General features: G+C 44.7%; 3 protein-coding genes across 5 annotated transcripts; 2 read left to right on the top strand and 1 right to left on the bottom strand.

Annotated features, from left to right (window-relative positions):
• Positions 1-18,874: 18,874 nt before the first annotated feature.
• On the top strand, positions 18,875-34,078 carry VASH1 (vasohibin 1). Its single transcript, XM_068946646.1, has 7 exons — positions 18,875-19,157; positions 24,084-24,172; positions 25,276-25,332; positions 26,413-26,487; positions 27,536-27,917; positions 28,199-28,311; positions 28,915-34,078. Exons 1-7 carry the CDS (start codon positions 18,882-18,884, stop codon positions 28,985-28,987), a joined length of 1,065 nt encoding a protein of 354 aa, XP_068802747.1. The 5' UTR covers positions 18,875-18,881; the 3' UTR covers positions 28,988-34,078.
• A 5,205-nt stretch (positions 34,079-39,283) lies between these two features.
• ANGEL1 (angel homolog 1) lies at positions 39,284-50,787 on the bottom strand. 3 transcript variants are annotated; one of them, XR_011141595.1, is made up of 12 exons: positions 50,679-50,787; positions 48,186-48,785; positions 47,397-47,623; positions 46,687-46,756; positions 45,554-45,987; positions 44,731-44,857; positions 43,924-43,994; positions 43,740-43,850; positions 42,892-42,961; positions 42,295-42,458; positions 40,855-41,019; positions 39,284-40,500 (listed from the first exon to the last, which is right to left on the bottom strand). XR_011141595.1 is itself a non-coding variant. In XM_068946644.1 (11 exons), the coding sequence occupies exons 1-11, from the start codon at positions 50,740-50,742 to the stop codon at positions 40,472-40,474; spliced, it is 2,061 nt and encodes a 686-aa protein (XP_068802745.1). In that variant the 5' UTR covers positions 50,743-50,787; the 3' UTR covers positions 39,284-40,471. The 3 variants fall into 3 exon arrangements, 2 of the variants coding, with proteins under 2 accessions (XP_068802745.1, XP_068802746.1); XM_068946644.1 differs by lacking the exon at positions 43,924-43,994; XM_068946645.1 differs by lacking the exons at positions 39,284-40,500; positions 40,855-41,019; positions 42,295-42,458; ... (1 more) ...; positions 43,740-43,850; positions 43,924-43,994 and adding an exon at positions 44,031-44,302.
• Positions 50,788-52,276: 1,489 nt separating this feature from the next.
• On the top strand, positions 52,277-74,542 carry LRRC74A (leucine rich repeat containing 74A). The gene is given in 17 exon segments (XM_068944113.1): positions 52,277-52,353; positions 53,319-53,346; positions 53,610-53,675; positions 53,678-53,717; positions 57,627-57,737; positions 59,340-59,515; positions 60,153-60,260; positions 60,986-61,082; positions 61,501-61,550; positions 62,343-62,424; positions 64,648-64,733; positions 65,261-65,455; positions 67,202-67,297; positions 70,704-70,845; positions 72,284-72,395; positions 73,036-73,140; positions 74,464-74,542. Coding segments are annotated over 17 exon segments (1,650 nt in total).
• Positions 74,543-144,179: the final 69,637 nt, after the last annotated feature.

Here is a 144,179-nt window from a genome sequence, read left to right on the forward strand (position 1 = left end):
TAATAGCCAGCATCACCAAGAGACAATACTCGCTTGTCCATAAAGTCTCAAGTGGTAAACAGCAAAAGATGTCCTTGCTTTGGTGGGGCTCTGGGAGTGCTTCTATCACTACTGTCCTACTGCTGGGGCTGTAAAAGCCTAAGGTTAACAGCTAACCCAAGCTCAAGTGCTCAGGTTTGTGGTCTTGGTGCTGGAGGTCTCTTCTGTTGGTCCATTGTAGATTCATTACAAGTGCCCTTGCATGATTTATTAATGTTAATGTATGTGGGTTTATTTGTATGCAGCAAGGTCAAAGACCCCGGGGATGGGTTTGACCAAGTGTATTTAAGAGAGCCATGCAAGGGAATCTGGAAAACCAATCATTATTTATTTTCAGTAGAGTAAGAATCTTTGTTGTGTAATGCTCTGCCAGTCCCATATGCCCTTAACCCATAAAAACAGTGTCTGCAAGACGGTAATCATAGATCATGTAAGAGATCTCTTTGAGAAATTACCTTTTCTACCTCTCTGTTTGATGCTGGGACAACTGCACTCCTGTATTTTATGTTCTAATAAAAGCATAAATTTTGGATGGCTGAGAAGAGTCACAACTCCGATCCTGCCTGCTGTAGTAGGGCTACATAAACAAAACGAGAAATGAATGACAGAGAGCCTACCTGAGTAGATCCTTTAGAGGGGTAAAGATGGGTTAATTAAAGCAGAGATAAATACACTGAAGTTTTCCACAGCTAAGAAGTTTGGCATCTCAGGAACTCTGGGACAGGAGTCAGATGCTCAAGATAAGATTGGTATGTAAAGGAGCCAGGAGGACTTGGAGACACAGAAATGTGCATTAAGGCAAGAAGAACGGAAAGATACTCTTCCTGGTTCTGGTATTTGTTTTCCTGGGCACCACTCGCTGAAGGAAGGCAAATATTTTGCTGAATATGTAGAAGGATTCAGTGGGTCTGAAGCGCTCATTCCTCAAGCCCAGAGACTCAGCATGCTCAGTCCTGGGAAAAGGAGGGAAAACTTTGGTTCACTGCACTTAACCCTCAGAATCTTTTAACAAACAGCAGTGACAAGCTTCAGAAGACAGCTGACCAATCCTGTCAACTGGGCCTGGGGATGCAGTGAAAAATTCACTTGGAAAGCATCAAAGCATGGGGCAGGGGCCCTACACACTTTGGAGGAATTGATTCTTTAAGATCCAGCTGTTGCTCAGTCAGAGGGGTCACAGAAACAGCTCTTAATGTCTCCCAAGACAGAAGACTAGAATACCAAGCAAAGGCTTTCAGATAGATTCGGGATTTTGCACTAATTCAATTTGTGCTGTTTATCCCACACAGAGATGTCATGCAAAATTCTTTGCCCTCAGGGAGACACAGAAATATGACAGTTCATTCATATGAACTCACTCATCATCTGAGTTGGTAAAAAATGCAATTAAATCATTCAAAAATAATGTATTAAAAAAAAGCTGACAAAAAATCCTCACATAATTGATTTTATGAATATTGTTCACACAGTTTTCTAGAGCTGCCCTAGCTATGTGAAGTACAGATAATCAGATAATTTATAGGACAGCAGAAGTCCCTTATTCACTGAATCAGCTATGCAATGAACATTGTTCAATTCCTCTCTTTGTGACAAAACAAGCCTCACATTGCCCTCATCCAAACTGAACTAGCAAAGCAGGAATTTCAGATTTCCCTGTATTGAAAAGCAAACTAATTCAGTACAAACATTTTGTTGCAACCCATCCAGTAAATGTATTATAGATCTCCTTACAAGCATGAGGGTTCACTTTCCTACTTCTACTTGGCATTTGTTTACTAAATCTTTGAAATCTCTCAGGATCTGATGAAGTACAGGCTAGATAAACGAACAGTGAGGCAAACTGAAAAGTGGCTGAACTGCTAGGCTCAGAGGGTTGTGATCAGCCTCACAAAGTCCAGCTGGAGGCCACTCACTAGTGGTATTCTCCAAGGGTCAATACTGGGGCCAACATTGTTTAACATCTTCATTATCGACATGGACAACTGGACAGAGCTCACCCGCAGCAAGTTGACAGAAAATTGGAAGGAGTGGTTGACACACCAAATGGTTCTGCTGCCATTCAGAAGGACCTTGACAGGCTGGAGAAATGGGCAGAGAAGAACTTCATGAAGTTCAACGAAATGCCAACTCCTGCACCTGGGGAGGAATAATCCCACACACCAGTACAGGTTGGGGGCTGACTGGCTGGAAAGCAGATTTGCAGAGAAGGATCTGGAGTCCTAGTGGACAAGATGTTGAATATGAGCCAGCAGTGTGCCCTTACAGCAAAGAAGGCCAATGGCATCCTGGGCTGCACTAGGAAGAGCAATGCCAGCAGGTCGAGGGAAGTGATCCTTCCCTTTTATTCAGCACTGGTGAGACCACAGCAGAGTACTGTGTGGAGTGCTCGGCTCCCCAGTTACCAGAGACTTGGACATACTGCAGCAAGTCCACTGAAGAGTCACAAAGATGATTAAGCGTTTGCATCATCTGTCATACAAGGAGAGGCTGAGAGAGCTGGCATTGTTTAGCCTGGAGAAGAGAAGGCTTGGGGGGGGGGGGGGCGCCAGTTTCTTATCCCTCATAGGAGGGAGTGAGGAAGACAGAGCCAGACTTTTCTCAGTAGTTCCCAGTGAAAGGACAAGAGGCAACAAGCATAACTGAAATACAAGAAATTCCAATTACACATAAGAAAAAGCTTTTTTACTGCCAAGGTGGTCAAACACTGGAATGGTTTTCCCAGCAAAGTGTGGAGTCTCTATCCTTGGAGATATTGAAAATTCAACTGAATTTAGCCCTGAGCAACCTGCTCTATTGACCCTGTTTTGAGCTGGGTTTTTTACTAGACGATCTCCAGACGTGCCTTCCAACCTCAACCATTCTGTGATTCCATGAATCTCCACTGGACTTCAGACTCCTAGATAGAGATCTGTTGCTTTTAGTAGCTAGTAATCTCCATAAGGTGGGCCAAAGGGAAGAGACACAAGAGGTACTTCCTAGCACACACTACCTAATCTCAAGTCTAATTAATGGCCATATACTGTTCTATATATTTGTATATTTTTGCTGATGACTCCTGGTATATTTGTATATGCACATAAGTGTTCAGCAGTGTCCCAGATTCAACTTTTGGGGCCATCCCCACCCTGTACTCCCCAAGTAGCAGAACATGAGATAATATTGACATCTGACTAAGTTCAATGTCTGTTCTGATCTCACTGTACTCTTGAAGGTGATTCAGAAACAGAAAAAGGCAGACACAACAATAAAGGGACCTTTAAATCAGACAGTTTGTAGACTTGGTACAAAAGGCCTTTCAGCTGCCTCGACTTGTTATTTTACCACTGTAAATCTGAAGGAAAACAACATTCTCTAGGGGCATGAGTTAGTGTTTTCACTAATTGATCTCTTTATTTTTCTACATTTTTACTTTTCCCATGCCCAGCAAACACAGCACCATTCTATCCCAAAATGCAGAGAGCTCATAACACTCACAAGCTGAGAGGCAACTCCTTCGGTTACTATCACTGATCTTTTTGCTAACCACATGTTTGAGTACACATTTCCTCAGCATATGCCTTTGTGAGATCGTTTTTAAGCATCAATGGATTCCAGTCAGAATTTGCTTTTCAGTCCATAGACAGTAAAAGCTCCAGGAATACGATGGAGGAAGTGAGTGAAGACAGACAGTGGGTCTTTACTTGTTGTCACCGATATAATCTTCCCAGCAGATGCAGTAAAGCAGCTTCAAAAATCTTCCAGTCAGCTCTCACAATGAGTAGAACTGAGGAGTTCCCAGTAAGCTCAGGGCAAAAGCCTACCTTTGGAAAATATCTTCTTTCCTTGGACTAATTCTAGAGCAGGGCCACCTGTATCAGGTTTCAGTGGGACTTTTCCTAAAACGGACCACCCAGTAATAGAGGACTGCCTTGAGGACACTTCCTTTTCATTTTCCAACCAAAAGCATTCCCAGTGGCTCATCCAATCTTGAATATGAGCAGACACCCACCAAGGTGCAGACTTGTTGTCTAGAAATTGTAGGCCCTCTCAGAGGAAACATGTCTCTGTCGGCAGGGGGTGAGAGTCCCTCACACGCTGTTGATAATGGAAATCTCCTACTACAGTGGAGCCAATTGGAAGAAAATCTGTCTCTGCTGTGGGCCACTGAATCTTTGCAGAGGCACAAAACTGCAGTTTGTCCGACTGCTTGCCTGACTGATCAAGTTCTGTGAAACCATGAAAGAAGAAAATGCTAATTTGATCATGAGCAGGAAGGAAATGTATCTGAAGCTGGAGGACTTCAGAGAGGATTTTTAATAGCTAAGGCTTCGTTTGAAACAAAGTAACTGAAGAAAACACTGGAGAGTGATACTGTTCTGTCTGATGCTATCTTTAGAGTCAATCTCATTCACCTCCCTACACTGGAAGAGGGTAGTAGCTTGTCCCAACAACACTGAAGACTGAATTTCTATCTTTGAAGCAGTCTGAAGCTGTACACCCCAGGGACAATCCAGTTCACAAATAGCAGGACAAGAAACTTGAGAGATGGGAACAGAGTTTTCTTCCTAGGGAATCTGACTGGAAAACAGACTTCAAGAGGAAATCAGGCAATCGCTGCATGACCTTTAAGGAAAAGCTACTTTCCCTTTGAAATGTCTTGTCTACAATGACATTAACAACACCGACACACTTGTCAAACAACCAAGTTGTTCCACAAGGAAGATCACCTAAGCAAAACAATAAAACCTAAAACTCATTAACACCAGGCATACTTTTGCTCTCAGTAAAAAAAAAAGGAAGCGGAGAGGCAGTGGGGAGAGAGGGGACAGGGAGAGAGAGAGATAACACATGCTATGTTATGCTACAGGCTATATATACTACACGGAAGGCGATCAACTACTGTATATGTGAAAACTATTGAAAGCAATAGATGCTTCCATTTTTGATTCAATCAAAAATTTCCTTGTGTAATGTTGCTACTTAACACCAAAATCCTAGAAAGCTTGTATTTAAGAGATGCATAAATGTGACACTTTGTGGAACTCAAACTATTTTATTGTTATGGTTAAAATTTTCATTTTTATACTAGTATTTTATTTCATAATTATAAAATGTTATTCTATTCCACCAGCATGACTAAGAACTTAGTGTTTTGTTGTCATGAGCCCAGGGATTGAAGGTTTTTAAAAATTTCTACTATGCACAAGAAATTAACAGCAACACCCAACAACATCTCTCTGTTATGGGAAAAACACAGCTGAATGAATATCGCAAGTTCAGAGCTTCTGCAGGAGATTTATGCAGTAGAGGGTGCAGCTGTCCTGAGTCACTCGTTTCCTTCCTGCACTAGTATTGCTCTAGCTGCAGAATATGCTAAGGAGACAAGTCTGTAGACAGATGAAGTAGTTTTTATGAAGCTAAACAGTATAGCAGGGAGAGGGAAAGGGGGAGGAGGAAAAAAAAAGGTTGCAGGCATAGAAATCCTTCCAAACACCAGACTTCAAAGCTGAGTACACACTGAGAACAAGAACTCTGGGTTTATAACCCAAGAGAAAAAGCAGCTGGTATCCATGAAGGAGGGATTCAGTAGGGGGACCTTGTGTCCCTCTGCTAAGGGACAGAGACGGGTAATTGCTAGCATGTGGAAGAGAGAGTAGGGAAGAGAAAGATTCTAATTTGTTATAAAACCATTATCCATCTCTATTATAGGGTCCAGAGCAGAATTATAATTTTTTGTTCTTAAGTTTGTTTTTAGGAAGTGTTTTGAAGGTTTCTCTTAAGAAATAGAGATAAGATATCAGAGATGAACAAATTGTATACATGCCTGTCTGTTCTTAGCTGTCAGTGAGAGTTTATTCTGGTATGTGGTGATTGCTTAGTTTGGCCTATGTACTTTCCAGGACATCATTTGGTGCAAAGGATGAACAAAGTTACATTCTTGGCAGTGCAAATATAGCAACTAGAGATGTGGAAGATTCTACTGTGGGGAGTATAATTCCTATTAAGAGACAGGAAAAAAACTCTGATACAGAGAATATCCAGAAACGGCACTGCAGGTTTCACAAGACTGTGTGAACAGAACACGTGAGAGAGGATGTGTCACGTGCCCTAAACAATTACGGTGACTGCAACATAGAGCTGTTGCAGCTCATGCTATTCCCACACAAATGTGGACAATCTAGCAATAAGATGAGGGTAGGTGGATACATTCAGTGATTTGTATGAATCCCTTCTAGCAACACTTGCTCTCATTTCATTATTTAAAATCTTTACTCTTCTGAAAGAGTAAAATATAAAGCTTTTGGCAAATTTTCTGTTTCTATTCTTCTGCTTACCAGACCATACAGCCAGTCATACATTCAAATGTCAGTTTTAGTTCTTTTCTTTTACGTCCTTGAATTCTTGTCAACATAATAAAACTGAATATTTCAGCCAGCCTTTCATTATCCAGAAAAATCAGATTGGCTAAAGGACTGAAAACTGGTAATAGGAATCTTGCTCAAGACAGATTCCAATAAGAGGTACTGGATCATTTCCCAAAGAAGCAGATCCTCTGTTTATGATTATAAACAATAGCTGGATTATTTTCAATAAACCAAGACAGCTTAATTTATTATAACGTTGCCAGAAGTCAAGAATAGCAACATGTAAGAACCAGTTTTATGATAACCATACCACCCAAAGGTAATCGCCACCTTAGAGAGCACAAGTGGACCGATGCTAACTGCAGCATCAACTTTCTCTACAGACCCACTTTTCAAGACGAAGGGCATCAATGTCCTGGCAGAAATCAGTGAGAGCATCTCCAAGTCTGGCAGCTGCTTGTGTCTGGCCTGCAGCTGGCCACATATTCACAGTGGGTATCCCGTCAGGCACAGAGTACCGACTACTAAGAAGGAACAAAAGGATTCTACACATTCCGCACCAGGACAGGCAAGAACCACCCATTGGAAAATAAGTACAAATGAGTCACTGGCCCACTGCAACCCAAATGACTGGAAACTCTACATGCAACTTGTGAGAACGTGTTCCTCTATAGCAGCTGGTTTCAGGCCTAGAAGCAGCTAGACATCCATAGGGGTGCCTATGAATTGGCCAGTTTCCCTCCACAGACACAGAAAGCTGCTGCAGTTCCACCCACAAGTGTTTTTGGAATCTGCTTGCTACAGCTTTAAAAAAGGTCAAATAGAAGGTGCTCAGAAAAATAGCTATGCTATGATCACTCTGGCTGCTTTAATAGGGCAGCCAACCCTGCCTTGTGACAGACAGCTGGGAAATACAGAGGGTTTATGAGTCTCACGGATAGTGAGAGACTGAGCTGTATCCACATTGAAGCACTTGTGTTTTATGCAAGCACATGAACTGCACAACAAGAATTCAGAGGATGGAGCAGCTGCATTACGAGGAGAGATTTTTCTCCTTATTTTGGAGACTTGCAGGCTGGGAGAATACGATTGAAAATTCCAAAACTGCGAATGGAAAAAATTGAGAGCAGAACTGTTATTCACGAAACCCCACAAAACTAGAAGCTACGGGCACTCACTCAGGCTATGGGGGAGATAGGTTCAAAACAGACAGAAGCAATAACTTTCTTTTTTAAACACAGTAAGTAGTGAATTTCTGGAATTTGTTGCCACATGAGACTGAGAAGAAAAATAGCATGAGTAGGCTAGACAAAAAGGATTAATTTATGGACAGCAGTTCCAAAACAGGTATCAAAGGGAATAGGCACACATACACCTTCTAACACCCCTAACCCAAAGACTGTGAATGCTGGGAGAGAACGAGGGGAATGCTCAACAGAAAGTATACAGGATCATGTTCTTGCCCTATATAGTATCACCTGTTGTTACTGTCAGCAGCAGGAATACTGGTCTAGACAGGCCATAGGTTTGACACAGTAGGGTACTTCTTATGTTTTTCTGAATGAAGCCCTGACTGGGGAAAAGTCTTTGACACTATAGGTCTAACAAGCCTGCTTCACTGCAGGAAAATGCAGCTGGGGTGGCTGTACATGCAACTTCTGTCAGCCTGCACTTGAAAATAAGTGCAGAAATTAAGAAGTGATAGGCGTAAGTTTTTAAGAAGTTCTGCTGCCTGTTAGAGCACAGAAGCTAAATTCAGGGAGGTTTACTGTTATATTTCTGTAGCTGATAACTCCTGAAGGTTTAGAAAATCTCATTTGCTGTTCTTCCTTAAGTGCAGGTCACGTCTATACCACTACCTTCTCCATAGGAACCCAATGAAAGTACGGGGCTTTGTCCCTGTTGCAGTGTGAACTTCTCTGCCAAACCTGCATCCAAACAAGCTCACTTTATAGCTTCATAAAGAAATTATCTAACATTCAGCAATGAAAAGCTTTTCCCTTTCTCATGGTATGAGAGCACAAAGGTTTGAAGGGAGTATCTGTAATGTGATGGAATTCAAACACATGCTGACTTCCTCTGAGCACACCAGATTTCACCTGCTTCCTTTCTTCTCCTTTTAGACCTCGCAGCTGTGACAAATATGTTACCAGAACACAGCACATGTGCCACACATCCCTTCGTCTTCCTCTCACCACTTCTGCACTCCTGATGAACTGAAAAGGAAACAAAGCTGGGCAGGAGCCACCTGGATGTATCCAAGGCCCAACCAAAGGCTCATGAGACCTGACTGAGAGTTGAAAACAGTTCCTGCTCCTCTTAGACATTAAATATAGCTATGGAAAATTCTAGGAAAAGAGCTGATATATGCATTTATATGCTATACATCCCAAAAGCCTTCTACAGCACAGAATTTGCTATATTACCTTAATTACTGGGTCAATTACAGTGGCTGCTAGTTTATACATAGAAGAAAACATGTCAATTTACCCAACTTCATACTAACAGATGAGCACGGGGATTTCTGAATATGCTTGAGGCTCCCTGGGAAGCTGGATAGAAGAGGGATAGATTCCCCAGTAATTATACTGGACCCTGTTCCTTTCTCAAGTCTGAGGAAATGTCTGTTTCCATTCTTTCTGAAGCCGGTCAGTCAGAAGGCATAACGTTTTTCTTTATTGAAATCCAAATGATATGTCCATATACTAACTAGTTCATGTCTTAGCCTTCTAAATGTAACCTGAAATCGTAGAGCTGCATAATACATGAAGCCAAGCACTGCCCTAGGACAACAGAGAATTTACCTACCTCCTGCTTCAATAGGAACTGGACAGCTGGAATTTGTCCATATATATTTGGTAGCAGAATTACTTACACCGGTCCCCACTCTAGCCTAGAAATTGAGTCCATGGAAATTACAACAGAAAAGAACCTATCAAAAATCACCCTTTTCCTCCACCTGGCATCCCACAAGCTTAATTCATTCTAGATTATTAGATAAAGCTGCTTGAGACAGCAGAGGATTGGGCTTGATGATGCTAAGCCCAAACCAGTGTTATAATCCTTCCTAGTGGAAGATCCTAGCACAGTGTCAACCCTTCTACAACAACAAATGGGAAAGTAAGCTCTTAGTATACGAAAACAGTTGATCTTTGCTGAGATCAGTTTCTTTTCAAGTAACTTTTCTCACAGCTGAGCTGTTCATAAGGTGACCCCTCCCCAATTCCCAAAGAAATCATAAAACCATCTGATCCAAAAGTCGCTCTTGTTGTGGGAAAGGTATAACCATGGAAAAACATTCCCAAAAAGAAACATAAAAAGCTGCACTGACCTTGAAATTTCAAGTTGCATAAATTCTAAGTGATTCCCAAACCAATTTTTAGAAAATGTTGTGCCTTTCATTGTCCTGAGGAAAAGAAGATAGATTATATATTTTTTCATTACTAACCACTAGGTGTCACTCTTCCCATTTTGTTCTCATGCCCACGCTGTATATTGTGGAAGATGATGGATTAATTTTATACCATCTTTAACCTAAAAAGTCTGGTAAATAATCACTGTACAGTGCAATAGACAAATGATCAAACAAGGTGCAAAGCTTCCCTGAACAGAGCCTCTTCAGTCTGAAGTGAAAAGTCTGGCTCTCAAATACTCCCAGGTCAAGGTGTTTTGGAGTTGAGATTTAGATTCAGCACTATCTCCAGCTGGAAAGGGTGAAAAATACAGTCTCAGTAGATATGGGTACAAACTTATGAACTGCCCAATTAAACACTCACAAAAGTGAACAACTTGGCTGCAAGGCAACATTTCTCTGTACTCCGCAGAGTTCACTATATCCTCAGAGTGTGAGTCTTAACCCTGCATTTGTCCCTGCTGTAGTTGGTACTTCTCTGCAAAACTTGCCTCCAAACAAGCTCACTTTATAGCTTCATAAATAAGGTATCTCAATTAAGGTACCAGGCAAAGCCCTTAGCCTGCAACCCTCCTATTCCTTATAGGATATCCACTTGGTAAACTATCTTTTCAGCCCACAAACAAAAAGTGGCTTCCCTCTTTGATACTGCCTATATTGATGACATTCATGAGGAACCAGTGCTTCTCTTTGTGCTATACCTTAACTCACGCGTAAGCCCAATCCTCCAAAATGTGTGCTACCTAACTCTGTGCTCATGCATGAATATGGATGGTGTTGTGTTGCATTAAGCCCATTTGATGTGATACCTACAAAAAATGTAATATATTAGTGAATGCAAAAGTATCATTGCCAAGAAAGTAGCTGTTTTCAGCAAACCAGGGTAATACCAAAGAACTGCACTGTGAAATTCCTTCCTTAGGGACAAAATTCCTTCCTTCCTTGTCTTAGTTTGGCTGGGACTCTTTTCAGAATGTATGATGTCTTCTGGTCCTCCTTTGGCATCCTATTGTGCCAGTTTTCCTTTAAGCAACAAGACAACGTATATTTAAAGGAAAGAAAGAAGAAAGGCCAAGGTACTGATAACAGAAAATGAGAGCTATATTCTAGGCTACTTTCATATTGGGAAGTGAATTTTCTTTTCTTAAGGGTGCAGATATTATATTTGTGGGGAATAAACTGGAGAAAGAGGCCAAGAACTAAGGTCCCACTTATAAATCAACTCCTCTCAGCATCTCCAGATTGAACAGTAATTCTGCTGCCCTGCATCAACCTGATTAACCTTAGGTCTTCAAAACTCATCATTTTTAATAGACAGGAAGAACATAAACACTCTTGAACTCGAGTAAAGTGTAAACTAGAACACTACTGCTGCCCCTTTGGTCCTTTTCTTATGCCTCAAAGGGTTTCTAGAGGTTCAGTTTGGAGAAGTAAACGCTGCTGACTGCTACAAAGCTATTCACAATATTTTGTTCTCTCCACAAGTTTTTCTATTTTTCAGTCAGAGAACTGTTCTTCTCCCACGATAAATTTTAACAAAACTCAGTTTAAAAATTTGTATTTGAAATTTTTCAACCATTCTCTACATTTAATATCAATTTTACTGCTGAGACAAAAGGTCAGGATTTTGGTATCAGGAACACACTGCAGTTGCATTCACTAACATATTCCAGTTTTCTCACACTTTCCATGCTTTTAAAGATGGGATAAATTGTGGCTTACTTACTGTACAATGAATATCTAACACATTGTGAAAATGAGAAAATGTTTCCACACTGCAGACAACATGAAAAAAATAACACCAATTTTGAATCCTTGCTGGTTAACAAGTTTGGCACAGTAAAACTACAAGTATTAGTAGCAGTGTGAAAAATCAAAAGCCAGATTAACACTGACAAAAAAAAAAGGGTACCTCTTCTTAAATAGAGATAAACCCAGTATTTAAATGAAATACTTTACTAATCTTCTTCTAATGAAATCCTTGGTATAAAACAATTCTTTTTCAGTTTGTGGCATGATAAGGCAGGCCAATGCACCCCTGCTCTAACTCCAGTAAAGAAAAGCAAGATGGAAGTCTGACAAATTAATATTTTATTTGCATTTCCAACAGCAAAAAAGAAACCAAGCTTTTCCTTAACCTACCTAACCACATTCCAGCTGACCCCCTCCATTTCCCAAGACTTATCTTGCTATAGGCATGAAGCTACTATAGGAATGAAGCCAATAAAAGATATTGAAGAGAAGTCTCTCTAGAGGCACAGGCTTTTCATTCACTTACACTTTATGTAGCTTAAGAACTAAAAAAAGAAGGTTGGCCCATTGCTTACGAGAACAATGCAGAGCTCTCAAAGACTGTTGTTTCCCATGCCAGCAAGCACATTTGGCGAGGCACTGCTGTACCAGTATGGGCCAAGACAGCACCAGAATATCACAGCACAGGGAACTGAACCTGAGATTCCATATCCCAACTAAGTGCAGGCAGGACCCAACACACTGGCTAGTTTGGGATTAGTCTCTCTCTTGTGTAAATAACTGAACGCTCACTCTGACCCACATAAGAAAGACATACTTCATAGCCCAGGGTGAGCATACATACCTGGATGTAAGAAATCCATGCTTAAATATCTATTTCACATGAAGTACAGATGGGATTTGAATGCAGTTCTTCAACAACCCAAATAAATACCTTGAATGCTGGTGTTTTGCTATTCTGACTTCAGATAAATCTTTTGGAGGTGTCTGTTTTGTAGCAATGCAGAATAGGAAAAAAAAGGTTTTACGGGATGGGAGGCTTTCCTCTCCATCTCTAGAGAAAATATTACATAGATAGAAAGGAAATCAAGACTTTTATGATAAAAGAACATCCTTGCTTTATCCAGAAGCATACTGAGAAAAGAACTACCTTTTTAACTAGGAACACTAGTTTTCATCTCTCATGTGCCCCCCCCTTTTTTTTTTTTGCTGGAATAACTTTGGTTTTTAACTAAGCCATGCCTGTTTAACATTCATGCAGGAAAAGAAAGTTCCATTCTTTTGTGACTCCTAAAACTGGAGAGTTTGCCGGGAAATAGAGCCCCTTTCCTTTCTGGCTAAGTAGAATACTTTTACAAATTTGTTAGCTATTCAAATTCCTTTCACTAAAGTTTGATGTCAAACCCTTTCAGTCTATGGTCTTTCTCAGAAGGAAACAGCTGAACTTTAGAAAGCATTTACTTTTACAAGTCTTTCACTGGCCACCCAGATATCATGTCGCTCTTTTTATCCCCTGTCTGGATGAATTAATCCACAGCTGCCAGTTTGCACACAAAACTCTAGCTTTTGGTCCTACACCCTGCCCCTAAGCTGGGGTGGCACAGAGCACAAGCTGAAGGGCGTTTTGCGTCCCTTCCCAATCCTGAAACTCCACACCCAAGCCCTTTCTAAGGCCTTTCATCAAGCATGCTTATTACTAAGAACAAACGAGAAACTCGAAACAGAACAGTCCAACTGTAAAGTTCTTATCATCCTCTATGGTCCTCTCCTCGTTTCAGCGAGTCCAAACCTTTTGGCCTTCCTCAGTCCGAGTGTCTGAATCTCCATGTGTTGGATGATGGGTGGCTCGTGTATTGATTGTGTGACAGATGGGATGGGGGATGCCACGTGACAGTGTGCTGGGTTAGGGGACAAGGCCAGGTCTGTTGGTTGTGTGGTAACTCAATAGGCCAATGATAAAGCAAGACAGAGTTCCGCGGTACAGAAGGTGCAAAAATATTTACTGACATTTAAAAACCTGATGGGATCCAAGTCTCTCTCTTAGATCTGACTTACACAGGGAAAGTAATTAGTGTAACTATTCCTGAATAGGAAAATATGTAGACTCACTATTCTCTGATGAAGTCATTCCTAACTGCTTGCAGAACTGGTCTGTTTTGGCACCATTACACCAATCAATCTCTCAGATAGACTAAAGGTATATTGGCTTTATAGTCGAATAAAAAGCTTTGCTAGTATCTTTAAAGATATTCCTGATTAGAACTGAGGCAAGAGCAGAATTAGGGACAAAGGCAGAATTGCTGCCCTGGGCAAAGACCTAGTATAACATATGCTGCTCAGCAGCATCCTGATTTCATCTGGGTTTTCTGCATAGCAGAGAATTTCATCCCACATAAAGACATTTGTATGATCAGGCTAAAGGCTGTACAGTTGTGAGCTGAAGAACACTAAACATAGATGAAGGAAACACCACACAAACAAAAAATCTGCAAACAAAACGCAACACTTAAAAAATGATTTGAAAAACTCTCTGTCTTTAACTGAAAGCAGCTTTAAAAAAAAATCAAAATACAACACCTAAAAAGGTAGCTCTCAAAGCGTAAAAGAGACATTACAGAGAAAACTTCCATTAAGCTATTCTGCTGATGTTCCACCCTGATATACACTAACCTCACATTTAAGAGCAAGGGTCACTCACGGGAGTGAGCTTAGCTTACTGTACCATGAAGACAGCCCTTCAAATACACGAAATCTCTCCACAGCTTCAGTGTCAATACATTAGGCCACTAATTTTCAGCCAGAGAAAACAGGGCAGTAAGGGATTTTAACAGGTCATATAGGTTCTTTCCCCTCCTCCCAAAACAGGATCAGCTCTGGCTAAACCACTCTTTGACTGAGGGCTGATAAGCAGTGCTTGAATTCCTTCAATGATAGACACTCCATTATTTTGCTAAGGCCCTTTGCTCCAGTCGTGCGCTATCCTTATGGAAAGTTTTTTTAAAAGTATAACCTGAATCTCTCTCATTTCAAACTTGGATTACTTCTTGTCCAATGTACCCTGTAAGTGTAGGATATAACCCTTTCCAGTGGCCTTTTATATATGTCTGAAGACTGTATCCGCTCAGACTTCCCTCCCTTTCCTTAGCCTTAACTCCAGGTCCGCCATTTATTCCACAGAAAAACCATATTCATGTAAATATGTTCACAGAACAAATTAACATGTATCTCATAGAACTATTTTGCATAGAAAATCTGCAACTAAAAAGCTATACAGGCTTCCTCCCCTTCCCTTCACAGAGAACGGCAGCTCTATAAAACTGTCAGGGTGAAGGCCACCCAGGCTCCACCACATCATCCCTCCCAGCCACTCCACTCTGCATCGTGACTTCCTTAGACACTGCAGGGCCCAAGCACACTCAGCTGGCTGCAAACCTCACTTCCAGCTCCTCACTGCCTCTTGTAATTGCCACCAGTAATATCAAGCCTGGAAGAAAATTCGTGAGGCTACAGGAACTCACCTAGAAGGACCTGGTGCAGAAGAACCTGTGATACATCAGAATGCAACCCTCCAGAGAAAAACCTTCACAAAGTATGTTGCAAGCTACAGGCTCCAATGCAGAGGCTCTGGGCGACACAGGGAAGGGGAGAACAATCCCAAAGTTCTGAAAATCAGTTCAGACAACAGGTAGGTGCCTGTAAAACAAGCATCCCACACAAATACAGAATTAAACAGAATGAACACGCAACAAATGTTGAAGGGAATTTAACAACTTCTTCCATTCAGGGCTTTTTGATAATAGCTTTGGAGCTAAATAAAAATTTGGGAAATAGATTAAGATGCTGATTTGGCATGAGAGGCTTGCCACTGAGCTGTTGCAGCAACACAGAAAAGGGAACCCACTATGAAACAGCTATGAAAAAAGGAATATAGCAACATAGAGCAGGCCAAGACAGATAAAGACCACAAACCCCTGTTCATGCTCTAAGCAGCATTTAGTGATATGGAAAGCATTCCAGCTCACGCTATGAAAATGTCTGTTAACTAAACCAAGTAAATACTGACATAAAACTGCCATCAACAACTAGAAATCTATGGCAGGTGTTTCAATTCAAAAAGATGTAAATTCAAAAAGATACTGCTTAAAGAAGAATCTGGTGCTTTTGAACACTTTTTTTTATAAAATGACTCAGCATAATGACAAATGACTGGCAGAAATAAAAAGATGAAATATTGAACTAAATGTAAAGGATATTATGAAACACAAAGCCTGCAGTATCACTCACTACTGTCCGTGTTTACAGAAACAAATTTAGGCTCCCCTGCAACAGAGATAGAACTCCCAATTCACCCAGAAGAGCAGAGGCAAGAATTTCTTTTTAACTGCTTTCAACGCTATTTGAATGTCTGTATCAAATATTCTTTATCTTATGAAATAATGTCTTTATTCAAGTAAGTTTTGGCTTGTTGAATTTGAACTTGTCTATCAGTGTTATTTATTCTTTCACTAATAGCTTGACAAGTCTTAAGCCCCTGTCTTGACAAAACTTCACCTTTTAACCCATTCTAGGTGTGATTCACACAGAACGCCTGCACAGACTTTGGCACAGTACTGCATCAGAGTGCATCATTTCCCTCTTACAGACAGAAAAACTGAGCCATAGAAGGTAATGTGAATGACCAACACTGAATTGGTGACAGAGCTCAAATTAGAAACCAGCACCCTTGTTTCTGTGGATAGCTGTGCTTAAGTTTCAGCCAGCAGAGGTCCCCCAGCTCTAATGGAAACAGTTAAAGGCTTTGCACCCTATCCTTTCCCCAGTCATGTTACTGGAAGTATGCCTGCCACTGAACTAAAATGCAGATGCTGTCCCCTAACACATCTAGGTACTGCCACTGCATGACTGTCATACTTCCAGTTCTGTGTTCGGAGAGGAACCAGAGACCACTGCGGAAGGAGGAATTAAGGAACGGACTCGTGGGGGAATTAATTTTTCTGACAAAGGGTACCTGCTTGTGGGCTGTAGAGTGATCCCTGCCAAATGCTCTGCTGTCTCTTTAGATATAAAGATTCAGCTTCCACTGAACACCACTTGCTCGCAGGTTTAAAAAAAAAAAATGACTAGAACAATACTAAAAAAAATGACTAGAACAGCACTACAAAAAAAAGATGACTAGAACAGCACTAAAAACCTTACTGAAGTGATAAATCAGCACTGCTCAAGGTTCCCAACCAAGGAAAAAAAAAATCTTACTCAGCAAAGAGTTAAGTACACGTTTAAGCATTACAGAAGTCAATGCAAGTAGCGTGAGATGATATTGGTAATTTGTCTGGGAGGCCGAAGGAAGGAAGAAGCAGGGGCATGCATTCAGCTTAATCCTCCTGAAAGGAAGTTCTCCTTTCAGCAGTTTGGACATCGTTGAGTTCAAAAGAGAGGCTCCATTGCTCCATGTCCTCAGAAACAATCTCACATAAACATTTGCCCGCAGACCATCGGAGGACAAGCAACATTTCTCTTTGAAACCCTCTGCCAGTCTTCATAAAGGTGATACCCAAGTCTCAGGACACATCAAGCACCGTAACAATCAGATCCTGGATGTTCATTTTCTGCATTGAAGCTGAACAAGAGCCCTTTGTTTGAAGTGCTAAACGTAAGCATTCAAAGTGCCTTTCAGCAGGTTCATCAATAGCTGACATGTTACTGTATATGCATTTATGTTACTCAATGTTTAAGTTAAAAACACTCTTCCCTTATGCTAGGGCTTTCAAGACGAGATTAATGTTACAGGGCGAGGAGGAAACACAGCCAGCAGACCTGTTCATGCCAAAACATAGCATGGCCCCTATGGATTAGGTCAGAACTGTCATACCAGTGACACATGGCGTGAGAAACAGCTTCCACGTTCACTGCATTTTGCAGAGAACATCCCATCGCAGGTGAGTGTTAACTTTGCTGTACTACAGGACAGGAGAAAAGAGAACCAGATTGTGAAGCCTGAGCAAATCACTTGTTTTAAGATCTGAAGATGTACCAAAGTCTAATCTTTAGATGCATTTTGTCTCCTTCCAGACAGGAGAGACAGGGCTGCGCCTGCAAGGACAGCTCAAGTCCCACAGCAGAGCCAGGGATCAATGACTTGGTTCCTACCTGGGGAAGGCCCTCCCTCCATCCCTCCCCTAGCACTCTCAGTGTTATTTGACTCTTGATATTATAATAAGCCAAAAGGGCAGCAGCCCAGTTATCTTCTCCTCCATTCATTGCTTTCTACCTCGCAGTTTTACCCTAACTGTTCTGTTCTTCTCTCACTCGCTCCTTAACACAGAAACCTACCCCAACTTCTGGCGGGTTTCACTACCCAACCGTGGAAGCTCTCCAGGTCCTTCAGCCGACAAGCGGCTCAGTTCTGGCCCCGCTCCCCCTCCTCCTTCACCCACCTAAACCCCCTCCGCAGACCATCATTTCGCATTTCAGCTCCGGCGAGCGCCGCGGAGGCCCCTAGCTCGGCTCCGTTAGGGCACCGCCAGCCGCCAGCAGCCCCGCAGCTCCCCTTCCCCCCGCCTCCGAGCGGGCCGCCCCTCAGGGCGACCGTTAAACGGCCGCTTCCCCGCGCCAGCCCGGCCCCCTACTGACGACGCCCCAGGCCCCTCAGCCACCCTCCAACGGCTGCCTGGCTCCCTCAGAGCCGCCTCCCCCAGCTCCCCTTATCGCCGAACGGCAACCGCCCCCCCAGCCTTATCGCCGGGGCCAATGACACCCTTCCTCCGCCCTCCCGCCGTGGCCCCTTTCAGCGGGCGGCGCATGCGCGAGGCGGGCCAGGCTCCGGGCGCGGCGGGTGGGGGCGCCCGCCGCAGCCCCGGGGCTGGTGAGACCCTGCGCGGCCGCCGCCGCCGCCGCCCGGCCCGGGGCGGAGCAGAGCGCGGCCCCGCCCCGCCCCTCCCCGCCCCGCCCCGCGCGGGGCTTTGTTACTCCGCATGCAGCATCCACCGGGGAGGCGGCTCTCCCCGCCCGCCGCGGCGAGGGCTGCCCCGGCGGCCGGCCTGCCCCGCCTGGTGCCCACCGTCACGGCCGCGGGCTGTTGGGTCACCGGCGCCTCCCTCGCCGCGGCGGCCTGATGCGAGCGGCCGGCCGGCAGCGGCACCCGGCGCGGCCGCCAGCGGTTGTTTTTCCCCTTTTCCCCGAAAATCGCCTGTTTTGATCTTCCTGGAGGCGAGGCCGTGCCGCCTCCCCCCGCGGCGCCGGTGCCCCCCCGAGCGCCGGCCATGCGGGGCGCGGCCCCCGGCAGCGCGGCGGCGGCGGGTGGCGGCGGCGGGCGCTGAGCGCGGAGCGCGGCGGCGATGCCGGGGGGTGGTGGGGCCGCGGCCGCCGCCAGGCGCCCCCCGGGCGGCGAAGCAGCAGCAGCGGCGGCGGCGGCGGCGGCGCCGCGGGACGAGGAGCAGGACGAGGAGGGCGAGGAGGATCTCCGCGACGGCGGCGTCCCCTTCTTCGTGAACCGCGGCGGGCTGCCCGTGGACGAGCCCACCTGGGAGAGGATGTGGCGGCATGTGGGCAGGATCCACCCCGAGGGCGAGAGGGTGGCGCGGAGGATTCGCGGCGCCGCCGACCTGCCCAAGGTGAGAGCCCGAGCCCGCGCCGCCGCGGCCCTGCGCCCCGTGCCGCGGGGCTGCCCCGAGCCGGGCCGGGCCGGGCCACGCCGGGCCCCCGCAGCCCGCGGCGGCACGAAGGGCAGAGCCGCGCGGCGGTGGGCGCTGTTGCGCCGCGGGGCTCCCGGCGCCGAGAGCCCCCCGCGGCCGAGGCGGCCGCCCGGTAGCGCGGGGCGGTTTCTGAGGCGCCCTGCCCGGCCTCGGCGAGCGGGGCGCCCCGTTCTGGGGAGGCCTGAACGGCAAACAGGCTGGCGGTGGCGAACGTGTGGCCTGGCGGAGGGACGGATCGCCACAAAGGGGAAGGCGGGGTAAAAGATGAGGAGAGGATTTATCGCTTGAGGCGGGGTAGGTGACAGAGCTGAGGGTTTGAACCAGGAAGAAATTAGATTGAGGTACAGTTTCCCGCACCAAGAGGGATTCTTGCAAGAACAGTGTAAATCACAGAAGCGATTATGATGCTGAAGATGTTGAAGAGGAGTTAGCTAACGTTCACAGATGTTGTTGCTGGTCTGGGATCAGATGCAACACTGAAGTGCATTCCTGGCTTTGCTGCCGAGAACTGTACAAAAAGAGGAACCGAAGATCGTTTGGCTTAACCTTGTGTTGAAAACTGAATCATTTGCACATGAACTCTTGTGATTGTTGCTATCTCTGTGTTGCATGTCTGCTGGAGAAAAATCTGCCCCTTTACTGGCATCCTCTGAACAAAAGGCACTGCAAACGTCTGGTGTGGCACTCCATTGACCAGTGATGAGAGGATTCCGGTTGTTCAAATGAAGGAAATTAAAATACAAATAAATGAAGCCTCAATGGGAGGGTAATACAAAGAGGGCAAGAAAGCGTTCTTATGTAGCATGCAGACAAGCTGTACTGCTTTCCGTGAGCATCCTGAGGGGAGTGTGCAATATAAACTCCTTCGTGCAAGGAAGAGTTATAGGCAACTGTGGCAGCAACCAGAATAAACCTTGAATCCTGATTTCAGCCCCAGTTCTAACCACGAGACTTCTCTCCCTTGTCAGCTTTCCTTTCTCTCCTCTGACTTTGTCCTGAGCCTGGGGTGAATGCTGAAAGCATGTTTCAGATCCCTCAGAACATGCAGTACTTAATTTCCTGACCAAAAGAGGCTGGTTTGGCCAGGAGAGATGAGGGAGCTGTAAGAGAGAAGTTCAGAGTGTGATGTATAAGGGAAGGGAAATAACTTTGTTCAGTCTCTGTTGTTGGTCTTACTGTGAAGTACTTCTGCCGTTCTCATTTAGCTTTCTTAAATAGTCTTAGTGCCAGAGGGTTATAGTTAGGGGATACAATCAGCACAAGCTCCCCTAACAGTAACAGGTTAAAATTGGGCTATCTGTTTATTTAGTGCATGCCAGCACACCTGGGAACCAGATCTATAAACTCTATTCAGTACGCTGCAGTCTATGAGATGTCATGCCCGAACTCACCGGGCATGCAGATCAGAGGATGCTGGGATGCAGGAAGCAGGATCAATGGGCTCTCTTTCCCTAGCTCCTTCTCACCTCTAGGGATATATTTATATCTTTGAGGGCTGCTTATACTACCACACTACCACACATCCCTATGCAATCAAGCTTCTCTGAAAGGCTGATGCAACAGATTACAATTAGGGCAGTGACTATACTCTGCAGGGCTGGCTCTTCTGAAAGGCCAGATACCCTTTGTATGCTAGAAGCTGAATAGGCCTTTTTTAGGTGTTAAGAGTTGGACAGTGGTTTGCCTATTCACGAATTTTTACCTTGAAGGATGGCCCGTATTGGGTGCTGGGGGAAATAACTCTTTCAAAAGTTGCCCATAAAATTAATCCCTTAAAATGATGACTGCAGGAAGCTGTGATCAGATAAAGATCAGCTTTAGGGGCTTATCTTTTTCACTGTTGTATTGAGGGCTCAGAAGTCTCTTCTGACATCCAAGGTTTCTTTCTGGTAGATTTGGGCTGTCCACCATGTGGACATGTGTCCTGTCTTGAAAGTGCCATCCTTGTAGGTTGTTTCCTTTGTAGCTACAAGGTGTGCTATAGCTTTGCATGGAACTTCTGGGACCACGAAGTGGGTCCACACTGGAAAAACCAAGTAGTGTGTGCTTTCCTCCTTAAGAAATGTTGTATTTTAAATGAGGAAATTGTGAGGGTCAAGGCAGGAAGAACTATATTTTACAGCTTCAGATAGATGGAAAGAAAAAAAAATCCAGTTCTTGTAGTCAAGGTAAAATCTGGTCTTGGTATTCTTGGTTGAATGAACGTATGTTAATCTGTAACCACTGTCAGTGCAATGTTGCTAGCAAATGGGAAATAGGGAGATGCTTGAATGTATATATATAGCACCATAAGATAAATTGTTGGTAAACTAGGCTGCCCCAAAACACTTCTGTGATACAGATAAGAGGGGACCTGTGTCTGTGTCTCTCTTCCATCAGTCTAGTCTCTTGTACGGCATGGCCCACTTAGTATATGATAATCTCTGTTGCTCTCTGGAACCCTTTTTCAAAAGCAGAGTCCCAGTCCCATGCATGTAATCGGCCTATATAGCAGGGCATAAATGCAGCAACTTGGTGTGCATGCATCTAGGAAGGGTGTGATGCAACTCCTCCATGCAAGTGATAAGGGACTAAAGATGTGTTCAAACCGCTTGCGAAGTCTGGCGGAGGTATATGTTCTCGCAAATCTGGGGTTTCTTCCTAGCTCTTTCTCCAGCTTCCAGTATAACTAAAGGGAAAACAGAATGGATATGATCTTCCCTCTCTTCTGCTGCAAATAAATTCCTCTCTGCTTTCTTCAGGACTGTGAAGATTGGCTAATGTTTATAGCCTTTCTGAGATGCGCAGTGGATGGTGACAAAGGGCTAGAGCTTCCCATCCTGTCAGTGTGGGGTTGAGGGATGAATTCTTCATTCCTCCCTTCCTGTTCCTATTGCCCCAGTAAAATGCTGGAGACCTGATGCAAAGGAAACTGTAGCCTGGGCTGCAGGCCCAGATCTGAGAGAGAGAGAGAGCACACTGTACTTTCATCAGTTTAATTACTTGAGGTGAAGGAGGCTCTTCTGCATTAACTAGTTCCCTGCTGAACTGGTTGACGTTACACTGTCTCAGTGTTGCCATCCTTTGAGGAAAAGGAGATCTGTACTAGTAAAGAAAAGAGTAACTAACCAGAACCATTTATCGGAGCTGTTAACATGCACTTAATCTGTTCGTCTCCACTCAAAATGCATGAAAGTCTCCAGGCTGAAGAAATGAAACAAAGTTAAATAGTCTGCCTGTCCTGCTTGTTACCTCTTCCATTGTTTCTGCCTGGAAATGATTTCCTATGACTCAGTGTGTCAGCGCTCATCCAAACTGACTCAGCTTGCATGGTTCCAGAGACGGCTCCATCCCTGCACTGTTCTCTGGAGCCTTCCCTGCTCCTGCTGTGGTTCGACAAACCAGGTTTCACATCTGCTCTTGTGCCACTTCCTGCTAGGGAGGCAGACAGTACCTCTGCTTGCTCAGAGCAGGGACCTGGAATCAGGCACTGGAGACGGTAATTGGCACCTCCAAAAGGTGCTAGGAAAATAGGTGCTAATGGCCAAATGGTGCTACTTTGTTTTCCAACAAAGGAAAGAAAGACCAGATACTGGAGAGAAAATGAACAGAGACTGAGTTTAGCTCAGTGTTGAAGTGCTGCAAGGGTTTGGGGCTAGACAGAAAGATGTTTACAGAGTACAGACAATTTTCAGTGGCAGTGACAGCTCATCTCTCAAAGTTGAGCAACCGCTGGCCCCTGCGCTGTACTGGCACAAGCTGTGTGCGACCTTGCGGCCAACCACGTCAGGGAACTGATCTGACTGAAAAATAACCATGCCTGCTGGCTCAGCTTTCAGTGGGTTCAGGTGCCTAAGCTGGTTCACTGGTCACTTGTGCCAACCTAGGGTAGCGGAGAGGGTATGGAAATGAGTGGCTGTGGAAGTACATGGGGAGGGTGATGGGTGGCTAAGCAGTGCTGCCGGCTACAAAACCACAGCTAACAGAGGCAGTGAGCGCACAGCAGAGTAGGAGGCCCTGAGGGAAGATCTGGCTCTTTCTTAGGTGGGGGGTAGCCCATCTCCTGGGGAAGTCTGAAGAGGAACTGAATTGTTAAAAACCAAACTGCTGTGAAGCAGCTCTGGTATCGGGGGGCATGCGCTATAAGAGAAGATGCTGATCTGCTTCTCCAAGTCTGTCAGTCACACCAAATCTGTGTCTTCTCCATTAAATTTGTTGAATGAGTGTGTCCTCAGGGCTATCTGCCAACCTAGCTTGCCTGTCTGCTGTAGCTGAGCAGACAGGACCCTTCTCCTTGCTTAGATACGTTTTTTTATCAGGATCTGACAAGGCTGCAATTATCTTCTATGGAGCAAACAGGAAAATTTGACAGCGCCCATAAGGCCAAGGCCTCAGAATGGGGCAGCAATCTGGGTGGTGGACTTGAAAAAGTCATTACTTAGCTATGTAATTCGAAACAACAAATACTGAAGGTAGGCAGTCATTATGCTATTAAGGCTGTGTCCTAGCCAATGCCAACTCACCTGAGGTGCCAGGTGGCAATGCTTCTGTCCCTTGCTTACAAGACTGCTGCATGCTTTGGTGACTTTGGGGAAATTCATCCTCAGCCTCTGTCTCTTTTCCCTTGTAATGCAATCTAAATGCAGAGCCCATTTGCACTGTGTCCCTTGCAGCTTTTTGGTGTTGCTTCTTTCTGAATTCCTTCCCTGTCCTGAGAACAGAGGAGTGTTCATTGTACGGCCACTTCAGGCAGCCCAAAGGGGCTGGTTTCAGAGGAACACACTCCCTGTAGCTATGCGCCACTGACTTCAGCAAGGATCTGGAAAGGTTTGGAAGCTGTGATTAATGCTGTGCTCCCCATTTCAGATTCCCATACCGAGTGTGCCTGCATTCCAGCCGTCCACCCCCATCCCTGAGCGCCTGGAAGCTGTACAGCGCTACATCAGGGAGCTTCAGTATCCTTTACTGTTACCTTCAATACTGATGTGGTAACCCAGGAAGAGGGAGCAAGGAGAATTTCTTTCCCTGGGCATGAGAGACCAGCTGGAGGGGAACTGAAACTTGCTCCCTGAAAACAGGAAGCTGGACTTAGAATGACTGCTTGTTTTGCTGCTCTGTTTTGTTTCTATCTGACTTCCCTTCTGATCTTATTCACTTTCTGTAACAAATTGGCACTTTGTCAGGGGCTTTTCCCCACCAGCAACCCTTCTAGGTCAGTACACTGGCTTTACAGAGCCATTCTTCTAAAACATGCATGTCTGAGACCTTGACTTCTGGGTCTCAGATGGGCTACAAAGTGTCTCATCTCACTGGTAAGCGTGGCTGAGCTGTGGTGGAGGTAACTGCCTGTCATCTTTCTTGAGCACTCTTCTCTGTTGCTATTTAAAAGGAAAGTCAACCACCCTGCTTTTGTGCATCTGTGGTATGCTGCCCCTTCACATATAGAGCTGCCTGTGTAACTGTGTCCTGTGAATGAAATTTCTCCATCCCTGCCGCACTGGATAGCGTAAGGACAGGAGGCATGTGCCACACAAGCATAGTGTAATCTCTCTGATGAGAGAGAGCCAGCTCTGGTTCAGCCCTGGCACACAGGAAGAAGGCAGTTCTTTTGGCATCTTTTGCACATCTAAGGTGGTTGTGGTCTTGACTGCATCCCAGTTGATCTGAGAATAAGGTCATGAATGTTTCTAGGCTCCATGTATGCTCTGCAGACAGGAGCAGGCAGAGACCTGTCAAACTTTATTCTGCCCTGACAACTGGAAAACTGAACAGAGCATGTGCTGTCAGCACGGAGCTTTGGAAAATGGGACAGAAAACTGTATGTGGTAAGGAGGAAGAGAAGAATCGATAGGAAGCAAACACAGTGGGAGTAAGGAGGGACTCTGAATGGGAGAAATGCATGACAGGGAGGTGAGAACTTCCTTGCTTTGGTGTTATGCTTATGGGATCCTGACCTTGCTGTGAGAATAGTAAGTAGTGTCTTTGTGATAGTTTTTCAGACAGGTTTCCTTGAAACTCTACTCTCCAAGCTTCAGAGTCCTTAACCTCTCACCTCCAGGTACAATCACACTGGGACACAATTCTTTGAAATTAAGAAGAGCAGACCTCTGACTGGGTAAGTGCTAGCAGCTTTTCCTGCATTTTATCCTTGCTTTAAAATGCTGGGGCCTTGCTATACCTGCTGCTTGTTCTTCCTTCCCCTGGCCGACATCCAGGTGGCATTCAGAGCCCTCAACACTGCAGCCCCGTCCTACTTCAGGGGCTTTATTGTCTCTTGCTTTGAGTATGGCTGGGCAGAGCTGTGTCTAGCCTTTCTCAAGGACAAAGGTAAGTTTTGTTGTCACAAATTAGTAAATCTAGTAAAAGAATGTAAAGGTATTTCAAAGATATGTGGATTGTAATATAACTATATGAACTTTTGATGGAACCTGAAACTAGATTCTGCCCTAAATAAGTTTTGTAAAACACAAAATATCATTACAGGTCTAACTTCCTGGCATTTGTGAGTGCCTTTGCAGAATCTAGGCTCACTAAGCTTTTGGTATCTCACACTGTGAAGTAAAAAGAAGGGCACTTCCTGACTGCAGACTTTGAGAAGAGCTATGCCTGATAAATTCCCAGAGATAAGCACCTGATGTTCACTGATTCTCTTGGCCAGCATACTGAGACTCTCCCAAGCCCTGGTACTGGCTTCTTACTATTGGCCCGGTCCATAGGCTTATGACCCAAATGTCTTGTAGCGTAATCAGCACACTGTCTCTTCTGCAGTATTTCTTGAATAGAGAGGAGGGTTGTTTTGTGTCAGGGAAGAGAGCTTTGCTGTCCTTGATCCTTGTGAGGCAAACATGGCTGGCACTTGGTCCTTTGAGGTTTCTGCCTGCAGTCAGATGGATGCCCATCCAGAAAAACTCCAAGTATGTGGCCTCCTTGAGAAGAGAGCTTGGCCTAGTACACAGCTTTGTTGCAACTCACTGAAGGGAGCATCTTGTAAGCAGTGACAGTGTGTGGCAGAGAATGCCAAAAGGCGTGGTTTGGATTTAATATCCTCCTAAAAGAACATACTTTCTCCTGTACCCTGACCTTAATGGGCCTTCCTCTCTCTTGGAAAACTACCTTACGAAAGGGCTAGACTGGCCAGGCTTTCTTAGCGCAAGCCCTCTAACTCTCCTCCTCTTTCCCTTGTCCCACTCCATAGGCTGATGGACCTGGCCAAAGAAATGACCAAAGAGGCCCTGCCAATCAAATGCCTGGAAGCTGTGATCCTGGGAATGTATCCTATCCTATTAGAAATGTGCATGTCTGCCCATTCCTGTTTTCTGCTCTGCTCTCTTATGATGCTTCGAGGCTGCTGATATATTGCCACTGGCTCCCACATTTCCCTCTTTTTTCTTTTTTTTTTTTTTTTTTACCCCAGTTCTCCCAAAAAAAACCCCTAATGACAACATCCAAGCAAACTACTGAAATACCACAGTTAATTCTTCAGAGCCACTCCTTCTCCAAGAAAGGTAGCGCTGCTCTGGACAACTCTAGCATCAAGTAAAAAAGAAAGGAAAGATCTAAGTAACATAAAGGAGGTAAAATATTAGCTAGAGTTAGGTCAGGAAGTCCTTTGTGGATGAAGATGTTCCCTTATTGCAATGTTACCTGTTTGTGTTCTACACCAAAATAAGGAAAGCCAACTGTTAAGTATGGTGTATGTTACCCCAGTAGAAAGTCTAAAACTGCCTGCAAGCTTAGGCAGTGCCCTTTATTAATTCTAGACTTGCATCTGCCTTTAAGCACACATCTTCCCCAGCTATTGTCCCCAACCTTAGTCTATGCCACTTGGACTATAGATTTTGAAACACACTGGCAAAGCCACCTGGAGGGGCAGGCATGGCAAGTGAATTTTCAGAATGTCTGGTAAGTGCTTTGTTCTGAAGGTTCCTAGGTTTCTGAGTGAAGTAATAGCTAGTAAAACAGATTAAAACAAACTATAGAGTAATGCTGCAGAGTTTTTCAGTAACTATAAAATAAAATACATTAAACATGTTCGTATTGTAACTTCTGCATCGCAAACCTGCGTTGGAGTTAACTCCCCTTTGTTAGCTGTCTTGTTGAGGAGGCCAAGTCAGAGTGATAACTTGGTTTTCCTGTGACCCAGATGAAAGTAGGGCAGCTTGCAATTAGCTGGACTCTTGATCTGGAGAACAAATCCTGTCTGTGTGATGTGTACTGGTGAGTGTACTGAGCAGGCAGGGAGGGTTTGGAGCAGGAAGGAAGTAGCTTGTCAAGAAAATGGTACCACCAGTTGTTTCCTGAATAGCAGCTGCTGTCAGTTACCTCACCAACAACATGACCACGCTGGACCGTTTCCCCATCAGCTTCAAAACCCACTTCTCAGGGAACTACTTCCGACACATTGTGCTGGGGGTGAACTTCGGAGGCCGTTATGGAGCACTGGGTATCAGCCGGCGCGAGGAGCTCATGTACAAGGCACCCATCTTCCGCACGCTGAGCGAGCTTATCTTTGACTTTGAGGAGGCATATCGCCGCTGCTGGCACACCCTTAAAAAGGTGAAGCTGGGCCACTGTGTTTCCCATGACCCACACAGTGTGGAACAGATTGAGTGGAAACATTCCATCCTGGATTTGGACAAGCTAAGCCGGGAAGACTTCCGTAAAGAGCTTGAGAGACATGCCCGTGACATGAGGCTGAAGGTGAGCAACAGGGATGGGGAAGTAGCTCCCAGTTCCAGCTGCATTCGTTATCTTGCAACTGTGGCACGCTGGGGGAGTGAAGTGGCAAGAGGTCTCCTATGTGGTGGAGTGGAGGATGAATTAGCAGCTGAGGGGTCTTTGCTGTACAGGCTGGGCCCCTAGTGGAAGCTAGCAGAGTTATTCTCACAAAATTAATTGCCTTTGAGCTTTGCGTTTTCTAGTTACTACTAGTATTGGTTTTCTGCTCAAGTTATTCTAATTTTTCCTAAATTTTCTGGCAGATTGGCAAAGGAACAGGGCCACCATCTCCCACCAAGGATAGGAAGAAAGATGTCTCCTCCCCGCAAAGAGGTCAGGCCAGCCCCCATCGGCGCAACAGCCGCGGGGATCGACGGTGAGTGGGGCTGCATGTCAGGAGACCTAGAGCATCTTTATCTTGCTGACAGATTGCACCTTGCTGTCTTGTCTTGCATCCTTTTGGTGTCTTATTGGGGTCCTTTATAACAGGGGAGAGAGACTTCCCTCGCCTGCCTTAGCCTCCCTCCCTAATCTATGCATTTTTGAGTTGATATATCACTGCTTGCGCCAGGGGGTGGTTGGAATTTTTTTTTGGGGGGGGGGGGGGGTGAGGGGAGGTTCCTCATATAGACAGTGATCTCAATAGCTGGTATTGAAGCTTGCTCAGGTGTCTGAGCTGTGGCATCTTGAAGGCCTGTACCCCAAAGAGATTCCACAAATTACATCATTGGTCAGTGAGGTTGTTCTCCTGAAAACGGATTTGAGGTAGCAGTGTGGAGTTTCTACTCTTCCTAACCTGTGTTCTCTTTCTATGGAGATCTTTGGGAGAGTTATTGAAGGTTAGAGAATAATCCTGTGCACAATAGTGTGGCATGAGTCTGAAGCTTTCCTGTCTGCTTGTCTGGTGCTGGCATCTCTGTGTACAGGCCCTCCTGACTGAGAAGAGTTTCTGAATAGTTCTTATGCTCTTTGCTCACAGGCCATCTGGTGAGAAGAAGCCTGCCGATTCCAAAGCCATGCCAGACCTCAATGGGTACCAAATCCGGGTGTGAAGAGAGCTGTGCCTTTTGTATCTGGCTCCACAGACTCCTTGCTGGCCGCAGTTGGGACCTGAATCCACCTGCAGCAATTCTGACACAGGGGAGGGGGGAGTGGGAGTGCAACACAGTGCTAGTCTTCCCAGGTACTTCCCAGTGGACCAGCCCCAGAGCTGGATCCCATGGGTCCCAGAGGATTCACCTGCCTGCTTCTGGGAGAGATGTCCATCTTAATTCACTGAAGCAAGTGTGGGTTTTTTGTTGGTTTGGGGTTTTTTGGAGAGGGGTTTGTCTGCTTTTTTTGAAACAGATCTACACTTTGGTGAGAGTGTGCTGCAGGGAGAACAGGAAATGAGTGCAGTCAGCTGACTTGCTATCAGATTTTTTAGGTTGATAGCAAGTGGATGAAGCATCTCATCCATAGTGCTCCTTCCCTGCCTGCACAAGTCTCGAGCCCATGTAAAGCACATGGGGCTGAGGGAGTGATACTGGAATGGGACAGCCCCTGCATCTTGTGCAAACACTCCTAGTTTTGTCATTCTGAGCACTTTAACATTGCTCTTGTGAGAGACAGGGCTGAATTTGCTCAGTCTCTGTTTTATTAATCATGCAAGAGCCTCTCATCCGGAGAAACCACATCTCGGGTTTAATCCAGCCAATTCCGATGCATTTCATGGCATCTGAGGGGGCAGACTGTGGGATGATGGCATCTTTACCTGTTGTGATGCTATTGGACTGTTGCAGTACATCCTTTTGTGGCTGAGTGGGTCAGCATATGCCCATGCCATTGCCATGTGAAAATTGTCAGAGATATTAATTGTCCCGGCGGCAGAGGGGGAAGGCAGGGGCTGGTTAGACACCTGAGTTTTGAGCTATCTCACCTGAGTTTTGAGCTATCTCTTCATCTGCCTTCTCTCTAGTAGCTGCTAGTGACTGCTGTAGTGAAAGCTCACAGAAGGTACCTCAGTCACCAAGGTACAAGTTTTAAGAGTAAATAGCTGAAGAAGGATTTGATTATCTGAACAGGATTTACAAGCATTTTTCCTTTCCGCAAAAGTCTTGCTCCTCCATTCCTGCAGTGCTCGTATTATAGGCCTGGAATGCCAGCCCTGCGCACATGTTGCTGGGAAGCCCTGCTCAAGGAGATTGCAGCTGCTTTCCTGACAGCTCAGCTGGAGCTTCCTGAAGGTAGTTCCCCATCCCAGCCCCAGAGTTGGGCTGGGCTTTTCTGCCCAGTCACAGCCTTAACGCTCCCTAAACTTCTTTTCAGGGGAATGTAGTACCACTGATTAAGCAGTGTAATACTTGTCAGAAATCAGGAATGTTGTCAAGTCTGTGAGGCCTACAGCCTGGAAACAGAGTGGTTGCCAGAAGTCAGCACAGTGTAGCCTTGAAGTGATCAGGGTCCATGGATCTGGAAAATACGGAAATGCAGCTTGGGAGTAGGAGGGTTGGAGAGAATGAGTCTTGTTTCACTCCAACACTAACAAGGAGCTAAACTGTCTGAAATACTAAATATTTAAGTTTGTTGGAACGGGGCTTATACTTTCTGGTGGAGTTATCAGAAACATGGTGGAGCTTAGCTCTCTAGCAGTTTTGTGTCACAGTATAGCTGTGTCACGCTCTCATATAAGCAGTGCTCTTTTGGTGGCAGAGAATGGGCTCTTCTCTCCAAACAAATCAGCTCTTCTGTCAAGTTAAAGCAGTACTAATCCCTGAAGCACTGCCCACAGGTGATTTAACTCAGGCCTTACAGGTCCCTAATGGTACATCCTTCACTGTGATGTAACTTGCAAGGCACTAACTATGTGTGCATTCATACAACTGCAGCTTCCAAGCTCTCTTGTCTGTACTTTTCTGCCATGCGGCATGACCAGGAGGAGAATCCACAGTGAAGCGTCATAACATGCTGCTGATCCAAGATAAGGTTAACCCACAAGAAGATGCTAGTTTCCACAGTGCATTGCATCACTTGTTCTCCCTTGCACTCAAGCTACACACAACGCTGAAACTAGACAGTACCACAGCAAGCAGCCATTTGGCTGTTTCCTCTGGCCAATTTTGTGCAGCTGTAAATTAGCATACTTAGTGTCTGGATGCTAATGATGATTGCTGTAAAGGTACCACAGCTACCTGTAAATAATATGGGTCACAGGAAAACCACTAGCTGCCTTTTCATACTGTTGTGTAGCACACTGAAGTTCAGCTGCCACTATGAATGCTACAATAAATACAAGCAGCAATCAGCAAGGGAGACTGAATGTTAGATTTTATTAAAGTGGATGAAATACAGAAAAATATTGTAATACCAGCTTACATAAAACTAGGACATATCCTCACTTTTTTTGTTAACTCAGAGTGATTGGAAAGCTCTTGAGAATAATTAGTAGCTTCATACGGAGCACATTCAATAGCTGGATAGACGTGAGCCTTTTTAGATGGAAAGGAGTGGGGGAGAAGACTTCAGAAAAGAAGGGGCTAGTGAAGGGGTCAGCTGCATGCTAATGATGCTTTCTTGAGAGCAAGGCAAAAGGATGCTCAGCAGTGTTAGATCACCAGGGCAGAATGGCCTAAAACAAAATGCTTTCTTTGATTCAGTAATTAAGCACTTTCCTGCAGGATGTAAATGAAGCCAATAGTTTAAAAAAATCAAAGGAAGTGGATGTTTAAGGAATGCGTGACAGAGTTCAAGGTCTCCTAATCCTTATCCTTCAGAGCACTTACTAGCTGAAGCCAGACAAGAATATCCTCTTTCAAGATTTAGTTGCACAATTGTGTATGTTAGGAGTCTTTTAATTCTCCTTATGTATCTAACATTGATGACTTGTCAAGATGGACACAGGACTAAACACTGAGACATCTATTAGGGTTACTGTTTCAAGCCTTCTGCTGTGTTTCTCTGGGTGGTAGAGCTCCTGCCCCTTGCTGTTTCGGTATCGCCAGTTTAGTGGCTGGTGCAAAGAAATGGAAAATGACCTAACAAATTTCCCCTTCTTGCTCTTGTCCACTCTGTATCTCCATAACAAGATGAATCACTTCAGTATAAAGCTTAGCTTATTTGCCGAGATGACAAGTGGCCCCAACCTGCAAACTTGACACAGAGGATTTGCACAGTCTAGTTTTATGCCCTAAGTAACTTGAGGGTACAATGAAGGATTAACCCTGCTCTTGCAATTCCACTTTCCTCCCTCAATCAGCTACTCTAGTTTCTGGCCTGTCTGCCTCAAAACCTAAGAAAAAAGTCTGAAGATGAGTCATCTTCACTTTTCTGTTCTTTAGCACAACAGAGAAAGAATGGAAGTGAAAAAATAGGGCTTAACTCATACGCCTTAGCATCTGCAGAACAAAAAAAGATTGTTCTTGAAGATTCCTTTTAATGAAGTATTTAATGTTAAATATTGATGTGATAGTTCATGTAGCTCTGGGGTGTAAATTTCACTATTCAGTAGGTCTCATCTCATGTCTGTTCTGCAGTGTAAGTCCTTCTGAACCCTGTGGAAGGGAACTGCCTCCAAACACTGAGAATGGATAGACACTGCCTATGTTGTACACCAAGTCTAGATGAGGTTAGAAAGGCTTTACTTGAACAAATGCTGGCCTACTGCTAGCAAAAACTATTTTAAATGTAATTCAAACCTTGAATTAAGAGTTTCTCCTTATACTTTTATGTAGACAAGTCCCTTGACACAGGGCCAATTTTGACTTTTTTTAAATGGATGACTGCATTAGTGAGCAAAACCGAGGACTTTCTCCTGCGGTGTCACTCTAATATAAACATCATGTACTAAGAAGTAGGATCAGGTCTCTATCAGTCTGTGACACATGAGGGTTTTTGTTGTTGTTGTTGTTTTTGGTTTTTTTTTTTTTAAAGCCCTGATATGCTAAGTGAGCCTTTAGGAACTTAAGGTATGTTAGCAAGTGTTTTAGCTGGGCAGTGGAGTGCTTTTATTCAGATGACTCTTCTACCTGTGTGCCACTGTATGGGTCAGTATATAGTATGCTTGGATCCTTGCCAGAATAAACGACTCCAGAACTGTGGCTAGGAGGTAGTTTGTGTTTACAGTAGCTATATTGCTGTCATCAGATCTGCTTAACACTTTTTTTTTAAGCATTTTAGGTGAAAGCCTTAATCAGGTGCCTATCCCTGAAGGCAGGTTCACATGCAGTGTTGAATAGACTGAAACATGACTGTCTTTAAACTTGCAGAGTTTGAGAAACCATAATGAACAGAAGAATTCTCTATTGCTAAAAGGGAAGAGTCTGGATTAAATGGGCTTGACTCTGCTCCAGTGAGTCTCGCTAATCCCTTCATGTGGTTGCTTTAGCCATTTGCTTCTTCTAAGTGAAGTATTTCAAGCGGTCCTGATGATTAGGAGCTAGATATAAGCAGGATGCGCCCCGTCTCCCATGCGTATTTTGTGTGTGAGTCTTGCTGAAATAACACCGTGAATTCCAGTGGTCTTGCATTGTTATCCTGTAAGACCTGCATTAAAGAGTTTATAACTTAACGTAAGAAAGCAAGTGCTATTCTTGCTTGGTTTATGCTCTGCCAGAGCAAGGTGGAGATGGTCTCTCTACAGCCAAGCTGAACTCCTTAGGGAATTTAATATTTTTGTCTGTTTCCTGAGCAGGTGTTTACTTGTATCACAGCCACTCTCCTTCAGAGTGCGCCCTGGCTCTGTCTGCTCAAGAGCAACTCAACTTAGGCCAAGAAGGCTACTAAATCCCCTATAATCTCTGCAGAGCAGAGTTTCCCCCCAGGTCAGGGTTGAGATGGTGCTAGTGGGACCAGAGGGTCCCCTTCCATGCACATCAGTATTCTACTCTAGCACTGATAGGGTGCTCCAAAACCATTCACATACTCATCACTGGTACAGCTCAGAAATAAGAAATGGAGGGTTTCTTTCTTTATGAACTATATCATGTGTGTCTTTTTGTAATTAATCAGCATGGTTCTGTGTTCTTGTGTAGCTAACACAGAACCTGTATTTAGATTTAGTTCTTACTGCACTTCCCATAATCCTTGATACTTCTTCCTGCTTCCTTTCACACTTAGACAATAAAATTCCCTCTGTACTGCTATCAGCTTGTGCAGAGGAAACAAGATGTCTGTACTGTCTTTCTTCCTGACTTAAACTTTCCCTTTGTCAGTCAGTTGAGAAGTCAAAGGCATAGTCGTGAATGATGGTATCAGATTGGTACCAGATGGTATAGATGTACTCACAACATTATGGAAAGAGGACATGGAAGAAATTTTCTTCTCCTTCAAACATCTGAGCAGGTGAGTACATCTGTACATGTAGAGTCAGCTGCTGGAGAGTAAGAAGTATGCATGTGGCTGTCTAAAAAAGGGTGAAACTCATCTTTTCCTCCTGAACTGCCAGCAGTCAGGCTGGATGGAACAAAGTCTGCAGGATACAGTGATAAGAATTTCAATCTTGACACAATACTCCAAGGGTTAACGCAAGCCTCTATTTCCACCATCTTCAACATATGATCCAGTCTCCTTTCCTGGCCTGAAACACTTTTCTACTTAAACTCCATTTAAAAAAAAAAAAAAAAAAAGAAGCAGTTTAGTGGCATTCCAGGCTCATGACCTCACCAGGTCTTCTCAAGACAGATGCTGGGTTAATAAAGGACGGTCAGCTGCAAGACTTGGTGCATTCCCCCAGCAAGGGGGATCCAACTTTATTTAAGCTATCATCTTTCAGGCATAACGTACCCGTCTCTTTGGGAAATGAGTAATAGCTGGGACCAGGCCAGGATGTAGGCAAGCAAGCTTACAGCTTATGCAAGCGTACAGGAAAGGAATAAGCACCTCCTACCCCGTTCCTCCAAAGAGAGTAGCACACACAACAGTCCCGCTTAGTTAAGTTAAATTACATGAACAGCTTCTGCCTTGGGGGGAAGTAATTGCACAGCACCTGGTAGGTGATGTTAAGAGATTAAGAGACAAAAGAAAAAAGTAACCACATCATAAACCTGCAAGGTCTGTGCTCAAGCCCAGAAGTTCACAATAGACTTCATCAGCAGTAGAGGGCTTCTTGCTCCATGTCCTCTTATTAAAACTTCAAGATTAATAATACTGGCAAAGAGACTAAAATGCTGTAGCTTCTATAAACCTCTACTTCATCTCAGTGGAGGAACACAAGAGATGCTTGTTTGAGACTGCCCTCTACCCCATATCTGATTTTGTTAAAAATCAGGTAACCTGTAAAACCCCTATAGAAGTATGGGTCAGGTTGATTGCTAGACAAAGAACGAGAAAGGTAAAGCAGTGACTTGTCCACAGCTGAGATATAAAAAGACTTTGTGTTTCCTCTTAGATCAGACTTTCACCCTGCTACTGACAGTTCCTGCAGTTCTAGGTTTATAAGTCAGTTGAAGACTATGCTATTTCGACCTTAATGCGAAGCCTTTGTGGTGGAAAGGAGAACTGAAAAGAAGCTGTACAAACCACACAACTCAGTGAATCAATAAAAGTAATAATTTTTTAAAAAGCACGTATTGTCAGCTACCATGCTGAGAAGCCCATGACTGCAAAATTTAAGGCCCTCACATGCCTAGAGGCATGCAGGATATTAATGGTGGTGGTGGAGAGAACCAAGTCTTAAAGAATTCTCTCAGTGCACAGAATGCAAGATTGTGAACAGAAGAGGCACAGGACCTCCCGTGGAAAAGTGAAGTCTCTAATGGCCTGCTAACTCAGTTAAGCTAGCTTTTCCGGTTTACATTTTCATTTTGATAAAAGAGTAACTGCTATCCTATCTCCTACCCCACCTTTTTTTTAATAGGAGAGAAGGAGCAGTTTGGAAAGCCTTTAGAATAGCTAGTGCGTTAATTTACTCCCAGTTCAGGAGCAGCTGCTGGAAGTGGCCAATAACTGAATACACCTAGGGCTGCTGTAGCTGGCTTTCCATCCAGGAGGAGCAAAGCAATGCAACCTAAAATTGAGTCAGCCTTCAAACTAAACAGCATTGCTAGGGCTCGATGTTAAAATCTCCTTTGTGTATGAAAGACTGGGTGCAGAAAATGCATCTTCTGCTGTAGTACAAGCCAGCTTCTAGTCCAGTCTGTCTCTCACTTGCCACATCAGCACATTGAAAACTGTGTTTGTCTAAAAAAGTTAGGAAGAAAAAAAAAAAGAAAAAGTTTCCAGCTCCACTGTACAGCATTCCTATTCCCTTGGAGCACAATAATGTGCAGCCTAGATCTGCCATTAAAAAAAAAAGCTTCGGGACTAGAATGACATTCTCAGTGGCAGCTGGAAGATGATTTGTCTTTACAGGAGATGCCTAATGTGTGCAGCTGACTGAGGGAGCTCGAGGCATGCCAGATGTTAAGAAGTCAGTCATCTACGTTATCAGCAGGTGAGGTCTCTACAGAAATGCATACATCTCATACTTTGAAACACAATGCAGTAAGTTTGATAATAGCAATTACACAATGTGCATTTCAGTGTACTGGAGCCATGAAAAGTAGTCAAACGCAGGCAGCTATAGTCTGGTAAGGAGGATGTCGTAGGCAGCAATTCAATTAACTTGCACAACAGGAAGCCTACTGAGAGGGGCTGGTATCCCAGTAAGGTTTGTATGTGTTCCTCTTCTATTTGAGCTACAAAAAGGCTTCAGCTTCATTTGGATGAACCATGGATGTCTTTGCCTAACAGTACATTCCACTAACATTCATTAGTGAGGTGGTAGCAGTGGGAGGAGAAATAGGACTGTAGCGCAGCCCTGCTTTGCAGACTGTTTCCACAGACCGTCGCCCTGAACAGTCTCAAAAATCATTAGGAGCAGGAAACAGACCTTGATCTGCTCTGAGAGATACCATCTGTGAGGTGCTGAACAGCTCTCAAAGCCTCTAAGATATTCCTCAAAGGAAACAATCCAAGATCAGATAAATTCTGAGAGTGAGTTCTCCAGTGCTTCACAAAGTGGGTGGTGAATAGGGCACTAACAGCAACAGTATATCTTAGACCTTTTTTTGGTTTTATGTAACAAGACTTATTCTAATCCCCAGTATTGTTTTCAGAGTTCCTGCCCCTCCTGCCTGAGTGGGAGTTCTTCAGGGGTGAGGAGCCCACTATCTTATGGCTTCACAATATTTAAATATTGGGTTTATAATAAGACAACCCTAAGGAATTCACCCACAGCTGTATAACTAAAGAAATACAGCTGCAGAAAAAATAAACATCACTAACCTGAAAAGATAACTGGATATGGCAGTCCTGGGAAAACAGCTGCGAGAGAGAGAGCGAGAGGGAGAGAGAGACTTCATAAAGAAAAGGGCTCTCAAGCAGCAGCCAAGGCTCATTTATTGGGAAAAGACCAGCAATTATATTGTTTACTCCTCCTTCTGTCCTATGTAATTGTAGCAACTGGTTTTAGAGGGCATCCTCTTGAAGTGATGAACAACTTATGAATTTGAGACAGTGAAAGAAATCCAGCTTCTATCTAAACAGCATAACTGAGCACAGCTTGGCAGCTATGGGGCAATCTGAACTGTAGTCTAGTGAATACACTTTGTCAAATATGAGTTTGCCTCTACGGCTGCATGCTCCTGATAACAGACCATTAACAGGGTATGTATGCGTGTTGCCAGTGGTCTGTGGCATCCCCTTCCCTAAGTACCAATCTCCCTAAGATCTATATCACCCTGAAGATGAGGTGGTTCTGTTTTAGCTCTATGATACCCTCCCTTTTTGAGTGTGGCAGAAAACCCTATTGTTCCACTTCCATAATCATTTAAGGCCCCTCTGTAATTCATCAGAAAGTTATGTTAATGACAACTAGCTGTGTATTTAGGTCAGGAAACAGTGTTAAGAGCTACATCTGGGATCTTAATTCTGTTTCCCACCACAAGTTGCTCATTACCAGGTCTCTTATTATATTCTCAAAGCAGCAGTGTGCTATTCTTAAAGCAGCACAGAGTGTATTATTTTCTCGCTACAACTATAAACAGGTTGCTGTTTAACTGGTAGAAACCTCTTCCCCCACCACCCCAAATTTTCCCTATAGTCCCCAACAGCCAGTCATTCACACGTCTCAACATCCATTTGATGTTATCTCCAAATTACTCCAGAATATGGATATTCTTCTTTCCTGAAACAGGTCAAGTATGTAGGAGTCTATACCACAGCTACAGGGACAGTGATCAAAACAATCACAGCAATCAACACTGAAGCTGCATATGCAGCTTCACCCCTGCCTTGGTGTGTGTATGCAGTTACTAGTGACAGTTCTGTATTTCTGAAATAGTGTCACCTATGAATGCCCAAGGAAGCATGTGTGAGCCAGGCGTTAGGAACTGCAGGACCCTGTAGGGGCTTTCTAGCCTTCAGCAAGAAGAATCAGAAAGACTTATAGGCATTGTCCTGGGGTTTCTTAGCACATGACTCCCCATCCACGGTGCAAGAACAACTCAACCATTCCAAGCATTCATATATTGAAAGAGAAAAATGTTACTTTGACCCTCTGGAATATTAGATTTTCCAGCAAAATATAGTTGGAAGCTTACATCGGCATGAAAGAAAACCTCCCTGAGAGATGCCTTCATGCACGTTACCCGAAAGAAAAGTTAATGCTTTGGCTTAAATAAAATGGAAGAAGCACTTCTGGTTTTCAAGCACAACTCCTATGCCTCAGTTAAGTCACAGGATTGGCAGGGTGCATGGGCTAGCACAGGGGCAACTGAGTCGTCTGATACGATAGGTTTGGGAATAGGCAAACAAACGTGTTCTGCTGGGATCAACCTCACCAGGGTGACCTCCAGCCCAGCCTAATAGCGCCCTGAGAAGATGTCACTCAACCCTCAGCTATTTGGTGTACTATGTACATGTTATGGGTCTCTGTATAGGGGGCCAGGAGGGCTGCTTCCCTCCCCACGCCCCCAGCATTAACTGACTATCAGAACTAGCCAGCAGTTACAACAGAAGCAGGCAGCCAAAGCTGTAAGTGACAACAGCTAGAACTGGCATAGGGTTTTTGTTTTGTTTTTGGTGTTTTTTTGAACCTTCAATGTCTTCCAAGTTTTCTGTTCCAATGTTGCCAACTGGTAGGTGTTATCTGCAAGCAGGCTGCTTTCTGGCAACCTGGAAAGAGTGTGGCAGATAAATAAAGCTCTCGCAGTGGCACAGATTTCCCTTTCCTCCCCTCCCCCTTGCAAATAAAACCAATTACAAAACCAGAATAAGAGTACTTGTAGAAATTAGTGCAACTGCCAGACAAACAGAGCCATGCAAAGCTCTGCATTCCTCCAAGTCCTTGGAGGGTTTAGCTGCCAGGAGCACAAGGTGCTGGAGTTAGTATGTGTTTTTCTTAAATTACAAAATTTTTTATTTTTGAATAAGATTAAGAAAGTAACATTTAAAACATGAAACTCCCCCAATACAACCCAGGAAAAGGCAATGATATTTCAAGTCTTCTTGTACCCTTCCACAGAAATCTGACTGAGGTGGAACCACATTTCCCTGCCTCGTTTATGAGCAGAAGGTTAAAAGGGCTTCTGCCAGTATTGCACTCATCTCTCACAGGGAAAGCTGAGCACCAGAAGTTAGGCCAAACTGCAGAATCTGCCCCAGGAACACATCCAGTTCTGCTGTTTTCGTACTGACCAAGCCACTGCTGACTAGTAACTATGCTGACAGGACACCGAAGGTATACTGGGATCCAAGTGACTGATGCTCTGGCTCTAAGTACACAACTTTCCCCTCCCTCCCAACTCCTGCCAAGAGACAGGAGTCAGTCCTGTAGGTTCTACCTACATAAACACAGCCTGCTCCAGAAGAAAGCAGTAGCATGAACTTCCATCTGGACCAGGAAGATGCCGTAGGTTGGCTATCTGACCTCTGACTGGTCAATTGGAATAAGGAGGGCACAGAGAAAGAATAGGACAAGTGAGAAATATCAGCTCTTGCACCTGACAGCTTTGCTTCCTCTGAAGCATTTTCATCTCTCTCTTGGGACCTCCCAGAGCCATGGCCTCCTGAGGTTCTCATGTCTTACAGGACAATTTTCTCCACCTGAAATCCACTGAGAGAATCTTAAATCTTTTTCCTACTAGTGCCAAAGGAACTAGGTACTGTTCTGAGACTGCCACAAAAGGAAGGGAGCCTTCCCCAAGGCCTCTAGGCTTTTGCTGTGTTTCTAGAGCTCCTGAGGACAGTTCTGTAGAACCTCAGCTCCATTCCCAGCAAGCCCATTCCCAGGTCCTTTAGACACAGTAAGAAGCTTCTTGTTGAAACTGCTCAAGTCCACAAACAAACTCTTCTGTCAGAAAGACAGCCCTTACCTATCATTAGGTAAAAGCCATTTCCAAGCAGTCAGCAGGACACCGTTCTCGAAGGCAACACCACAGCCAGTGGATGGGAAGACTATGCTTCATAAACTATCACTAACAAATTAAAAGAACCATTGTTTTGGCATGAAAGAATTTTGGTGTATACACCCCCAGCTGTTTGGCAGCAATTGACTAACTAGAAGTAGACAGCACTGCCCCTCAACTGCCCAGCTCCTTGAAGATCTCACCTAGGGACAAGCAAACATAGAAGTTAGGTTGGCTCCTGCAGCACTAGAACATCTGCTAAATGAAGCAGGGAAACAAGAAAGTTAACTTCAAAGATCTCTTTAAGAGATGATAAAGCCTGAAAACAACTGGAAGCCTGCTGGGAATGTAGCTCAGGTTTGCAGAGCCCATGAAACAGCAATGCACAAAAGGCTCCAACTCTCTCACCCCCAATTTTCTGTGAGGGTACGAGAGGAGAAGGGGACTTTTAGGACATGACAAGGAAAAGAGTTTTCTTGCAAGTAGATTATGCATCCAGAGCTTCAACTGCTGTATTCAGAACAGCTTTTCTTTAGGGAAGGGGGACCAACACTAACCCTCTCTGAGGCTGGAGATCTCCAAGCCAAAGCTAGCCAGCAAGCAGAGATGATCAGATGAACAAAAAGGATTGGGTAAGCCATTTGCCATCAACAGGACATCTTCAGAGAGAAGGGAAAGTCGGCCAAGCAGCTTCAGGGCTCCATCCTGGTACAGCCTGCGACCTGATAGAGAAAAAGGAAGGAAACAACAGCTGGATGCTCATGCTGTAGATTAACTCTATATACCCATAGAGTGATGCTTGACAATGCTCTCCCACCCCTTTCCTGATGCAGAAAGCCAGCCTGCACAAATACTGCATGCACCTTTGAGCCTAGATGTGAAAGCAGTGAGCATCCTATACTACCGCTGTTCTCTGGACTCATATACTTGGGAATTCAGTATATGCTAAATTCACCTCAAAGCTGCTTACATGGAAAGCCGCTGTTCACTGCACTTGCTCCTAGAGATGCCTTTAGATTCTCCTTTGAGAAAGGGTTGATCTATTCATTCCTACCCTTCTCCCCAAAGTTGATGCTGACCTGATCCAAACCAGCTCAGATGCAGTTACGTGCAGTCTTTCATCAACTTAACTCCAGCTCCAGGTAGCAGAGAGGTAGTATCAGTGTAAGGCAACAAAAGCTGCCTCCTTTTAAGGCCAATGTGGGGTCTCAGTCAGACCAGAAGTCCAAATCTTGAACTTAGGGTTCAGCACTGCTTATGATCAAGAACTACCTAGATGATTAAGGGTCTGGAGCATCTCTCCTATGAGGAAAGGCTGAGAGAACTGGGCCTGTTCAGCCTGGAGAAGAGAAGACTGAGGGGGATCTGATCAATGTGCAAAAGTATCTGAAGGGAGGGTGTCAAGAGGATAGGGCCAGACTTCTCCACGGTGCCAAGCAATAGGATGAGAGGCAACGGGCACAAACTGAAACACAGGAAGGTCTGACTGAGCATGAGGAAAAACTTCTTTCCTGTGAGGGTGACAGAGCACAGGAACAGGTTGCCCAGAGAGATTGTGGAGATCTTCAAAAGCTGCCTAGATGCAATCCTGGGCAACGTGCTCTAACTGACCCTGCTTGGGGGGGGGGGGGGGGTTTGAACTAGATGGTCTCCAGAGGTCCCTTCCAACCTCAACCATTCTGCGATTCTGAGATTCTCTGAACACAAGTAGGTACTTGCACACAAGAAGCAGAATACATTCTATTCTGGCTTTCTCAGAGGCTACTTGAACCTAAAATGAGCAGCTTAAGCTCTTCCACAGCAAAGGTGCACAGTGTCTTCTTATGAAACTTGAGCAAATGCTGCTTCTCTTTTGTGCAACATTTTGGTCACAGTCACACCCTGTAGATCCATCTCCAGCTTAATGAAACACATTGCCCACCACAAAGTTGCATTCTTCTGTACCACACAGCCGTCTCCTGGCACAGCGGGAATGAGCCCCACACTGCCATACTCACCCCCTCTGTTCCCATTCTCCACAGGCTCTGCTGAGTAGAAGATATAATCAACGGTGGCTCCAAGCCCCATGGGCATGGTTGTGACCTCTGGGCGCCCCCTCTGTGGCAGGAAGTGGCTGTAGACTGAGGTCAGGTTGAGACCATGCTGAATAACACCTGAAGACCTGCACATGAACAGCCAGCATTTACTAAGATGGGAAAAAGGATGATGCCATTTTCAGTGCTGCAGTCACAGCTGAAGTTGGATGTTCCCCTGCTGATGCAACAGTTCAAACTATTTCTATGTTTGTGAACACATACATAGAAACAGTCCTTCAGCATTATTCACTCTACTTACACTAGAGACAAAGCAGACTAGGAACTTCCTTTCTCCCAAATACCCAGTCCTGTCTACGCCCTTCATTCTTGATCTCATCAACCCCATGTTGGCATGACATCTCCCAGCTACTGGGACAACTTTGTGTGAGTCCAGCTATTCCAGACAGCCCTCTTTACTCTCTTCTACCCTCACAATTATCTCAGTCTTTACTTCAGCCAGACTTTCACTGGTCAGGACAATGAGACAGGACTTCCTCCCAGGAAGGTGCACCAGATTACCTTGGGAAGAAGGGCTGGGAATCAGGGTCATTCACCACAGCAGCATGCTTGGGCCAGTGTGCAGGACGGTCTGCAAAGGAGCAGAGAGATTCTGGAAAGACCTACAGCAGCCTGGAACAGGCTGCTCATCCTAAGTCTGAGAAATTTCTCCTGAGACCAAACAAGTCCTTTTGCCCAAAAGGAGCAGATAGCTTCCAGTCACAGGCATGTTCAAGAAAAACATTTGAAGGAAAGCCCCACTCAAGACTTCCAGGAACATCCTGAGAGCAGGTCACTGCAAACAGCTGAGAAATAAAAATTCTGTCCTGTTAAGGACATGCCCTTAAGGCATTTAATACTATCACAGCTCAAGGTCCTTCAACCTTTGCTCTCAAAGAAACTTCATCTGTCTCAGCCTACAGCTTACTCATCTAAAACAGGTGGCCAGAAAGGCAGAACAGAAACAGACAGAGCAGAAGCAACCATGCCACAAAGCCCAGAAGTGAGGCTGTATGTATTGAGTACCAGCATCCAGAGATCTTTATGTTGCGGCCAGTGTGACTTGACACTCTTCAGGTTTGTTCTCCCTTCATAAATCTTGAAGCAGAGAAAAAAAATATTTGGCTCTATTGAAAACAGCCTCAAAAAGAGGCTGAATCTCAGTGCATCTCAAGACACACGGTCTGTATTGCAAGACTTGCAATGTAAGGACTGTAAGACTGAACTCCTCCAAGCCCTCAGAGAATCCATCAGTAATCACAAAGGCACATAGTGCTAGTTCCCCTTTCCTCCCAACCATTACCTCCATCTGAGTCTTTCATCAAAATTCAGCTAGGAGACTCAAGAGCTGGAAAATCTCCCTTTAATACCTGGTTTAGCATCTGTCACACCTTCCAAGAAGATCAACTGTGGTGGTCGTTCACAGGCAACATCACAAAAATGGAACTGGAGCAGGAAGTACCGGCTGTACTTACGTCTGTCTGCAGAGAAAAAGATTAGTTAAGGGGAAAAAAAAGTAACAGTAGAAAAGTCACATCTACAGGGTATACTTACGTCCTCCTTAGACTTCTGTTCCAGAGAGATTTTAGTATCCAAGCACTCTGATACCATCAGAATGGGAATCACTTAAAAACCGAAATATAGAACAGATGTAGCAATGTAGAGGAACAGCGCGCAGGCCAGAGCCCAGTTATTGCAATCCCTATTGTTAATGTATCCATCACTGTCAGCACCTACATGCCACAATTAAAAATGTCCCCTCCGAAATACCACCAAGTTCAAGGGATTTAAGGAGCTCAGTTAACATGCAACCCAAGGAAACGTTTACCTAAAAAGGAACAGCAGCTCTGGAGATCAAGCTGAACACAAGTTCTACATTCACATAGCTTCCAACAAGAACTGTTTAGCGGCAGCTCCTTCTTTTGAATCCTCCCTAGAGGAGAGGCTAGTCGTTATTTTAAGTGGGCTCTTGGCAATGGGTTCTTAATTGGAGCGTGCAAACAATGCTCAAAACCCCTTCCAATAAACACTTCCAACTGGAAGCTGTTGCTGCTGAAGGTGGTTTACAACTGCACAAAAGCATCAATTGGGGAACATAAATGAGGTGTGCAGAGGAAGGGTTACTCATAGTGGACATTCACTACCTGATTAGAGAAAGAAAGTGGCAGAAATTAGGGTATGGTGACAAATTCCAGAAAAATTAAATTGAAACCATGTATCAAGCAAAGGGATAGGAGAAAGAGATAATCTTTGCCAAGTGCCTCATGCAACATATGCCCCATGTAATCAGAGAGAGAGAGCAAGGCCCACATATTGCGCATCCCTAGCCAGCTCATGTCCTCAGTGCACACTGGAGCTCACCCGCTTTCTTTGACGGGCACAGAGAGACATATTGACAGTTGTCCGTTACACCCAGCGAGTTTGGCCACAGTGGGGCCAGCAGCTTTCGTGGATGCAACTGTTGGGAAAAGTCTTCCTGTCCAGATACCTGCAAGGAAGCCAGGAACAGGACAGGAAACATCAGCAACACAGAACAGAACTTTTACAAGCTATAGGCAATGCGTATACTTGCCAAGAGCAAATTGGCAGGATGTCTTCATGGAAATAAGCCATTCAGAATACAGCGGTGCACTGATATAATAAACCCTCACATAAGGGGGACAGACAGCTAGCTGAAAGTCACCTGACAGTACCTGAAAGTACCTTGCGGACTTCTATTTGTGAACCGATGATTTAGCTTGAAAGTGAGCAACTTATTTGAGCATGGATACACAGTAACAGGAAATCACAGGAAGTCTACCATAGGTGCCCATTTCGTGGGCAAAACTTTTTTCACATCAAACACCCACATAAAGCTCTGGTAACTCCTGGTGAATTAGTACTTTGCTCTGCTTCCAGTCACCCAGTCATCAAAATCCCATAGCAAGGGAGAATCACGACCTGCAATTAAGTGGTCTATTATCACTGGTCTGCCTTAAGAGAAACCAAAAGAGCAGTGGTGGAAACAATATGCACACACTTGTCTGTCTCTTTCCTCAGCAGTGCTGGAGGCACAACAAAAGAGTCTGGAATAACTGTATTTAATGTTGGGACTATTTCCTCGTGAGAGGAAGAATACAGCTATGCATTTCTGCAGCAGCACGCAGCAAAGAGCTATCCAATCCCAGTTCTGTTTGGCACCTACCTTCCACGCTGGCATCCCATGGTAGGAAAGCTGACCATTTCGGATGAATTTGTACAGTGGAGAATCAGGTACAGAGTTCAAGTCACCACATAAGATGACAGGACAGTAGCTGCCTTCAGTAGTTTTTGCAATCTTGTCGATCTCTGCTAGGAGCAAGGCCATCTGCGCAAGTTTGACATCTCCTCGCCGGGGATTGTACAAAACATGAGTGTTGGCCACACACAAAGGACTGGCCATCTTCAGATCCAAGCCCTCTGGGAGCAGAGGCTGTAGTAGCAGCACCAAGCCCACGTTATCCCGATTGAGGACATCCAGACCAGGCCGGAAATATTCTATTGGGCTGACACTGATCAGCTGGAACTTGCTATGCTTATAGCACACTGCACAGCCATCTGTTTTCCTCCCAGTTCTCCGTTTATAGAAGCATGCAAAGCCTGAAGAGAAACCAACACTCATTAGAAGGTTTATCTGGCCACTTCCTCAGCCTCCTCACCATTAGTTGGAGGGTTGAACAAGTCTACATAGCAGAAGAGGTCTCTACTATACGTCTTAAGAGGCTGATCTTCAATCCAGTACACTTGTCCAGCAGGAAGCTTTCTCCAACACCTATGCAATCTCATTCTGCTAATTTTCAACCTGTTTTCTACAACACACCTGGGCTATAACTATAAAACTCCTCAGCTCTCACTGGCCAAAGAGCAAGCCTACTTGCAGAGCACTGGTTGTTTCGTAATGTAGCACTTCACATTCCCTATCAGTCTTTCTTTGGCTCTTGGTTCTTTCTTTTGGCTCTAGGAATGTTAGGGCACCAGTACTCAGTGCTTGGGAATCCAACCTCTACTCCTTTGGCTCATCGTATTATGCCCAGTTCTGTCTCAATCACAGTTCATTATCAAGAGTCTTTTTTCTCTCCCTGTATACCAGGACCATCTCAGTTTCGTTACTCTGATCTGTCAACTGGGAGAAAGATCAGTTACAAAAAAAGCTAAGTAAGAATTAGACTGAAGGGGGAAACGTCTAGGCAGAGAGTTCAGAAGTAAGGCCAGCAGCTACCCAAGGAAACAGGACGTACAGAAGAACATCGTGGCCAGTCGCCACAATTTGGAGCTACAGACATAAAAAGCAGGACGTACCCATCATCCTGAATGTCGGTTCCAGCTGCTCCCAGTAATGGTTCTCTTGTACCTCCTGGAGACACAGAACCTGGAAGGAAGGCAGAGACCTCACTCGCTCCATCAGTATTTGTCAGCTACCTTGTTTTGAGGAAGGAAGAAAGTGAAAGAGTGCACTCGCATACTAACCCTGCAACCAGAAAGGCCATCACTGCAACTCTGTCCTGCACTTCCCAGCTAGAGAACAACTTTCTGGGTCACATCTGTTTCTCTTTCAGTTACCCAGTGATGAGGCAGAAGCTCCTTCATCACCCAAAGAGGACTTAGGGAATGGAGAAAATCATGAAGTCCTCTTCCATGTACACTTTACCTTCTGTACTGCCTTATAAGCCTGGTCCCTTCCCCCCAAAACAAATTCTCTCTTCTTCATGCACTTCTACTCTTCAAGTAGTTAAGCTCTACTATCAAAGTATAACTAGTTTCTACAGGGACACAGTCAAAGCAAGATACAGAGACCAAAAAAAAACCAAACAAACAAAAAAACAAACCAAAACAAAAAAGACACCTTACACCCAAGGCCTCTGATAGTCTCAGAGGCATTAGCCTTAAGTAGCCAAGCAGGCAGCACCTTCCTAGTACTTTTTTTTTCTTCTTAAAAAGAGATGCACCAGTAGATCAAACAAGAAATTCAAATTCTGGTGACGCTAACGTGGAAGGAGCTCGTTACTTACATCAGGATCCCAGTGGTGGATTTCCTGTAAAATGTTTGGAAGGCGGTAGTTCCAGTTCAGGATGTCTGGATGGCAGTGTAAGTAGAGATCAAGACCCTGTTCCACCAGGTCCTGGGCCAGGATGTTGTAAGACATCACTCGAAATTCAAAGAGAGGCATGTTTCTTGAGACCTGCTCTAGCACGTAGGGCTGGACAGAAAGATCCTCCCAGTCTCTCCATAAAATCTCTATCCGTAAGAGAAAAGAAGCCAGGTTAGAGCCATGCTGCGTACTCTGCTGATACTTTTGTGTCCCTGGGATCCACAAAACAGGCAGTCTAATTCTCTAACCTAGGGTATTCTAGCCTCTAAGCAAGCTCTCACCTAGACTGGGGTCCGAGTATTTTTTGACTCATCTGGATAGCTGTCAATGAGAATGGGATAACGGAAGACCAGAGTCAGGCATACTGAAAAACTCAATCACATTTTGGGTACTTTTTGTAATAGGAGGTCAGCACTTGGGCACAAATCCTGAGATACAAGCATATCAACATCAGACAGTCTAACAGCACAGAGAACCCTAGCTGTGACTAGCCCTCCCTTAGCAAAATCTCACTTTATAGTTTTCACTAGCAGATCCTGTCATTTCTGTATGGACAGATACAATCAATGTCTCACTGACAGCACTCTCACTGACAGCTGAGTAGCCCAGACCTACTCACCTTGCCCAGACACATACAGAAACCTGACAAAGTTCATTACAAATGTAAATCCCAAACTAAACATTAGATTCAGAGCTGTTACTACTGACCATGGTAGGGTACCTCTGTCGGGAGAGGCTGAAATTGTTCCATATCCTGAATGGTCCAGGCTGGGGACTCCACTGGCACTATCTCTGCATCACGTGCTAAGCTCCACGCCAGCACAGCTGGGTCTTCATTCTGCCCTTCTACATCTATAGTGGCACAGCCAACTATCTGGTGATCCGTCTGTGGCATTATAGCTGCCCAAGGGGCATTGCCTACTACAGCCACTGTTTCCTCTGCTGGTAATTTTGCCAGTTCAGCCACTGCATGATCTTGTGGTTCTGAAGATGCCAAAGTGTGTAGCTCTGTGAGCTGCTGACCAGCACACCACGTGACTTCTGGAGCCGAGTTCAGGTCACTAAGGCTAGTCATCAATAGCTCTGAACCTTCTAACCAGTCACTAGTGAGCGTGGCCGATACTTTCCCCACTGCTGGAGCACTCTCACTGGCTGGTAAATTCCCTGCTCCTTCCTCCAGCCACTGCTGGAGCAGGGCTTCTTGCTCTTCTGGGACCGACTTTCCTCTGGTTGCAGCAAAGATGCCCTCTACCTGGGTGGACGCGCTCTTCGCCAGAAGCACATTCTTTCGACAGGTAAAGAAAGCATCTGCTCAGAAAAAAAAAAAAAACACAACACAAAAGTGACTAAAGTCCTTTCTCATTCACTGCTTTTCTTTAAGCATCGCTGCAACTCAGTGCCGTAGAACCATTCAAAGTAGCAACCAAGATAAATGACTTCTCTGAAGAAAAACAGTTATAGTCTGAGTAACTTACCCTGCCTCTTATTGAATGGTAGGCCACAGTCCAATTTTAGCTATGTTAGTCAAAGTCACTGAAACTGTACAGGATGACAATTGCTTCACCAGCCCTAGAGAAAGCAGTTCTAGCATAGGCAGCACCACAGCCAGTCAGCCAAGCTAAAAAGCACTGTGGAAGTTGTAACAGCTCTGAATGACATATATAAAGCTACAGCCTGTAGAAGCTGGCTAAGGGAGTGCATAAATACAAAGCTCTTGCACGTGACCACTTCCTAGAAATTTTGAAGCAGATTTCTTCCCAGGGATTCAGTTGGGAAGTAGTGCTCTGCTAAAAGAACGGAAAACTGTTGTTTAACATATCACTGAAATGTGCTATAGAAGAAAAACTGTCCTTTAATTAAAAAATAAAAGCAGCAGAGGGACCAATATGAGAACTTAAAAAGCTCATTAGACATAACATAACCATAGAAGGGGTCCTGATAAGAAGAATTATAGACCAGCTGATGACTGATATCAGTCATAAATAATAAAAAAAATTGCTGTTCACCTAGCACTTTTGAATATACTAATATTGGTGGGGTAAAGTTGAAAAAGAGAATCTTGCCACCTGTACCTAGGTAAGAGATCATGGTATTGATCTTTTGCTACAAACTCTGCACAGATATAGTTCCTACTGTTGACCAGCAGTTTCTGTTATCTGCATATCACTTTTTTTCTCTGCTGTATCCCTGCAAGAGTCAGCCACCCAGAACAGTAACATACAGAGGTCAGCAATCTCTGTGCATACTTTTACCAGCATCTTCTGTGTGAAAGTTTTTTGTGCATGGCAGAAATTTAGCATTAAGAGCCATGTTCCTCTTTGTAGTTTTGTAATTAAGTTCATGAATGTCAGAAACTCAAATGCATCAATGTAATGTTTTTGTATGCCATTACCTAAAGAGCTGGTTATTATAGGAGAAGAATTGAATTTCAGAAGAGTCAGCTGGCTTGTCACTATGACCGTAACACATCAGTGGCTGCTAGAGATTAGAGAACAGCTTCAGATGGGAATGTGGCCTTACATTAGCACAGTCACGAGGGACCGTGAAGTACCAGCCAGACCTAGGAAACTATGAGAATTCTTCATGTGCGCTAACAAGAGTCCATCAATACGTCACCTGAAGGTCCTTTAGGAGTAACAAGAGCTTGAAGCAGACTATCTCCAAAGATGCCCCAAAACCTGCAGCGCAGGTTGGAGACAGATCGCTCTGGGCCTCCAAGCAGGATAAAACCCACAAGTGCCGCAGAACGGGCAGCAGCTGTTTCCTCCGAGGACTCTGACAGCCATCCGCTGCAGACCCCTGCCCTACCTTACACAAACCTCTGACACGCCGTGCGCGTCCACGGCTTTCTCACGATACCAACGACAGCAGCGGCCTTCTCCCCAGCGCCGCAGCGGTGGCGAGCGGCACCAAGCGCGCAGAAAGGCCCTCTCCTCAGGGTGGGCACCCCGCGCCGCCCGGAGCACGGCCCGCTGCTCTCCAGGGCAGGCGGCCCCCACCCCCGGCCCGGCCCGGCCGCCCCTCTGCCCCGGGGGCCGCTCCTGCCGCCGCCGCCGCCCCTGGGCGCAGAGGGGCGCCGCCGCGCCGCGGCCTCCCCCGCCGCGGCCCCGCAGGGCTGCCCAGGCCGCGGCGAGCGCCCCGAGCCCGGCCGCCCGCCGCCCGCCGCCCCCGGCCGCGGCCAGGCCCGCCCGGGCCGGTTACCTCGGAGGGCCCGCAGCAGCCGCGCCGCGGGCAGCAGCACGTAGCACAGCACGGTGCCGATCATCCCGCCCGGCCCCCGCCTCCCCGGCCCCGCCCCGCCCGGCCACGCGCCGGCCCGGCCCCGCCTCAACCGCCACCTCACGGGGCGGCGCGGCCGCGGCCCGGCCCCGCAGCGGCGCTGGCTGCGGCCCGTGTGGGCCGCGTCGGGCGCGGGCCGCCCCCCGAGGCCTGCGGAAGGGACATGACCCGTTGGAGTTACGTGGGCCAAATTAAGCTCATGAAAAGTTAATAATCACACTGCGTTACAGGTTGCGCCCAGCATCGTTCACGATAATCCAAGATTTTACAGGGTACAACGTCTGGCGCGGATAAGCCCAGGCAAAAGCGCATTGGATTAGCAGTGCAGGAGCATGTTCTCCTTCCGTGCTTGGCCCATAGGTCGTTACAGCTCTGCAAAATCAAACAGTCCCAGCTGCCCGAGAGCAGCACGCTGTAGCCTTTGAAAGTTGAGACCTGTCAGGTGTTGAAACCTGATAGTTTCACACCTAATGAGAAGTCCTGGTGAAGTCTGTGTTTTTAATGTTTTGCTCCTTTCCACATTTGAATGTGTATAATAGCGCCTAAAGGCATAGTCAGATCAAACTGAGCACCACTATGGCTCTTGATGCCAAACACACCCTTTTAATGTACTATGGTAATATACAAAACTGTAAAACAAACTAACTGCAGAAGGGCGATAAACTTTTATCACTCTTGTCATCTGCTGATGAGCATTTTCATCCTATCCCCATCCTGCTTACTACCTCTTGCATGTCATTAGAAGTTGATTTCTGCCTCAGGTCAGAATTACCCTCTTACGTTTTCAAACGAGAGCTTTGTGCCGTCTCCTGTGTTGCCCCTCCTGCTTGGGAAAGACTCCGCATGCACATCTGGAAGATGATCTCATTCACCTTCTTCCAAACTCTCTCAAGGATGGGCATTTGCAATGAAGTCAACGGGAAAAACAGTGCCTGTGTCCCTGCCTGTCCTGCTGACCAGAGCTGCCAAACTGCTCCCTTGATGGTCACCATCTGGTGTCTCTTTGACTATAAACTTTCCGAGGGAGGGCCTGACTCTCTACCCTACTTTTGTGTGGTGATGAGCACGATGGGTGTCCTTGACCAGGAATCTGAGCTGGTATTATAATGTGTATAAATAATAATCCCAGCAATAAAATTCTAAAAGCTCTAGTAATAAAATGCCACAAATCATTATCAGCAAGAACTTCGCTATCTGCAGCAAGACAGTGCTCTGTAGGATGTTTTCAAAGCAGTAAGACAATACTGTGTCTTTTAAAAGCCTGCAGAGCAGAGTTTGCAATATCTGTATTAAGACTTCTACATGGATCACAGTGCAATGGCATCTGAGCACTTTTTTATTTCTGCTTCTTTGAGTTGGAACCATGTTACAGAGGGAGAAACTGAGGCCCAGACACGGTGACCTGTCTCAAATCCCACAAACATTTTTGGCAAAGCACAGAGCTGGACTGAGGTCTCCCATCTCTTGCAGTAGTGTGCAAGCTTCTGGAAACCATCCTTAGTTTCTGACTAAAATGGAGGATGGCAGCAGCTGTTCTCCAGAGGGAACAGCTCTGCAGAGCTGCAGAGGAACTGCAGTCTCCAGAGGAACTGCAACAGTAAGGGCTAGCGACTAGGGAATTTAAAACAAGGCTGTTGTTTGAAAAGAAAGACCTAAGAAAGTATCTAAGACTCATCCCACATCAGGATAATCAGATTGCGATTGGAGAGGAACGTTAGCCAGTACCACAAGCAAGCAAATATCTGGGCTGCCACAATTGTTTGGCCTACACTAGAAAAAAAATGTACAAACTTTGGCAATAAAATCAAAGCTGACAATGGTGATCTACTTCAGGGTCAAGACTTTCCCTGGTTTATGCAACATGTTATTCTATATTCAGATACAACCCTACCATGGCCTCTAATGACTGGACTGGTTGACAGATTTCTGCAGAACCGAGGGAAATAAAACCACAAAAAATACCCTGTCCTTGGGGAAATTGAATTTTTTTTCTTCCTCTTTGTATACCACACACCACTCTCTGTAAGTTAGACAAATTTCAAAATCTTTACAAGAGATTATCTTCACTGAGCGATCTCCCAGAATGAAAAGATTTCAAAGTGCATGTCAGTGTTAGTTCTGCTCAACCTTTACCAAAAAGCCTCCTCTATTATAATTTGGTTTTAGCCTCTTAGGAAAGGTTACTGAGTCTTCTATATAAGTCATACAAAAATAATAAGCAGTGAACCAACTTTGACATCAACGTTAGTTGCCAGGATGAATGAATACTCGATTCGCGGTACTAATAAGTGCTGACATGTTTACAAGCCACACTTTATTACGCATTGTAAAGGGAATTTGGCAGGAGACAAGTCTGAATCTGTACAAGGCAGAAGGCCAATATACTCATTCTGTCCTAATCTCCTTTAAGACTATAAATGCTCAGTTTTGACTTTCTTATATGAAATTGTACAGGCTGGAACACTAATTCAAAGGAAAGGAAAACCCTTACCAGAAAACTGGCACTACTTTCTGGTACATTTGGGGGTCTCACACCCAAAATCTGATCTGTTCTCTTCTCAGACGAGACCTGATGCAATCCAAGCCCGAGGTGATACAACGCTGGTCACCAGCGTGATGAGTTTCCTCTCCTCCGAGTCACAATGAGCAAGTGAGGTCATAGAACGGCTGCGGAGGCTTCGCAGAAGGTTCTCCTAACACCCAGCCAGCCCCTGTGAATGGGAAACGTGATTTTTCTGGTTGTAAGCACTAAAATCAGGAACGTAGTTCTTACCAATGGCACCATTCCTCCTGGAGATATTTTAATTATCGCTGAGCGGCTGCAATTTTTGTGTGTATGTGTGAGAAAATTAGAGTCTAAGAGGTGACTCATTTACAGAAGAGAAAAAGCAAATAAACAAGCAGCTTACTGGAGGTGACAAGGACACAAAACAATGGAGAATCAGTCTGAGGAGGACACAGGTGCAGTGTTCAGCTACTAGCAAATTTGTTTCAGAAATGGTCAGAAAAAAAAATCAAAGGAAAACAACGAGAATCGCAAGAGGGATTGCTGTTGCTCTAGGCTGATTCCCCACGTGGGAAGGCTTCTCTTCCCCAGGCAAGGTGGCAGTGAGTACCCACTGCAGGGAAACGTGGGGCCCTCCGCTGCGCACAGGCACTCAGGATGCCAGTGCCCTGAGACAGGAGCAGGGAGCTTGCAAGACTTGCCCCTTCGCCTGCCATCCACCGCCACAGAGCAGTGGCAGGGCCTGAGGGCAGAATACTTTTCTGAGCTTGCCACCCGTCGAGCTGTGCTTCTGCACAGCAGAGACAGGACCCAGGTCTGGTCGTAGCATTTTGGCCTGATTTCCTAGCTTAACGTAACTATGGCCATGCTGTTCCCTCATGAAATTTCATACTTGGCTGATTTTAGTCACAGTAGGATGGGGACTGGCTTTTTACCTTAATTGCTTGCAAAGTTTTAATTTCTTGAAACTGAACAAAGAAAAAGTAAAAAGCAATTAAGAGTCTCTTAATATGCAACAGAAATTGTTAGTTATGAAAATTCTAAGTATTCCATTCATCTGTAAATGCAAGCTCTCTATAAAGCTATCAAGTAATTAATGTGTCTTAATGTGTCTTTCATCATCGTTTATTATTAGATAGGTGATCATTTTGTTCAAATTTCAAAGCACAATTACTCAGTGTTAGTATATGCAGGTAGGCTACTTTATGCATTGTAGACTTTGTTTCTCCTGATCACTAATATTGGCGAACATTTTTTTGGTAAATAAAACACATTTAGTAATTATTGTGCTGTCAATGACATCGATAAGTTCTTCTCAAAGTTTAAAACCTCCTTTGGACTCTCACCTAGAAAATTCACTATGGGTAGACTAACGTTATTTACCTTGAAATTTAATTTCTTATTTTCCTTCATAGTACAATTACTTTAATGTAGTCAGATATATGGGAAAAATTCTCTCTGGTTTTTGTTTTCATGTATTTAAATAGAGCATAGTACAATATATAAAGTGTTCTGTAATAATTTTCCATAATGATTATTCAAGTAGATGAGATTATTTTCCAGGATATTTTCCATTGCTTCAGAATGACATTTGTCTAAATATTCTTTCTTAGCTCTGCTATTTGCATCCACCAATAATAATTGATTGCTCATTTGGGATTAGTACCTTTGAGACAGCTTTTCTGTAATAAAAGTTTCTGTTCTTGGCTATGAGCTCCTGAAACTTTCTCCCCCTAAATGGGATCTGACATAATTATGTATTTGTTAACAAGCCCAAACTGTTATATTAGTATTAATATTCCTCAAGGGGTTTTGATAGTAATAATCTCAAAAATATTATTGCTAGGAAATATCTGGTCAGTCAATAGTATGTTGCTATTTTTCCCTACATATTGGATTAAATAATCCTAGTTTTATGCCGGTTGAATCTAATTTACACTAGCAGCGACGAGAATGGTGTAATTATTAATTCTGCCCAGTTCCAGAGGTAAAATGTTGTTATAACATCTGTCTGGTTATTTCTTTTCTTTGTTGGTGCAAATTATTTATATTAACAAAAAAAAATCTATTTTTAATTTACTTTCCCACAAGTATCTAATATATTTGTTTATAATTTCTCTAGAAGTCTTTTGGTATCCACATTGGCATGACCTAAAATAGGAAATAAAGATTTGATAACCTTGACCAATCTAAGGCACGCACAGTTTTTTCCAAACCAAAATAAACCCCATTTTTCCATTTTGCAGTAACAGGCTGCTTTTAGAGTATTGATTCCTAAGTATTTTGGTAGGCTACACAAGATCACATGTATGTTGTAGCTGTTTCCTCATAGATTCCTTCAACACTTAATATTCCCAAGTTAGATGTATCACTGAATTAACTAATTCCTTACAGGATGTAAAGAATTGCTCATAGTTGATACCATTAGTACTATTTTGTCTGCATACTGCAAAATGTTATGTTCCATTTTATGAGTTGTCTCAACTGAGCTATTACTCTGATGTATTTCTTATGCCAGATATTCAACAAAGAAAATTACTGAAAGAAGTGAGGACCAACTTGATGGTTTCTTTTCACAGTTGAAATTCCTTGATGTATATCCATTCGTTTTATCCTAGAAAGAGACTAATTTATTAAAATCTTCATCTTACCTTTAGATCCATCACTATTAGTGGCATTTCTAAGAAAGGCCACCTCATTAGTTTAGGGGCAGGAAGCTCCGTCATGAACTAGGACTAGGACATTGGAACACTAGACAAAAGATAAGAAACATTTGCTGTACGCCACAGAGCTTTACCATCAAAGTATGAATTACTCAGGTGATTTACTGAATATTTTTCTGAGTCAAAAGAGGGAACAACATAGGAGAATGAACCTAGAGGAGAGGCACTGCTAACCTAGCATAAGAGAAACGTCTTGTAGTTGTCTGCATGCGTCCCTCATAAGTCTATTGGTAAAAGATGTGCATGAAGAAGGCTGGCCAGAAAGCTGTGCCTGCAGCCCCAACCGCTCAGAAGAGGAGAGGATGACAAAAGAATCTTCCAGCCCATCACTTTCCACTGCATTGATTTTAATAACGATGCTTATGATTCAATGCTTTTTAAATTTCTGCTTGAATAACAGTATAAACTGTGTATTACTGCTAACTTCTACAGCTCCACAAAGGTGCAGGGACCAATGCTCAGGCCATGTCGTGCAGAATCAGCTGCCATGCTGGCCACATGACAGCTGCATTATCAGAGTGTGATACAGTCTGGATGAGCTTTGTGTAGGTTACAAAGAGACTACCTGTTCCTCAGAGTAGGAAGTTTATTTTTGGCATGAGGCAAAGGTTTTAATGAAAGAGCTGCAGCTGCAGGACTAGTTGCAATGCCCTGCTGTGGGTGCCAGCTGGCCAGTCACTCACTTACACATGTCTGTGAGCGAACAGCTAAACTACAATCTCCATGTCACATATCAATGCTAAGTGACACCCGAGAAGGGTGCAAAATTACGGGTCAATAGCCTAGAGCTCATAAAGGAAATAAGGAGTAAGGGAAGAAGGTAACAGTGACAGAGAATGAAAAGAAAGATTAAGAGTAGGAAAAATTATAACAGCAGTTGTAGTTATTACCCAGAATTGGTTTTGGCAACATTACTCTTGATGATTCTTACATACATTTATTCCTCTTAAAGATCAGTTTTCCAAGTTTTCCTTGTCTCTAACTATAAAATAAATTATGAATTGCAGGCAAGAGAAGTTGTATCACTTCCAGTGGGTCTGAATGCACTCAGCCCCAATATACAACAGCATTCAAATGCTTTCTCCTCTGCCTTGCTTGAAGAGTACTCCAAAGCATTTCCCAGTCTGACTGCAAAGGCAGACAACAGAGTGTCCTGCCAGTGCCTGGGAAAGTGTGCGTCAATTCAGGAAAGCTAAAAGGAACTGGTACAGTTCTGGCTTATAGGTTTGTGGGAAAGTGGGATGGGGAGGGGAAATTTACTGTTGCCTGGCAGCCTCAGAAACTGAGGAAAGGAAGAAAAGCAGCTCACTTGGGAACGACCACCTAACGAGGGAGAACTGTGATTTCCCTGCTTGTGGGCTGAAGAATTTGGGGAGAGCTAATTCCAAAAGTTGTCAAACCACAGCCTGACTGCAGATTTCCAGCGAGAGTGAGAACATCCCTGCACCGGAGCCAGCACCACATGAGTGCAATGCACAGCGAGTGGTGGACATGGAGTGGGCTGGGGAAAGAGTGCTTGTGGAGCATGGTGAAGAGGGGGGCAGACTTCAGTGGGAGCGGTGGGAGGTTCTGTCGGCTAGAGGGTGTCACATGTGAACTGGGCTTGCATTGACAAAATGAATCTGTTTGGTTTCATAGCAGACCAGAATGAAGAGATGTCAGAGACCAGTGAGTCCCCGGAGCCTCTGTCACTTCCTGTTGTTTCAGCAGAGAAGGCCACACCAGACTCTGACACTGATCTAGAGACTGAAGGCAAGTGTCTTCTAATCATTCATCCTCCCCAGTCTGTCTCCTTACAGTTAGTACTGTACCTACTAACAAGTATATATCAGAAATGGAGGTCAAGGATGCAGCCCTACCAGTGTGACATCCACATTTAATCTGGCAGTTGATAAAGGTGGGAGGATGAATTTCCCTGTAAGAGCTCTCCCTTTGTTGTTCCACTTCATCTTCCACTTCATCTTCCACTTCATGTGCCAGCATCTCCCTCAACTGCTATGGCTATCCTTCTGCTCCTTCCTGCCCCTCCCAGTCCTTGATAACCAACATTACCAGATCAGCCTGCTGCCAGGGCAGGAGGAGCAGCTAGCTGAAGCCAAGGATGAGACTCGGGCCCTGTTTCCTCATGAAACACTATGTACCAATTGTGATCTGACTTGCTCTGACTGCTCTTGACTTTTCTGCTGGTTCTTCTGCTTAATGAGGTCAGTCCTCTTGCTGAACAAGTCTTCTTCTCATTTTTGTAAATAGTAGACTTGACCAAAACTTGGAATGAGCACTTTTAAATATGTTGTAAGTAGAACGAAAATCAAAAGCCAGAAGAATGCAAGAAAAAAAGACTGTTTTGGGAGGCCTCAAATTGAACTGGAAAATGGCTTTGGCAAGAGGAGAATTTGTTTTGAGGTCAGATCATTGCATGCATATAACAATATGAAGAAATATGACCTCTTAAGTATGGGGTTTGATGAAGGAATTCCAAATGACAGGTTTTTGTGGAAATACAGCCGCCAGCTGCTCTGATACGTCTCACTGCAGCTGTGTCAACAACACCCAATGGCCAAGATGAGAATTCTGGGATTCTTTCTGCTGATTGTAAGCCAAAATGTTCTGAGCTGCCCTGGCTCCTCTAGGAATATCAGCTGCATGCTTCAATTAAGATTTAAAAAAAAGAAAAAAGATGACAATTTTTTTTTGCCTGATGTCAGAAATTCTCAATTATAGCAAGAAAGATTTAGTCACGTTGCAGACTGGTGAGAAGCTACAGCATGTCACTGGTTGCCAAATTGAGAAGCACGAGGAATACATTAACTCTTGGAGGTGCAGAATAAATGGATAGGGAGTACCAGAGGGAAATAACATTTAAAGAGTAAAACCCTGCTGTCCTTGCATGGTGTTACTCATTTTAGCTCCACAAGGCAAAATTTAACCTAAGGCCTGAACCCATGAATCGGGCATAGCCTATTGATAGTTTGGTTTGAGATGTGAATCAAAACCACACAAAATGAGGTAAGGCCAAGAGGGACCATGACTGAGGTAGCCACATAATTCTCTGCAGACAACTGGCAGGCTGCCCCCATTTCTCCTGTTGTCACTGATGCCGAGGCAAGAACTCCTTTGCTCCTCATCTCAGGTTCCAGCATCAGGAAGTGCTGCAGATTTGGGGCGAGCCCTGAGCTTAGCACAGAAATGCCAGGAACCCATATTAGACTGATTGCTTTAGGGAATCGTTAGCTTATGCTTGCCAGTTCTTCCTCCTCTGAAGCCAGGAGTTGTCAAGTGCTTGGGAGAAACAGTCCCAGAAAGAGGAGGGAGGACACTGAATGTACTACTCATCAGTATGCTTTGTCTCTGTAGATCCTGGGAAGGTTTTTGCAGGCATTGCGGGCACAGAGCTGTACCTGGAAGCATGCAGGCTGTTGGATGTGGTGCCTGTCTCACACTTCATTCAGAACTTGTCCAAGTCTTATATAAACCTGAACCACCACGGTCTAGGACCCAAAGGTGCCAAAGCCATTGCTATTGCTCTGGTGGTGAGTAGTCAGTAAGAGTAGAGCCACTACTGTCAAAAACTATAGGCATTTGGGGCTTCTCTCAGCCTTGGAGGCTATTGCTGAGTACACAGTGTGGGAGGAAAAGCCACATATCTTCCCCATAGGAGCTCTAATTCCCTGCACAGAAAGGCCTTGTGCGGCAGCTGCTGGCCTTTGCTGGAGTTACCCCAGTTCCGCTCAAGCAGACTGATACTCTTCCATGGGGCACAGGTCCCCAGCACTCCTAACCCCGACAGGGTTTGGATGGGATAAGGATGGAGTGATTGGTATCTCCCACTCTGAGTCCCACATAAGGAGGTGCTATGCTCACCAGCGGACAGGTCCAGGATGCCTGAATTGGAACTTGGAGCTGAACCTGGGTCTCCAGGCTGGTGAAAAGCACTGGAAAGTCCTAACCACTCAAAAGCTCTCCGACAAAGTAGCTCTCTTTTGTACACCAACTCTCACAGCCATGGCTCTGCCATGTCCTGTGACCTCTGTTCTGTTTGGGACCTGCAGTGCCTTCTGAGGTTTGAAGGGAACATCCAGTTGCTATTTGTTGAACTGAGGACACTACCCATTTCATTAGCTTTTCAGTAGTTTCTTGGGGTCCCTGTTTACCTTTGTGTCTTCACAGTCCAATGCAACTGTCAGCCACCTGGAGCTGGAAGATAACTGGATTCTGGCAGAAGGAGCTGTGTGCCTAGCACAGATGTTACGAGAGAACTGCTGCCTTCAAGAACTGGTACCCAATCTGACATAGTTTGTAGCCAAGAAACCAGGTCCAATCTTCTGAGGAACTTCATAAAGGAAAATCAACTCATTCCATTTCAAGTTGTAACCAAATAACAACCAAAATATACACATTCTGAAGATGATGATATTTTATATACTAGTTTTAAACAGTGCAAGGTTCTGAAAAGCCGAAGTTTGCATGTGATGACAGTCTGGTGAGCCCCCTGGATGCCTGGAACTGTTTTCTTCATTAGCAGATGTGACAATAATTACCAAAACAAAGTCTTTCTAGGTCATGCTTGGCCAATGGAGAAAATGTTTTAGTTAGGAACTTTCATTCTCAAACATGGTTCATGGAAATTTTTCTAAAAATTTTAAGGGAATTATACAAAACTTGCAGATGCAAATCCTTCTGCCTGAAACGAGGGCATACAAAATGCGTTTTCATAGGCCGTGGGATCTGTGTTGCATCAGGAGAAGAGATTATTGGCCAATGTCTCTTGTTTCATTGAAGACAAAGATCTATATTAAGCTGATGGCTCTAGGGCTTTATTCCTGTTAGGAAGGACATGGAGTTAACACACGTCTATAGCTCAAATATTAATTACTGCCTAGCTGGCATTTCTTACATTGCTAATCTTGCATTATTTCCTTAATATCTTGGGCATTAAGGAGACAATAAAACTGATACGTTCTTTGGGCTCATCCTTCTTACCCTTTGTTGCTTCCTCCCAGAACATCTCCAATAACCACCTAGACACAGAAGGAGCTGAAGCCATTGCCAGTTTGCTTTTGGATAATATGTCCTATCTCCACACTCTTCAGCTCTCAGGTGGGCTACATGCACCCAAGCAATGATGGGAGTGGAAATGAAAAACCATGTATTTCTTTTCAGTCTATCACCCTGAGAACATCAGTCAGACTATGGGCAAAATCAAGCTCTCAGATATGTCTCTGATAGGAACCCAGAGTAACAGTGTGGGAATCTAGATTTATACTGATGTAATTAAAATAAATATTTGGCCAGCTAAACCTCCAATACCTCCGAAAACCTGCCTCTTCCGAGAAACTTAGATAATTGCTGGAGCAATCCTGCTATATGGATCAAAGTAGGCTAACAGCTAACTCCCTACAATCTGATATGGGCCATGATTAACTTGACAATCTGGCTAAAAGCACAGCTTCCTCCAGACCCTGCTACAATGCCAAGGGAGGGATCAGTGCACTGTTAATACACTTTTCCTCCCCAGGAAACAACTTTGGAGTGGAGACTGCACCATACTTTGCTGAGGCACTAACGGTGAGTTACCTGAAATCCAAGGCCATTCGCTGCCCTGGCTATGTAAAAGACTCTCATCTTGACACTTCTACTTGCTTGGCCTTATTTCACTTGGCAATGTCCACAAGATCTCCTGTCATAATTCTGCTAAGCGCCTCTTGCTCACTTCAGAAATGACAGAGGCTGAAGGACACAGAGAAGGATGCACCGAGTTAACATTTTCTCAGGACAGCTGTGGGAGTCTGGCTAAGAGACAAATCCTCAGGACTCTGTAACAGAACAACAGAAGAGGGCATCTGAGTGATAGAGAAATTTCAAGAAACTTAAATAACCCAGCTTCATATCTTTTTGAAATTCTCTAGCAAAAAGAAGAGTCTTGACTCCTGTAATTCCTTCCTATCACAAAACCTCTGCACCATTTGGCACCACCAGAAGCTGCCAAGGACAAAGGCTGTACTTATAACAGAAAGAGCTCTTGGTCAGGATGCACTGGTGGAAATGAAATAGGGGACAGGAGCAGAATCGCAGGATGTGTTGCAGGCCAGATACGAGCTATGTGAGGGAAGTTTACACCACACAAGTCCCATTTCTTTTGCTGTTTCAGGAAGAGGATCGCTGTGATGTTATATGCCTGACAAACCTCTGTTCTGGGGGACGCAACCCCCAGTCTCTATGCCGATGAATTCCTGTGCACTGAAAATTTCAATGTGTCTGAAATCCCTCTATTTTATCCTCATACAGGTCCCTTAGCATGGCAGCTGGTTGCAGCTGGCTGGGAGAGCTCATTTTGTCTGCATGATTTTCTCTCTGCAGGGCAATTACCAAGTGAAGGAGCTGGACCTCAGCCACAATGAGTTCTCTGAGAAGGGAGGAGAGCTTCTGGGACAGATGCTGGGTAACTGCACTTATTACTCCTCCAGAGCGAGCAGTACAGGCACACTCACTGGGGTACATGATGGAGTCCATGCAGTGTGACATTTCCTTCCTCAGTAAAAATGCCCTATGTCCTGGTGGGTAGCACAAAAGATGGCGTGCCCTGATTTAGAGCCTCCTGGCTGCTCTACCTGGTCACCCCCATCACCCAAGGGGACTCCAGCAACTATGTGTGACTAAAGTACCACAACACAAACAAAAGATGAGAAACCACAGTGACAGAGCAGTCTGTGTTGGAGAGAAGGGAGTTGAAAGAGAAGTCAGACAGAGAATATTCGGAAAATGAAATTTTAGTAAAATTTAATAGGATCAGAACTGTTGTTTGTGTCAGGACCCCAAGAGCACTGCCATCCCTACCTGCCCCTGCCCACCTCCTGGGGCCTTCCCTCACCCTGCCCAGGCCCAGGACCCCATTTCAGCCCAGCCCAGGGCTGTCAATCCCTGCCCCATGATACTGTATAGCGGTGCCAGTCTAAAGTGCTGCCATGGCCCTGCCCTGTGCCCAGCCTGATCCTGACCTCAACCCACAGGTGACTGCCTGGCACAGCCTTTGCCCAGCCCTGGCCCCATGTCCCTGCCCGATGATAGCTGGGCCTGATCTTAACCATGACCTGTGGATTGGCTTTCCAGCTTGATCTCAGACCTGCCTCATCAGCACAAGCTTCCCTGATGATCTAGACTCTTCACTGAACCTAGCCATAATCTCTGGTTCTATCCTGCTCACCTCACTCAGGTACCGTGGGACTGAGTCCTGGCTGGCAAGGCCCCTGCCTTGCCAGCTGTGTTACCACACTTGGCTCCTGGCTCCCTATGCCTTATGGAACAGGCAGCCCCTGCTGCTCCCTGACAGTTTGTTTTAAGCTTTTGATTACCAGTTTCAGGAGTGATTTAAATCTTTCCTTGCAACTTCAGCAGCCCAAATTCTAATGCTTTGAGCCACTGCATAGCAAGCAACAAGGGAAACAGATTAGAAAAAGAAAAGAAATGAAGCTGCCTAAGTTAGCCATTCAGACAAAGTGGGATCCAGAGTGTACTAAAAGATCAGGGCAGGCAAAGCAAACAACAATTACTCTTATAGTTCTGGGAAAGACTTCCATGAACAGCTGATGGTTCTTTTCCCCTCAGCATTGTCCAGGCACCTGCCACCGTAGTGGCCATAAGCCTGTAATTTGAGCATCCAGCGTTCCTTGAACTTTTCAGTAACACAGTTTCTTCAATTTAGTTAACTCTTTCATTTTCCTGGTTCAGCATTTCAACTGATATGAACCTGCTGTTAATTACAGTCCTTGTCTTCAGAAGGTGGATCAGTTGAATTCTACAGTGAATGACAAAGCACTGTGCCTCTGCCTTGGTTCCTGCAGGGAACACAGGGATCAGCGCTAAACAGTGACCTTCCTAACCCTCCAAAATGCATCTCTAAAATCAAAGGTTCTACAGCTCTTCTTTCCTTCCAACTCACTTGAGGCAGGAACCGCGGAGATGTTTGTAGAATCTGTTACTTTTCTGTTTTGTTTTTTAAAGGAGTATTTTTTAAGTCAGCTCAACTCACCATCTGCCTTTATCCAAACTCCCATCCATGGGAAACCTGGATGAGAAATTCTTTCTGAGAATGAGAAGCAAGTGTTGGCAGCAAGTCCTACTCCTCCCAACCTTGCAGTAGATAGAAATGAATTCACACATATCCCACTCTAAGTAGAACTTACACTGTGCAGTGTGCTGTGCATGTGAATTGGCACTGGCACACATACAGCTGGGCACAGCTATAATGTGAAGTTGAGTTCCTCTCCTTTGCTAATCAGACATAGGCAGAGTAAATCTTGTTTTGTGGGGGAGGTTGGATATGGCAGGGAGAAGCCAGTCGTTTCTTCACAGTGAGAAACACAGGCAGTGTCTATCAGTATAAGAAATCCTCCCTCTCTCTGCCTTACTCGCTCACAATTAAAACTTCACATAAGCCAGCAAAAAATGTGCTCCCTTTCTGCCTGTGATCAGCAGCCCATTCTCTGTTCTTTGGGTGCGCTGGACAGCATAGACTGAGTAGCTATAGGTTCCTCCTGCTGCAATCGGTGAAGGCTGTTGCTGAATCATCAGCAAACTTTCTCTTAGCCCCTAAGTGTGGTACAACATTTGTGTCCAGAACAAATTTGTGTCCTCATGAGCTGACATCTCAGTTTTTCTTTTCCAGCCAGCAACAAAACCCTGGAACTTCTGAATCTGAGCTGGAACCACCTGAGTATGAAGGGGGCAGTAGCACTGGGCACAGGTCTCAGGGTAAGAACTCTCCTGCTCTGTGATACAGAATCACAGAATCCCAGAATGACTGAGGTTGGAAGGGACCTCTGGAGATTATCTAGTCCAACCTCCCTGCTCAAGCAGGGTCACTTAGAGCACATTGCCCAGGGTTGTGTCCAGACGGCATTTGAGTATCTCCAAGAAAGGAGACTCCACAGCCTCTCTGGACAGCAACTACTTTGCAGTGATTATTACCAGGAGCTGGCTGAACACACTGATCAGGAACTCACATCCCTGAGGTCTGAGCTGGATTCAGTAGCTCTAGCAAGGCCCACCCTACCAACAGTAGCAGTCACTGTCAGCAGAAAGACTACCGCAGTGAGTTCTGGGGAGGTCTGGTGAGTCACATGGATGGAGAAACCTTGGTATCATTGCAGAGTAGTTGGATTCATTGGCCTGGGCTGGGTATGACTTAAGGGATGCTCCTGCCTCAGCCAGGCAGGGAAGGGTAGAGCAATATACAAGGTGGGCATGCAGTAGCTGCGATCCCTTTCCTCTCCCTGAAGGGCAATGGTACGCTGAAGGTACTTGACCTTTCTTGGAACGGCTTTGGGAACGAGGGAGCAAAGGCCCTAGGAGAAGCTCTCAAAGTCAACAACGTGCTGGTTCAACTGGACCTCAGCAGCAACCAGATTGACAACGAGGGAGCCAGGAAGCTCTGCAAGGGCCTTGAAGTCAATGGAAATCTCAAAGTCCTGAAGGTAAAGTCACAGCCCAGGCAGGGCTAGGGGAATAAGGAGAGGGAATAGAAAGATCTGAGTCAGGGGGAACAGACCTGATAGAGGGGAGCTCTCTGAGCTGGAACTGGAGGAAATTAATATTGCTCTGTGTTGAAGATGAGCAGAGTGGAAAGAAATCCCGTGCTGTGAATTTCTCCCACGGCAGCTAAATTGCACTGCTATGGAATCTCTCAAAAACTGGTCAAGGGGTCACCCCACACCCATTATCACCCCAAAGTGGTTGATTCCTGTCATGTCTAGTCTCAGGCACGTGCTAGCAGAGAGTCTAGGCATTCAACTGGTCTGCATATTTGCATAAAATATAGTTGTCTTTGTACATGTTTATGCAGAATATACATTTCAACGTAAGGTGAAGGTTCCCACTGAAGTTTGCAGGTGGGAGACAGTGTGCCCTTCTCAATGAGTTAATGACTTCCTAATAGTTCATTCAAGCACAGGAGACACTGCTATTGCCATATCAGAGAGACACCAGCATTACCTAAATAATACAGAAGTATTAACTTGTGGAAAAAGAAAGGCAAACTGCCTCCTAGTAAACTAGGGATTAATAATCCTGGAAGGGGGCAGAACTGAATGAACAGCCAAACTGACTTCAAACAAGGTGAGCGTTGAGAACTAATACATCTTCTCAATCCAAGATCATCATCCAGGATTTCAGCGCCGAAAAGCTGGGTTGCTAAGTGCTGGATTATCAGCTAGATCTAACATCAATATCTTGAGAGCTTGCAAATGGCAGCATGCTGGGTGAGGGGCATCTTTCAAGCTGTTCATATGGGACTGTCTTTGTAAATCACTGCAACCATGCTGCCTCTTTTGGATTGTTGTTTTAGATTTTGTAAACGTTTTTTTTCCTTGTTCTTAACCTGCATTGAGGTAGAGCACTAGCTAACACTAAAGCATTCCTCTCAAGGGGGCTGGCAATCCTACAGCCAGGCCCTGGAACATAGGGCCTACCATCCCAATAAATCTCTTCAGTGACGCGAAAGGTAGTGACGGCTCCCCCATTTAGCGGCGTAGACTGTTTTTATGAGTTGGTAACACAGTGGACTTACTTAGAAGAGGAACTGACTTCTGCTGACCAGTGTTAATCACAAAAGTTTTCTATCACATACCAGGAGTGGGGAGGGCACATGAAGTGCACGGTGGGAGGAAGGTGGTGCTCACACACTGAGATACACACAGCTGATGCCAAGCCCATTACCCCAGACAGCTAGACCTTGCAGGCCAGATACAGCTGATCAGCCTGAGCTGTGATCTGCTCCTCAGCAGATCCCGTGGGAAACGTCCTAAGGCTGCCCAGCAGCCGGATGGGAGTACCAGCCTCCTAGTAGAGTTCCCCCTTCAGAGTGCCCTCCTAGCAAGCATGCCCTGAAATGCAGTCTGTCACCTCAGTTTCTCCCTATCACATGACTGAACAGGACCCACATCACATAGTCCCACATGACAGATATATGGGACCTGACACAAGGAATTTCACACATGGAGACAAAGGAGGCTGAGAAGGCACCTGCACTGGGAACCTGCACTGCAGTTTTGTGGGACAGAGACAAGAGATGGTAGGGTAACACAAACACACAAAAAGGGACCAGAGCTATTCTATAGTCCCCTTGAAGAATGGGGAAGAAAGGGCCCCCCATCCCGCCATTACTGCCAGGGCATGAAATCCTCATTCTCACTGTGTCTGTCTCTGTGTCTCTTCTTCCACAGTTGGCCAATAATCTCCTGACTGTGGAAGGTGCCTCTGCACTAATCACGTCTATCAGAAAGAACCCCAAATCCATGATGGAAGAGATCAACATCTCAGTAAGAGCCTGTGTGCTGGAAGCCTCAAAGTGTATACACTAGGTCTTTTTAGAAACTAGTTGTATTTCAGAGCTGCCCCCTTCCAGAACTGTTTGAGACTTGCAGTTTCATTTTTGCACAGCCACTAATAAAAGGGGGGTACTCCCCCTTCTAGGAGCCATGTTGACATTACAAGACTTTGGTCTAACTCTGGAGAGAGGTGCCTGTAGTATCACCATATTTCACTCCCTTCCATTTTGTAGTAGCAGAAGAACAAGTAGTGAATTCACCCTAGAGGATAAATTCTCTGCTTCTTCTGAGCTGTCTCCCTCCAGGGTAGCCTAAGATGCTGGATACTGTAAGGTGCTTAGATAGTCTATCAGTATGTATGAGGAGCAGAAAGAGAGAGAAGCTTCAAGGCATTAGAAGCAAAGCAATTTTATTACAGAAAATATTAAAAGGGTAGTCTAGAAGGAAAAAAAATTCAGAGAGGCCAAATCTTCATAAGCGTTTCCCTCCATGGCAAGTCAGGAGCACGACACACATTGGTTCTAACCTCATGTGCTACTTCTAAAATGGCAGACCCAGAAATGCTTCTAAACTTCCAAATGAGGGCTGGGATTGCATCCCAGATGTGTGCCAGTCAGCTCCCATCCCTCCCATAAACATGCTGGTTCTTCATGGGAGGAAAATCAGGCCTGAAGCCCTGGGAGTAGTTACAGAACATGTCAGCAGTCTCAGGGTCCTCCATCCACCTCTGGGAGCACCATGATTAAAGGGAGGAATATTTTCACAAAGATCAGATTTGGGAATTTAAACATAAATGAAGATGTTCACACTTGTAACTGGCTAAAAGTAGTTCATGGGCAGTTTCGGAGGCTCACATAATGGGATGTATCTCAGTTACATCTGTGTGTCTACCCTTGTCCTGTGGTTACTGTATTAAAGAAAGAAACGAAAACAAAGCAGAGTGAATAATATTCAACTGTGGTCTACTGAGTACTTTCAACAGAGATCATCTCAACAACGGGTGTTCCTCTGGGGCAGACAGTGTCTCCTGTATAGATTAAGATCAAAGAGAATTATTTGCCAAGTCCGCAAGGAGTCAGGCCTCATTTTGCGAGAAAAAGAAACAGGCTATGTGTGGGGAAAGAATTTCATTACAGTGTATATGGTTCTGTTAATTTCATTATTGATAACCTAAATAATTCATAAACTTGTAAAGAGTAATATATTTTAGCTAATGCTGTGAAATTAAAGAAATTATGGAAATGCATTCATTTAAAGAGAGCCACTGAAAGAGAAATTTTGTGGCGAGGAGTTAATGAATATTAAAAATCTTAAATCCAAGCAAAATCTCACTATGGAGTTCTGCTTTTCAGGGTTAACAGATGCTCCCTCCTCCTCATCCCTCAAAACGACCTGGCATTTCACAAGATAAACGGTCAATCACATAAATTTACAATGACATTTTGGTCTCCCAATCAAATCTTTGTAGGAAAACATCTAATCTCTTTGACAGACTTCATTTCACCTGTGATGTAGGGAGTCTTGCATTTGAATTAAGAATATTTGCAAATGTACATCTCAAAAGATCTTATGCTGTCTGAAACACCTAAGAAATTAACAAAGGTTTTAATCTTTGGCAGGAAATTTAAGAGCAGATATTAACCAAATTCTCTTCTGCCGCTTTTCCCAGTGATAAATGTTCTTCTTGACTTTTTATTAAAGAATGAATAACTAGCGTGTCTGTAAGAGGAGTTTTCAACAAGCATCATTGCTAGAAACTTTGCATAGGTTTGACAGCACTAGCAACAGGGAAGCAATAGCAAGGCACATTTTTATGACAGTTTATTGCTTCTGACAACACATTTAAGCATAACTTTTCCCCACATTCTTTTGCACAATCTACTCTTTACGGATTTTCAGCCTGCAGTTACAGGTCAGCAAATACTTTATGCAAGGCAAGAATCACAATAGCTAACACATACCCATCTTAGCCATCACAGTACCAAATAATATACAGTCGCTTTTCAGCTGTCCGTGTGTTGTTTCCCTGGACTGTAGACTGACTGGGTCGTAGATACAGAAATACACAAACTGGCTCCCTGCAGGTACCACCCGAGTCCAGAGAGTTTTATTAGGCCAAGCACAGTGCTTTGTCTATGCTGCTTCTGAGACCACACTGGCAGTGGAGTGGCTTTCCCATGGGGTCAAAGGCTGGTAAGCCTTGGAGAGGCTCTCCTGTGCTGTGTTCCCATGGCCAAGACATGCTGCTAGTGTGCACAGAGCAGAGATATCTGAATGGCTTCTACAAGGAGCCACTCTGAGTCCAGAAAAAAGTTGGTGCTCAATGAAAGCTAGTAAACCCGGCCAGACTCAGACTGGCTTCTGCACTGACACTTCTTCTGCCTTGTGCTCTTCTGCGTTCAGGGTTGTAGGAGAAATGGTGTACTTGAGTGCATTTGTGTGTGAATGTGCACAGCTAGCCTGCGCTCAGAACTGCTTGATTTGAATGCCATAGGAAAAGCAAATGTCAGGTCTTGTACTGCTGATCTGGAACTTCCTGCTAGGGTTACACAATGAAACAGAGTTTTACCAAAAGCACTAAAAGTTCTTTTCATCTGGAGATACCCAGACCCCTCCCATGTAGGTGTATCTTGTCTGGTCTATACAGCTACATTATTGGAGACACTAATCCTTTTCATTTTTACAAAATTCTCTGCTACATTTTGGCCACTAACTTTTCAACTTACAGTCTGCATCTTAACTGAATGGAGAAGGAGACCTATGTAGAACTGTCTCAGCTAAGAACCTAAGTCACCTGAAGGCATGCAATGTCTTCAGCGTAGACATTTACATCTGAGCTGAACACCTTATATTCTCTTTAGAATCAACGGAGAGAAAGAAGCATTTCTAGACCATGTGCCATCTTCTCTGTTTTACCCTGTCTTTTTTGGATGAAATGAAACGCACTCTAGAATTGTGAATTTTCTTCACTGACAGCAAAGGGAAAGTGCTTAGCTCTCTCTAGTGTAGTTATCTACACTGGAAATATGTATTGTGTATTGAAGTGAAACCCATTAAGTTGACTATTCCAATTCAGCAGACAACTGTGTCTCCTTAAAGAGATGTCTATTCTTGTTAAGAATATACCTGATGAACATGTACTTTGCATCAAGTTAATTTGCATGTAGATTAGGAGATCCTTTCCTGTCTCAGTCATGGGAAAAGAGAACGAAGAAGAACTCTTATTTAGGCTGGAGCCCCTGTGGGATTCCTGAATGTAAAGAGTGGAGATGGGAGGAGGTACAACCCTCAGCAGAGAACTGTTACTGTTGACTAAAGGGATTGTTAATACAAGCAAATTTTTGTTGTTCTTTGGGTGTCCGTACTGACTGCACTGTCCTTTTCTCCTATATACTAGAATATGCCGATGAATGAAACTTTCATCAAGCTGTTGGATTTGGTGCGTCAAGCACATCCTGGACTAGATGTCACCTGTGGCGAGGTTAGAAGCCCTATTTCCAAAAACCCTAAGCAGTATCCAAATCCTATGAAAGTGAACCAGGTGAGTCACTGAATTTGAGTCTATAGTTCCCCTGCACAAGGTGCATGTGTCCCAGACACTTGGAGGGATGGGGGTTGGAAGGGGTAAGCTTTCTTCCAAGTGAAAAATTCAGTCAAGTCACCTCAGAAAAATGTATTCACAATGACTGTCTCTTGTTCACATATCTGATTCCATGCAGACTGACTAAGCAAATCCTCTGATTTTTTGGAAGCAAATGTCTTGGGATCTGGGAGCACTGAAGGGGAGAAAGATGTGCTGTTTGATCTGCATGACTGTGATCAGTGATTTAGTAATATAATTCTACACCTTTATATGACATCGTTCATCCACAAATTTCATTTCAAAAGTACATCTGCATTATTTCTTTTTCAACTGAGGAAACTGAGAAACAGAAATTATATGATTTGACAGCCTTTAAAAAGCAATTGCACAGATGATAGTATAACTCAGCCTTAAGTGCTGTAATCGCTGAACAGAATTGTTTGCCATTTCCATCTCAATGGATGTTTGCTAGTTGTGTAAAACAAACTGATTGATTTCAGCTCCGATCCAAATGAATGTATGTCCACATCTCCAGGCCCACCATAATGGCTGACTGTCACAGAACTCTTCCCTGACAGTTGTGATTTAGCTTCAAAATGAAATGTGCTTCATAAAAGTAGGATATGGTATTTTATTATAAACAAATATTGTCCAAAATAGGAATGAGTTCTCTTTTTCCAAGACTTGTAATTCCTATCGAGAGCAGCAGATGGTGCTGTCCTCCTTGCTAGAAGACAACGCAACACCAGCACTGCTGAGTTAAATAACATTCTTTTCGACTACTAACTTCACTGTTTTTTCTAGCTGCTGTGCAGATTTTTAGCTAATTAGATGAGACATTTCTGTAGATATTGCTTCAAATGAAACTAAGCAAATGCTTGGGCTGTTAGCTCACATAAAAACTGCTACTGTGATTCATAGCTAGTGATAATCCTGATATCACATTTTGCAGTTTTAAACAGCAGTTATGGTACTCAGATGTGTCCTCAGTCAAACTGAAGAGAATTCAGAGAAGTGCAACTAAAGTGATCAGAAATCTAGGAGAAAGAACTGTCTCTGGGTTAGACAGCCTAGTCAAACAATGTCTGATGGGATGAGGACCAAATAACCATACGCAATTATCAGGGGAGACAGCCTGGAGACAGTTTTATTACTGAGATTTGTTTCAAGGGGTAAGACATAACTAAGAAGAATGGGATTAGCTGGAATAAGAGGATTTTGTTTAGACTATAGAGGGGCAGTACAAGGAGGTAAGGACGTGGATAGCTCAGTGATGGACTGAATAAAAGCATGGAGACAGACGGAAGAACAGTTTCTCAAGCGAAGAGCTGGAGGCAGATACCAGTGGCTGTTTCAATTCATAGTTATGGCTTTGTTTCATCTCTTCTTCTCCTAAAACTATTTGAAAGAGCACAATCTACAACTCTGGGACTTTTTTAGGAATATTGACAAGGATGGAAACATAAGGATCCCTGTGGCAGCCATCTGGAGAGCTATAATGCAGATGTGCCTCTAAAAGCATAGCCAGGATGCTCTTCCGGCAGGGCACTGCTGTGGGGAAACCCCTCTGCTGCAACATGGCCACCAGTCAGCCTTGCTGTGGAGGCAGTTCAGGCTAGAAGGCTAAATTCACCCATGGCAGAAGCTGAGCCCTGAATAAGACCCAACAGAATTGCTGTAGCATCCAATAAATACTACAGGTGGCATCAGTGATTATGGATAAACTTTGGAATAACACAAGAGCCCTGTAAAATAAGATGGATCAGCTGCCTGTGTAGAATATACCTTGGAAAACAATTATGTCTCATGGCTGTGGGGGAAGTGAAAAAGAGGCATTTATCCTTGCATCTACGCACTGAGTAAATATTTCTCTTCCTGCCAGAACCATCATGGTGCTTGGGACCAGTGGGCACTGGTTAGACATCCATGATGCTGTTTTACATCCTTGCAAACAGTGGTTATCCAAGCTGTGACTGCACTTCTATTTGGATCCCAAAAGAGTTAAATTGCTTCTCCCTCCCCCCTCCCCAATTTTTCCATCCCTTCTTCCAGGCATCAAGCCATCTGACCAACTATTAAAAGATGACCAGGCCCCAGATTGACAAGGAGCGTTTTTTCTGCAAAAAAAAAATCCCAAGTTTGCTAGATCTCTCTTTTCCTTTTAGGAATCAAATATCCCACTGAATCAAGTCCAAATTGCAGAACAAGTGCAGAAGCTAGACCGGAATCGGACAGGCATGGTGGACTACAGGTGAGTGAGTGACTCCGTGTACTGCCCTATCTTCTTGTTCTTTTCTTCATTTGGCTCAACACTAAAAGAACATACCCTTATTCAATCTAGGAAGTGAAGGAACACATGTTTTTGGCAACTCCTGCAACATAATTACACATTACTTACCCAAGTAAAAAGCAGGTGACAAGCATGCTTGCATGCTTAGGAGCCCTACTGAGTCAAACTAGAAGTCAGTATTTTTTTTTTCTCTTATAAACTTGCGTTGAAAGTGCCTGGATTTCAGAGCTGAATGGCATTTTCATTCACGCTCACAGGCCTATGTGAGAAAGGTCAGCTCAACACTGTCCCCACCCTGAAGCCACGGTGAGAGCTGCAAAGATAGCATAAATATGCCTTCAAACCTTTTCTTCCATCCTCAAGAATTCTCGTTTTTATTTTCTCTCTGATCCTTCTTCTTAGGAGTCCTAGTTTTCCCTGGAAACCTGCCTTCAAACTACAGACTTCTTCATTTTCTTGAAATGCCTCATTTTCTTACTGCCTGTAGCAATCGTGTCCAAGTTCTGAGAGTCTGAGCAGTCAGCAGCAAACTCCTTGGAGGCTGTCAGTCGCTGCAGGCTAAACCACTTGTCATTGGGCCACAAACTTCTCCCTAGTTTTGCAATCAGTTCTGACATGTGACTCATGATCTGAAAGCCCTGTTAATCATGCCCAGATATTTCCATCCCTTAATTCATACTGATGGGTTTAAAATATATGTTGTAGTCTGCATTTAAGGCTAGAAGCAGTAGGTCAGTTTTGCAAATCTAAATGTTTTACCTCTTAGCGTCCTGATGTTTTCAAATAGAAGGTGAGAACCTAATCACTTGGTTGGATCTGGTCTTTATTCTTTAGTGTATACCAATGCTATGCTAAATGCATCTGTGCCTAGACACTGCACAAGCTTGGTTAATCTTGAATAGGAGGTTACAGGAGGTCCCAGGTACTTTGGGCACAAATTACAGAGCTGGGGTTAGTTAGCAAATTAAGAACTGTTGAATCCAAATGGACACCAAACACTTCACTTGGCCCCATTAATGCTCCTGAGTTCATATACAGGAACAAAATAAAAATAGATATCTACTCCTTATCTAGCTTCTTAGTTCATTTTCGCATTGTAGCGTGTGTGGTCATGGTAATAGTCAACTTGTAGATAAGAGTCAGAAGAGTTGTGACCTTTGCCATCCTTACTGTTCCCACCTCAGACTTTTTCCTCAAGGTCCTCTCAGCAGCTTTAAGATATCTGATAGGAAAGGGTCACTTTTTACTAAATTAATACTGGATCATCTCTTTCTTTTCGATTAGTTACTTAAAAGAGAAGAAGCTAGCACAGAAGCCTGTGGAAGGGGAAATGGAGGAGGAGGAACAGAAAGAAGAGCCATAACAATGAAGCAGGGAGGCACATCAGCCAGTGAAATTTAGTAGGAGAAACAGTGGAAGAAAGCCCAGAGTGGCCCTAGGCTTGGGGAGGCCCAGCACTGGGGAGCTCTGATAGTCTAAGACATTGAATGTAAAATAAAGTTGATGTTCCTCTATACAGCAGGGACGGTCTGGTCCTTTGGCTTGGGGCAGAAGGATTAGTCCTTTGGAGCTGGTTACCAAGTCTGTCTTGCTCTACATGCTGCCAATGCTGAACTTATTTCCAGAGGGAGAAAAAATTGGAATGGAGAAACTAAGAGAACATGTATGTTGTGATTATCCCCTTCTGGGGAAGAGCAGCATGGACAAAGACTGAACCAAGGGCTCTGCAGACAACTTCTGCCAGATCTCAGCAGCTCTGATGCAAGGACAAAAGCAGAGAATTAAATTCATGAGAAGCCACAGTTAATGTTGCTTATAAGGTTATGGGTAATATGAGTTTTATTAAACATGTCCAAGGGAAAAATATACTTGAAGGACAGGAAAGGGATGGAAGCCATGACAGATTTAAATGGCTCAGATACTGAACTGCTTTTTTCAAATCAATATTTTTAAAATTTCAATAACTATTAAGAGGAAATGAAGGCCTTGTGAATATTAATATTTATAAATAGATAGGACCTAGAAAATGTAAACATGTACAGATGAGCACATGCACATAAGGTACACTTTGCCATATGTGAGGAACTGCCAACATTGACCAAGAAACCTGGAGGACTAGGAAATGATACCCAGTCTAGGAAGACCAGCCTTCAATGGAAAGGAAAAGAAGCTAGCTACCATGTGGTAAGTCTCTGTCTATTTCCTAGCAGAATTCCTACCTGGAAAAAAAAAATTTGAATTAGAATTCAGGTGGCTCCAGTGCATCATAAAAGAAGGTAAACATGACTGTTGACAATAATGGCATAAGTATGACTGCTCAGTAGTCATCCTCAATACACGACTGGCTGCTAGACTTTAACTCATTACCCCAGCAGGCCTGTGCCTTTTGATGCTTGTGACTTTTCCAGAATTTACTTGTGATTTCAATCAGTGGCCCCCTTCAGCCAATCATATCTATGGTCACCTAGAAGATGAACGCCTTTGTTCCAGACCTCCCTAATGTCTTCTAGTTCTAAGAATTTTAACAGTTACCTCTAGTAAAGGCCATGTAAACTTTTCCGAGAGAAGGTGTGATTTGTACACTAAGTTAGGAAGTGACATGGTTCTTACCAGGAAACATTCTCAAAGATTGAGACCTCTTAGGTTATGGAATAGCCTGCATGTCAAGGAAGGAGCCAAACCCATGGTCTGACTTATTAGAACTAGGTTGAAGGGATGCTCTAGTTCAGGACAGCCGTCAGTGATTTGCAGGCATCCATGCAACAGTTCATCTCTCTGCTCCTCTCCTGACAAGCAGGAGGGATTTTAGGGAAACAATAGGGGATTGTAAGTGTATCACCAGTCTCTACTTTCTTCTAGCTTCTTTGCATCCAGCTACGTTGTCATCTCCATATGGTGACTCCAAAGGCAAATGGACAAAAGGGTGAGCTTATGAGTAAGGGCTATGAGCCCATGGAGAGTCCTGGAGGCAGCCAGGAGAGAGGATGAACCCAGGCATCAGGGAGCTGGATTGTTCTGCATTCTGAGGGATCAGGCAGAGGGCTTACACCCAAAGTGACCTTCAGATTACTTCCTATCTTCTTCCATACAGGGTCTAGTGGACAGATGAAAGAAAGTGGTGAGAAACTAGCACTGGCAGCTGAGGAAGAAGGACTCCCACCAGAAGAAAGAGAAGTGTAAACATGAATGTACACTGCAGATATCTAGGACTGCTATGGGAGTGGTCACATCACATAGTTTTGTGGTGATGTCTTCCAGGCAGAAGCCACCATGGTGTCCAGAGTCTGTTAATCCTTTGCTTGTCCCTTCCTACACCACTCTTTCAGGTCCTGATACCATCCACCCACAATAGGACACCCTCAAACAGCCAGGGCTCCACCAAGCTGGCACTCAGTCTCTACCTATCCAATATCAAAGAGCATACCACATTCAGCTAACCAGGACAGGCTACCATCTGACTTGAAAGTGAAACGCTACCCACAGTCCAGTTTCAGAAGCCTAAACATATTCCAGGTATTAGGTGACAACATCTGACCACAAAATACACTCTGCCTAGTGGCATAGGCCCTCCCTTCAAGACCATGTCACTTGTGAGCAAGAATTTTGCTCACAAGTTCCAGAGTCTGTCCAGGGCTGTTGTGCTGCCTTGCTGCCATAGAAGCACAAGCACTGAGCCCAGTCATAGAAAAGATCAGAAAACTGAGTCAATCATTCTCCTTCTCTCCCTGGCATTTGATCTGTGCTCTCCTGGCATAACTGAGTAGTCTTTAGAGCACTCCAAGAAGATATAACACACCAGAAGACTGTGCTGCCATTCAGAGGGAGCTGGACAGGCTGGAGAGCTGGGCGGAGAGGAACCTCATGAAGTTCAACAAAGGCAAGTGCAAGGTCCTGCACCTAGGCAGGAATAACCCCATGTACAGGCTCAGGGTTGACCTGTTGGAAAGTAGCTCTGCAGAGAAGGACCTTGGAGTGCTGGTGGACAACAAGTTAAGCATGAGCCAGCAGTGTGCCCTTGTGGCCAAAAAGGCCAATGGTCTCCTGGGGTGCATGAGGCAGAGTGTTGCCAGCAGGTGGAGGGAGGTGATCCTGCCCCTCTCCTCAGCCCTGGTGAGACCTCACCTGGAGTACTGTGTCCAGTGCTGGGCTCCCCAGTACAAGAGAGACGTGGCGCTACTGGAGATTCTTGAGTCCAGCAGAGGGCTACAAAGGTGAGGAGGGGACTGGAGCATCTCTCCTATGAAGAAAGGCTGAGAGAGCTGGGCCTGTTCAGCCTGGAGAAGAGAAGACTGAGAGGCGATCTCATCAACGTGTACAAGTATCTGAAGGGGAGGGGGTGTCAAGAGGATGAGGCCAGCCTCTTCTCCGTGGTGCCCAGAGACAGGACAAGAGGCAACGGGCAGAAACTGAACCACAGGAAGTTCCATCTGAACCTGAGGAAAAAATTCTTTCCTGTAAGGGTGACAGAGAGCTGGCACAGGTTGCCCAGAGAGGTAGTGGAGTCTCCTTCCCTGGAGATATTCAAAAACCATCTGGATGTGACCCTGGGAAATATGCTCTAGAGGACCCTGTTTGAGCAGGGAGGTTGGACTAGATGATCTCCAGAGGTCCCTTCCAACCTAAACCATTCTGTGATTCTGTGATAACAAGGAGTAGCACAGCACAATCAAGAGAAAGACAGTTTAGATGAATAACAATAAAATTCCTGATAAGACACAATCAGAGAAATGTAGGATTGAAAGGGACCTTAAAAGACCATTTAATTCAGAGTTCTCCACCCTTTAGCCTGCCAGAAGACTTAATGCAGCCCACAGGTTAGCTCAGCAGGAGCAAGTTGGACCTCATGCACAAATATTTTTAGAAACTTCTACCTGGCCTGTCAAACTCTTGCACAACTCCCCAGTGCAATACATCAGGCCAGATGCTCTACAGTAGTTATCAAAAAGTGGACTCTTACCCTATCATAAATGCAAGTTTGATAGTTTTTGCATCCTCTTGCCTATGCTGAAGGGGAAGAGCCTGGACAATTGCAGTTGCCACTTGATGTGCAACACTCATTATGCAGGTGCCTCTCTGAGCAATATATGTGGGAAAATTCAAAAGTGTGGCCATACTGGGTCAGACCAAGGGTCTGTCCAGCCTGTCCATTCTGCTTCTAGTGGTGGCTATAAGCAGATGCTCTGGGAAGAGTTAAAATAGGGCAAGCTGATATGACATTTCCTTTAAGTACTCCTCCAGTATTCTCCAGCTATTTTCAGCTCAGGTGACTTTCTGAGCCAGATGTTTCTTGCATATTTAGTGAATCTCACTCAACTTCTATTCCCTGAACTTGTTCACTACCCGCTTTAGCCTTTGTAAACATTTAACACTCACAGCATCCTGCAACAAGAAGTTCCAGAGCGCAAATACTACTTGTGTGTCTTCTTTCGCCTGTTTTGAACCTGGCTCCCACTGGCTTTATTCGATGTGCCTTGGTTCTTGTGCCGGAAGAGGCAGTGAAGTCTCTCTCTCCTAGCTACTCAGGAGTCTGTAGAGCTATATCATATTCCCCCCTTGATATTTATCTGTCTCTCTTCCAAACTGAAGAATCCCAGCTATTCAATCATTCCTCATAAGACAGCCATTCCAGGCCTCTGATGGTCCTTGTTTCTCTCCTTTGAATCATTCCCATATCAAATATATGCTTTTCAAGATGAGGAACCCAAACAGCAGAAAGCATTCAAGGTGTGTGGAGCTTGCCCTTGGAGTGGCATAACACTGTTTTTGCTTTGTTCTCTGTTTCTTTCCTAACCATTCCTAACATTTCATTAGCTTTTCTTGACTGTAACTGAGCACTGAGCTGTTTTCATTAAACTCTCTGCTATACCTGCAAGATCTCACCCCTTAATACCAAGGCTCACCTTGAAGCCCATTCCTTCATACCTGAAATTGAGGTGGTGAGTAGGGGTCCATATCTACTACTTTGCATTTTAAGATCACTTATTCCTAAGAAAGAGCTACCAACATGCTACTCATGGGACAGGAAAGGACACTCCTGATGTGCAGGATCTTGCTAATAATGCCTGAAGTTGCTTCTTGAAGGAGCCACTGAGTTGGAAGGGTGTGTGCTGGCCACTAGATGTCACATCAGCATCAGCAGTGAGAGGAGAGAGGGCTGCATCCTGCTCCAGTGTCACTAGCACACTGCACTCTGGGTTGCCAGCCACGACAGGTTTTCTGCAGAGATTAAACCTCTTGAGACCAATCGGCTTGCCCAGAGTCTATTTTCAGCTCCTTTTCTGGAAACGTTTTTGTTGTTTCTTTCCTAAAAAGTACTGCCAATAGGAACATCATTTTTGAAGTGATTTCACTGCTGTCCTGCCAGCTGATGCCAAGGCTCCTGAATTTGGTGAGTCATGAGCAGTAGATCAGGTATGCCTTGTGCTCAAGGCACTGCATATATGGGGGATGGACTGGAGTTACTTACACATGCACGGGACAATTGATCCCTACCCATGTGGCAACTCTTACAGGGCCTGTTGGCCCACACTTGCTAAGTGTATGGAGATGTATCTCTTTGGCAGGCTAGTTTTAGCACCTCTTGGATCCAGTGAAGTTACTGCACATGTACCACAGACCTAAGTGGACTTATTAATCTTCCCTGGAGGGGAATGTTGTTTAAACCATCAAGTCATCTTCTAGGATATTCTCCACTGGCACTGAGTTTGCTCTCTGTGCCAGCTCAACGGGCCATGCCAGTATAAAATACCTACGTCACTCTTCCCCTCAACCCCAAGAAATCCCTTTTTGAATCTCTGCTTAAAAGGCATACATGGTAAACATCAAAATGCGCAGATTGAGGAAGCATGTAGGGAGACACCTAATGATTTTGTATTTGCACAGAAGAGTGTTTTTTTGTCACAGCTGAGACCTCTTGCACTATTGCTAGCTGACAGAGAACAAGACCTACAACATCACAGATCTTCCTCAAAAATGAACCTCTTGGTTTATCAGCAGGCAGATGCTCTCTGAGTCAGTTAAGTTGGATGAGGAGTGAGACGTTTCACATTGGTCCTAAACTTGTGTGGAAAAGAGAATAAGATGGGATTTCTGAAGTACCTAGTGTCAGGGAGTGAAGCCTGTGCCACACAGCCCTAGAGCACTGTGCTTGTTCTGCAGCTGAAGGGTGCACTTTTGAGTAGAGGGGCAACATGTATATACTGTTGATATCTTCGTCTTTTATTCCTACAGTGGTTTGTTGTAGTGTTGCATATGTTATACATGCATTTTTGTCTCATGCACAAGTGCTGTTATGTATTAATCATGCCTTAATGTTCTGTTTAGGTTTGCACAGAATTAGCTGTCCAATTAACAACCCTGAGATTACAGATTAGCTGCGGCCATCAGAAATCCAGCTTTCTATGAGAAAACAACATAACCAATATAGTTGGGCACTGGGCTGTGGCAGGTGCGGCTTTGGTTTATTTGAGTGTCCACTTAAATTCTAGATTCAACAATGATGTGGCAGCTAGACTGTACCTGTACACCAGGGAAAAAAAGTAATTTTCTTTAGGGGGAAAAAAAAAAGAGCTGAAGAGTTTGAATCCAAATTTCTAGCTCCAGAAGGGTTTGATAAGTAAAACTGATCTATTTTGCCAAACACACAAAATCAAAAGAGAGAATCTCTGGAGAGGAGCTAGAAGTAACCTTATGTCCTTCTCTGGGGCTTGATGTAATCAAATTGGCCAGGAACAGAACTAAAATACTAACAAAAAACTGTATAAGTGCTTAGTGATTTTTTTTCTCCAAATTCACATGCAAACAGTGTGATGGAGGGATGTGGCTGTAGTTTGTATTGCCATATAGGTCTCTGAATACTCTCAGATAAACAAAGCTTTCTTAAGCCTAGTGGTAGCTTTTTTGCCCAATGCTGGAAATGCAGGGATGCACTGAGGTAGGTACTGAATAGGGGCCGCTGGAGACTGGAACATGAATTGCTCTGCTAATCTCTCACCTGAGAAATGTTGCAGAAGGAAATGCTTTGGCCTGCATAAATCAAGGGAGCTCTGAGACTCCTCTAACATACATCTGGAGTTCAGTCTGCTAGCTCCAAATTGGACAGTGTAGGAAGATGGCTAAATGTGATCACTGCATCTTCTATTGGTTGTGAGAGTGACATGGCTGAGTGACGGTCTCAGCTCTCTTCAATATGACAGAGAAAATAACTAATACTTTTTAGGTAACATGTTTTGAAAACACAGCATGCACATGACAGATAGTATTTTAATGTGTCAGTTATTTTAGAAGAGTCTTTGGATCTCTTGCAGGGGAAATCATCTTTTTGTTATGGCTCTCATCCAGCAGAATGAGGCCCTGTTCAGATTGATTTTCTAGGTGACACTGTAACACTTATGACAGCATATCATTGCATTAAAAAAATACATCCCTAGTCAGAATCTCTGGAAATCTCAAAGTAGCTGTAAAGAATGTTATATGCAGAACTATCCAGCTTGTTCACACTGGAGATCTTTGATCTGTTTAACTGAACTGGCCTAAAGTTTTTTGGCTTTATTTCAAAGGAGAAATCTGAGAGACTGCAGAAGTGGTTACACTGATATCAGTCTTCATCTTTTAAATTTGCATCAGTAGTTCTTTGTTCCTTTGGCCTTCCATCCAGATAATAAGTACATCAAAAGGTGTTTAGTGCCATTCAGATAATGTTCAAGTGACTGGAAAGAGTGAAAGAGAACATCTCAAGAGGACTATATAGATGGATGCAAAGGCATGTCTGCAGCCATGCAGGAAATCAAGCATCACAGGACCAGGAGCATGCACAATACACCTAAGTTTCCTGGTCCATTCCTTTACTCAGTAAGTCCTCACCTGGATATATCAGTGCAACTTCACAAATCTGAAGAGATGCTGGAGTGAAAGTTTGCAAGGACAAACTTTTTTTTTTTCCAGCATAAGATAGAGGATTCAGGTCATTTGACTGATGCTAATGGTTTTTGCCAGATAGTAGAAAAGGTCAAGACCATAATGGACATCTCAGTCCTTGAAAATGTAAGTTATAGCTTTTCTTTTCTTCTTATGTGGGTGATTCATTCCTTATCTACCTACAATGCTGAAGCTATTTCATAATCTTTTACTCCAGACAGTCCAGCCAAAGCATTGCATTCTCATTTGGCCCACCAGAAGAATTCAATCAACCCGCAGTTCAGTCCTTGCCACCATCTCTCTGGTAGGCTGCTGAGAGATGGGCAGAACAAAAGTTGCAGGCTGGACAAATTGCTCTGGTAGCCTTCTCTGTCATCCACTTCATGAGTAACTGAAGTCTTTTACTGGCATGTGATCAGCTGTGCAGCCCTCAAATGACCAAAATGCTGGTATTCCCAGCCTCATGGGGGCTGCAGGTATCTGATCATGTCACAGGACATGGAAATTGTGTCTTGTTATACAACCTCACTCACTGGATCCTCCTCCCAGGAAACTGAATATATGATGGTCTGATATGTGTGACTCTAATGTTCTTAGCTTGCATTTGAATCAGAGGATAATGATGATGGAGAAGGTCCCCAGGCCCTCCTCCATGGGGCACTGAGACCAGGTCCAGTCATGAACTTAAAGAAAGAACAAGCCATTTCAACTGCTCCTCTTTGCCAGTGGTTCCTCCTCCCCCATCTTTGAGGAGCTAGTATGGAGCCAGTTACGCTGGGTACATGCGTGCTGCGAAATCCAGGCAGGGGACTTAGCAGAGTCTTAATACCGTCATACAGTTTACAGCCTAGCTGCTACCCCTCCCCTGTCCTCAGGGCTTGAAACCAATGCAATAGCACTGATGGTAGCAGTGGCAGCGGGTGCTGGCTTCTGTCAGTATGCAAGTGCACAGGAGGACCTTCCCCTTAGCAGCAGCAAAGAACTTGCTCTTCATCCTACAGCTGCATCTTTGGCTGCTTTTCTTCCGTTTTGACGGAGCAGAGGGCGCTCTGCTCTCAGAAGTGGGACTTCAGCACATTCTCGGGATGGAGCTGAACCACTGGAAGGAAAAAGTCCTACAAACAAACACACACACACACACACACACACACACACACACACACTCAGAGCGACAAAAAAGACCAAGCTCAAAACAAACTGTGCACTGAGAAAAGGTTTTCTGAGACCCTTGAAAATCCAGCCAGGCGACAAGCTTGTGAGCCAAAAAGGGTGCATGAGGCCCCAGGACTGCCAGCAAGATACAGTGCAAGCTGGGAGGCTGCACTTGAACTCTGCAAGGCTGTTCCTTTGCAAAGGGCACCCTTTCCCTCTCCAGCCTCCCTGGCATCACTAGGCAGTCTAGTCCCAGTGCCACATTATTGTGCAGCACAGTGGAAAAGCCACAATGCAAGCTGCTCTCTGGGGGGTGGAAACAGACACAGGCGGAGTCAGATCTCAAATTCCTGAACCTTTAACATCCTTTCTGTAATTTGAAACATACTTGTTCCCATTCCAGAACCAGTTTTTAAAATTCCTTCCTTGAGGCTGTGGAAATCCGTTCGGGGGGTGGGGGGTGGGGGGGAAGAGAAAGAGAGAGAAAAGAAAAAAGAAAAGAAAAGAAAAGAAAAGAAAAGAAAAGAAAAGAAAAGAAAAGAAAAGAAAAGAAAAGAAAAGAAAAGAAAAGAAAAGAAAAGAAAAGAAAGAAAAAAGTAAGCCCACTACTTATCAGAGGCTCCAAAACAAAACAGAGAAACGTGAGAATGTAGCCTTCCCCGGCACAACTGCTTGCGGGCTCAGATTTCCCTCCTGACGGGTCATGGCTGCTGCAGTCACGGGTTTGGAACGCAGCTGGTTCTGCCTGAAACAAGGGGAAAAAATCCTGTCTCCTCTGCAAATGGCATCTACCTCCTTTCGCTTCAGAAGATTTTGGTATTCAGAATGGAAGGAGCCAAGAGCAACAAGCTTGAGGCACTGACTTTGTACCCTTACAGTTTCTGGGCATCCTCAGTAGATAATTCCCATCCTGTGGCTTTTCTACCCAACCTCATCCCCTTCCGCCCACCCTCCCAGTCTCTCTGTGAGGGAACAGAGACCAGCATGTTGCTCTCTTGTGCATTTCAAGCCACATAGCTGTAAGTGCTCCCAGTAAACTCCTTCCATAAAACCAGGAGGGAGACTGTTCCTGAGTTTAGGCTGGGGTGTACACACATGGGAGGAAAACAAAGGAGTTGATGTGCACTCTGAAAGATTCTGAACGTCAAGAAAATTCCCAAATAGCCCAGAGCAGCATGGAGCGCTCTCTTGCATCAGCCAGGCCACCACTGCTCACTTTTTTCCACCTAGGTGAGCTACAGCAGGTGGCTGTGCTGGTGCAGCAGGACTTTCTGTTTGCTTTGTGTAAGGAAGTAACAATTACCAGTGACACTAACTGATGTCCCAGGTCAGAAGTTTCCAGAAGCTCTTGAGCTGCATACAAGCAGTGCAGCTGCTTTGGTAGTTAGTGCTTGTGCTGGGGCCAGGACTGCTGGGGTGTCAGGAGATCAGCGCACATACCCCACTGCCATCCACTCAGGGTCTCACACCCTGCTCCTTCACACTACAAAAATAAGGATGGGTGAAGAAGCTTTCGTGTCTCACTGCCATTATCATAGGTCTTGTGCTAATCTGGTGTCACGCTATTTACATGTGTATGTATATGGATGGGTGTGAGCAACCCTTAAGGAAGGTGTGAGGTTTTCCAGGAGAGAGCCAAGTGGGCATACTCGTATCACCTGAGACACTGTACAATTGCCTCACTAGAAGTCACCTCTGAACATGGGGGAGAAGTCATCTGGAGGGAAGGGCATGCACTGGGGTCAGGACATGACCGGTAGGTGCTGTACCCACCCCTTTCACAGCCACTGCTCTGCACAGCTGGGGCAGGTGGGGGAAACTAGAGGAGTATTTGTTTCCTCTGCTGTGTAGCTAAAGGAGGAGGAGCTGGACTCTCTGGCAGACAGAGATGGGGGGGGTTACTTTTATTTACCTTTTCAAAAGGGACAATTTGGCACTTTGAGGTTTCCCCATCGCCAAGTGGTGCCTTTCAGTCACTTGACCCTTGCAGGAAGGCTGTTAGGTTATGCCCACTGGGATACTCCTCTTCTTAGCCCAGCTACCGGCAGTACAAATCATCACACTGATACTCTGCAGATTGGCAGGAAACACCCCAAAGCCTGTGTGTGCTTAAACACTTCACGACACAAAGCACATGTTATTCTGGCTGCTTGCGATACTGCAGCATTTGGACTCCCTCGCTCCAAGAAGATAAAGCATCCTAATAGCTTAGCTGTGTTTATCCAGACACCCTCAAGACAGTCTTTATCTCTGGACAATTGGAGCTCACAGTATTATCCCAACTTCTGAATGTTGCCCTCAGCTGGGAACCATCCTGCTCTGGGCACCCCCACGGTCTCTCTGTGTCCATCCTTTGCCCAAAGCCTAGCCTCTTGCTTTTTAGCCAAAATAAATGTAGCGTGATGTCTCATTTATCACATCTCCATCGCTTTTTGAAATATAAGCCTTGGACAAATACAAATGTTCTGACAACTTTTTCCTAGGGTTGGGCATCTTGGATGCTAAAGGGTTATTACCACTCTGTGCTCAGGAGCTTTTTGGCAATTGCTCCCTTTTTCTAGATCATCATGCAAGCCCAGTTGGAGTTCCTATTAAATATTAGATAAGACCTCAGTTAAACATGTATTATGTTAAGTTAATAACTTCTAGGGTGTTACCAACTTTCTAGAGAGACCACATGTGACTCACTAAACTAGATGGCAGACTGAGTAACAAGCTCTTTTGCTTTGTCATATTTATAAGATCAGGTTTCTCCTGCCTTTTTTACAGGGGCCCCTGTCTCTCAGGTGGCAAACAGGCCAAATGAGAATTGTTCCTACAGGGACTGCTCTCTGCTGTTAGTTTTTAACTCTAATCCAGGCCTATGTACTTAAATTCATGCCCTGGTTAGCTGAAGAAAATGAGTTTGGTCCCCTTTGATTCAAAGATTTTTGGAGGAAGACACGTGGAGTTCCTGGGGTCATTGTTCAATGGACCAACTCTGTAGGTGGCACATCTAGCTTAATTCAAATACCACGTTAAAAATGATGGAGGAAAATCAGCATTTGTCATTTTTGCGGAAGAGAACATCCCAGTCCATGCTCTTCCTCCCGTTTCTTCCCTGTACTCGTCACAACCACTAGGCACCAGGTGGACCTGTGCAAAGCTCATGATTGAAAACAAGCCGCATTGCAAGAGTATGTGGGCCCGAGCTCACACACAAATCATGGGCCAGAGCCTTAGTGTGTAGCTTGTCATCTTTCCAACGCTGGGCATCTCTAAAGGGATACTAAGTCCTCCAAAAAAATAGCTGGGAATTCTCCTTACATAGGGGAATCTCTGTAAGATGCTGAACTAAGAGGGGCATCCTACCCTTCTGGCCATACTGCAGAGAGAGGCGGCATTTGGGCCACAGGCAAAGAGCTCCTTAGCTGTTAAAATGAGGACCTTCGTATCCTCAAGACTGTAGGAAAGTAAGAGAAGATCTTACCCATCTTTGCCCCCCATATCAGATCCTGGTGTCAGTGAATGTGGCTAGGACAAATACACATGCCAATACCTGCAGTCAGATAGAAAGTTTCTGTTTCATAAGTATCAGCTTGTGCCCAACTGCTCTTTACATACTAGGCTGATTATTCCACTGCTGAAGCAAACCTGAAGAAGGGACTAGAAGAGCAAGAGAAAACAGCCCAAGGACACAGGTAGCAAGGAAGGAAGAGCTGACATTGCTGGGGAAGTAGAGAGCTGAGGCTGTCTCTGTTGACAGAACTTCGCACTATCTGAGAGGAAACATGTTACAACAAACTGGCTGGAGTCACTGTGGTACTGAGAGCTGGAGGGGTGCAAACAGGCAAACAGCCACTCTCGCATTATGTGAGATGGAGTACATGCTGCTTCAGGTAGGGTGAGTGTGGGGGACTACTTTAGTAGCCTTTAGTCTCTGCTAGTCTCTAGAAATCAGTTCCTATTGCAGAGATGAGAGTATGTAGAAAGACTTGAAATGAACACAAGAATCCTAGGCTCAGTGTGATTCCTAGCTGCTTGTCCAAGGCCCACTTGCAGGCCTTGGGAAGCCGAAGGAATCTTTAACTACGCAGGGGGGATCCTCCTGTATCCCTGCACAAAATGGAAGAAGGCAGGTCTCTGGATGAAAGCAGGGTGCAAGGAGCCAGGGATTCTTCAATGCCAGTCTCCCTTTTGATATTAATTTGCTATGAAACATTCTGTCTCATAAGTCTATTTCTCCCTCTGATTTTATCTTCCCTCTTAGAAAATGGTGCAAATGAAGCTAAGCTTCCTCCTAGCTTGTGGATGTCTGTAGTATACTGCATGGTACTCCAAGGAGAGAAGTAAAGAAGGACAGAGGATTAATATGAGTCTTTGCAAGGACCTGTGTCCATGCCAAAAAAGGGTGTGATATGGAGTCCTGCTCCAGTTCCATTCCCCAGCCTGTTCCAACAGGTTGTGCCATTTGTTAATGCCAGTCCTGGGGCCAGAGGAAAGCAAGACCAACAGTTCAGTTTGCACTCACAGGACTGAGCCCTGCTTGAAAATACTAGGAAACCTCCTGAGTCAGCAGCTCACTTGCTCCTACTCTTGGAATAGCTGAGATTCCCGGACACAGTAACTTGACTCTACTCATGGCTCAGGGCAGCCGCTAGCTGAAAGGCAAAATAAAATCCCCTCCTGGCCCATTAACGAGGCCTATTCTGGGTTCAGGAGAAACCAGTCTGACTGATGAACTCCCCTGGCTCAGGGGCTCTGGCTAGGGCTGGGAGAGTTATTCTTTCCTTATTCATCAGACAGGAGGATGTTAATGGAGAGCATATGGGAGGGGAGGGAGTACTGTGGATATTGCTGGAGGACAGCCAGACTGAAGCAAAGCCCCAAGAAGCCTATTCTCCATCCAGGCAATGCTAAAACAGGCCATGGAGAGATGAGAAGTCCAGCTGTGACATGGGGGAGTTGGGAAAAAAGCCCTCTACCTTCCCCAGCCTTTTTACTCCCACTCCAAAAAGGACAATGGCACAGTGTTGTCACACAGCCCTGCAGACACGGTATTCAGCCTTTCTGGCAAAGAACATGCCTCAGCCAGGCACCCCATCCTGGGAGTCCTGCTATGGACTTCAGGGAAGCAAGTGTTTGCAAAGGGCTTTGCAAATTTATGATACTATAGAAATGATGAATTGCAAACTGTCCTACAGGCTAGAGATGGAAAAGCCCTGTTAACTCCTCCAGTCCATCTCCCAGAGCTGATGCAGAACTGTTGACTCTCACACATTTCCTCAGTTTCTGTCTGGACCTGTTTTGAACAAGCAAGCAACTGAGGTTCCTTTATTTTTCACGTCTTAATTCTACTTTAAAAATAAACACTGATATGATTAGTGTAGTACAGCATACCCAGCTGCCTGAATATATCAAGAGGATGGAACAGGGTGCATCACAGGCAGCCCACATCTGCCTTACCTTACAGATGAAATGGAGGACTGGCTAGTGAAGACTTGATCACAGCTTGAACTAAGAAGCTTCCCGCTAAGTAGGAGGCCAGTTAGAATCAGCTCCGGTAAAAATTAGGTGTGGCCTTTTTTGGCTCATGATGATGTTAATGTAGCTCTGACTGAGGCAGATTTTGGGCATCCTTGATGCTTGGCCTTGCATCGTTCACCAGAGCTTAATTAACCAAGGAGGTTGGCTTATTTAGCCTAGCAAAGGGGGATATAATTGCTATCTATAAATAAATACTTCAGGGAGTGAACACATGAGGGGAGGGAAGAGCTATTTAAAAATAAAGGACAGTGCTGGCACAAGAACAAATGGGTATAAACTAGCCATGCATAGTTTTAGGCTAGGGATTGGAAGGTACCTAATGCTTAGAGCATTGAGGCTCTGGGAAGGCCTCCCAATGGGTTTAGTAAGGCCAAAAACCAGCTTGATTTTAAGATGCAATTAGATACATTCATTCAAGTGACCGTATGATGTGGCTGTCTGTGTGAGCAAGGGGCTGGACACAGGAAGCCCAGAAGCAATATCCTGTGATTTTCCAGGGTAAGTACAGAATGGGTTGTGGCTAGCCAGCTGCAGGGTGCAGTACAAGCAAGGCGGGAAAGCACTGGAAGACTAATAAAACATGAGAAGTTTAGACTGCATCTTCACTGCACAGTAAACATTATCAGTCCAGGTAAAACTGGAACCTGAAACTTAACCCCTGTTAACAGCTGTGCTGGCTAGCCTGGGTTAGAGAGTTGGGGAGAGGGAGGGTAGGAGAAGCTTATCAACAACAGTCAGGAAAAAGAGTCTGAGATTACTCTGTGTGAAGACACACCTAAGAGAAAAGATGAAAACAAACTACAATTGGTTTTCCTGTGAGCAGGTTGAGGCTGCAAAGCCCAGAGTTCTGCCGTCCTCAGAGGCAAAAAGATCTCATGAGCCAGGAAATCTTCAGCTATGAGAACATCTTGTCATGTTCTCCAGTGAAATAACAGCTCAGCCTGACCTCAGGCTGAGACCAATACATGCTGCCCCTGCACACACAAATCCTTCTCTGTAAAGTCATTTGCCAGACAGATAGTGGATCTCTTTTGCCCACAGTTATCCTGTAGAACAGTTAGAATGAGGGAGACCTCAACTCTTGACTGAGACACGCTGGAGACACAAATGTCCAAACCTTTGCTGCCTGATCCAACTGGAAGCTATAGCAATAAATCACATACTCCAGTTTACACCAGTAGCATAAACAAGATAATGGACCTTATACCAGAGAACGATCTGTTGCAATATAGCACTTTGCTCCACCCTATTCCTGCTGGAAGTAGAGGGATGAGGGACAGCCTGCAGAAGTAAGACAGCTATACAACTAGCAGAGAGCTTCCTTGCGCTGAGAGAAATTTTCTGCAGGAACCTCCTGCCTGTCTTAGTTCTCTCTGTGCTCTATCACCAGTGCAAAGCAAATTTAGCAGAGACCAGAGAATCCATCTTAAAATGCCTTAGGGTGGACAGAGAATATAGTAGAAATGGAACTGCAGTGATGTCTCTTCTAATTCTTGTAATCTGTCACCTAGCTGCGACAACAATAGGTGCATTAGAAATCTACAGACAGACTGGGTATGATTTGATCATATTAGTGCTGGCCTATGCGTCAAGACATTCAGAGATTTTATTCAGAAAAGCATTAAAATAAAGATAGTTGTGCTTCCAAATCTCTTTTGTCTGGGAAAAAGATATCTCCTAAGGCTGGCTTTGGTCCTGACATTTCTCATTCTTTGCTTTTTCCTACATATCGGAAATACAACATAAAAATGCCTTGTCTTGTCATTTTCATAATTCTGCAGTCAGTCTCAGCAGGAATCAGGGACAATGAGGGTGGGAGGAGATGAGCTGAGTCAGGTCTGAAAGATGGTTCCTTGCACTGGAAGGATGTAGATGTGGTTTCTGTTTAAGTTCATCATGTCTTCTTGATGCACTGTGGCTGAAAGCTGATGGCTGTTATAGGCTTTCCTGAAATGAGGTATGGGATTTCTGTCCAATTACCAGCTAACTTTATATAGTATTCTAGGAAGCTGAGAACTGCATGAATGAAAGCAACAACATGCTGGCTGGGGGACAGCACATATGGAAAGCTTGTACTACTGCTACTTGCATTTTCCTGGCTACGTGAAGCTTAGACATTTTTCATCCTTCAGGCCTAAAGTTCTTGGCCTGGCGTCCTTCATCAAGTTGAATAAGTTTAAAAAAAATAGGAGAGAAGATAAGGAAAAAAGATTTGATTTTCCTTTGAGGGGGACTTTCGTTTGAGATGCAGACCAACACATTTTTTCCTTTGACCTCCCAAAAACGAGGAGAATTTATTGGTCATTTTCACATTTTTAACTGACATTCTAATTTTCTTCACAAAAACACTTCAGACATAGAGGACCTCAATAAATCTCTAAAGCACACAGTTAAAAGTGTTCACATAGGCTGTAAAATTGTAACTGTGGATTTGTACAATTCATGCTTATGGTCAGTCATGTCAAATTTTAAAGAATCTACCACTTCAGCCATCTCAAAAAGGCAGTAAATCTAGATTATGTATTGAAAGTGCTTAGGGAATCTGGGTATTTATACCAATGAAATGCCAAAATATTTTACTGACATGCTCCATTTTTTACATTCTTTTACTAGCACTTAATTTTTTATGTATATATATTTTTAATACTGACAGTTATATTTTGGCTATTCTTAGTTTGCAACTGGCTATGCCTCCTCTAGTCAAAATAGGAGTCTGAACAATTTCACACACATGGCACCCTGGGCAGAAGACAGTGGAAAACTCACAGATATGTGCACGGCCTGGGCTGAGTATAGTTAGAGCTACATTTTTTTGAAGCTCTGCAAAGGTCACACACAGAAACCCTGACAATTTCCATAGGTATGATTCATTGGGGTGCTGTTGCTAATGAACTTGTGTTGGTCCTCACTGTCTCCCCACACAGGGTTAGATGTTGAAGCACTGTGGCAATGAAAGGCATGACTCAGTAGGGAATATTTCTTCTGCATCAGAACCACTTCTGAGCACCCTGGGGGTGACATGCAACCAGAAAAGTAAACTGAAGCCTTTAAGGGGTGTCCACCATACAGTACAGTTTAGATATATCCAAATTAACCCTAGTACCAGAAATAAAACAGTCGCGTTGATGCAGCTCTCTCACTGGACTAGTTATCCTGTGTTTTAAATGTATGCGGCTAACATGGCTCCATTTCTTTCCTGACCTAAATTAGCTCTCATGTCTAATTTGAGTATCTCTGATAGTGCTTGGTGCTACACAGGCATCATCAGTAGCTCTCTCTACTGGAAGGGTGCCAGGAGCGCATTTTATTTACAAATGGAAATCACTTAGAAGGGGCCAAATTCCTTCTGGATTTACAATGAAGTTACACAAAACTAGTGCGTAAAAGATTTAAACGTAATTAACTAACTCAGACCAAACTCACTTATGAAAAAAAAAAGGGAGAAAAAAAATGGGAAAAAAACGGGGAAAAAAATGAAAAAAAACGGGGGGGGGGGAAACGGGGGTTTTTTTATGAAAAAAAACGGGAGCATTCTCAATGAACCTAGACCCAACCTCAGGCATGTGATGATCCAAAACCAGGCGAATGCCACGAGAATTCTAATTTTGTTATAAATATTTCATGGTGTTTTAAACCTGACTGTCAAGGCTCCGAGGGCACTACTAGGCCTCCATGTCCCTGCCTCCCCCCGGGCCCCTCCCCAACCCCAGGACCCCATTTCAGCCCAGCCCAGGGCCATCAGTCCTTGCCCCATGACACTGCAGTGGTGCCGACCTCTAGCCCTGCCCTGGCCTGCCCCTGCCCAGTCACGGGCTCCCTGACCCCGACCCATGGGTGACTGCTCGGCTCAGCCTAAGCCCAGCCCTGTCCCCACAGCAGTGCCTGTTGCCCTCCCGGGGTTGGGGCTGCCCCAGCTGCCCCCCGTTCCCCCGCTCTCTCCAGGCGGTGGGATAGGCCCTGGCAGCGAGGTCCGGCCCAGCTGCCACCAGGAGCCCCTGCCAGCCGCAGGGAGCCACTGGCTGCACAGAAGGAAAAGCTCCAAAGATGGCCCTCTAATGCTCCCTCCACTACACTGCAAGGTAAAACTAATCTAATGATCATAACCATGCTCTGCCTCCTCCTCCTTAGAGCGCAGATTATATACTGAAAGGCATAATGGAACATAAGACATGCACTTAATTTCTGGCAGAAACAAAAAGATTTGAAAGACCAGCTAATCTCGGCACCCATTAGAAAGGTTCTGGTTTATTATATTGCCCATTCACTCTTCTGAGCAGTTCTCACTTCCTGCTTGTCTGTCTTTCTGACCAGTATCTACATGCTTTCCTCCATGCTGTAAAGAGAATACCATCAACTTATCTTCCTTCAAATTGCTTCTCAGAATACTTTTTGCAATGGTGTCTCTAAGAATTAGGTACCAACTGTAATGAAAGACAGTGAAACCACTATGGATTTCTGACTCCCTGTGTTTTATAAATAGCTGGCATAGCAAGTGAAACACATACTTAAACAAATGACATTTCTATGTCACACTCTCCAAGTGTGATGCACTCAGCTGCTGATGACTTCATCCCACATCCCAGGGAACAGTTTAGGTACCAAGTGGTTTTGGCAAAAAAACAGAAATTCAGACATTAGAAATCATTAGAAAAGCCTGCTTCTAACAGAAGCAGAAGGACATTATAGCACCAGAGGTAATGCAGTCAGCTATCACTCACTACTCCTCCTTATTTGCTCACTTAAATCCAAGTTGCTGAAATGAATCAGCAGATCAAATGGCACCTCACACCTGAGGTGCTTTCACCAGGTTAAGGAGGTCCAGGGCCAAGACTACTAAAAAGAAGCTATACTGGCTGAGTTGAAGTGACGCTTCAGATTTGCCTTGTAGCTCTTCCCATATCATGCTAGGCTCTAGAAGATATTTTGAACTTTGCCAGTCAAAAGTTAGAGAGAGATGATGCTCACCTAATGTTATATATCAAACCAGTTACACAGATGGAGGACAACCATGTCCAAGATCTACAATAGTACAGAAATGTTTGAGCAACAGCATAATGTGCTACTGGCCTCGAGAAAGAGAAATGTACTCTGGGAGCAAGAGAGCCACTAACTCTAAGTGTTCCAGTAACATCAACAACAGTGGATATATCTTGTTCTGAGGCAGCCTTTTGTGCCTTTATTAAACACATCCTTTGAAGGTGCTATTTATTGAGCTTTCTTATGGCAGTTCTGGGTACCACGAAAAATAAATGCATAGTGTAGCAATGGTATGGAACATAGGGGAGCTTATAAAGTATTTGTCTTTATTTTCAGGCTATAGCCATGTGATCTGAGCCAATATGGATGGCACATATAGCCATGTGGAAAATTTCATTCTTTCCAGCTGCTCTTCATTACCATTTGCTTTCAGTAATTTCAAAGAATACTGTAGCTGCCTTTTCCAAGTCTCTGTCAGGCTTTCTTCCAGACAGAGGGATTCAGGTGGCTTTAGTTGCTACATTTTTTCCAAAGAAATCTGTGTTCTTCTAATGCAATGTAATAAGGGCACAGTGTCCTCAGGAGGGACTAATTCTCATTTCCTGGCTCTATCTTTGAGGTAGATAAGTTGCAAAAACAATTCTGCAATCTGTGGCTACTGTTGCACACTGGAAATGCATATTCTTAGGACAAGGTTTAGAAATGAATCTCCATTTACAAAGGAAGTTAATGAAATTGGGACTTTTTTTCCATATGAAGTACATTGGGACTCCAACAGTACTAGTAAACAACAGGAATAGTAGCAGGAACTGCTAGAGGAACCAGTTGCAAGCATTCAGAAAGATCGAAACATGCTCTGTGTCTGCAGGATGCATAAGCAGTCCAGATGTCATCTCCTGCTGCTGACCGTTTAGGAAGCAGATCATAAGTGATGCATAGCCAGCCATCTTGTTTCAAGTCAGACTCAAAATCTACGTTTGCCAAATAAGAAGGAACAAAAATGTGTTGAGCAAAAGATTTTATTTCCCAGTGTCTACGGGGAAATCAACAGACAATGGGAAGTAACATAAAAACATATACATGAAAGACTGTTATTTAAAACCAGTTGACATAGTCATTTTCAGTGGAATCTGGCTGGCTCTAGCCAGTATTTAATTCAAAAATTCCTCAGGAATGAAGGTCTTTCGCAGGCCAGCTTTATTTGGCTGAGGTCAGGCTTTGCTTTTTCCCACATCCCGCCTGCTGAAGTTAGAGGCTGATGGCAAGGAGCCTGACTCCTCTGTGTCTTCCTGTGACTGACACATCCAGCCAGTATCACCTCTTTTTTAACTTGTCTGCTAAAATGGTTGCATGCAAGAGAAGCTGGAATGGAAAAGAAGGAGAAGTATAATATACTCTTCTTCTGAGAATACAGCAAAAAAAATTACCTGAAGGAAGGTGCCACAAGGAGCCAAAGAAGTTAAAGGAACAGTGAAGAGTCCAGAATGGGCTATGTTCAGTCCCGTGGCAGTAATGACTTTCCTTTGTGACACCTCATAAGCTGTAAGTGCTGCAAGGAGGCTTTATCTCACAGGGGCAAGAGCAGCAACACACTTGCTGCTAGCACTAGACTTTGAAAATGAAAATAACGACAAATCTAAAGAATCTTTTTAAGGTGCTCACCAAAAGGAATTAGATGTTAGTTCATTCCTTACCTCTAAGGCCTGTGCAGTTGAAGTAGGGGCACTTTGAAACTCTGGCTTTAGAAATGAGGAATACAAAAATCAGTCTTACTCAAATGATCTGCAACACATGTAGCATGTAGAGAATACGCAGCAGGCTGATTTGGTTAAGGTATTTCCAGGTAAAGCCTCTCGTATGACAGCAGTAAGGTAACCAACCCCAACTCACCCATAAATAAAAAATGCCCTCCATTATGCTTCACCTCGCTCTTGTGTATCTCACTTGCTCTCATTCTGTCTCCTGAAACGTTCAGCCCTCAGCCTGCTAGAACTAAGGTATTGGGTCTCGTTGACTCCTGCAGGCTGCGGGAGGAGGGGAAGCTGGTACTGCAGCTCCAGATGTGCTTTTTCTGCTCTTCAGAACTGCTCATCAGAAAAACAAAAAGCCCCACGTTGCTATGGAGACAGTGTCTGTGGCACTGATGTACCCAGTGGGCGGCAGCAGCTTCCTGGCTGCAGAGCCGCCCGAGGCCTGGCGCTCCTCGTGCGAGCGCCGTGCTGCTCTGCAGGCTCTGGAAGCACAGGGCTGAACCGGGATGACAGGCAGTGCTTTATCAAAAGTGGCAGACCCAAGGATCTAGGGATTTTATTCCTGAAAAGATATGTCAAAGTGAGACTAGGTGAACTTGGAAGCACGCAAAAGTTGTGTAAAAGCCTGAGAGTCACTGCACAAAAGAAAGCTGGCAGTCTCTTTTGAGATGAAAACATTTCTTGAGTGTTTAATTATTGTATTTACAGAGATAACACCAGGAACAACAGAGAAACTAAGCAAGACCTTTTTGCTCAAGGAGTAATTTTTTTCTAGGAAAACAGTGGAAATGCCATCTTTTGAATCATTTAAGACTTATAGGTGCTCTTTGTAAAGGAAATGATCCTCTGCTAGCCCCCAAGAGACAGATGAAATGAGACCCATTAAAGCTTCTCCAGCTCTAAATACTAGGACTGTGCAAAGACATACTTTATCCTTGTTATCTTTGAAAGTAAGAATGACTAGGGTGTGCCCCAGGTGAATTAAAATCAGGGCTTGCGTTATGTAAAAAGCCAGAGGAGATGATCTGCACTGTCCTTAAAACCTCTGAAAACATGAGCACAGTGTTACTAGGTCAAATAGGAATATCTGTTCATCCAGTCCAGTCTCGATGGTGTCCACTTTATGAAGCTTCAGAGGACAGTGAGAAAACCTGTTAATCTGTCTGGCCAAGGGTGTACTGAGGCATACAGGGGAATAAATTCTTACCTGAATCCAGGGGGAGTGACTCCAAAACTTGAAACATCTATCTGTTTTAACTGTATACTGTATTTATCATATCTGACTTCCACTACCTTCCTAGGCAGATACTGTTAGTGATCAGAAAATTATACAGACCATTTTACAGCCCAGATCCAACAAATCGGCCAGTCTCATCTCTGGCATAAAATGGTGCATCCTGATTGAAATCACAGGATTCACTAGAATTTTAACAACATTGCTTCTGGCTCTTTAGCTCTGCAAGAGCTAAAGATTAGGCCCTGGGATTTCATGTTCTGGGTTATTCCACGGCCCTCTGGAGTAAATGTCCAACCTTCTAGATGTGCTTACAAGAACCCTGGGAAAGGTCTGGAGTGTTGCCCACTCTTGTCTACATTTTTTTCCCCAAAGCAGTTTTGCTTCATTACTGTTCAAGAAACTGAGAAGGGCTGTTGACAGGAAGAAGCCCTATTAGCAGAGACACCCTCCTGGAGGTGGTAAGGAAGAGACATTAGGCTGCTGTCTAAACCGTGCAGCGCTCCAGCTGGCCAGGGCTTATTCCTCCTGACATCTGCTTTCTGAGGTACTGCCATCTATATTAGATTCCGTCAAAAGCCATTTTGCCACCAAGCTGTGCTGCTTCCTGGGACGTGTGTTGCCACAGGGGGCCCACAATGCCCCATCTGACATCCTGGAGAGATGACATCCACCCCAACAATAAAGAAGGGGGGGGGGGGTTACAACCTGCATTCAGGGGCATTAGAGAGCTCTTCCCCCATAGAGATATTCTTCATTTGGCTGGCTAAAACGGGACAACTCATAATTTGCTCTTACAGAATTAGAAATTCAGACACTCATGACATTTGCTCTGCAGCTATCTAACTCTGAACAGTGATCTCACCAGAGCTCAGATACAGAGATGTCCAAGTGGATGATACTTTTCTCAGGGGACACCAAGGTTAATAGGTGTTACAGGATGGGGTGTTGAGAGCTTAGTAAGTGGTGAGGAGCGATCCCACAAGGCAGTGCTGTGTTAGGCACATAGCGTAGCTAAAAGACTTGTTTCTGGTACAAAAATTGAAATGCAGTCCTTTCCTCCTCCTGAAAAAACTCATGGCCCTGTTTGAGAACCATAGTGTTAATTCATACACCAATTCAACCAATTTCATTTTGCCTTCCTAAATTTTCCATATCACACATGGCTGGATGCAGCATCCCACTATTTCAAATGTTGCATAGCGTTGCTATGCTCTATTAAATAGCTTCCTTCTTCCTTGCCAGAAATAGCTACATTTCAATAGCGGGTGAAGAGATCCCAGTATTTATAGTTTCTAGAGCTTTTAGTTGGGATTGCTGGGATATATAAACATAAACACATGGTTTGATTTTGCTGTCTGGAGAAGAAGCAGTAATGGGGAGGAACATTCAGTATGGTCACTTTAGCCACTCCACCAGTACCTGCCACATAAAGGAGATTTCTGCCTGACTGCTCTCTCCTCAAGTCCTTCCCCTGATCTTTGTATTCAGACAGCCTGAGAGGTACGACGGAAAGAGAAGACAGGATACTTCATTAGCACTGTTGTAAGCTGTGTTTTAGACTATGCCAGACTATAGAGTACTCATAGACCTTCAGCAGGCTGCTGATGTTACCCTTCCTAAGAAGTCAACCCACTGGACAACAACAGAGGCAAAAGGACCAGTCAGAGTTGCTGGCAGGGCTACTGGGAGGCAATTGCTGCTGGCAGGAGTGCCTGGGGAGCTGGATGTACCCAGCCAGCCAGTGAGCTGTTTACACTCATCCTAGGGCTGATTTAGCTCAGAGAGGGTATGTGAGGCCTTGGCCCCTCTCCAGCTCTAGCTTTTCCCCTTCCTCCATGGATAGCAGCACAGGTTAAAGGGAGGAGGACTGAGGGACTTATTTAACCACATATGCAAATGAGGAAATGCCTACAGTAATATGGGGAAGCAACAGAGAGGAGGTGAAAGGAAGGAGGGAGATAGGAAAAGAGGGAGGGAAGGAGAGGATTGCAGGGGATCCTCTTCAGCCCTGCTTACAAGGTGCTGGATAATTCATGGCTCTTGTTTACACTGCTCCAGACCACATCACAGACATTCCCGGCTAATGGCTTCCATCTGGAGCAGCCATGTGCTGCCCAGCCTCCCCCAAACCGCCTGTGTCCCTGCCAGTGGAGGAGTGTCTCCCTCCAGACCTTCCCACCCTCCTGCCTCTCACACGCCGCTGTCACCAAGAGGGTTTGGTGCATGCACTGTCTCTCCCCTCCAAGCCTCCCCAAGACATTACTGTCATGTTTCCAGATCCAGTATAATGGGGCTGGGATATACCTCAGACAGCGGAAAGCCCCGTTAATGTGGAGCCCACAGGATGTGCTGGGAATGCAATGCAGGGACACTCAGTCATTATGCACAAGCTCAGCCTGAGTCTAGCAGGGATTATTAGCTCTGGCTCAGCGTCAAACCTGCTGGACCTGGGCTGGTTCCCAACAGGACCACTCAAGTGTCTCCACATTGTGCTTCCCAGCACTCCAGGTTTGGGAGGGTTTATTAGCTTGGGTGCAATGCCAGATGTGAGCTGCCTCTATTCTTCTGTATAGTGTTTGAGCTAACAGACCTTCCCAGAACCTATGGTGCTCACAGCACAGTGGAAAGACACCTGCCTGGCTCGAAAGGAGTCTGGCCAGGTTGGTGCTAAGCCAGGCTTCATAGACCTGCTGGATCCAGCATGAGCTGCGTGAAAACTCTCAGGTGTCTTTGCTGTGTAGTCCCCAGCATTCTTGGTTCCAGGAGCATAGTCCTGAGACAACCACACCGGTTCTGCATGGGACTGGCTTGTGTCCCCTAAGTTTATCAGATTGGGCTCTGCACTTTGGCAAAGCAGCAAAGACATCCAGAGACCAGAACCGGTCCCAGAAGCAGCACAGCCATGGTTGCACTGTGCTGCACAAAGCCTCAGTTTCTGGGTCCTGCCAGACCTGGGATGGCTTTGTCCAACTGCCTCCACATCTGTGGCAAGGGCTGAAGTGCAAAGATAGAGCCACATGTGGTCTCCAGCACCAGAATAGCAAGGGATGGTGCAGGACAGACAAAAGTGCGCAGTGGAAATGGAACAGTCAGAGGAGAAGGAAGCAAGGAGGGACTGCTGCAGATCTGGACAAGCTGCATCCAGAAGATCCAGCCCCTTTTCGGCCCAGAGGACAGAAAATGGGGCCTGAAAACTGAGTTTAGACTGTCCTGACAGTGCAGAAAATTCAGTGAAGCTGTATTCAAACTCAGGCTACCAGGACAGTTAAAGCTAATCTATTTATTCTGAATGTCCTACTGGGTCTTGGAGGTGTGGTCATGGGTTAAAGGGAGGGACACTCACTGGAAGATCAGCTCCTCACTCTGCTCTCATTGTTTCTGTCTTAGACTCTTTCTTTCTTTCTCTGCTAAGAAATGCATTCCCCGCATCTGTCGAGTCTGATCTGCTCAGAGCTCCAATGAGAGGCAGGCGAGGAGCTGAGATGGGAATGAAACAGATTCCCGGTCCGTGACAAGGAGCTGAGATTCCTCACTGTGCCCCATGCGGGTTGCCCTGTCATAAATCATCATTTGTCAAATTCAATAAGCATCTTTAACACAAAAATGACGCTATCTCCTGGGAGCCCCAAGTGCCTGAAATACTGCACAGATGTGCAGATACCAAAATACGAGGGAAGGGGGGAAGACAGGGAGGCAGGAGGAAGAAGGACATATTTTGCATGGCAGAAAGGGAATTCTCCTCTGTGCTCTGCTCCCTCCCCAGCCTCTCCCCTTCCCCCTCTACATGCAGCCATATATGCCTGGGAATGCTGCAAACTCAGCCACTGGCACGTGTTTTGCATCCTCTAAAAGCAGGAAGCAGGCTGTGTACATAACGCTGGAAACCTATCCACTGTGGGGGTCCCAAGCCTACCACAAAGAGCCCCCCTGCTAGCCCAGAGACAAGGGAGAGGGAGGAGGCCCCCCGGGACTGACTTCCTGCCTTGGACGTAGCAGGTCATGGGGTACATTTCATTAGAAATCGTGCTGCTGCTGTTTCCACTCCCCCGCTAGCAACATGAGAGCTGAAGTCTCCGTTAGACACCTCATCCCTTATTGTGCAACAGCAGGAGGCAGGAGAACAGGGCCGCCTCAGGGGGTTCGGCTGTGAAATCTCACTCGTTGCTGGAACGTGCCGCACGCGGCTCAGAGTCAGGGAAGAGCGCTATTCTAAAAGAGAAAAGGCTGAGTACGTGCTGCTGTGTGCTCGGAGGCTTACAGCAGGCTCCGTTACGTTGCAGGTACTTGCACGTACAGGTTACACTGTGCTGTACATTATCAATGCCTAAAACCCTAGGTATAAATAGGAATATATGCAAATACACGTGACAGCCATTTTGTTTTCCCCTTGGGACTACAGTGCCAGTCTCCAAAATGTAAAGTATGAGTCTCTAAAGCTGCTCGAGCTGAAGAAGCAGACAGAGAAGGGAGCTGCAAGAGACCAGCGTCCTCTGCAGATCGGGCGCTCAGGGGACACAAGTCGTCACACGCTGCCACAGTTCGAGGAGGCTCAGCCCGGCTGCCTGCAGGCCACAGCAGTTTGCATCCCAGGCAAGGCCCTGCTTATATGACGTCCACCAACGGGCCAACACCTGGGACAGAGGAGGAGTAAGGCAGATCGGCCTCTGGAGGCCGAACAGCTGAGCTCTGGGGTTTGAACGAGCTTGGTTTGGGTGCAAGGTGAACGCATAACGCTCTCCGATCAGCAGGTCACACAGGCGGGCTGAAGGCTTTCCCATACGCTTTCACACACGCTCCTGTTGTCAATGAATCCTTCAGGTCACTGCGGACAAATCTCTGTCACGTATCACCATTTAGATGTGTATGCTACTGATCAGCTATTTTATGAACAGTTTGAAGAGTTCTGAAACCTTTTAGAGGGGCTCTTTGGGATCCCTCTACTTGCAGAACCACACAGACACACCAATACCACAAGCCTAATTGCTAAAGTTGCAGAGAGGCAGTATGAAAATATATTTAAAATTCCGAATAAGTATTAAAAGAGCTTTTCAGTAGATAAATATGCTTTGACTTTGAAGGTCAGAGTATTGATCCATTTGAAGGCTAGAAGCAAGTGCTTTGTGCTGCACTTGTGATCTTCCCCTTACTGTTATTATCGTTATTGGCATTATTGTTGCAGTAGCGACACCTCAAGGACCCATTCAGGATCCAGATGCCATTATGCTGGGAACACTGAATTCAAATGAAGAGACGTGGTGAACACGGCCTAATTTAAAACAGAACCATACCTATACATGACAAAGCAAGCACAATAAATCTTGGTAAGTCAAGCTCTGTGCTGCTGCAGCTAGACTGCTTCCAGCACCCAGGCCATGCCATTTATAGCTGGCTGCAGGATCTCTGCTCTATATTACAGTCCTTTCTGTTGATGTACCGGAGGACTTGGTCTGCTCTGTAAACAGCAGATGTAAATGCAACACAGATCTGTGTACTTGAACTAGCTCTGGGGCTGCTCTTTTACACGTCCCTCTTTTCTCCCAGAAAGTTTGCACAAGTGAAAAGGGAGGAATGAGGACATTTGTTTGCGAATACCAGGCAGCCAGCAGCCTCCTTCCAATAGCAGCTCTGACAATTTGCCTGTTATCAGCAGGTCCTGAGCAGGCAGCCACTTTACACGCAGGTAGGTGGAACGTGCACGCCTGTGCGCTCCGTCCAGGCATGCACAGATGGAGAGGATGTGCCCTGAGAAGTCACTCCGTGCACGCACAGACGGCGAGCGCAGGCCTGGTGCAATCGCTCTGTGAGCAAAGGATGGCGCGTGCTTCATGGGGCAGGCGGCCTCCGCACGCACAGTGTGCCTGATGCCTTCGCAGCGCATCGGTGTTGTGCCTTCTGTCCTGGCTAGCCACAGAGCTGCAACTGTAGCTGCAGGCAAACACATTTCTGTTTGAGAGAAATGCAAGAGCCATAATTTTAAGCTAGCTCACGTGGGTAAAAAGGCAAGGGAAGTGTAGCCAGATGGGTTTCTGCAGAGGCAGCGTAAATTCCTGGGAACTAGGTAATTGTTTGGGCAGCTACCTATGGATCACCTTTCTCCAGGAGCAGTGGGTTAACCTGAATTAGCCCACGGAGAGCTAGCTTGGGTGTGCCTCTGTGTTCTGCAGATACACTCCCCAAATCCAGCTAGGATAGTAAACCCAGCGAAAACTGGGGAAAGAAACACTATGGTACTTATATAGGTCAGTCATTGCAGACATGGAAGTGATTATCTGAGACTGCAAGGGGGGAGGGGAGGAGGTAATCTTAAAGAAATAAATCAGCTCTCTTGTCTGCTATAATTCCTTGGCGGATAGCTTTCCTATAGGTTAAAACTGTCATTTTTGTTAACTCTCCAGGGAGATATTGCACTCTAAAACTGCCGGTGATTCAGGACTGAATCTTGCCTAACTTCAGTCTTGGGCTGGGTAAATCCTGCCCAGTGAAAGATATTCTTCTTGCAGTTTAGCTTTTAGATGACTTTCCTACGGAAAGAAACCTTGTGTGACTGTGACCTATATATCTCTTTCTCTTAACATCTTCCTAACAAACACTGTGATGAGTCATAGCCCAATCTGCAGAAATCTCAGGCAATGGCATTCCAATAGGTTTCAGGGAAATAAATGGCTGGATGAAGGAGTGCAATGAATGGCTGGATGAAGGAGTGCAGCCCATGTTAGTGTCTCCACACAGGGGAAGGAGGACAGAATCCAAGTGTCATCACTTTGTCTGGTAGCAGCCAACCAACCAGTTGGCCTGTGCATATTGGTGCCCAGTCAGCACACAGGCAACTGGTGCAGTTTCCTACTCAAATGAGGTGCTGTAAAGACATACAGGTACATACGGGGCATACTGTATGGCTTTGGGGAGAAGGGGGTGAATGAAGGAAATCAAACGTCACCCATTTATGGAAGGCCCTGTTTGGCAATGGCACCTATTTAAAGCTACTTGAGAGTCTGAGGTGCCAGGGCTAATCTTGATAAAGACTAATTGCTATGTTCCTGAGTGTCCAGAGCTCTGAAAATTAATGCAGGAAGGGAGAGGAAAAGACATATGTAAAATCATTTTAGCAAATGGCTCTACGATTAAAGACAAGTAAGTAGTATCAGACATGTACCCAGATATCTGCTCGTATCCTTCATTTCTCCTAAACCTGTACAGTATTGGCAGTAAAAGTTCATAAACACAAAGCAAAGGTCATGAGGCTGACAAAATATCGTTATTGCTAGACAACTCTTCAACCTACCCATAATAAATTAAATTCCTTACCCCTACTTAACCTATAGCCCTTGTAGCAGACCCTGAAGGTCATCCATTTCAATTTTTTCCAAGCTGGCGATGGGGTCAGAGATGAGATCCATATTCAAAGGTCTGTTCTCTTGCTATCTGATGTACAAATCAGTTCCCATAGCCTCAGCAATACATGCAAACCCATGTTCACACACACACACACACGATCCATATACAAACACACTGCAGTTGCGATGAAGCTAACAGTTTTATGTGCAAACACATGCTCAGGCATGTGTTCCTTCCTAGTGATGCCCCCTCCCCCTTGTGCTTTACACATTATATAAGGTTTTTATTCTGTAGTACACTCTGAAGAAGGCGGCATTTTGCCAGATTTCAAAATGGCCTCATTTATCACCTAAATCCCCTATGAAAGCCAGGGAATAAGGTTTGTAAAACAGCCCAGATTAATGAGGCTGCATCTACATCTTAATAGCTTTTGTGTGTGCACAGTACTTCTATATGCATTTGTGAGCAGTGTATATTGCTGTGGTTTATGGACTCTGTTTATTACTCTTACCGTGTATATCTGCGGGTGATCGTGTTTCTATCTCACTCTCTGTGCATGCGTTTCTGCGTGCAGCACACAAAACCTCCTTCTGTGGCAGTAACTGTTTATGCCATACGTAAGTGAAATTCTTCATGCGACTATCTGCAATTTTGTGAATGTGATCTGTATATGGAATCTATTTATGCCTGAGTTTTGATACCAGTAATGGCTGGTATACTTTTGTATGAGTTAAAGCCACCACTTCAGTGCTGGCTCCTTAGGCAATGGAGGCCTATATTTCTTCACTGTGTTGAGGGAATTTCATTTTGCTGCTATATATAAGAATTCTGGCAAAGTAATTAACAGAGGCCTCCAGAGGCCTGGTTATGAAAACAAGGCTCCACGTGCCAGCTTCAGAAGAACCGCGTACTCCTTGCAGACTCCTCCAGGCAAGGGAGATATTGCAGCTGCAAAGGGAACGTAACCCAGGGCAGGGAATGGCGAGCACCGAGGAGGTCGGTTTCTCAGAGTCCTTGAAAATAGCTTTTGCAGAAAGCGGGCAAACACAGCCAATTAGAGACCTAGGTTCCAGATGGCATCACAGAAGAAAAGGGCATTAGTCTCATCTACAGTGAAGATTAATTTTTAAATTACGCACCCAAAAAACCTCTTAAAAAGCATTTGACCTGTATCAGTCCAGTGGCCCAGATCATCTCTTACGCAGGACACAGGCAGTTCTTGGAAATTCCCCTTACAGAGTCTCCCCTCTGTTCTTTCTTAGCTGCTTCTCCCTTGATTTCTTTCATCCTTTCCCTATCCAGTTTCTCCTTCCACCTCTCTGAAGAGGAACTGCTGCTGCTGCGCTGCTGCTCCTTTCCTCCCCTCTCCTCCCCCTGTCTGCTGTCAGCCATTTCACTCGGCTTTTTCTGCTTTTGCATTCACCAGAGCTGAATTCAGTGACAGCCCCTTGGCAATTTCCCTTTGCTGGTGACTCAGGTAATTGGATCTGGTGCCTTGGGGAGCTGCCAGGCATGATGTCACAGCTCTGCAGAAAAAAATATCCTATGTAATTGCTTGATACACTAGCTAATGTCTCATCCTGGTGGAGGGAGGAACTCTGAGTTTGGGGGTTGCCAAGATTTCAGAGACTCAGGACTCTGTGGTCGAGGGGAATAAAGAATTATTTTCATTTCTTGTTCACATAGGCTCTTACTTGTTTTCTATGCACCCATTAATTGCCCTCTGAGCAGTGGGTCTAAATGTTCATAATAAATACCACAATATCTTTATGAAAAGGGAAGGATTGTGAACCCTTCGTTAAACATCAGAAAATGGGAAAGAAACATCGGTACAGCACAAGAATGAACAGTTCTACATACGATGGTGTAACCCTGCATCAGGCATTATTCTCCACTTTTAAGATATTTGCTTACTAATATTTAAGTGCACTTGGATTCTTCAGGTCTTCCAAAAATGCAGGAAGGCGTCTCTCTTTTCCTAGCTGCAAGGAGAGGATTTGGAGGACAAGCTAGGGATCAGAAGGGGTCACAGTTACACTCAGGGTAGACATCAGAGTGTATCTGAAATCCATTAAGTGAAGCAGCAAGATGAGAATGAGCTAATGGGTGATTCTTGCTAGCACAATAATAAAATGGAACTGAAGATTTCTGGCTCATCTCTGCTCTGCCCCATCTTGTTTGGAAAAGAAACTCTCTGGAGTTCAGTATTCATAAGGAGCTGACTGTTCCAAGTCCTGCTTTTCAAATGTTTTACATTGATCTTCCTTCTTTTGTAGACTTAAAGAGTCCAGCCAGCAAGGATCTGGCAGGGCGAGATGTTTGGGCCTCAGCTCTCTTCCCACAGTTCATCTGCAAGGCTGAATCCATTTGCTAGAGGTACTGATTGCTTTGCCAAGAGGAGGGGATAGGAGGAAGAGAATTCAGAAAGGATATATTTGATTGTCTTCACTGCATGAAACATTATCCCCAAGGAAAATGGGACCTGGGTGTGACAACGTCCTTGCAAATTCCTCCAAAAGCCTCAAAAGAAAATTTAAGGCTAGTGTCAGATATGACCTGCTCTGGAACTCCAAAATGAGCAAAGACAGTTTTGCTGCAATAGTGTTTTTGTCCTCTTCAATACTGCAGCTGAAGTGATGTTGAACAACCTACAAACCTCAGCAAATACTGAGAAATAATCAATCATTTTTAGGTAGGTCACATTCTCCAGCTAGAAGAGATCAATCCTGACTTTCCACCATGCCCTGTCTAATTCAGCAGATGGTAATAACTGTTCCAGTGAGCTGGTTCTCACACAAGCACAAATATCACATTTCTCAGCTCTCTGTTGTAGCTGTTTGTTCAGGCAGGTCACCAAAAGCTGGGTTAGCTCTCTTGCTATATTCTCTAATTCCCTGGTATTTCTCATCCTTCCTGTCCAGGTCATTCCATGGCCTCCTGTGGCCTTGGTGAAGGGATGAAGTTTCCAACTTTGCTGCCTTAGTCCAGGACTCCTGAAGTGAATCACTATTTTAGTGATTTTAGTGATAGTAATCCTATTTAGCTGACAGCCCTGTGCAGCATCTAGCTTGTTCTGAGTGGCTTGGAAATAACTCTGATAGAGTCTGGAATAAAAGTAAGAGGTCTTCAGTTCCCTTTTTCCCAGACTCTTATCCCCTCGTACTCTGCCTCTCGATAGCCCTCTGGATATATGGGGTCTAACTAGTATCACAGCTGCAGAAATCTCCCAAGATAATGGTATAAATCCACTTTTAGAGAAAGTCTTAGAGGTCTTGCTAAGGGCAAGAGGCTACACCTCTCTCTATCCTCTCTCTAGTACCTTGTATATCCACACTGTCTTAGCAGGCTTATCCCCATGACTCCACTCAGACCCTGCCAGCACAGCTGATATCAGCAGGGATAGTTCAGCTACCTAGCAGATTGGCAGGTAGAGAGCAGATTGCCTAGCAGAGGCAGGTGCTTCTTAAGTTGCTGAGGGACCACCAGTGGCCATAGAACAATTTTAAAAATAGGAAACAAAAGAAAAAAAGGCAAATGATCAGTATTTTCATCACTTCTGTTATTAGGGGAACTTTAGCACTAAGCAGAGAAGTGATTTGCTCAGGCTCTGGGGAATCTTGCTCTTTCCCTAATGCTTACACGGGCAACTCGCACAATGTCAGCTACCTCTTTTGACATTTCCAGGTCTGCACATACAACTTCCCCTGGTAGTACATCCAGAAACAATTCACAGATATGTGTAATCTGGGACATGATTCATAAATTTATACCATTTTATCCTCCCAGATCTCTTCCTGGATCTCCTAAGCTGTTCAGGTTAGTCATTCAGAGATATGTCTTGCCTCTGATTTCCCTCTTTGAGATCTCCAGTCAACCAACAGAAGTTGTGTACGGGTATAAGCACCGTGACTTGGAAGTAGCAAGTGATCCATGTATAATCCATATATTTATCAGTGTAAAAAGCACTCCTCTCCCTTGGTTGAGGAGGATCAGGTTAGAGATCTTTTGTCCAAACTTGACATCCACAAATCCATGGGCCCCGATGGGATGCACCCACGAGTGCTGAGGGAGCTGGTGAATGTTATTGCTAGGCCACTCTCCATCATCTTTGAAAGGTCCTGGAGATCAGGAGAGGTGCCTGAGGACTGGAAGAAAGCCAATGTCATGCCAGTCTTCAAAAAGGGCAAGAAGGAGGAGCCAGGAAACTACAGGCCTGTCAGCCTCACCTCTATCCCTGGAAAGGTGATGGAACAGCTCCTCCTGGAGGTCATCACTAAGCATCTGGAGGACAAGAAGGTGATCGGGAGTAGTCAGCATGGATTCACCAAAGGGAAATCATGCTTGACCAATCTGATAGCCTTCTATGACGGAATGACTGGCTGGGTAGATGAGGGCAGAGCAGTGGATGTTGTCTACCTGGACTTCAGCAAGGCTTTTGACACTGTCTCCCATCACATCCTCCTAGGTAAGCTCAGGAAGTGTGGGCTAGATGAGTGGACGGTGAGGTGGATTGAGAACTGGCTGGATGGCCGAGCTCCGAGGGTTGTGGTGAATGGCGCAGAGTCAAGTTGGAGGCCTGTGGCTAGTGGTGTCCCCCAGGGGTCAGTCCTGGGTCCAGTCTTGTTCAATATATTCATCAGTAACCTGGAGGAAGGGACAGAGTGCACCCTCAGCAAGTTTGCTGATGATACTAAACTGGGGGGAGAGGCTAACACACCAGAAGACTGTGCTGCCATTCAGAGGGAGCTGGACAGGCTGGAGAGCTGGGCGGAGAGGAACCTCATGAAATTCAACAAAGGCAAGTGCAAGGTCCTGCACCTAGGCAGGAATAACCCCATGTACAGGCTCAGGGTTGACCTGTTGGAAAGTAGCTCTGCAGAGAAGGACCTGGGAGTGCTGGTGGACAACAAGTTAAGCATGAGCCAGCAGTGTGCCCTTGTGGCCAAGAAGGCCAATGGTCTCCTGGGCTGCATTAGGCAGAGTGTTGCCAGCAGGTCGAGGGAGGTGATCCTGCCCCTCTCCTCAGCCCTGGGGAGGCCTCACCTGGAGTCCTGTGTCCAGTTCTGGGCTCCCCACTACAAGAGAGACATGGCACTCCTGGAGAGAGTCCAGCGGAGGGCTACCAAGATGATTAGAGGGCTGGAGCACCTCTCCTAGGAAGAAAGACTGCAAGAGCTGGGCCTGTTCAGCCTGGAGAAGAGAAGATTGAGAGGCGATCTCATCAACGTGTACAAGTATCTGAAGGGGGAGTGTCAAGAGGATGAGGCCAGCCTCTTCTCCGTGGTGCCCAGAGACAGGACAAGAGGCAATGGGCACAAACTGAACCACAGGAAGTTCCATTTGAACCTGAGAAAAAACTTCTTCACTGTGAGGGTGACAGAGCATTGGAACAGGTTGCCCAGAGAGGTAGTGGAGTCTCCTTCCCTGGAGATATTCAAACCCGTCTGGATGTGATCCTGGGCAATATGCTCTAGAGGACCCTGTTTGAGCAGGGAGGTTGGACTAGATGATCTCCAGAGGTCCCATCCAACCTAAACGATTCTGTGATTCTGTGATTCTGTGAAGTATAGCAGAGAATTTGGACACTTCACTGTGGAGCTGGTACAAGTATTGAGAAAGGTATAACTAAAAGTAGAGCACACAGAATAAACAGGGAATACAAGCTATCCCCAATGGAAGGAGCGGGTCCAAAGGCAGCTTGGCCAGCTGCCCTCAAAATCATTTTAGGAGACTCCAGTCTGCCAATCTGAAGGCAGGGCCAGTATATAGGAGCAGGCACTGAGATCAAACTACCAGATAGCCAAAAAAGCAACCTGACTACACACTCAGCCCTAGGGCAGAGAACAATTGCAGCAGCTGGCTGCCACAGCAAGCCCAGAGATCAAAGAGTGAAATGTTATTAATTACTAGCATTATAATCATAAGCGTAGTACCTAGTAGTCCTCGTCACGGACCAGTACCCCACTATGTTAGCTGGTGTGCAAATACAGAAGAAAAGAATGGGCCCTGCTTGAGGAACGCAGAGTTTAAATATTAAACGTGAAATGGCTAAAATGGGAATGCAGGGAACAATGAAGTAGTAGAGTCAAACGCAAAGGAAAGCTGCTAAGGAATCTAGACCAACAGTTACTAGGTTTTACTGGGGCAGGTACTGGATTATCTGTCAACAAGCAGGTTTACTTAAACATTTTTATAGTGCACTCTTGTTCTTTCATTTCAGTGAGATGGTTCATACAAGTGCCACATATCCATGGGTTGTCTCTTGAAACACATCAGCTGAAAATATGTTTAGGTTATTCTTTGTGTAAGGGAATAGGCATCTTCACCTGGAAAAAGGCTGCTTAAACACTGGACAGGGCAGGTACTCTGTCGTGTCCACTCCTTGACACGTTTTCCAGCAGTATTGCCTGTTCTAACGCTGCCTAGGACAGCAGAGATGATGCGTAATTTCTCCCTGCTGGCCTGGCTGAAATGAGTTATTTGTTCTCAGTGCAGTTCCCATTGTTCCCACATTCCAAAAGTCACATCACACCTGGCACTACTTGCTCTCAAAGGGGTAATCAAAGACTGAATAAACTATGCAGACTGCATTCTCCTCTGATGGCTCCAGGACAGGTCTGAGGCTCACTGGCATTGCTGGATATGGAAGTTGCCCTGTTTCTGTTCCTGCTTGATGGAAAAGGATTTCAGGTACCTCTCAGTAGTGCTTAACTGTGCAGCGATCAGAAGAGTGACATGCCCCTACAGCAGAATGGCTGTCCCTTTGTTACTTCTCTGTCTTCCATAAATGACATCATCCAGTCTACATTTAAAATAGCAAGAAAGAGTTCATGTTCTTTCAAATTTCTCTAGTTCATTTTATGATTCCCAAATGGCAATATTTTTAATCTTACCTCTAGTACAGCCACATGAGGAGCTTACAACGTTTCAAACATTAGTTAGTCTAATGTTACTATATGCAAGATGGGCCACTATTAGCCCTGTATTACAGATGGAGAGGTTGTTGCCTTAAACATCATATGACTTATTGAAAGCCACGCAGCCAGTCAATGACGACTTTGGAATTTGAAAGCAAAAACCATGACTCTCAACACTGGGTTTTTCAGTGCCAGGCAGCTAATTCTCCCACTCTCATATGATTCTCTTATAACCACATCTGTGAAAAAATCCTACTTAAATGCTTCCTTTTAATCTTTTTGATGTCTCAAAATTCTTATTTTGCAATGGTCATGCTCACATTTTGCTCTTTTTTCCCAAAGCTCTAACGTTTTCCCATCACTCTAACGGTGATTTTTTTTCTCCTTTAAGAAGAGATTCCAGGCACTTCTTGGAAGTCTCTTTGGTCTATATCTGTGTCAGGCTGTTGGATAAAGCCTATTCTGCAGTATCTGAACATCTCACAATCTTTAAAGTATTTATTATGACAATATCCTGTGATGTAAGCAAATATTATTCTCCCCTTCTAACAGGTAGGAAGTGGAGACACAGGGGGACTAATCATAATATTGCCTGTGCTAAGCATTCATATACCAAGAGTCAAGGACTAAAATAATGAGACATTTTAAAATACTACAGTTGCTGTCACTTTTCTCAGTAGACTGATTTATGAAATTGTTAAGGGGTCAAATTTTTCACCTTTTATCTGCTGTCATGAGGATTAAAGTGTATGCATTTAATAAATCTTGAAAGCCTAGAGTCTCATGACTCCAGCAGCAACAGCTTGAAGGGCGAGTGGCCAAAAGAGCCCATACTGTGCTTTCAGAACTGACCACAAGGAGATATCTCAGCAGCAATTAGGAGCACAACTGCCTCAGCAGTTCCCTCCGCATAGTGGCCCTTAAGGAACCAGATTTAATAAGGGCAATGCTGATTTGCATAATACTATTTTTATCAAAAGCTCATGTGCTTTCCCTAAATACCATCTGCAGCTGCCACTGTCGGAAGCAGAATAACTAAGCTAGATGGACCATTAGTCTGACCCAGTTGGCCATTTCTTATATGCTCATATAGCATAGGGAAACCAGCAAAACCCTTTATATTTCTCAAGCACAAATCCATTGCTACCAGATTTGGTTGCCACAGGGAAGTTTAAATCCAGAAAAAAGGATGTCTCTTTTTGAAAATAGCAACCCCAATTTTTTTGTAACCATTCTTTATTCCTTTACCTTTTGCCTATACTATATTGGAGTAGTGAAGTAATTTCTTTACTGTGTCTCCTTGAACTTCCCAGTGCCATCATTGGTCATGACATAGGAACTGCGCATGGGCCTGTGACATGCAATGAATATAGATCACAGGTCTGCAGCCTTTCTTCATATGAATAGATCTAATAAAGGGCCACATTCAGTCAAAGGCTGCAGGCTCTGTCCCTGAATGATTAATTACAATGCCTGGACACCAGAGTGTCTCAGCAGAGGTATGTAATAACGACAGTTATCAGTGTATCTGTGCTATGAAATAAAAATCAGAAGTTACTGGGTGCCTAGATAAAGAAGTATTTAGAACCTACATGGCCTGGTTACATGAGTAAAACGATTATACTTCTTTGGGAGCAAGACTATTAAAATAAGGAATGAAGAACTTTCTGAGGCTGGCAAGCAACTCAACAGCTACTCAAATGGTGAACTAAACTCCTCACCTAGATGCATTTTACAGTCAAAGAAAGGGAATGGTTGCCCAACAGGGCATTTTATCCTATGGTATTTCATCCCACCTATTTTAGAAATTTAGCTTAGCAACAGGCAAACTACCCTCTTAATACAGATTATAAAACATACCTATGAGACTAATTTATGCAAGGTCCTAGTGTTTAGGCAGCTAATGTTAGGTGAGCTGTATCCCACTCTGAATCTCTAGTTTTGATTTCTATTTAATAAACTTCAGAATATCATGAAAGTTCTAGCGCACTGGAGAAAATAAGCTGGTGCGTGCAGATACGTACGAGGCTAGATAGGGAGCTGTGTGCCTTCTGGGCTTCTTAGCCTGACATGAGTTCTGGGCAAACTGGGATGCGATCAGTGAAGTATAGCAATATAGTGGCATTATTAATACCAAACAATACAACAATATGGACTATCTTACCAAAAAACTCAACATTGTTCTTGATAAGTTTACAAATTTGGTTGATAAAGTAACTGGTACTGATATAATATACTTTGGTTTCTGTAAAGCAGCTGACTTCATCCTGTGTGACATTTGACAAAAAATACCACCACACAAATCAATGCTGCCCTTATTAAAGAAATTACATTCCCACTCAACCGATATATCATTAAAAAGTTACTGTAAATGGGGAATCATCATCTTGTGCAAGTTACTGTAGTGAGCCCTTAAGAAATCTGTTTTAGGGGCACAACTACTCAATACTTCTATCAATTAACTAAAAGAAAAATAGAGAATCAATTTGCGTGACAGAAAAATAGACAGAGAAATAAATAATGATGGGACATGGGATCTATAAAGATCCATCTGGAAAGCTTGGTAAGGTGGGCTCATCTGAACAACATTTGTCTGACTACAGCCCAGTGCAAAGCCATATAACTAGCACAAGAGCTTCCAAAACAGGAGAGAGTCTTCCAGGAATGCAAAGACCCTGAAAAATATTTAGAGATCATGAGAGGTAACCAAATACACATACTTTAGAAAGGATGTTGATAAATAGAGAGAGTTCTGAAGCAAGAGATAAGCATAACTTCAGATCCATAAAACACATCTCTCCATGACAGACTTAGGATGCTTAATCTGTTATTGTTTAAGGTAACTTGATTAAAATCTCTGAGTGCTTATATAGGAACGAGTTTTGACAATACCTGTTATATCGTTTGTAAGAAAAAGGCATAACAATATTTGGTGGTTTGAATCAGACACTAGGCAAATTTAGATAAACACACACAAAAAAGTTTAAAAGTGTCTAGAACAGAGTGGATTTTCTGCTGCTTGAGTTCTTTGACTCAAGAGAGGACTTAAAAATGTGCTGTCACTCAACAGAAGTTACACGACTGATCCAGAAACATCTAGTGAGGATCTCTGGCTTGTGCAACACTCAGCACAAAATGACCTCTGCAAGCTTCATTTTGTTCTACAGGCCATCAGTGAGGCAGTTCATGTTAAAGGACCTGGGGGGGGGGGAGGGGGGGATCTTGGGGTATGAGCCAACTGCCCTCACACCACTGATTCACTAAGTTGAACAATGATGCATAATAGAGGAGTAGAGAATTTGGGAGAATACAATATGATCAGAAACAGATTGATCTTCTCTCTCTTCCTGGGAGAAGAGACTGCACAACCTCTCTCTAACCTGATTAAGATCTGTCAATCTTGTACCACAATCACAACCCAGCTGCCATGGATGTGTTGGGTGTACAAAGCAGAGCAGCACCAAGATCACTCCCTTACCTATGCTGGCTCATCAGAGTTGGCAATTATTTGTGTCAGCAGTCATTCACAGCAATTCTGTCTGCAGTAGCGAGGGAGAAGTTTTCTAGGATAACTGTTTTGAATCTTTTAACAACAGCCTCTGGAATATGTTAATAATGACCCTTATCTTAGGGCAGTAAATTAACCTTTTATAATCCTAGCTCATGCCAAAGGCAATTTAACATCTTTATCAAGAGGTGTAAACATGGAATTAGGAACCTCATGTTCGGCCACAAACTTTCAACATAGCTATCTGAGATTTGGATTTTTCATACTTTGATAAATCAAAACGTACTTTAGCAGCAGAAGGCATTGCTCCCATCTGCCTGAAATCTCTTTGGTCAAACTCAGGCCCTGGATGCCTATGATTGTCCACAAATCGGCTGGAGAAGAGGATGTCAGAATTGCAAAGCCTCTGACTTGTGGCTCTTTGACAGCCAGGACTTGTGCTCTCCTCTCACCCATGGGGAGTATGACACAGTGACAGCTGCAGCCATGGAGGCACAGGAAGGCTATTTAGGAAAGAGAGAAAATAATAAAGTTGCTCTCTGGAAATGCAACAAAGGTTTAAAGTCATTCTGTGTGTGTATGAGTGGGTGGGTGGGTAGGTGAGTGGTTTTTTTTTTTTTTTAAAGCATTACCATTTCTTTTCTTGTGTCCAGGGAGGAATATTTGTGTATATGCATGTATCTCTCTCCTCCTCTTTCTCTCTGAATATCTGATGAGCGTGTGTCATGAAGTGTATGTGTGTCTGTGTATGTGCAGGCATTTCTTCTGCTCCTTTCATGTCTTATAGAACCTGACTATGACAGCTGTGACTACTGATTTGAAATGACCCCAGGTCAGACACTGAGCAGCCCTTTGAAATGAATTCATCCCTGCATTATTTTGATTCTGGGATTTGATATGGGCTTTTTTTGTTTTGTTTTGTTTTCAGTTGTTATTGCTGCTGCTGTCACAAGCTCCAGCGCACATGCTTCAGTTTAGTCTCCACTGCCTGCATGGCACCTGCCACTCAGAACGGTAGGTTTGTGGCTACAGGTTTTGCCAACAGGACTCTGGAACTCACACCAAGGTAAGAATCAGTCCTTCATCCCTCAGACTGACTGCAACAGAAAACTTGATAGCTGCTAGTTCAAGTGTACTTAATCCCTTTGGCCCTGATCAGTTTCTTGACCATCTTCCCTTCATTTGCCTGCAGTCCTGTCTTATGTTTGTGTCTTGTGCTATACACAAAGATCAGATTAAAAATCCAGTCCCAAAGATGTATTTCCTCGTCCAGAGACATTCTGTTTGAAATCTCAGAATCAGCTCAGATATATAATTTGCTAAACATTTTCTTGGGCTAGAGACACAGGACTGGAAAGGTGAAGCTCAGAGCATAAATCTGACCATTGCAGCTGCACACAGACAAGCAGCTCAGGAGTCTGGAAGCCTGAGCAGGCTCTATCCTGAGCTGCATGTGTATGAAGGCACAAGAAAGTTATCCCCGGTCTATCTGGGAGAGGGGCTATATCATTCTGAGAGATAGATCAACAGCCACTGCTTAGCCTGTTCATGAGCCCCTACCCTGAGATGGTAAGAAATGTTATATGGGGCTATTGAAAAGAAAAGAGCCTTACAAAATCGGCACTTAATTAAAACATCAAGCAGAAAAATTTCATTTCAGACAAAGTAAATAGAAAGCAAAGACATATAGGACTGGAAGGGCTCTCAGAGACTGCTCTTGTTCTAAGGCAGTATATCTTAACAAGTGCTCACAGAGCTCTGTCTAATCTATTGTGGAAAAACACTAACAAAGGGGATGCCACTTGCCTTTACCAAATCATTTCTATGCCATTTCTCTGTTAATCACAAGCTTTGAAATTCTGATCTTTGACTAGGACCAGCACACACCTGTGTGGAGCCTCCCTTTTAAACGCTAGCCCCATTTGACAGCAAACCATTTACTGAGGACTCTTCTTTAAAAATATTTTTTCCACAATTGTGCACCAGTTTTATGATGGTTTAATTTACAATGCATTTCTGCACTATGCTTGGACGAAGGTCAGAAGAGACACTGTTGAAATCCATAGTGAAATCCAGACATAAACACCTATTATTTTGCCATTCACTGTCAGGCAGTTACACTGTCAAAGAGGGATTTAAATTGCTTTGACATTATTTGTTCTTAACAAATGAATCCAGGTTGTCCTAGATTACCTTGATATCCTCTAGGTGCTTATGAATTGATTATTTGATAATTTATTCTAGTGTCCTTTCAGATGTTGAAGCCAGCTGACTTGCTTACAATATCAAAGTCTGCTTTTGCTCCTTTTAAAGCTGGATACTTCCTTGCCCTCTATTAATTCTCTTTAACCTCTTCATGTGTGTATTAATGTTGAGAGTGTGATTAAGTGCTTTGCTCAACAGTGGTGCTGTGATCAACCAGTGTCTCATGCTCCGTTGTGAAGCATCACTTGTGAATACATTACTGACTTTGAGACCCTTTGTGCATTACTGAATGCTGCGAACTGCTATGCCTTCAGAAACATCTTTTGCTCATTTATTTCAGAACAATAGTTAAGATTTAGTTTCTTATTTCACTACTTCAGAGTATTTTTTAAATGTGGTGCAATATAAGTTGTAAAACTAAATCTTGCTAACATGAAACTTCACGAAAGCATTTTTTGATTGAATCTTTGACGAGGAATAGGGACATATCATGATTTTGCAAGTGAAATAGTTTGTGTATGGATAGGGAAGGAAGTTTTAGGTGGATTCTAATGTAGTGTAGCAAAAAAAACCAGCTGGTCCTATCATAGGTGAGATAAAAACCACTGACAGTTTATGCAAAGAAAATCTAAAACATTTTTTTGTCTATTGGTAAAACTAGAGTCTACAAACAGCACTGTCTAGCTGGTGTTGTGCCACAGGAAGATTTGGTAAGGGAACTTAGCAGTCACTGAGCCACTGTTTGTTCAGTGATCTGCTCTGTAAAATGTTGGTGGATATGTGCATTTTTGTTAGATTTTTATGTTTTAATTTTAAGCTCTAGTATGTTCTAGTATCACAAACCAATTAATGATTAACTATCCTTTTAAAAACTTTTATGACACTGATACTGAAACAGAGCCATAACACCTTGAAGAATTACAATCTTATTACAATCCTATCAGGTCTCTTGGACAAAAGGTTTGTGGCGCTTCAAAGGGATGTGCACAGGAGCAAAGGTATCTCTCCCCTCGCCAGACCCGTTACTCTGCCGTTAGTATAATCTCACAGTGGCGCTAGGATCTGTCCCTTGGGGAACTTGTGGTGGAGGCAACAGCACAACGAGTTATTCAGCATATTTAGGCTTCTCCTTCTCCCTATCCAGGATGTTCTCCTCCCTCATCGACAGTACTCCCACAAGTACTGGGACCACAGCCTTGAAATGCAGAGAAATTCTCCTCCATTTTGGCATTTCTGAGTGCCATAGGCCCCTTGGAGGTAGGACAGGGCAGCCAGAGCACATGGGCCTTTTAGACAGCTCCAGCCCAGCTCTGCGAATGGAGATGAGGCCTGAAGGAAGAGGCAGAGGCACAGTGGAAGCAGGCAGTACAGAAGGGATAGGGTAATGCATGAACAGAGCAAGACACAGGCTTATTATCACAGATCCTATGAGAGGACCAGTATCTGTAGATACTGTATTGTGTCTATAGATACTGTAGGTATCGTTTGGTATTGGTAAATTGAGAGCTGTGACTTGACCCTGGGATGAGTATAGCACTGCAATGCACTGGATGCACCATGACTTCAAAGTAGCAGGAGAGAGACACACAGAAGGCTGAAAATTACCTGACATAAAACTCTTGTAAGAGATTTGGCGTGCTATACCACATGTACCACTGCTGCCATCAAGCCAAACGCTCTTTTAAATGGCATCAGAAAATAGTTGGGACCATGGTGCCTTGTGCCTTTTATTTTTCTTATATACTAGACTAAAAGTCTGCACAGAACTAGGCAGGCCTGAGCTGTCTAAGCATGCATATCACCTACATATGCAGCTCGGTTTGCGTTGCATGGAAGTTCTTTCTCCACGTGCTCCTAAACTCTCTTTCTACAGTATCTGAGAACAGAGGAGTACATAACATGCCAATGGTCAGATTTTCTTTCCTGCTTCTCAGGAAAGTTGACTTCTTTTTCTTTATCATAATTGATTTAATTGTCAGTTTCAAGCTGTCTCTTTCCTCACTCCATCTTTCCCACTGATTTATCCCTTTTCACTCATGCTTTCTTTTTATCTCTTTTTCTTTCAGTAAAGCCAGAGAAGGGAGATTTCTACTTCACCTTCAGGCAAAGTGATCTGTAGAGCTGTGGCCCTGCCACAGAGAACGCCTTGTCTTTCATGATGTCAGGGTTCAGAGGAACAGTCTATCAACATGCAAAGAAAGAGGCTTTTCTGAGATATTCTGGGATAGTTCCACAGAAGGCTTGAAAATAAATGTCAAGACCTAGAATTGATGTAGAAAGTATTGGGGAGACAGTTGAAGCCTTCTGGGGCTCTTCAGATAAATTCTTTGAAGGCAGAGGAGCAACTATCGATGTCCATCATATGCAAACAAATATTTTTACAACCAGAAAGTATCTATTTCATAGGCTCTCCAAAGGTCAGAGGGAAAAAAGTTATGCAGAGGCTAACAGTAGCAAACAGTATAGACAGATCAAGCAGAATGAAGACCGAAGTCCTCTCCCTATTTGTGGGCTGAAGGAGGCTGTTCATCAGTGCTGCCAGCACTTTCTGTTCCAAGGCCAAGCCTGAACCCTGCTGAGGACTGTCCGGGATTTCAGTGATGGATAGGTGCACTAGGAAGCAATTCTTTATGGGCCAATCTACTATCTCGTTTGTGCATGGGAGGTTTGACACCAAATAGTAGCTTGGAAGATCTGATTGCTCCAGAGATGGTATCAGTAGGACTGATTGAACTACAGCATGGTTCAGAGCAGATCAGAGCTCGGCCTCTTCAAAGGCATTGTTAATATTTCCTGTTAGCTGCAGCCCAAGCTGCTCCCAGCCATCTTTTACTGGCCACAGCTGACATGGGCCTGAATTACAAGGGATGACTGATTTTTACAATATATCTAAGGGGTCTTGTGATACCGAAATGCCCAAAATTGGACCAGGGGAATATTGGATAGACATCTTGAATTCAGAGTGTACTTTCTCTGTGGTTTGTTTCATGGTGAGCTTCTACAAGCAATACCTGACAAACCCCCCTGTAGTATGAAGAGTAAGTCACTCCAGTGGCATAGAAACACTCTTGGTTAATAGAAGAGCAAGATTCAGATGTTGCAATGGCAGATTTTTTTAGGAGCAGCATGCCTGTAGCTGCATGTACTGGATGGGATGAGCCTCACCACACATGGCTTTCGCCATCCATGCAGGCATGCTGTCAGAGTACTATAATGCCTAATTACAAGCTAAATGCAGCTTCCAAGTCTGCATATGTAAGTAATTAGGAAACTGAATGCCTGTAGTGCTTTTTTTCTCTTTTTTCTACAATACCTAAAACACTGTATAAGCTAAACCTATAGAAATCTTATCTGATCCCATTTAATCTGTTCCCCCTCTAGATGGTACAGGTGGCTTCTTAGAGTGACGTCTCCAAGAGCTTTTTCAGTTTTATAGCGCCAGTGCTTTCACTGTGTCCTTCAGGCTCTTCTTACACGTGGTGTAATGGAGGTTACCCACACAGCCTTTGGGCAATTTAGAATTTACTTATTTCTGAGTTGGTATGCACGGATTTCTTATCAGCTTTCTCAAAACACTTAACAGAGGAGTTTTCCCACACGTGAATTTGGCTTTCCCTATATTTGTCTACACTAACAGACTTCATACACAGAGAGAAGTGTATCATTTCTATATTGATTTGGACAGAACAGGATTTAAATGTGCTACTGATCTTATGCAATATTTAAGATTTCTTTTGGGAAACAGTCACAGTTTTCTATTCTCTCCTGAGAAAAGGAGCTGTTGAGTTGAAAACTGTCTTTGTGAGGAGCTCAGAAAATGACTCCCTCCTGACCAGAATTTGCCCTAAAATTCTAGCAGGCCCATCGCAGGCTGCTTGTCTGTGGAGATCATTGCCTGCCACGCTGGCCAGGACCATTTTACTGTCTGCTGGGCCTGCCCTCTCTCTCTATACCTGTTGCTTGTCTCTTCTCTTCTACTTAGATTGTGAGCTCTTTGCAGCAGAGACCTCTTTCAATATTATGTTATACTGTGGTCTTGGTGCACAATTAGGACTTTGAGGTGCTAGTGGAAAAAAGCCACCTTGAAACTAAAGCATTCTGAAACCTAATTTTGCAATGTGTAATTGTGAGCTTTGTACGCCGACAGACAGTTGATAAAGAGCAGTGGGGAGACTGGGGTCTGCAATTACTAGTTTTATTACTAAATGTTAGCATGTTTAGTTATTCATGTGGAATCAGTGATGTGTCTGATGTAGAAGAGAGAAGACGACAGGTCCCATACCCTAAGGCTCTAACAACCTAGATCTGAGTGGAGAGATCTGAACGCCTCTAGAGCATCTCGTTTGTTAAGTGTCAAATGTGGAGCAGGAAACAAGGGTAACTGTGGAGTCTGAGGGAGGGGAGTACCTAAGGCAGAAAAGAGGTAGAATAAAAAGATTTTATAGATGAAACTGGGTGAAGGAGAATGTAGGATGCACATGAAGAAACCTTCCCTCCCTGTGAAATCTGTGAGGCTGTGGACTCCTCTCTCTAACTAGACTGGGCCTAATGAGAAATGTTATTAATTTAACTCAGTTCTGGGCCTCAGAAATGCTAAGTACTCATTTTACTTGTCTGTTGCTTGAATGTCTTTATTTATTGTATGCTGAAGGGAACAATCCGACGCTGGCCTGCAAGGAACGCAACCGATGGATTTTAAGCGTGTTCCTACCCCTTAATGTCTCTGGCTCTCTGATCTAAAACAAACAGGATGAAATGTGCAAGTACAAACAGAAGGCAAACTTTGTACAGAACCGCTGGTGTGCTTGTTCATCTCTGGACACACCTCACTGGGTGGGTGACAAGAGAAGCTCTCTGCGAGTGAGGCAGCTTTAGCTCTGCAAACCGAACCCAGAAGCACATCCAGCCGCTCCTAACCGACTGCCTCGCCTGTGTATCTGCACCGTCAAAAAGTCTGGCTGTTCATGGCCAGCAGGCTGTGTTCTTGGTCTGAGCTGGCCCCAGCTGCTGTTCCTTACTCCTTTGACGTGTATGTGTGTGTGTTACATGACTATAGAAGGAGCAATCAGTCAGCTCCCAGGAATCTTAGCAACAGCCGCGTCCCCAGAAAAGGCTTGTAGCAGCTGGAGCGGTGATGACTCAGCAGCATGGGCTCTCTGGCCTCTCGCTGATCCCTGGCAAGGACTACAGGCCAAGCTCTGGCTCCCTTGTTTGGGTCAGTGCTTTCTTGCTGGCACCAGCAGATGAATTCCTGGATCCTGCTGGCCTTGGCGTCAGAACGCAACCAAAAATGAGCTGATAGTTGCAGCCAAAAAAGTTTTTGTTCTCTCTTTTTTTCTTTAACGAGAAATTAGGAAAAAAAAATCAACGACGACGACAAAACTCGCAGAATGCTGTTAGTAAATTATAACGGAGGAGGCAAATGGCAGTGTTCAGCGGTGGTGGAGGTGTAGGGGGAGATGGTAGCAATCCAGGAGCCCCGCATCCCTGCTGTCCCATTCGGAATAAAACAGATTGTCGGGTTCGGGGTTGGGCTGGAGACTACACAAAACATCACTAGAAGGTTTGTTTATTTTATGTAACAGGGGCTTGGAAATGTGATCTTGAGTAACTCTGTTGACATTTCACCTAGTTTAAGTCACTGGTGCAATAAGTCCGTCTGGCCTCAAGTTGTTTTCGCCTCCGAAGAAAATATGTTTATATCGCCCCGTCTCCCCACCCTCCTCCAGTAAGTCCGCAGACCAACTAGAAGCGAGGTTGGGCTTAGAGAGCCACAGGTCAGGACTGCAGCGTGTCTGCGAGCGGGACGGCGAGGGGAGGCATCCGGGCGGCGCGCGGGGGCAGCGCTGCAAACCCCGAGCGAGGCCCTGCAAGAGCTGCGGCGGGGGGGGGGGGGGAGAGAGGGGGCGAGGAGGGGACGGCAGGAGCAGGGGGACGATACGTCTGGGTTTTTCTGGCAAAGGGCTGCCGGGAAGCTTGCTGGTTGTGTGCGGGGCTCCAGCTAGCTCTGTTAGCCCCTCCCTGTCACGAGCACTAAAAATTCACCCTGGAACAAAAACATACATGTGTGTGTAACAATCTGCCTTCTCAGCAGCAGCACCGCCACCACCCCAGCATCTCTGGCCTCATTACTCGGAGCAGGAAATGAGTAAAACATAAATGACTTAGAAGGAGCCAGGAGGGGCCGTTTCTCTCCCCCGTTCCCTGGCAGTGGCCGTGTATAGTTACAGTTTAATCTTGGAAATGCCAGACAGCTGTTCCCGGTTGCTAGGAGACTGGCACACATTATGCAGATGTCGGGGACCTCAAATGTCTGCCGGAAATTACAGCTCATGTTGTGTGAGAAGGGACGTGCGTTTCCCTGTCTGGGGAGCCCAGCGGGAGCCCTTATCCCCCCGCGCGCACCCCACCCCTGAGGTGGGGCTGGCCGTCTCTGTCCTGACGAAACCCAGCTAAGAAATCCGCTCCAGAGCAGGAAAACGCGTACAGGAAAATATCGCCGATCAAGAACGCGTCCCGCTCTGTGTACGCGGCAGGCGGCCGGCGCTGGCTGGCGCGCGTGGTCGCCGCATGCCTGAGCGCGGTGGGTCTGAACGACCGCCTCGGGCAGGGAGCCTGGCAGCGCTCCCCGCGCTCCGGGCGAGGACGGGTTCTCGCTGGCTCCGTGCGGCCGAGGTCACCGCCAGAAGAGGGACCTGGCGAGGAGGAATAGGCGCGCGCCCCAGGCAGGCAACAGGAGCTCTTTGGGGAAGGCTTTGCTCCCCCTCGCCAATAAACAGCCTAGAGCGTTTTCCAGATAAATGCCACATGGCCCCTTGGCTGCATCAGGCTGGGGGTGAGGAAGGGACCCGCTGAGCGCACGCAGCGGCTCTGCACTGTCGCAGTTGTGTTCCTGTGGAGAGGGCTGTGATATTGCAAACTCAGCGTAATGGCGTTACTCTGGCCCCCTGCCAGAGGGAAGTGAATGTGCCTTGTTTAAACCCACAACCTTCTGAGTAGAGAACCCCAGCAAAACGCTGGGAACGTGGGAAAATGATCTGGGTGTACAGTGAAAGAGCTTACAGGAGGATATTTTAAATGGAGGAGAGCACAAGAGCACTCCGACGCCCTGGGGAACGCCTGCCCGAATAGTAGGAGCAACACCTAAAATGCCTGTTGCCTTGAACTGCAGTGAGCTCCATGCCACCCGGTATGATTCCAGCATTACTCACCCTGACGACTCAGGCGCTTCCCCACCCAGTTACATATGACCAGGAAATTATAGCTTGCGCTGCTCCAAGCCTGGCTGAATGGCTGCCGCCTCATATGATACACAACAGAGCAGTGTGACTGATGAAACAGTTTACTGAAACTGTAAGGCTTCACGGAGCAGACAGGCTTGGCTGGGTCAGAGTGCTGTTTGGTATCCTGAACGCATGCGTCCTCTTGCACATCTTGCCATTAATTAAAATTCTTCTGTATAAAAATAAAATCCTTATCTTTTTTTACACTGTCTTCACTGCCCTCATTTTTCTTAGAGCAGACTCCACAACCAGCCTTTGTGTGGCGTAGACATTACAATTCCTCATTCTTTCTTGTTCCATTCATCCAACGTGTGGGCAAACTGTTATTTCTTTGTACTCGGCATTCACAACATCTTTTTTCTCTAGCCATCCTAGCAAGGACCTCTGCATCTCTCATCTGTATTATCATAACATTCACTTCCCAGGTCTGATGTGCACCTCTTCTCCCTGCACTACCTGGCATAGTATCATCTCACTCCTGTCTCAAATGCCTCCTCTACTTCCTACATAACATTAAGTTTAAGGACCTTGTGGTCATCACAAAGATCACCTGCACAAAACTACTCCTTCATCTTTTTTAGTATGTTTCTTCCTGTCTCCTCCACTAGGTCTTTGCCTGCCCTTTCAGTCTCTTCACCTTCTTTTCATGCCACCTCCCCAGTACTTACTGCTTTCTGCTCCATCCTCCTGCAAGAACATCTCTACTTAGGTCAGTTCTCTGCAGCTAAGGAAGGCTGATTTCCTGCAGGCTTGCATTTCATTGAGTCTAAGCACCAGTAAAAGGCTTTTCTTCCATGGCGGGGTGGGGGGAGGGCTATGACAGTTGTATCCCATATAAATTCCCTGAAGTCAAACAACATACAAGCTCCTATTGCAAACCTTTTCCTGAGCTGAAGGAAAGGGTCATCTTCTCTCTTGGCCTCTTATTTTAATGAAATTAAGTTAGGTATACATGAGACAGTTCCTCCTCCATCAAATTGGCTTGAATTTTCGCATCAGACAGACATATGTTATCACACAGACACGCTCCTCTATACACAAAGATCATGTGATCACATAAGCCTTCTTTCTTTGCAAAACTAGATGAAAATTGTCACTGCAGAGCCATGTGCTTCTTCTCATCACATCCTTTCTGATCTACGTCAAATTTTTTTCTTTCACCATTCCTCTATGTTTGTGCTTTTAGACCTTCTGTTCCTAAGGGCAGAGACTGGGCTCTTCTCTGTGCCTGGACAGTGTTAAGTGCCTTATGGGCATTACAGCAATTTAATTCGTTAATAAGTACTAACAATCTGCATTAGTATCATGCTTCCTGCCATGTCACATCAGACCACTACTCCAGCCAGTCAGATATATCCAAATATAACCTCTTGGTGCTCTGAACTGAATTGTTACTCCAGCTAGGCCAGGGCCTCACATCTGGTGGTGGGATCCTCCCCCCTCCCCCACACTCCCATCTGTTTTTGCACAATCCGTGCTAAGACTTTCTCATTCCAAATGAGCCCACTATCCATCCAGTCTCGTATCTGAGCTCCTGCTGTATAAAGAGAGACTACTGGCTAATTTAGCTTGGTAATGTATCTGACAGACTGAGATTTGCCAAACTGTTCAGAGGAAGGTGTGAACTCTGCAATGCTCCCAGCACTGCAACGTTCTAGGACAGAGAAAACATAAGGAAGAAGCAGGACTCCTCACTGATCCCACTCCTCTCGTGCCTCCGAGCATTGGGAGTGGAAACCTTCTGCAGTGATTACAATTGCCAGTGGAATGACTGTTTCCTCTTCAAAATGTAATATTTGCTTCAATAATACTGTACAGTAGCACATTTCACAGTTTATCCTGTAGCTTTCAGCTCCAAGGAGATGTGAACCAAGTGATCTTTTACATCCTGAATCATCATATTGGATTATAAGGAAAACTAGGAGCCTCACAAAATGGGTTTGATGGCTTTACTGTGGAAAGAATCAGGAATGTGACACTCGAGCAAAGAATTTCAATTAAAAGGAAGTCAGGAAGACCTTTGAGACAAGGTGAACACCTGTATTATATTTTAAGAGATATCTTTTATTTATATATCTTATATCCCATACCCCAGTGCAAAGCTTTTTTGTCTCATATGTCAGCAGACAATCCTACACTGTGAAACTGCAGATGGATGATTCAGTACAACAAATAAAACATTTGGGAAGGAAGAAACGGCTGCTCGTTAAACCTTGTTACAGATTGTTCATATATCTACCCTTTGGTCTTTGAAACTTAACTGTCCTCCTGCTCAGGAGCAGGAAGGCGATTTCAGGCAATGGAAGCAGCATGGAGAAAGCGATAGGACATGACTGTATTGGCCCTTGGGAAGACTGCAGGGCAAAGTTCTCTAGAACTAGGTGAAGCAAGAAAGTGGATGGTTCAGCACGTGCAGCTGGAAGACGTGGTGAACATACTGCAAAGGCTTCTCCTGGGAGGTGACCCTGGGCCTGCTCTGCTGCTGCTTTCATGGCAGCAGGCCACAGCTGGATGCTGTGACCCCAGGAGAAGTCTCAGCAGTTGTGAGGTTGGCTGAAGACCCTACAGAAAGTCTATTCCACCTTACAGTTTTGCTGTCCCTGGAGTGGTATGAAATTAACAGCTGGTAGATGACATCATACCTGGAATGAGTTCTATATTGCCACTCTAGGGCAATATATAAAAAGAAAATGTGGGTCATACCACAGTCACACTTAAACCATGTGAAGGAGACCTGCAGTTTGGAATGACAGAATCTGGGTCCTCCTCCACGACAGGTGCGTGATCTAGTTGGTGACAGAGATATCTATTGTTTACGGCCAATGATTCTGCACAAACACATCAACTAAATGAACAAACTGCGTGATGAAGTAGAGCTGAGAACTGCATCCTCCTCCTCAGAGCCATAAAAACTCATCTCTTTTACAACTGCTGAGTGCTTTGCCAATACCATGCCAAGGTGAGAGCAACAGGGGGAAGGGAAAGATATTGGAAAGGAAAATAAATGGGCCAGGTAAACAGGGCTGCTGCTGCTGCAGCAGTGGTTGTCATGGTGACCGGGGCGAAGAGGAGGCGGAGGAGGGAAGCGGAGTGATCGATAGTCCTATGCTGGCTCATCTGGCTTCCATCCACGTGCTGCTACAGAGGGAGAGAAAATCAAAGAGCCACACACAGGGCAGACAGGGCTTCAGACTCGATACACGGCAGCAGCTCGATCAATAGCTTGTTGGAAGGTGGGTAATTGACTCCCATTCTGCCCAGGAGAAAGCGATGCAGAGACAGAGATGTGTTCGTTAGCTACTGACTCACAGCTCTACTTTATCACCCAATTTATTCATTTAGTTGATTTGTTTGTTTGCTTGAGATCCCCTCTCCAGTCTGATTTCTCGGGGTGCCTGTCAAAGACAAGTACCAGCTGCTAGACCAGACCCAGGACTGTCCTTATGTTACTGAGTCACTTTCCTTCTCCCACCCTTTCTTTGCACATTATTTGTTCTCTCCCCCACACTGGCAGAGATTTTGACGGGGGGAAGCTGGAAGCATAGACAGTCTTTTCTTAAGGGATTTTTAGAGCTTCCTTTTCTGTCCCAGTCTGGAAAAACCTAAGTGCAGCCCCCCCAGAGACAGCCCATCTGAACTCAGAAAGCACAGTAGCCCCAAAGATACTAAATCGGTAAGCCCCTTTTTTCACCTCATAAGCTGCTCGAATAACAATTTACAATTGTTATTTTTAAGTCTGCTATTCTCCAGAGGAGTTATCTGCAGAAGGTGAGCAGGTGATTCCATCAGAAAAGACCCTCTCTTCCACCCAAAAAAGAAAAGAAGCAAATGGGAGGGGGAATCAGGGTATGCTATGGGGGGGGGAGGGGGGAGAGAAAGATGCAGAGAAAGAGACCTTCCAGAGAAAAGCAGGTACTCGTGAAGCACTGAGACTGCATAGACTGATTCTCTACTTCTACCTAGACCTGGGCACAGAGCCCTGGCAGAAGGTACCCAGTTGACCTTCAGGCAGGCAATGCAGCATTTTGTAAACAAGTCTGTACGATACTACCACATTCACCCTCATGCTGAATTAGCTTCTGCAGGCATTTTCCAACAAAGCATAGTGGAATTGGGGGGGGGGGGGGGGGGGCAGAACAGGACTTATGTTTTATATCTTCTATCAAAGCAAAGAGCACAAGGCTCCCTATCACCTCCCTGGGGCACTGAGAACCTAATTGACTTAAACAGGACAAAACAACGTTGCTTTGTGTGGTGCAACACCCATCAGCAAACCCTTAACACAAAATGGTCAAATCTAGACTGAGAGATGCTCTGGGAGGCAAGGACCATCTGTTTGCTCTATGCTTGTCTATTGTCCAGCATGCTGGAGTGCCAGCTTACAATGAGCCTTCAGGCACAATAGTAATAATAAAAGTAGTAGTGTCTACTGCTGGATAATTGATACTGCTTTGTCAACGAGCAACTAGCCCCCTAGGGTAATGCTAAGAAGAGGCAAGTACACCAAAAGTGCCACTTGTTTCAGTTCTCTGGATTTTTCTTGGCGGTATCCCATCCAAATGCTCTGCAGTCCAATTTTGTTTAGCTTCTGAATTAAAAATGAAAACTCATTTGCTTGGAATTCTGCTTCTGTTAAGTAAGTTGGCTTTAGTCCAGCTCTCAGGGCTTGTGCTTTTAGGGTCTGATCCAAATCCCAGAAAAGCCACTGAAAATCTCTCCACTGATTTTAATGAATCAAACCACTGCATGAAGAGTAAACTATCAACTCTCAAGGCTTTTTGTTATTTTCTTGTCATGCTTTGAGGCACTAGCAGGTGTACCGCACATAAGCTGGATGTAAGTCACAGTAGGAAGACAGGGCTGTGTGAGCACAACTGCTCCCTATTGCATAACCCAGAAGGTGCAGGTTATATCACGCAATCTAACGGGGTAGGCATTACAGTCCTTTTCACGCCCCAGCATATCTGCCTCTGGAAATACTTACGAACCATCCAGAGATGCCTCTGTGCCCTATAGAATATTTTCCTTCAGTTCCTTTGTGAGTGGGAAGATAAGAGCTTCCTAACCTCTGGGCATAATTTATGGCAGAAATAAACAGAAGGATGATAGAACAGCTCTAAAGTAAATTATTGAAAATGTTCACCTGCCACTTCTACAGAGAAAGGAGGCAGGTGGGTGAGCCAGAATCAAGTCAGACTAAAAGCCTTAGAGGAACAGAATAGTTTCTTCTAGGCATAAAAGAACAAAGTGTTTGCTGCACCTGCAAACTGCTTCCTCCCAAGAAGGAAGCCGGAAGGTTGGACAAAATATTAAATAGACAATGAACTGCCTGTAGTCAAATTTGCACTCAGGCAAAGTAAATAAAAGGATATATATTCTTCTAAGTTGCTATCAAGCTAAATGCCTGGACTAGCTGCCAACTAGAAGGACATCTATTTGCTGAATCACTGTGCCTGACAGGCAAAGTAATGGGGTATGTGGAAAACATGGGAAAGGCAGGATGGATCTTTTACGCATCAGTAGGATTCTAGAGACTCAGTGAGTCCAGCTAGCTAATGTGCAAATTCAGGAGCCTGGCTACGGACACATAGGCTAAGTTCTGTGAAGAATGAGGTAACCCAAATGCACTGTAAGCACATTCACCAGGGGAATCATGTAATGCACTAACAGCCTCTGTCTTTCTTGAAAGGGACCTTAAAGGTCTCTCTCAGACTAAATGTGAGCTGTAAGAGGGCATCTCACCTGCTTCTCCCCTAATGCACTTTCACAACACCTTGAAGACAGACTCAGTTCAATTCTGACTTACTAGAATGCCACTTTCTAGGAACTTCCACAGGGGTGTTCCTGACAAGGAACTGACTCCTTCTCAAAGTAAGAGCAGTAGGTTTAAGTCAAGCCTACGTATGGTCAAGCATAGGATATGATAACACAAAAGATCCTGTATCCTAAAAGTGAGAAAAAAAGACTGCAGTCCCATGCTAGAGGAAAAATATCTGTGCTCCAGTTATGTGGTGCATATCGGGATGCTTACCCAGGGCCCTGAAACAAGGTTCATAAAGCAAATCTGAGAAAGTATCTAACATTGAGTTGTCTTACTGGCAGTCTGTGGGCTGGGACCGAGCCTTGACCATTTCTATGGAACACCGCCTTTGCAACAGAGAAGCTAGGGAAAGGGGATTAAGGAAGCATGTGAAGGCCATTTCCTAGCACACGCCTGCACAGCCTAGCTGCAGGCTCTGCAATAGCTTTTGTGCCCAGCTAGGAGGGAGGGGATAGACTGGAGGCCTGCTTCTGACTGCACCTGCACATGGTCTGCCTCCAGAGCCACAAGTCACGATGGCATCCACAAGGCCTGTGAAAGAAGACACAGAGCTGACATCTGGCCCTTCAGCATCGGGAAAACGGGTTTCCTTAATAACCTAAGGAACTGTTCTAGGGGAAACACAGAGAACAGAGCGCATAGGAAGATCATCTGCTTTTAGAAGAGCAGCCAGTGGGCATGGGAGATTGAGATCCTGGGCTTCATAAGGACCTACTATAATTAATGTAAATCAGGACAGTTCTTGGGAGGGTCATTGCTGCTCTTAGGTAACCTTCAAATTTGGGAAGTGGCTTAAATCCCTTTGCCTCAGCCCCAGGAGTGACTCGTGAGCTAGACTACTCAGCAAGCTCAACTGAAAGCTTGTTCCAGGGCCAGAACAAGCTGCCACCTTCATCTCCAGAATCCTACGTTACACCAAAACACTCACAGAGCTTGAAGTCACTCACTTGACCTTAGAGCATCCACAGCCTGAGAAGTCAGGCCAACGCCTGTCAGCAATATAATTTGAATTCTAAGCTCTACTGCTGCAAAGAAGCATTGTTGTATGATTAATGAATGCCATTAGAGCCATGGAGCATCTTCATCCTGCAGTGAAAACTTAGGAGAAATACCAGAGAGCCAGCCACAGTCTAGGAGACTGAACCAAAAAAGAAGAAAAAAATAAGTAAATGCTTTTGTTTTTTTTTAAAAAAAAAAAAGACTTTCATTCTTCTTTCAAGATTGCTCCGTTTGAAGTTGTTAATCTGTACTGATCTACTTGGAAAAGACTTACAGAGCTGCCTAGTGCCTGTGCAGCTTCCCAGGCGGGAGAACAGTGCAAGTTCAAGCAGGGACAGGGCATGACTGAAGAATCCATCAATGCTGATGCTAACCTGGCTCCTATTACTTGTGGGAAAGCAAAGCCTAGAAACTTTGCTGACACTGTTTCAGATTTACTTAGACGTAACTAATCAAACAGAGAAGTAACACGAAGAAGAAAGAGGCAGCATGCACGTGGTAATACCTTCAGCTTAGCCGCTGGGAGCCACATGCTAGTGGTATACCTGCTCCACTGCTGATGCAATCCTACACACGCAGGGATTTGCAGTAACTGAACTAGGCAAAGTTAGCTTCCACTTCTAATGAAGATGCACTTCAGTTAGCTCACCTGAGGCAAATGCTGGCGATCATTTAGGGTTTTACAGTACAGACAACCTGCCCACAGATGGTTGAATATAGACAAGAACTACCGTATACACCTTTTCAGCATTGCACAGAGGACAGTGAAAATTGTGCTTATTAGGCATGCCTGTTATGCAGTTATGCTTCCAGTCACTTGTGAATTTGAACTCTCTCTTTCTGAATTAACGATAAGAGTTTCTCATGCTACACAAGGTTCTTGTCATTGAGAATCCAGAGACAGAGAGAAGATGGCAGACAGATGACAAACCTGAGGAGATGAAAGAAAAAAAAAAAAAAGTTCAAAGCACAGGGAACCTGGAGAAAAGCAAGCACCAGGCAGCAGAAGTCTGTGAGGAGGGCACACACCTAAGCAGTCAGGATCGTAGACACCTCAATCCCTGCACTGCCACATAGATGGTTTTAATGCAGACCTAGTTCCCATAGCAACAGCACCTGCAAGAGCTGCTGTGGGGTCAGGATTCAGCTCTGAAAGATGATAAAGAGCAAGGCTAACCTCCCACACTAGCCCGGCCAGCAGCAACACAAGGCTGCCATCCCAGCCCCAAGCAGGCAGCAGAAGAGCTCTTCACCTGGGCCCCAGTGAAAGTTGGATCAGCTGAAAAGCAGCTCCTGGTTCGGAACAACACCCTAACCAATTTTTTGGATTTCCTGGTAAATGAAGAGATGCTGCACCAAAGTTCATTGTGTTGCAGGACAGGTAAAAGGACAGGGGAACAAGCAAAAGCATCCCAAGCAGAAGGGAAGAGTGAGATCTTCACTTTCTGACATATCACCAGAGGAGTGCTTTTCCTTCCCCTTGCACCTATTTGTTTTTCACCTACTACTGCTTCTCCACTGTTGATTTTTGTTCGTACCCTCCTTCCAGTGCTCCAGCATGATCTGCTTTGCAGGTGTGATGCCAATTCAAACTGAAGTTTACTAGCTCTAGTAGAGGGTTCATTTTCTTGCTTGCACAATTCACATTCTCTCCCAGAGAGAAAGAAGTTGTGGAAGTGGGAGGCTGCCATTAGTAGCATTAAATGTCAGACACCTGAGACAGCTGACACTAACAAAGTGATGGAGGCAGGTGGCCCCATCACAAAACCTCCTACGCTTGAGGCTAACTGGCCCCTGGCTGGCAGCCTTAGTAGAAAGGCCAGGGGCCAAATGGGTCACAGAGACTGAAATCTCTGATGTCGTGAGGGGTCTTTCCAGGGTTGGGCTGAAGTAGGTGGCCATGGCTGAATGTGTACTCTCACCTATGCCTGCTTCTGCTCCTTCCCTGTTGTCCTGTTATCTGGGCTGTGAATCTTACAACTCTCAGCAGAATAGAATTCATTTTACATTGGCTTCAAGGAATAAAAAATACGAGAAAAAATAAGTTTGGCCCTGATAAATAAGCATTTTCAGGAACAATTTCATCCTACTAACTGCGGAAATGTGTGACAGATCTGAGCTCAGGCAAATCAAGTGGACCCCCTATCCATATTTCATTCCTATATTGTGAGAGAAAGCAGCAGCAGCCAGAGAAATGGAAAGATCGACAGTTAATTGGAAATGTTACATCTGCTGTTTATGCAAAAGGCATAAATATTTATATCCTGAAGGCTGACTTTTGGGTTCGCTCCGCAGCAGGAAGAGATTTACATTTTGAATAAAGACTTTTTTCTTTCTCCTTCTCAGTAAACGTGAGCAGTTTATTATTCCTTCAAACAGGAATCCTTAGCCAAATCCTGCAGTCCCATTACATGCAGATTCCCTTGGCTTCAACAGAAATCACAGGTGTGTACAGACTGCAGGGTCAGTCTCCCTGCTTATAGGCAGAAAGAGAGGGAGGCTGAAACAAAAGGGTAGGAACTCTGATCGCTGAATGAGAAGGTGGAAAGTACAGTAACAATTCAAAGGTACCTGAGATGCTGAACTGCTTTTCTAAATCTGCTTTCAGTAAGAAAATAATGAAAGTCTGCACCTTGAAAGCATAGAAAGATTTGATTACATTAGCTGTCGGTATAGAGCAAGGAGAGAAACACATGAAAATTTTAAAAACATCAGTATATTGGATTAAACAGTCCTCACCATAGTGTGATGAGTGAACCAGTTAACAAAAGCATTTACACATGCAATGATTCTAGAAAAGCCAAGGAAATCTGGTGAAATATGGCAAAAGTACAAGCAACAACAAAAAGTACGTTTACCCTTACAAACCATCTTGCGCCCAGTCTGGCCTCCAGCCCTCCTGCTTCTCTTCACCTTTCCTTGCCCCTGTACTTGCTCAGCCAGGTTCCATCTCCTTCCCTGTCCTGTCCCACACAGTGGTCCCCACTGTGCTGCCCCCAGCTTGCCCACTCTTTTCTCCTGTGGTCTGCCATCCTGCTCCCCTCTGTCCTCTCATCTCTGCCCGCTTCCATCCTTGTCCTCTGCTTCAGTCTTCACTTGCTGTCTTGCTCACTCTGTCACTGATTTTCATTTCAGTACATATACCAGACTCCAGCATCCACCTTCTCCCCTATCATTTTCCACTTTAAGGCTCTCTTGCCCTACCCTCCCTTAAATCTCCATCTATCCCCCTCAACCTCTCCCATGCTCTTCGCTCTTCTCTTCCCCCACTCCCAATCTCAGCCCCTGTGTTTGCCCGATTATATTCTCAGGTGACCCCACATCTTTCCATCTCTGTGTGGAGGCTGAAGTTATTCATCTCCCTCCCTTCTACAGAATCATTCCTTTCTCCATTCTAATAATCTTAGCTGATTAATTATAACATTACAGCTAAGAAAAGGATTACAGATAAGCACCAGCAAAGCACCCAGGAGAGATGTAGGACATTGTGGAACCCTCTCTTTAGTACATGTCAAAAGGACTGGACCTCCCTGAAGACCAGAGTGTGGGTAGCAATGCTTCCAGGCATCCAGCAGTTGCTTGAGCTTCCTAGGCTCAAGCTTTGGACATCTCAAACTGTGCATCTTGCTCCCTATTTAATGATTAAAAACTACGCCTCTTGCAGGGACTAAAAAGGCTTCAAAGATAAAATCTCATTATTGGAAAGCCCTGGTATAGAGAATGGTCAGCTTTCTAAAGAAGAGCCTGCTGCGAATGAGATGGACACCTGATGTGAGTACTGATTTGTGGCTTCACGGTGCAGATTAATCAATGCAGAGCATCCTCACAGGGTCAGCAGACCAGGCCAAAGGTAGCACGGAGTTTACTTTCACCCCCTTTTTAGCAATCACTGGATTACTTCCAACTACTTCAACTTTGTCTCTCAAAAAAGTAAAAAAGGAAACCAAGAAGATCATGAGAGGGTGCCTGTATTCTCTCTTTTGCCCCTTATTTCTGAGGCCGCAGAATTTCAAACCAAGATCTTATTTTAGTTTAAGGGGATTTTTGTGTGTTTTAAAATGGTTTGTCCTCTGGGACTATTTTTCCTGGCTCCCATCGTTTCTTTCTGTTTCCATGGTAGCTACAGCTGGCTCAGATGTGCAGTTGCCATGGCAACTGTCTGGTCCAACTTTCAAAGGATGCAGTGAAACAGGAATGATATTTGCATCTCCAATGCTGTATGAAACAAATCTCTTTCACCACTCATGGGGAAGGCATAAGACAATGTATCAAATCAGTACAAAATCCAAACTAAATCCTTTCTGAGAAGGTTTTAGACAGCTGGTGATATGAGAGAATTGCAAAGAAATAGGGCTTTTCTATTCATGGGCTTAGGGATGGACTGGCACTTGACTGGCATTTTCAAAGTCTGTTTTGGGCAAAGCAATACATTTGGAAATACCCCTCAGAGATCACAGAGAAGAACACAGGTTTTACCATGAACAGCTGTTTCATGTAAAAACTAACACATCTTCTTTTCTGTAAGATCTTAAAAGACATCATTATGTGTTAAGGAGCACATGGTAAAAGTATATATCCGATATTTCACACTAAAGAAGACACGAAGGCTTGCATTACTAGTGTCTGTATTCTAGGGTATGGCCAACACAAGACACATGGATTCACCTCACGTGTAGTGCTACAGATAAGCACAGGATAAGCATGCTTTCCTTTAATTGTTTCATCTTCCACACTGTCTATCTCATATCACCCTGTCTGCATGAGTATCCATGCATATGTTGTGGACGAGGTGCCATGCCAGCCACAGCCTCCCAGGCCCCACCATAACAAGATAGCATGGCAACAAGCCAGGAGAAGCCATGAACTCTGCCTGCTCATCACAAAACATGGTACCAGAGGAGTATTTCTTTTCAGTGACATCGGGCAAAAAAGTGAGGATTGTATGCTTTATTTTGTAGGATGTTTAACGGCTTTATTTGTGTACTTGATTTTAACTTTCTTGTGTCATGTACATGTGCCTGACTTTTGCTTTCTTCTTTGATTTTTCATTTATTTTTTCTTTTTTTCTATCTAGTTGCTACTGCTGGAACAAATCAGAAATAAAGACACAGGCAGGCCTTTCCATGAGGCTCAGCTAGTTCTATCCTCTTCAGTTGTCTTCAGCAGATTCCCCAAGGATTATCGTGTTCATAACAGGTAACAAAAGACAACAACTGTGCAATGGAGTAATGTGGAGAAAATGAGTATATCTCCTTGGAGAAACAAGGAATTGGCACCTCTCTTATATCATCGGCAGCTATCCCTGCCCTGTCCTGTTTTTTATCATTCTACTGGGCTGAACACGATCTCCTAGAGGGGTACAGTTGAACCTGAATGTTTTGCTTTGCTTTGTCCCTGCTGCCTCACTTAAAAGCAGTCACAATCTGAAACGCTGAATTCCTGAACTAGTGCATGGTTTTAAGGTGAGGTACCTTTGGCATCTTTCCCATCAGCAAAGACCAATTAAAGCCAGTGCTGATAGGAGAGAGGAGTAGGAAGGAGCAGGAATAATTAAAGAGCAAAGAAGATCACTACAGACTCTAGACAGCTTCTGCTAATTATTTATCTGCAGTGTATAGGTCTATCCTCTCCCAGTCACAGGGCATATACAATATACCTTTTTTTTTGAACCGTTCTGACCTATAGCAGTCTATCCACTTCTACTGTTGACTGCAGGACTTATTTGGTCTCCTTTGCAGACAGCACTTTGTAGACAGTCATGAACAAATCTATTTCACCACCTAATGTCAGAGGAGGATCATTATCCTTATTATGTAGAAGAGGCACCTCAAAGAAAGGAAGCTTGCCTACATGCAAGTTGTCCACAGGAACACAAGAACTGGAATTCAGGAGGCCTTCTGCCTAGCCATCCCATCCCTTATCTGAAATCCTGGTGCCTTATCACTTCGTTTTGTGCCCAGAGGTTTTAACCAGCAAAACTGTCATCCAACCACTGCCATCCAAACGCAGCAAAAGCCTAAATAAGTCAAAAATAAATTTCTGGATAGGGTGCTAAGTTCTATATGACTTTCCTTCATATACTTTGGGGATATTCAACAGAACTAACTTTTCACTTCAGAATGATGGAATCAATATATTTTCCCATCATTTATGTTGAAATGAGGAACATAATATAACTCTCCTTCAATTACAGAAGATGGAATCAATACATTTCACCTCCGTTTATGTGGTTAAGGTCTAAGTCAGCATGGCCCACCTTTTATTTATGGGGGTGGCCTCAATGCAGCTTGCTTTCATTTAATGGGGAGGAACTAATATGTCTTGCTTTCAGTTATTGGGGGGAAGGAAGGGAATCAATACAGCCGCCATCATTTATTGGGAGGAATCTATAGATCTCACCTTGATTTACTAGGGAAATCAATATCTCAGCCTTCATTAAAGTGGGTAGTATGTTGTACTAAATAAGATTCACCTGCCTTTAGATCAAACTGTCTGAATATGGTTCTCCATACACGGGCAGATAATTCAACATGGCCCTCATATATATGGGAGTTGGACACCATATGGTTCACCAACGAACAGAGGGATGATGCATGCCATACAGCTCAACATTAGGTCTGAAAGGACAGGGGCATTTTCAATATGTGAGGAGTGTGGACTCTGTATGGTTTACCTTCCTGACTCAGTAGTCTGTCCCATTTAGGAGAGAGGCAGATTCAGTACAATTTGCCTTTATTTAAGCGTGTGGGAGCCTGGATTCAGTATAATTTATCTTCCTTTGCAGGAGATGATCTCAAGACAGTTCTCCATTTATGTAAGGGTAGATTCAGTGATGTTCTTCCTCATTTACAAAGGCTGGATTCACTTTGCTTGTCTTCTTTTGTAGGGAGCTGATACGAACTGTGAATTAATTATAGGAGAAGAGAAATGGGTATGATGCATCCAGGTCCACAACCTTATGGCAGCATATCTGAATGTCTAAGAAGGAAGTGCTTCTTTATAGCTCCTCAGCGCACAGTAAAGGAGAAGAACTGACTGTATTGGTGTGAAGAAGAGTGAGACCTGTTTTCTAATCACCTATTAAACCTCAAGCTCCCCAGGACTGTTTGGAGTGCCATGGAGACAACAGCAGGAAGCTTTTCATATTTAGGCTACTGATGTGATTGGAGCTCAGATTATCAGTGATCACAAGTAAATCCTAGCTGATGCTACTGGTGCATCAGTGCAATTCCTAGAGGAGATATGTCAAAACAACTTAGGAAAAAATACCAACATAACTGCCCATCTTGTTGGAATTCTCAGTAGGGAAACTGTGGACTGAAAGGACCTCAGAGATTGAACTGTCCTGTCACTTTTCATTATGTGCATTAGCTACACAGCATACAACCTGCAGCTCCGATTTCAAGGTGAAAAGATGAAGCAAATGCAGGGCAGTTTAATAACACCGTAGAAATACAGTATATTGAAAACATGACAATCCCCGCTAGCCTCTCCTTTCTCCTGAGCACTAAGGGGCAGCAGATAAGAGTGAGGTGGGAAAACAGAAGCAGACCTGCTGCTTCTTTTGGCTGATGAAGGGCTGCAGCAGATTTCTGGGAGGCAGAAGGTGGAATGTGCTTTTTCCATCCCTGAAGTAGCAGGCACTTTTATTTTCATCACCACATTGCATCAGCATCACTGCTGCCCCATGCTGGCTTCTTCTAGTGCTATACTTAAAACCATGCATGTCTCTACATGAAACAGGGCTTTTTGCAGTCTATCTTCTTATATCATACTGAGTTAGTTAGATAGGCTGAATATGAGAACGCTTATTTGCATGCAAAGTGTATTTCCATCACAAATAGGAAATTCCACAAAGAGCTTCCTTCTGTTCCAAGTCCTCTCATGTCTTTTATACTCTTCCCCTCCAAGACCCTGTCTCTTCCCTCTTTCTGTTTCTTTTTGACTCAAAATTTGTGCCAATGTTTCCAGATCTCCTTTTCCTTATGTCCTGGTGTCCTGGCTTTGCCTCCTTTCTTCCTTGTATTTCTCCCCAGAGTTCTCCCCAGAGGTCTCCCCAGACTTCTTCCCAGCTCAGCAACCTTCATAAACCTATGTAATGGTGTGCTATATCCCTTGCTGGTCTAACATAGCAATAAATTAGAGAAAGAGGCATTCAGTAGGTCTGCCTTTTTCCTTAAAGCTTTCTGGGAAATCAGCAGCTATAGACGAATGTGTGAATTCTGATGCTAGTGAATTCCTGAGGCACAAAATACAGTCAAAATCCCCCATCCCTGCTCAGATGAACTCGTGGACTGCGATTTGGAAAAGGCCCAAACACGCAGAGGGGATCCGACAGGCTACCTCAGATGTTATTGCAAATTCCATACAGAAGTGGTATAAAGCAAGGGAAGGAATAAGAATACCGTCCTTAGGGCAGAAGTGTGCCTTAATTACAGAATGCAGGAGACCACACGGTATGATGATGGGCTTCTTAGAATAATCAGTATTAACATCCAGCTCTTACATGCTGCTTTTTGTTATAGATTTCAAAGTGCTTTACCAGTGGCACAAAAATGATGATGCTTGGCCAAAACCAGCCAGTGGCAGAACCACAAATGGAAACCAGCTGTCCCAAGAGTCCCAGGAGAGTGTGCTAGTTTCTAGCCATACTTCCTCCCATAAAAGGAATAAGAAATGAATTCTGCACATTGCACCAACTGCATTGTGTAAATAAGCAGAAGGATAGGTATGAATTTTTCCAGGGCCCTCCCTCATAAAACAATCTGTTTTCTGGAGTTTTGCAAGCCCTTCTCCCAGGCATGGATGGTAACGGTTGCATGGCAGAGCTGCTCAGGGTTATTTGCTCCCCCTGTGATTCTGCATTAGTCTACAATAGTGGCCACTGCAGCTCGGGCACAACTTAGAGCAAGCCTAACCTGCAACTCCCACTCACTTCAAACTTAAAGAAACACCAACTCCTTTTCTTTGTCTTAGTGCGAGCAGATGAGTGAATCTGGTGCAGTGACTGAAAGGTGTTATTTTGTGATTCGCAATGTATTTTAACACCTTTTCAGTGTGAGATGACCATGCAGGCTTTTTGCACTCCTTCCATCTCCATTTGATTGTGCTTTCAGAAGCTGTAAACAAGGACACAATAACAGTCTTCCTTCTGCACAGAGCCTTGCTCTGCATTATTCATACATTTCCTTCCTCTTTCACACACTTATGTCAGTCCTCATTCAGGCAAAATTCATGTTAAATGATTCACGTTCTCTTTCTCTGTTTGAATCTCTCTCTCTTTTTCTCTCTGTCTTTGAAATAGGAATGAGAAAAAAATGTAAAAAAAAGGAAGGGTGATTAGATCTGTCTCTCTCTTTTTCCTTCCCCCCCCCCCAGCCCCCGGCCCAGTCAGACCCCAACTCTCAATGAGATCTGTATCAGGTCTCTTGATTTCAGCGTGTCTGATGCAGAGGAAAGTGGAGCAGGGAGACATCATTGTTAAAAAGAGCCATATCATTATTGTCCTCTGTTATGAACTGATTAATCCTAATTTCTTAGATTAAAGAAAGAAAACGCCTGTTTGTGTATCCTCTTGGCCCTCACCAAAGACCTGCACAGAATACCTCCTTCCTTTATCTGTTATGGTGTTTGAAACAATTTAGTTTTAAGGAGATTTTTTTTTTAATTACTTGATTGCTCTTTCTTTCTTTCTTTTTCTTTTTTCTTTTCTTCTTTCTTTCCTTCTGTCTCATTTTTCCTTCCTTCCTTCTTTTCTTCCTTTTCCTTTTCCTTTTCCTTCTTCCTTCCTCTTTCCTTTTCCATTTCTGTCTGTCTTCCTTCCTCTCTCTTCCTTTCTTTCTTTTTCTTTTTCTTTCTTTTCTTGTCTCTCACTCTCTTTCTTTCTCTCTTTCTTTCTGTCTTTCTCCTTCCTTCCTCTCCTCTTTTTCCCTGCCCTTCCCTGCCCTGTCCTGCCCTGCCCTGCCTGTCTTTTCCCATCCCTTTCCATTTCTTAGGACTTTTACACTGAGAAGCTTCTATACAGGATCTTAGAAGCTTCCTAAGGATATTAGTGGCAATTGCTCCAGGGGTTTTCACTTGCTGGGTGCTGTGCCCTTCTGTCTTGCTGCTTTCATTACTCAGTATTCAGATGGGAGTAACAAAGGGCTAGCGAGAAGGCATGGCTTGTGGCATTCTGTATACAGGGAGGGATCCCAGCTTTGTGGTTTATCTTTTTCAGCCTGGATGATGCAGCTGAATGCCTTAACTCATAGTGCCTGTCTGTAAACTCTGCATCACTGCATCAAGACAAGACTGAGGGGCTGATGATAGATGGAAGGAAGCAACTAAGGAAAATGGCAGGGCTTATGAGAGTCCCTTTGATTGCTGGGAACTGTCTTCACTGGTCATTTCAGTTTGCACCACAGGGAAGCTGTTAAAGCCCAAGATGATTTCAGATTACAGTAGTGTGCCAGTATCCAGGGCTGCATTTTTATATCTTATGTAGCTAAAAGGTTGCAACCTTTCTTCTCAGAGAAGAAATCCCTACTGTCACCCACACGTTACGTCATGCTCAACATACTCCAAAGCACTCCATCAGGGGATATTCTCTACATGCACTTAGAAACTGAAGCCACTGCAGAACGCAGATGACTGCCAGTTAAATAGACTTTCTCATTGGGAACTACCAGTGCTCGCCAAACTGCAGTGGGTGGCCATTGCTTTTCCTAGGGAGTGTAAAATGTTTGTTTGGTTTGATAGAGCCCTGAGTGAGACTTGTGCAACTGAGAGATCCCTACCTCCCACCGAGCTTCTCCAGCGCCACAGTCAGCAGAGGCAGTTCAGCTGATGAGGGGACTGTCTGTACAAGGGGACTGAATACTCCCAGCAGGGCAACCCCCATAAAAGATTCTTAGTTTAGGAATTTGGGGTTCTGAAATACATTTGTATGTTATATTTCATCTGTTGTATTGTAGTCTGTGCTACAAAAGCCACCTATTTTATTGGACTGCTGAAACAGATACTCTCCCACTGGGCCCAACCAGTTTGGTCCGCTTATTCTGCTACCTTTTCTCTGAAATTGGCCCATATTTGCTTATGGAGGAGGTGGAGGCACTCCACAGAACACTGATGGCTTGAGTATGAGAATGCCTTTGCTAATATAGATACAGTTGGCTGTTTTGAGATACAGAATTTTGGTTTGTAGAGACCTTATAATTTTGCTGAGACATTATTCTTTGTAAGGGATTTTGGTGTATGGACTTTCTTTTTATCTACACAGGAGCAGGTGTGGCCTTTTGTGTTGAGAAAATGAGAGAATAAAGCCAGCAAAAAAGACTGACCAGAATATTTTTTTCTGATATTGACAGTAAACATTCCTTCATTTTTCTTCTCATAATCTTCCTGGTTAAACCCTCTTGAAACAATCTGAACATTTCCTCATGATCTTTGCAGCTTAGACACCTGTAGGCACATCACGCTGCTTTTCCACATTAGCCAATTTTTCTAGCGGCATCCGCCCAAGGAAGCTGTCTGGAGCCGAGGAAGCTGTGTAATTGCGAGACTGTGAAGCAAGACATGCCAAGAGGAATAGGAATCATTTTATCCCTTCCCAACTCTGCCCCTTTCTGTGTAACTTCATTTTCAGAAGGATGATTACCCAGACGGCTGGGCAAGCTCACTCGGGCTTGCCCTTGCTGGACTGTATCAATTAGCCCTAATCTCCACTGCTTGTGATGAACGCTTCTGAGAGGCTTCTTGGCTCAATTCTAGTACGGGCTCTGCTTTTATCAGGTTAGGATCAGCTTCATGTTGGCCTCCAGCAAAGAGCAGAATAATTTCCTGACCCTATCTGTCCCTTTGATCCCTACACCTGGTTGTTCCTTCAAGGTGAGGACGGGAACACTGACATTCGTGATGCTCTGTCTTTTTTTTTCTTTTCGCTCCCCTTTTTGCATTGGAAAGCCCTCCGGGGACCCAAATTCATCTTTCACACTCAGCACTGATCCTGGAGAAGGGAAGGGGGAGGGATGGGTTGCAGCATGATTTCCAGGGGGACTGCACTGCTCATCAAAGGGACTGTATCCAGGCAACCAGCTTCCCTTGCCTGAGACAAGCACATACAGCTGGGACTTTCAAAAACTAAGAAGAAGCTACTGTAAAGAGCGGCTAAGAGAAGGAGGGGGGAGCGCCAGTGCAAAGAGGGAGCCATGTTATTTTGAGCAGATTATTTCTGCCCTTGCATCAGTCTGACATTCAGCCTGGCTGCAGTAACCAGTGGAGCAGCCCACCTGCTCCTTGCCAGGTCCCCACGGAGAGAAGGGAAATGGAGCATATTTTTACCCTCCCACAGAGAGAGGTAGGGGAAAGGCTTCCCATGCCTTTCACGGGAACAGTGCCCCAGCTGTGGAGCAAGGAGAACGATACAGGATAACCGTCCCTCCTAGGGGGACGGCAACAGTAAGTTCTGCACTGTTTGGAAAGCTCAAATCCTGCACGTGTAAGTGCCAAAACCATAAATAGACAGACAGACACACTGGGACACACAGACAGGGGTGACATGAGCCCTTAGAGGCCCACATGCTCGGGTCCTCTGCAGTTGAGCACCTCAGTAGTTATTACTGTATTTATTGCCTGAATGATGCTATTGTTGCTTTACTTTCTACCAGTGCCAGAAGCAGATGACTTTTAGGTCCTGCACCCCTATTTTTACCAAGCTCCTGGGATCTGGCCCTAACTGAGGACCTCACCTGAGGCTTTACCAGACAAGAGCCAATGCAGGCCACAGGAAGCTCCTCAAAGCACAAGAAAAGCCTTTTCACAGTGGCTGCCTTGATTCTCTTCTTAAAAACTAAGAACTGCCTGGCACCTTTCTCCGAGAAATAGCATCCTCATGTTGGTCAACTATTCATTTTCATTGGAAATTCCCATCCAGATGAGAGGGTAAGAGGTGTATTCTCTTAGTGGAGTCATCTAAATTTCTTCTCCTGATGCCTTTATTTCATGAGCCTGGCTTTGATGCGTAGGGGTTTCCCAAAGGAAGAGGAGGCCCACAAGCCCTTTGGTGACAGGTCCTGCAGACTTAGAATTTGAGGGAGGTAAAACTACTCTCCATTCCTATTTCCTCTTTTTCCCAGCCATGCTCCAGCACTGCACATCCCCCTTCACCTCACTCAGCTCCTTCTGTTTGCCACAACTCTTTCTCCGCTCTCACCCCATCTCTTTTCCTACTCTTTCTCTACTTTCCCCTCTTTCCTCCTCTGCCTGCTTCCCATGCTCGTTCAGATGAGCGCCCCATCGCCCTGCCTGCTTGGGCGGGCAAGCCTACTTGACAAGCTGAGCTGGGCTAGGAGCGGCTCCTACACGTGTCCCAGGCATTCTCTGACCTTTCAAGT

Source organism: Struthio camelus, chromosome 5, assembly GCF_040807025.1.
Source record: "Struthio camelus isolate bStrCam1 chromosome 5, bStrCam1.hap1, whole genome shotgun sequence".
In the NCBI taxonomy this organism is placed as follows: Eukaryota; Metazoa; Chordata; class Aves; order Struthioniformes; family Struthionidae; genus Struthio; species Struthio camelus.

Excerpts from the sequence above, each read along its gene's own strand:
- ANGEL1 (XM_068946644.1), bottom strand. The coding sequence starts at position 50,742 with ATGATCGGCACCGTGCTGTGCTACGTGCTGCTGCCCGCGGCGCGGCTG. Across the intron at positions 48,786-50,678 it reads GCTGCTGCGGGCCCTCCGAG|ATGCTTTCTTTACCTGTCGA; the intron begins GTAACCGGCCCG and ends TTTTCTGAGCAG. Across the intron at positions 42,459-42,891 it reads TCCCAGCCCTTCTTCCCAAG|GTCTTCAGGTGTTATTCAGC; the intron begins GTAATCTGGTGC and ends GTTCATGTGCAG.
- VASH1 (XM_068946646.1), top strand. The coding sequence starts at position 18,882 with ATGCCGGGGGGTGGTGGGGCCGCGGCCGCCGCCAGGCGCCCCCCGGGC. Across the intron at positions 26,488-27,535 it reads GAAGCTGTGATCCTGGGAAT|TTACCTCACCAACAACATGA; the intron begins GTATCCTATCCT and ends AGCTGCTGTCAG. Across the intron at positions 27,918-28,198 it reads CCCGTGACATGAGGCTGAAG|ATTGGCAAAGGAACAGGGCC; the intron begins GTGAGCAACAGG and ends ATTTTCTGGCAG.